Consider the following 121,037-nt stretch of genomic DNA (forward strand, 5'->3'; position numbering starts at 1 on the left):
AATGTTAATGAGTGATACTTTTTTTTTTTTAAAGATTTTATTTGTTTACTTGGCAGAGAGAGATACAGCGAGAGAGGGAACACAAGCAGGGGGAGTGGGAGAGGGAGAAGCAGGCTTCCCACCAAGCAGGAGCCCGATGCGGGGCTCGATCCCAGGACCCTGGGATGATAACCTAAACGGAAGGCAGACGCTTAACGACTGAGCCACCCAGGCGCCCCAGTGAGTGATACTTTTGAAAGAAAAAGTTCTGTTGTCAAAGAAGTTTGAATTAAATAAAGTTAAACAGGTTTATTTCCTTAAAAAAAAAGTATATAAAGGAAAAGTGTACCTCTCCACTCCTATTCAGGAGCAAGCACTGTGAAGCACATCCACCTTCTTCCTTATATACTTATATATACACACCTACTCTTTTTTCTTTTGTCGCTACCACTTAACGTTTTGTTGTAAACATTTTCTGATGTTTCTGCCTTTGCTATTTTATTTTATTTTTTATGTATTTTTAAGAGGAGGGGAGGGGGAAAGGGAGAGGGAGAATCTCAAGCAGGCTCCATGTCTAGCATGGAGCCTTATGGGGGTTCAATCTCACAATCCTGAGATCATGACCTGAGCCAAAAGCAGGGGTGGGATGCTTAACTGACTGAGCCACCCAGGCACCCCCATAATTGCTCTTTTAAAGACTACATAGCATTCCTTTCTGTAGTAGTAATCAGGGCTCTTAATTATATCAGAAACCCAGCTTAAGCTAGCTTAAAAAAATAAAGACTTAATGGCTTGAGTAACTGGTGTGGGCATGGGTAGAAGAGATGTTAGGTGTGACTGGAGCCAGGGCTCAATGTTTTCAGGAATATGACAGTTCGCTCATTTCTTGCCTCTGCTTGTGTATTGGCCTTAGTTGGTCTTAGCTGGGCTTTCTCCATGTGGCTGACAATGCCAGGATTTTATTTGTCTGGTCTTGGATCATAGAGGCAAGAAGAGACCTGCCTAATTCTAAAGGAAAAGTCATAAGAAAGAACTTTTACTGGCTCATCCCTAAACCAATCACCGTGGGCTGTGGAGATGGGTAATCTGATTGGTTGCCTTGGATCATGTGCCTACCATTAGGTTTAATAAAGGAAGTGATTAGGGGATAAAGGAGGGATAAAGGAAGTGATTAGGGGAGAAACCTACCGGGCAGCCATAAATAATACCTTTCACAGATACTAAATCCTTGGCTTTGAGGTTGGCTTTCAGTATTTTGGTTGGGATTGATAACTTTGAGAACATCTTCAAGGATGTTACTTCTATAGGATATTTTCTTTATGAAAAATTATTTGAAATGTAATTCCTGGATCAAAGAGTATCCAACAGACATTCCTATGGTTCTTGCTATATGTTGCCTTATTGTGCTGCAAAAGAATTATACCAAAAAAATAGCTTCTAAAAAATGAGGTCCTATTAAAAATTTAAAGTCCATTTATTAGTTCAGCAAATACTGGTTTAGCTGTGTCAGGCCGTATAGCCATTTTCAGTTACCAAAATTATTCCTTTTCATTCAAAAACTTTATTCAAATTAACTTTACAGACATAATATAAATTGTAATCTGAGGCCTCATCACCCACCAGCTGGTTACCTCATTTTCCTGAGTTTTGCTTTGCTCATTTCTGAATGAGAATATCTGCTAAACTCTCTCCTCAGGGCCACTGAGGTGATCAAAGATGAAGGATGAGGGGACCGGGAAACAAGGTGCTCAAGAAGTGATGAGAAGGTTTTGAGGAGGCAATGAGGTGAATGTGATAGGAAATTTAAAAACTGAAAAAAATAAGTTTGTTAAACTGTAAAGCATATGAACGTAAGATATTATGATTGAGAGAGGTGCTGCAATAGCAGCTCTTTTTTTTCATATAAATATGGCATAAAATTATAACTGTGGAATATAAAACTGGGTTTTGAAATTCTGTCACCACTTTTGCAAAAAAATAAATAAATAAGGAAAACACATTTCTGAAAATCCCTCTTCCTTTAACTAGAAGTTCTTGTTACATTATGACCATTTTATTAAACATGTAGATGAAATGATAAGTTAATAAAAACAAGTGAATGAATTCACATAGGTTGCTAACTTCCCTCCAGATATGAGTTACATTAGTGAGCAAGAATTTATCATGTAAGGCATGAAAAACAAGACATGTGAATTGTATTCAGGCTTTAGCATTGGCTAAGCTTTTTCAGAGTCACAGCTGTAGGATTTTTTCCCTTATGACTGAAAGCAGCTTTAGAGATCATTTAGTTCAACTCCCTCATTTTATAGATTATTTTGATTTCATTGCTTTAGCAGAAACTTTCAGTGTATGATTCTATTTGGTTAATACTTACCCATCTATTTCTTTTTCTTTTCTTTTTTTTTAACCCACCTATTTCTAAAAGACATGTTGTGGCTATTTTTGAAAGGTACTTAAATAGAGAAACCATTAGAATTATTACAGAGCAGTCCAAATTGTTTAGGAAAACATTTTCCTTGTGGAATCACAAGATTTGAAAATAGTTGGCATTTACACTGAAAGGTTCATAAAACACCTTATGAATGAAGGTCTTGATAAGGAAAATCTGTGTCTTAAGATAGCCGACCAAGCCAGTGGGAGAGTCTCAGTCCTTGCCCCGGGGCTCTTCCGGGTTCTTCTCCCTGCCCCAATTCGCCCACGCACCAAAAGTGCCAAGTATGCGGAAGTAGAAGTGTATAAATTGCCCCCTTTGTGCTCAGGGCTCAGACCTTTGGAGACCACTCTCCTCTGAGCCCACTGGCTTTAAATAAACCTCCTATCCTCCAAAATCTCCGAGTACCACTTGGTTCTTCCATTGGGTGATCCAGTCCAGGTTCCGTAACAGTCTCATTAATCTCTAAAATGCATTCACAGTTGTTTGGTTCCTTTTAAGTAGTGGTGGGAATGGGAATCTAGAATCTCAACTCTATTGCTCAATTTCAATATACGGTTTAAAGATTTGCATACCATTGGGAACTACAAGCTGTCCAGAAGCTTCTTTCTGGGGCTTGCCACATAGTGAACACTACCGTGAAACAGTATTGGTTGACTAAAAGCCAAATTCTAGCAGAAAGGAAAATTAACTAAGAGCTTAATTGTAATTTTCTGCTAAATGTCTTAACTCATGCTTTATAATTTTGTCTCTACTTTTAGCATATGCAAATTTTGGCTAATATCTTTCTCATGGTAAGAAATGGAAGGCTTATGGAATTCAACTAACACCCAAATAATGCCCAAACACAGTACCATTTACTGAACCACAGATGGCCTCATATTAAGGTAAGAAGACAATTATAAGTAAATGTTTGAAGAGGAAACAGAAAATTCATGAACTAACCAATTATCCCTCCTACAATATTAGGTACATTCTTTAGAAGTAAATAAAGCAAGTGACAACTATAATTACTGTTCATGGTTTTGATTGGAGTATGGTGTGGAGGATCATTTTCTAATTCAAATTTTATTCTTAAAATTGTTGTGAGGCCTTGGGCAGCTGACAACACCTAATACAGAGCCACATGGCATAGCCACAAAGGGAAAAGGCTTAGAGTTGAACAGACTTGGGTTTGAGCCTTGACATTGACCTTTCATTTGTTGGTTCTGTCACCTATCATATCCCTTCTCTAACTTAAACTTAGCATCATCTGTGTATCAGGTATTGCTTGGGAAGTGCAACTACAAAGCTACAGAAATGAATCAGACATGTTATTTGCCCTCAAGGACTTATATTTAGTAACAAGAGATAGGCAACAAATAAATCTATAAAAGAAGACTATTAAATCTATAAAGTGGGAATGCTGTAAGGATTAAATGTAAGGCATGCATAAAATATTTGATCCTGGCCCTAGCATGCAATAGGCATATAAAAATTTTAGTTTTTCTTCATTCAATTACTTACTCATTCAACACTTTTTTTAGTGCCAAGTAAGTTTATGGCACTGTTCTGGGTATTGAACAAGAGTCAGGGTAGTATCTTATAAAACTTGGAGGGAGAAGAGTGGAAGTCAGTGTTTCAAATACATAGCTCTCTCTGGGACAAGGAAGTATTGGATAAATGTCAATTATCTCCTGAAAGTTAGAGAAGTTCAAAGAGAGACAGTAAGAATTAGATAAAAGCTTTAGTGAATGCCTTGATTAAATTGGCTGTCACCGAAGTGTAGTTTACCATTCAGTAGATTTACATGCATTTCTCCAATAAGACTGACCGCTCAGGTTTTGGAAGAGAGCAGACTATGGGGTGACTCAAAATTAGAAATCAGTCTGACAAGCATGAGAGACCATCAGAGCAGCAAGAAGAGCAAGAGAACGCAACACTGAAATGCCAGATCTTGAGTCCAAGCTGATGAATTTTGCTACAGAGGCAAGAGAGATCAGAAAGAGGTGACTGCCAGGACAGGAAGGGATAGAGGAATAGGGGTAAGGGGGGTGGGAGGAGCATGTTCAGTGCTCAGAGAGAGAGTGGACAGTATCAAAGGACAGAAGTCTGTGGTCAGAGAAAGGGAACTAGTAATCTCAAGGTGTAACTTGTTCCCTGTCTCAAGTGGCGGTCCCAGGTAGACTCATATTAGGGGCCGGTTGTGGCAGACCTAAGATCCACCACTCAGGTCTTCCTTTTCATGAAAGAACCTGGTACTGAGCTTCAAGAGGTGTGGTTAGCTAACACCTTCAAGATCTGCTCTGCATTGGACCTGAGTTCACACTCTTCACTGGGTGGCCGCCAAACAATGACTGAGCAAGGCAGTGGTATGAGGAACTGGCCATTCCCATCCAACAGGCACTTCTTGAACTGGCCACCGTTGCTCTGCTGCTCCCTGTTGGGCTAGCAGAGGAAGCACGGCAGTCTGACCTGCTCAGTTCTGCTTACTCCCCTTTCCTTTTACAGGTGTCACTCCCCCCAGAAAACCTTTTGTACTCCTAACTCCATCTTACCGTCTGTTGCCAAAAGAACGCATCTATAAACTTTGAAGTCTTGTTGCAGATATTCTTATTTTGTTCTTATAATAACCGAGGTGGTAGAGTTATAAGAGCACCCACGCTCTGCTTTACAAATGGAAAAACTGAAACCCAGGACCCTTAAATAACCTGACTGTGTTTACACTGCTAGGGTGTGCCAAAGTTATCCCCAAATTTCCTCCAAATCTTTTCCAAGCCCGGTGCTCTTTACCTGGGAGATATTAAGAATAATGAGTGGCAATAAAAAATGCTAAAGGAAGCCACAACTGAGTCTTGGTCAAATTTTGTAGTATTGGCATGAGGTTGAGATGTAAAACATCATTGTAGAGAAAAACAAACCCACACTTATAGTAGTACATTTTGATTAAAGAAGAGAATTATAAATTATAAAAAAATTTTATTTCTATCCCACTCTCATTTTAAGGGGTTCCTTTGTGTATATTTATGAGGATCTTATTAAGAGTCTTTCAGGTGTTCCTTTGCCATTAGTGGATCAGACCAGAGTCCAGTAATTTCCATATCCAAAGGAAGTAGTGCAATGCCCTTTTGAAATCACACTAGCTATTTCACCATAAACAAAGTAATTTGCAAATAACTGTTCCTTTGTTGAAATCTGATCATTTATTTTTCTTCTTTCTTTTGAATTTTGAAATAATAAAACACAAAACAAATTCGTGATCATTAAAATGAAATTTGAGAGGGATGCCTGGGTGGCTCAGTCAGTTAAGCGTCTGCCTTCGGCTCAGGTCATGATCCCAGGGTCCTGGGATCGAGCCCCGCTTCGGGCTCCCTGCTCGGCGGGAAGCCTGCTTCTCCCTCTCCCTCTGCCTCTCCCCCTGCTTGTGTTTCCTCTCTCGCTGTCTCTCTCTGTGTCAAATAAATAAATAAAATCTTTTAAAAAAATGAAATTTGAGAAAATAGAAAAGTATACAGATGACAATAAAAGTCACCCATAAGGCCACTGCTGTATTTCGGCTTTAGACCTTTTTTGTCTTCTACCAGTGTGTATGCAGTACATTCATTCCCTTACCCTAACCGTAACACCACATGACACCCTGGAAGTGGTGACTATACTTCAACCCAGGAAGTTCATACAATTCCAAGATCCCTTACACTGACAGGTGATGAAGCCACTGAAATCCACCTCTTATTCCCAAATGAATTAACAATATGTAACTTCTTAAATTTCAGATCTCAGTGTTAGACCCCAAACTCAGTTCCTCCATGTTTATTTATTATTTATTTACTTATTTATTTATTTGCTAAATCCTTGGATACTAGCCCTGTGGTCCTTGATTGAAGTAAAGCATCTCTAAGGTGACTTGGATGGCCTTTGCCAATGAAGAAAGTACCACCTTTTGGATAACTTGCCCCACCTTTGAGGGCAGGTTCTGAAGCCAAGTTAATAAACCAGACTGGATTCCTGAAGTGGACCTGGACTGGAATGCACCTCCTGGAAACACTAGGGCAAACCAGCCGTGGGGGGCAAGCAAGGTTTTGAACAAGAACCACGTCTAGGTGGCCCTGTCCAGTGGTGACTCATCGCAGGTAAGAGTCCCATTTGCTTGAAGTTCAGTGTTGGGATAGAGGATCTCTGTCCTAGAAGTGACTTGTGCAGTGGCACGTGACTGGGAGAACGGAGTACTTGCTAAGGTGATACCACTTGCTTTTATGTCACACCAGCACGTGTGTCTGGACAATGTTACAAACGTAGCTAAGCCACAGAAATGGTTTTCCGTATGACATTTTTAAATTTAAGATGATTAAAAAAGGAATATGAAATCAGAAGTACGTAATTAGTGAAATCAGCTGGTAAAATGCAACAGGCATCCACAGAATCAAAAGCTCTTTTCGATGAAAGGAGGCCCAAGTAATCTTCCTAAAACTGCATCATTTCCCAAGTTGCACCTAGCTTGTCCCTGGGTCTTTTAAGGGACAGGAGCCTGGCAGCCAACGTGCACCCTCCGGTCGCCATTGAAGTTACGTGAGTGCCACCTAGTGTCACTCGTTAAAGCTGAAAGGGGCTTAGACCTTCAGTTTACCTGATCTGTGGAAACCGAAACCCTGAACACAGAGGTGATTTCAGCAGGCTACATCTATCTGATTAGTGGCTGAGCCAGACTGGGGAATTGGTTGTCCTGCTTTACAGTTTCAACTGGTGGTAACCTCTGGAGTTTGGGAGTTAGAAGTCCTGGTAGCTGGACTGTGCCAAAGAATAAAACATAAACTTCCTGGGCCTCAGGTGCCCCGTGCGTTAAACTCCTAAAACATTATTTCCTTGTTCTTAAAGTCTTGAGACACATGAGTGGCAGAGAGCAGAATCTGAGAGTTAGCATAGGTCTCCACAGGCATTTAATCAGCTCTGCTCCTCCATGACCAATGACTTTAGTCCAGATGTACAAGTAATCAAATTATTTCCTACAAGCAAGTACTCTGGTCTAAAGTCATCAGCCTTAATCCAGGGAAGATGCCTCTGCTATTGCCTTTTAGGCTTTCCCCTTCAGCCTCCAACTTTTCACATGAAGCAGGTCTGACACCATCTGAGAGACCAGTGCCATTGGAACCATTCAGGCTTTGATTTCCAGAAGTCAGGTGTTTTCCAGTTCTCCAAGTAGAGCTGTTTCAAGATTGATCTAGGCCAGTGGTTCTTATTGCTGCCTGCACATTAGCATCACCCAAGGAAATTTTAGGATACCACTGTGCTTGGGTATGACCAGACCAGCAGAGTCAGAATCCCTGGGGGTTCCCACATTGTTTTGTGCGGTTTTTGTTAAGCTACCCAGGTTATTCCAATGTTCAGAAGATTGAAAATCACAGTGATGGGCTGAGCTTGCACTAAATAAGAGAATAGAAGAGCTAAAAGTAGGAAAGGTGGGAGTTAGATAAGCTCATTCCACCCAGGGTCTCAAAGAGCATTGGGTATATACTAAAGGCTCAATAAATGCCTGCAGAAAAGAACTTGCTCAAAGGAAATGGTATAATAATACTGAAGGCATTCACAGTCTACTCATTTCAGGATTCTCTTACCTCCCTGCATAGGAAACATCTGTGAAGAACCACAGGTAAACTTAAAAGTAGGAGAAGCAGGTAGGCAAGCCAATATAGAGCAGGAAGAAATGTTTCAAAACATGAATATGAGTAAAATACACCTCACCCTCTGTTTTCCTTCACCTGTCCCATTTTCAATTTCTTAATTCTCCCATTCAAATCACATAGAATGTATCTAAAGACACATAGAATTAAAGGGGCCTGCCATATTCCAAAACACTGTCCTATTACTTCTCTGAGCAGTGACATTTGAACTGAGATGTGAAGTAAGAGTATGTTGTGTGTGTATGTTGGGATCTGTGTGTGTGCAGGGGTGAGGGGATTTTTCAAGGCAGAAACAGCATGAGCAAAGGCCATGTGTTGAAGCCTTATTAAAGGAACACAGAGGAAGCCAGTGTGAGGGGGAGGGGAATGTGTTATGAGAGGGGACATGAATGTTCAGGAGATGCCAAAGCAGGCAGGGCCTTGCCCATTAGTTTTTATATACCTATATACCACGTACCACTTTCTCTCATGCATTAAGACCATTGCATGTTTTCCAGCTTGCTTTGATCTACTTTTCTTTTCTTTTTTTTTTTTTTAAGACTTATTTATTTATTTGAGAGAGAGAGAGCAAGAATGAGGGAGAAGGGTAGAGGGAGAGAGAGAAACCCAAGCAGCCTCCACACTGACCACAGAGCCCAGTGCGGGCTTGATCTCACGACCCTGAGATCACCACCTGAGTTGAAACCAAGAGTCTCCTGCTTAACCCACTGCACCATCCAGGCACCCCTGCTTTGATCTACTTTTATGATCTCACCTTCTGTATCAATGACTGATATTCCTTAAGAACTGCTGACCTCCTTAAGAAAATCTGTAAGTGGTTTTTCTAAAATTCCAAACCTTTATTCTTATTAAACATAATACACACTCAGTGGAAAAAATTCTAACAATTTATAGATGTATAAAGTGAAAGTTCCCTCAAGTCCTACCCACCAAAAACTATCATGGTTAATAATTCTAAATATTCATTTAGGGCAACCCTCTCAGGTCCCCTCCCTCCTTGGGAGCTTTGTGCTATCACTTTACTATCGCTCAATAAACTTTGCTTTGGGGTGCCTGGATGGCTAGTGAAAGGTCTGCCTTTGGTGCCTTTGGCTCAAGTCATAATCTCAGGGTCCTGGGATTGAGCCCCGCATTGGGTTCCCTACTCAGCGGGGAGACTGCTTCTCCCTCTCCCTTTGCAGCTCCCCTTGCTTGTGCTTTCTTGCTCTCTCTCTGTCCAGTAAATAAATAAATATTTAAAAATTTAAAAAATAATTCTGCATATTCATTTAGACTTTTCCATGTGCACTTACAAATGGTTAACTACATTTTTTTGGAAAAAGTGAAAGAAATACCAGACACACCATTCTGCAACTTGCTTTCCCCTCCCAACTTTTTTATTTAAAAATAAATAAATGATGGGTGCCTGGGTGGCTCAGTTGGTTAAGCATCTGCCTTCGGCTCAGGTCATGATCCCAGAGTTCCAGGATCGAGCCCCACATGGGGGTCCCTGCTCAGTGGGGGGGGTTCTTCTCCCTCTGCCCCCACCCCACTCTCGTGCTGTCTCTCACTCTCAAATAAATAAAATCTTTTAAAAATAAAAATAAAAATAAAAAATAAATGAAATGTTTAACACAACTCCCAAGGAGTAGAAGTGACTTGCTGTTTGACCCAGCTTTTTAAGGCTATGTAGAACCAGAACATACATCAATGGAATATTGTTAGTGGTTGGGAAGAAATGTTTAAGAGTTTTATTTTTTATTAAAAAATTTTCAGCATTATTGAGGTATAATTCACAAAATTCAGAAGTTATTTAAAGTATACATGGTGATAATTTGATATACATATGCATTGTAAAAGGATTCTTCACATCTAGTTGGCATATCCTACAATTTATTTTTATGATAGACATCTTTCTTTGTCAGTATACATAGCTTTACCTCATTTTATTTTAGGAGTGGTATGTTATTTTGTCAAATAGATGTACCATTCAATGATGGACAATTTGGTTGACTCCAGTTTTTTGCCATTACAAGCCAAAGAATACATCAGTGAGCATCCTTGTATATGCTTTTGTTCAATTATGCAAATATCTTTATAAGATAAATTCTACAAGGAATGTTTCCAAGGGTATGCATATTTTGGATATGAGTATTTCCAGATTCCCATCCAAAATGTTGTACCAATTCACCTCTCATGGTGGCATGAGAGTACCCGTTGCCATTCTCTGTCTCCTGATTTGCTATCTCTCATCTTACAGAAAGAACAAGAATCAGAATTTTACCCAATTCAATCCAATTTTCTGGGCCATGGCCTTGTTTATAACTGCCTAGTATACCCCATTTCCATCCAACCTCTATCTCGAACAGATCTCCTCTTCCTGAGAGCTAGGTTCCTGCTGTGACTATCATCTATCATCTGGACCATCCCCCTCCCTTGTCTTTCATAATTTCTCTCTTCCCACAATCTTTCTCATTTGCATTACTTTTCTTCCAGCTCTGTGGCTAATATCCCCATTTAGGGTCTTACTGCCTCTTGCCCGACCTATCTTCAATCCTGTCCACCTTCAATCCAACCTGAACTCATGTTTGCATTCATCTTTGTGAAGCTCTCTCCCCAGAGTCCTCTCTGAGGTTCTCTCTACTTGAGAACCTTCATGGCTCTCCATTCCCTACCAAATTCTGGCTGAGTTGTCTGTAGCATCATTGGCCTGCTCTTCCAACCACCAACATGCCTGGTGCTTTTTTGCATTTGATCAGGTCACTCCGTCCCTGAAGGTGTTTCCCCTATCTTGGCCTACCTGAACACTATCTATCCAGGTGAACCACAAAGATATCTGGGGAAAGAGCTTTCCAGATGAAGGGAATGTTAGGGTTGCAGATTATGTAGAGCCTCATTGGACACAGTAAAGACTATAACTAGGCAAAATTTAAGCATCATCCTTATGCAGGAGTATAGGCTTTGTCTCGGCTGACAAATTATAAAATACAAGTCAATAATTGTACAAGTCAATAATTTTTAAAATAATAATATATTTATAGCAGGAAGACACTCTTTGCTTCAGGCTAAAAATGATGGCATAAGATTTTGCCTTACTCTGGAAGAATTTCGTTAAGCTGAATCAGAAACATCCAACTGAGCAATCACACCTAATTGTGATATATAATAAGGACCCCAAAGTAATGTCTTCCTTCTTCATCTTTTGTGTGTTTTCATTAACTTATTTTCTTATTTAATACTAACACGACAATCATTTCTACTTCTAAAGTGCTTCTTAAATCATGAAGGTAGAAAACCACTTGCCTATTTAACTTAAATTCAGACTTCATATTCATTCATTGCTAATTCATAGGGTTGTTGGGAGGATTAAAGGAATTAAGAGAAGTGCTTAGAACAATACTTGGCGCACCATAAATGCTCTATACGTGTTTGCAGTAATAATGTTATATGTATATATTCTCTCCATTCATTTATTTATTCATACAGCAAATTACAGCTATGTATCCAGACTATGCCAGGCACTGGAAATGTAAACATATTAAACTGCTCCCAAGGATCTCATCTCTATTGGAAAAAACAAATATATAAACGCATAATTAAAGTGTGATAAATGCAGTGATTGAGGTGTATTTAAGGCGAAGTGGTAGCAAAAGGCAGAAATTAATAATTCTGCTTGAGAGAAAGAGTTACAGAGAAAGTGTTGCTCAAATGTTAAGGCTAGGCATAACCAGCTGAGAGAAGTTAGTAGAAAGTAACAAGAGGAAATAAGCTTTTAACAAAGACATAAAGTCACGGAGCAGCAGGGTATATCTGAGGCCTTGTAGAGTGACTGATGTATATATTATAAGGAAGAAAGTGAAGTACTTATGATTATGAGAGGATTGTATCATTGGTAAAGAATTTGAACATTTTTTATAGAGGATGGTGAGCAACTAAAGAAGTTAGGTAGATTCCCATTTTAGAAAATATGCAGCAAGAGGCACAAATTCAAATAGCTGTGAGGACCAAGCAATTACCAAATGTGTAAGTTGAAAAAAACAAAACAAAAACAAGTGTGTAAATTAGGGTATGGTCTAAAGTGATGGGGGAACTGAAAAGTGTATAAAGACATTCAAGTGATTAAAAATAACAATGGGGCACTTGGCTGGCTCAGTTGGTAGAGCATGTGACCCTTGATCTCAGGGTTGTGAGTTGAGCCCCACGTTGGGTGTGGCAATTACTTAAAAATAAAATCTTAAAAAAATTAAAATTAAAAATAACAACAAAATAAAAGCTGCTAAGTCAATCCAGTCTGAGTGCTGCCAGTTTGAACTCCTGGTGTAGAGGCTGTTGTCCGTTTGGGGAAAAGTGGAAGAAGGTAGAGACTAATTAAGGAATCCCTTAACATAAAACATAACACAGAACAAAAGCAAGAGAAAAGCTGCAGGGGTGAAGGAGGACCCAACCTGAACAATGTTTAGGGAAGAAAAAAAATCCATAGACTTGATGACCTACGGAAAGGAAGAAGGAAAGAAGCTAGAATGATTCCCAGGTTTCTGGCTTAGATGACTGGAAATATGATAAAACCATTCACCTCTACAGAAATGGTAAGGACTGGGAAGCAGGTAGACATGATGAGTTGGTTTTAGAAATGTTGAGTTTGTAGTGTTTGTGGGTCATCCAAGTGTAAGCTCCCAGTAGATGGCTAGATTTACAGATGGAAAGTACAAAAGAAAGGCTAGGGCTAAAAAATACAGATACAGGAGTTATCAGGTTATAGGTAGGAATTAACAAGAGAGATGTAGTTGATATTGTCCAGAATAAAAGTGTGAGAAAAATTATAGAGAAGAAATTTTTAATCTAAATTTTTAAAAATGCTTTTGTATCTCTGGTCATTTTCATATTCATTATATGCTAAGAATTCTTTTTATTTAACTTTGTATTCTTCTTAAGTGAATTTGGCATGTAGAAATAACAGTGTTAAAATGTACAACTTAGGGGGTGTGTGGGTGGCTCAGTCATTAAGCATCTGCCTTCGGCTCAGGTCATGATCCCAGGGTCCTGGGATCGAGCCCCGTGTTGGGCTCCCTGCTCCGTGAGAAGCCTGCTTCTCCCTCTCCTATTCCCCCTCCTTGTGTTCCCTCTCTCGCTGTCTCTCTGTCAAATAAATAAATAAAATCTTAAAAAAAAAAATGTACAACTTAGCATGGGTACTGGAGAAACCAGTCTGGAAATAACGTATTTATAGGAAATGTAACATACCACATCTACAACAAGACAGAAAAAAGAGAAATTAAGGAGTCGATCTCATTTACAATTGCACCCAAAACCATAAGATACCTAGGAATAAATCTAACCAGAGAGGCAAAGAATCTGTACTCAGAAAACTAGAGAATACTCATGAAAGAAATTGAGGAAGACACAAAGAAATGGAAAAATGTTCCATGCTCATGGATTGGAAGAACAAATATTGTGAATATGTCAATGCTACCTAGAGCAATCTACACATTTAATGCAATCCCTATCAAAATACCATCCACTTTTTTCAAAGAAATGGAACAAATAATCCTAAAATTTATATGGAACCAAAAAAGACCCCAGATAGCTAGAGGAATGTTCAAAAAGAAAAGCAAAGCTGGTGGCATCACAATTCCGGACTTCAAGCTCTATTACAAAACTGTCATCATCAAGACAGTATGGTACTGGCACAAAAACAGACACATAGATCAATGGAACAGAATAGAGAGCCCAGAAATGGACCCTCAATTCTATGGTCAACTAGTCTTCGACAAAGCAGGAAAGAATGTCCAATGGAAAGAAGACAGTCTCTTCAACAAATGGTGTTGGGAAAATTGGACAGCCACATGCAGATGAAGGAAACTGGACCATTTCCTTACACCACACACAAAAATAGACTCAAAATGGTTGAAAGACCTAAATGTGAGACAGGAGTCCATCAAAATCCTTGAGGAGAACACAGGCAGCAACCTCTCAGACCTCAGCTGCAACAACTTCTTAGAAACATCGCCAAAGGCAAGGGAAGCAAGGGCAAAAATGAACTATTGGGACTTGATCAAGATAAAAAGCTTTTGCACAGCAAAGGAAACAGTCAACAAAACCAAAAGACAACCGACAGAATGGGAGAAGATATTTGCAAATGACATATCAGATAAAGGGCTAGTATCCAAAATCTATAAAGAACTTATCAAACTCAACACCCAGCAAACAAATAATCCAATCAAGAAATGGGCAGAAGACATGAACAGACATTTTCCACAGAAGACATCCAAATGGCCAACAGACACATGAAAAAGTGTTTAACATCGCTCAGCATCAGGGAAATCCGAATCAAAACCTCAATGAGATACCACTTCACACCAGTCAGAATGGCTAAAATTAACAGGTCAGGAAATGACAGATGTTGGCAGGGATGCGGAGAAAGGGGAACCCTCCTACACTGTTGGTGGGAATGCAAGCTGGTGCAACCACTCTGGAAAACCGTATGGAGGTTCCTCGAAAAGTTGAAAATAGAGCTACCCTATGACCCAGCAATTGCACTACTGGGTATTTACCCCAAAGATACAAATGTAGTGATCCGAAGGGGAACCTGCAACCCAATGTTTATAGCAGCAATGTCTACAATAGCCAAACTATGGAAAGAGCCTAGATGTCCATCAGCAGATGAATGGATAAAGAAGATTCCATATACAATGGAATATATATATGTATATATGATGGTATATATATACAATGCAGCCATCAGAAAACGAAATCTTGCCATTTGCAACAATGTGGATGGAACTAGAGGGTATTACGCTAAGTGAAATAAGTCAATCAGAGAAGGACAATTATATGATTTCATATGAGGAATTTGAGAACAAGACAGAAGATCATAAGGGAAGGGAAGGAAAAATGAAACAAGATGAAACCAGAGAGGGAGACAAACAATAAGGGACTCAATCTCAGGAAACAAACTGAGGGTTGCTGGAGTGGTGGGGGGTGGGAGGGATGGGGTGGCTGGGTGATAGACATTGGGGAGGGTATGTGCCATGGTGAGCACTGTGAATTGTATAAGAGTGATGAATCACAGACCCGTACCCCTGAAACAAATAATACATTATATGTTAATAAAAAATACAATGTAACATACCTGTATTTTTACACATATTGTTAAAAGCATATATCATGTAAGTACATTCAATTCCTTTAGATGGTTCCTTGCTAAGTATTTTATTTGGCAAGACATACACTAAAAGGGAAGGGTTAGTACAAGAGTATGAGGTGAATGGAGACAGATCACACATAAAGAATATCACAGCCATTATCTAAGAATACTGTTTATAGAGTGTATGTGTGAACTCACCAAAAGCAGCAAGTTTTTAAAATTTAGGCTAGTTCCAGCTAACATACTGTTTACTATCCCTATTTCCAACCAGCAGTGACTCAACCCTAACAAGAGCCCTTTGTCTGGAATATTTGAGAACAAACTTGGACTGATGAAAGTGTGAAACAGGCTCCCACATTAAAACATAACCATCCCAGACCCAGGAATGGGTCAATCCCCATCAAAATGTTTACTTTGGGTCCATCTACATAACCTATTAAGAGTCAACTTTGTTTAGCAAAGACAACTACTAGAAGGATAATGAAGAAATACTATAGTTTCCAGGTTTTTTTTTTTTTTAAATCACTGTTTGCTTAACACTTTTAAGTGAATTAAAAGCAGATGTTGAAATTGTTGCCAACTGTTGACTTGTCATCTGTGAATGGGAATTAACTTGGTTTTGTTCATCATTAAATTAAATGTTAGGCTTCAGTAGTTTAAAGAATCTTGGAATGCAGGTCCTAATGGGATTTTAAAATTACAAATAACTGAAGTAAATTTGATAATTGTGAAGATATCTGTCCTTGTAAAATAAAAAGAAAAATTCCTGGGGAAGTTTGGAATTCTGAAACTCAAAAATCAGGTATTTTGAAACAAATCAATATTTTAATATTCAACAAGAACTTTTGGACACCATCTATACTTTCAGCCCTTTTGTGGTGTAATGGAGGTGTAATGGAGGCTACAAAGGAACTTAAAAGTGGTTATCATTCTCAGAGTGAAAGAGTACACGATGCTGTATGACTCAGGGCCCACATGAGGGAGCCTACTAACAGTCCTTCACAAGTTCAGAAGAGGAATAGCTCAAGGAGAGCTGGGATGATATGGGCAGGGATCTCAGGGGCAAGTTGGTTGGACGATGATGGATGTACAGGATTTAATATTACCTCAAGTGACAGTCAGGTGCTAAGACGGCTCTTAGCAATTCTTGCCCTTGGGTATTCAAGCTTTTTTGTAGCTGACCTGTATAAGCAACAGGATATTGAATAGAGCTGACCTGTGTAACCAACAGGATATTGGTTGAACAGAGCTGACCTGTGTAACCAATAGGATATTGCAGACATGATGGGTGTGTGACTTTTGAGGCTAGGTCATAAAAAATATTGTGGCTTTGGTCTTGGTTTCTCTTAAACTCTCACTTTAGGGGAAGTCAAACTCCATGTTAAGAGGACATTCAAGCAGCCCCTGGAAAGACTAATTTGGAGAGGACCCTAAGCCTCCTGCCGATAGTCAACACCAACTTGTCAGGCATGTGAGTGAGCCACCACAGACGTAGATCCTCCAGCCCTAGTGAAGTCTTCAGATTGACTACATAACTGCAAACCTGGCCAATATCTTGACTAACCTCAAGAGACCCTGACCCAGAACATCCATTTACCTGCTTCTAAATTCCTGATCCACAGAAATTGTGAGATGATGAATGTTTTAGGACACAGAGTTTTGGGGTGATTTTTAATATAGCAGTAGATTAATACAATTTATTAGGTCTTCATCTTCACCTGGGAATACATGAAAATCAAGAAGAGATTGCTATCAGATACGGCACAACAGCCATCTGAAGAACAAAGCAAGTCTCTTGAAAAACCAAAACAAAAAAAGAATCGCTGTTTCATGTGCAGGAAGAAAGTGGGACTTACTGGGTTTGAATGCCGGTGTGGAAATGTTTACTGTGGTGTACACCGTTACTCAGATGTACACAATTGCTCTTACAATTACAAAGCTGATGCTGCTCAGAAAATCAGAAAAGAAAATCCAGTAGTTGTTGGTGAAAAGATCCAGAAGATTTGAGCTCCTGCTGGAATACAAAATCCTTTGACCATCTGCAAACTAAAAATTGACTTGAGGTTTTTTTTCCTAGTCACTGGGAATGTAGAGCAATGTATCTTGCATAGACCTTTTAAGCATGCATGTCATCAGAAGAATAGATTTTTGTTTTTGTTTTGAAAATGACTGAACATTTATTTCCATTGCAGTTTCTGTGACTGAAAAGACTTAAGTAAACTTTACAAGTATTATCCTTTTAAGATCATTTTAATTTTAGTTGAGTGCAGAGGGCTTTTATAACAAACATGGAGAAATTTTGGAGGGCCGTGATTTTTCCAGTATTAAACATGCATGCATTGATCTTGCAGTTTATTTTCTCATTGTGTGTGTACATAGCTTTTCTCTGCAGCACGATCTCTGTCGATGGCGCCCCTCAGGGCACAACTAGTTACCAGTCACTGAATGTATCTTCATCCTTACGGCTGCTTCTGGGTTTTCATTAACAAACGTTCTACATATGTTAGCATATAGTTTCTTTGTACCCACTATTTATGTCTGAATCATTTGTCACAAGAGAGTGTGTGCTGATGAGATTCTAAGTTTGTGTGTTTTTAAGTTTTTTTGAGCGAGGGAAGGAAAAGCTGTAAGCATTTCATTGCCGACTGCAGGTTTCTTTCAGATTACGTTCATTGGTCTGTGTGTATACAATATGAAGAATGATCTGAAGTAATTGTGCTGTATTTATGTTTACCCACCAGTCTTTGATTAAATAAAAAGGAAAACCAAAAAAAAAAAAGAAGAGATTGCTTAAATATGGATAAAGGAACAACAGCTGGCATCACTTCTCTCTTGTTAAAAGAAATGCTATAAGATTATAATGAAAAGTGAAATAAATTCTCCTACACTAACATAACAATTGACCACACAGATGAGTTCACAATCCCTACCTGCCTCAATCCCAACCAGCTGTATAGGTGAATGACTTCATCCATTCAAAAATACTTCAAAAAAACAAAACAAAACCCACAAAAACCCCTTAGTTCATTTGACAAATATTTATTGAGAATAAACTATGTGTCAAAATATGAATTAAGTACACATAATAAAATATAAATTACATAATTATATGGCATAGAAGAGCAAATAATAGATGAAAAATATTTTTTATAGTTTCATTTAAAACCAAGAGACTTAAATTTTCCCTTTATAAAAATTGCAACTTGATTTTGTCCAAGGATAATATGACATAATTCTACACCTCCCTATTTGGGTGTGGGGATACAATTAGCTGCACAAATACAGGCAGGTAACATACCCTATGTGGATGACTGGGTGTGCCTTTTTTGGACATGCGTCTTGGGATAGCTACACTGTGCATAGTTCTGGATGGTCACCACTATCAGCATCACCTTAGTACAGCATCAGGTCTATAAAAAAAGAGTCCAACTCCCTCTGCTCCAGAGGGATATAGAGAAGTACAAGAACAGAAAGTGTTCCTAGTATTATTGATGAAATCTTCTTAAAATTAGGAAAAAAGAGAAATATAAGAAAAAGAAACAGATGATTTCTTCTTTAGCTCTTGAAAAGGGCTTTTTTTTTTTTAAGGCAGAGATCCACTACTAGAATTTAACAAATTCTACCTGTAGTTCCATGCTGTTTTTTTAAAACACATAACAATTGAGGTAAATGGCAGGACTATGAGTTTTTTTTTAAAGCACAAAATACTCAGAAGTTACACCCATAAAAATTTGCATCCAGCTAGAAAATGTTCTGTGACCATAACGTGGTTCTTGTCATCTCAGGAAGTGAGGTGTGTTGGGGAAAATGTGGACAAACCAGATTCAGAGCAAGTAGAAGAGCTTATCATAACAAACCCATCAGCAAGGGGGTCAGTACTAACTCAGCGGCTTGGAGTTCAACAACCCAGTGCGGTGTTTGTCCTTTCAGAAGATAAGGCAAGGTGAGGGTAAAGTGTGGATGACCCTGATCCAGAGCAAGAGAAAGAGGAGAAAGGGCTTGTGGGCAGAGGACTCACCTACTGCTGAGATCTGTACTAACTGCAGCTTGGATGTTAACAAGCAAAACATGAGCAAACACCATACACTGTGGAAAGTAAACTAGTAGAACCTGTTCAAGAAAGAGGAACCAAAGGCATACCAAGTATCAAGGAATTCACCCAACAAGCAGATTCCTAGAATTACCACCGGAGGAAGAGGATGTCATCTTGGTGAATATCATGAACTCAGAGTGAACTCAGCAGAACATAGAACAGGTTGATGAGTAAAGAACAAATGATATAACTCCAGAAAATATTATCAATTTCAAGTGAGATCTTGTCCCCAGTGTGTTACATATTAACATCATATTAACCCTATCTAGGACTGGCTACAGAATTTGTGGGGGGCCCTGTACAAAAAGAAAACAAGACCTCCTATTCCTAAATCATTAGGAATTTCAAGATGGCAATAGCAGAGCACTAAACCAAGTGCAGGGCCCTTCTAAGCAGGGGGTCTTGTGCGTTGCCCAGGTTGCATGCTCATGCAGCTGACTCTGGCCCTATTAAAAAGAGTAGAAGTCAGAAGTTTTGACTTTACTTTTACAAAGTGAAGAACTGCTTGAAATGTCGAGTGAAATATATATATATATATTTTTTAAGATTTTATTTATCTATTTGACAGAGAGAGAGAGCACAAGCAGGGGGAACAGTAGAGGGAGAGGGAGAAGGAGGCTCCCCGCCGAGTAGGGAGCCCGATGCAGGGCTCAATCCCAGGACCCTGAGATCATGATGCAAGCGGAAGGCAGAGGCTCAACCATCTGAGCCACCTAGGCACCCCGTCAAGTGAGATATTTTTAATGGAATAATATTTTTACCAGAGTATAAAGCAATCACTGATTTAATTATACTAGACATGAACATTATGATTGAGGATTAGCAACACCTTAACCAGTGAACAACTGCTTGTCAAGTCACTGATATAATAGTTATTTTTATAAGTTGAAACATTTTTTATTTATTTATTTGACAGAGAGAGAGAGAGAGAAAGAGCACAAGCAGGAGGAGTGGCAGAGGGAGATCCTGACTTGGGGCAGGGGGGGCAGACGGCAGGGCGTTGGATCCCAGGGCCCTGGCATCAGGACCTGAGCCAAAGGCAGACACTTAACCGACTGAGCCACCCAGGAGCCCCAACATAATAGTTTTTAAAACCATTTTATTTTTTATTCTTTTAAGATTTTATTTATTTATTTGACAGAGAGAGAGAGACAGCGAGAGAGGGAACACAAGCAAGGGGAGTGGGAGAGGGAGAAGCAGGCTTCCCGCTGAGCAGGGAGCCCAATGTGGGGCTCTATCCCAAGACCCTGGGACCATGACCTGAGCCAAAGGCAGACGCTTAACAACTGAGCCACCCAGGCGCCCCAGTTTTTAAAGCCATTTTAGAAAAGCTTCTGAAAACCCACAAACAATTGAAGGGACACAGTGGAAGTCTTGAAGTTAGGATGGTATACTGACCTAGATTCATGCCTTTTATTCTTTTTGATGGTTGTCATCAAACCCCTCATTCCATGTTAAAAGAAATTTTCCCCATGGAAGGAAAAGATCCTGGGCTTGGAAATGGGTGTAATAACATGTGGTTCTGCATCATCCCCCTTTTGGGAAGAGAGTAAACATGTTTTTGGTTGTTAATGAAATGTCTGGACTATGCTTTCTACTTATTTTAGTCAAATAGTTTTAAAATTATGAAAAATTCTGTGTACTAAAATATAGACTCTATAAAGAATAGTGAACACCTACTGTACTACACTTCTCAGCTCTTAAGAAACAAAATATTAAAAATATAACAAGCCATTTCTTCCCCTTCCCCCAAATGTAATTCTCAGAACTGCAAAACTTTCCGAAGATAAAACCTTGTCCAAACCTCTGCACTAAGAGACTTGACCAAACTCTAGCATGGTTTCTAGCAACTTAATACCATGTCCCTAGGAGGATTCTAGCCCCTCACGGAAATCCAGCTTCTCATTAAAATGCCTGATTGAGAAAGTTCAACTGCCAGGAGAATTCACTCTTTCTTCTAGCCAATCCTGATGATAGGTTCCTGACCTCTCTTTCTTGGAGCATTTATTAGAAAGGGTTTACAACTGTGAATATGTTTCTCTTACAACTTAAAAGTGTCCTTCTCAAGGATCTGAGAGTCATTTCTTTGAAATGTAATCATCAGGAATGATAGGGCCACTGTCCTTCAGCCTCTGTGGGAGGATAGAATCCTAACTTCAAAAATTGCCAGCTAGCAGACAGAGCAGGCCTAATCACACACTGGCTAACCCTTTGTAATTTTTCACTGCTCTGACTCTAATGAGCCCCCACTCTCCCTACTCCCTCATTCTCCCTTTAAAACCTCTAATCACCTCTGCACCAATTGGAACGGAGCTCAGCTCTTTCCCGTACTGTCAGTAGTTTCTGAATAAAATCTGTTTTCACTGCTTTAACTAATGTCTGGCTGTATGAGAAATGCCATTCCAGTTTTTCTATCCTTCCCCTTCATTTTTAAAAGCACATATGCATCTATTCATAAACAGTATATTGTTTTGCCTATTTTTAACACCAAATATAAATGACACCATACCTTACCTAAACTTCTGCAATCTGTTTTGTCCATTCAACATTATATTTTTCCGATTTATTCATATTGCTACATGCATCTCTACTTCATCGGTGTTGGTTTCAAGGCTTGGAAAAGCATTTCCCTAGGTCCATCCTCCGGAGCTTGTGCCCACCCGGAATGGTAAGGGGAGACAAGAGGCTGCTGCTTTGATGGTGGTGGTGTGGACCTAGTTTGGACGTGGAGGCCAAGGTGCCCACACTTGTGGAGTGAACTGGAAAGGAAGTACGGCGGGAAGAGAAAAAACGTGGCAGCTCTATTTGGGACTCCAGAAGTTCTAGATATCTGAATTTAGATTTGACCTTCCAGGTTATTAGGTTGGACCATATTTCCTTTATTTTTAGAGCTTGTTTTCAAACAACTAACTTCTAAGTATTCAGGCAGAAAGTATGTGGCCTCCATTTGTACTTTTGACCGCGCCCCACAAATAGGGGTGGGCGTGACCTTTCTTACACCCAACTCTTTCCGCAAACCGAGTTGTTACAGCAGGAAATGACTAGTGTGGCTATCCTCCTACCTTCACCTTCCCTGTGGAATTCTCCTCCCTCCTACTCTCTCCACTAGTTAGGACTCCCAACCCTGATTTTGTTAAGAAGGACGCCAAGACGTAATGAAGAAGCCAAAGGGACGCTAAAAAGCGACGCTCACAAGGCCTTTCACCAGGTCACGCTCCCTCATCAAGGTCCGCCCACTCTCCCTACTCCCTCATTCCGTCCGGGTCCCCGGGGCATCCTGGGACATGTAGTCTTTGAAAGGGCACAACAGCTTTGACTAAGTCTCCTCCCCCAAGCTGCCTTTCGCCGTGGGGATGTCGTGACGTTGCGTTCCTCCCGTCTCTTGCCTCCTTCCTCTTTCTTTTCCTCTCCAGAAGCTCAGTCCCAGACTTCCGAGAATCTTTTACGACATTGGGTCTCCGAGTCGGTCCCGGCGCCGGGTCCACTTTTCGGCAAAGAGACGTGGACGTCAACAGCAATGGCGGAAGGAGAAGAGGTCCTGTTAGGGCCAACGTCAAGCAGTGACGGCTGGTGAGTGAAAGCCCAGGGCTGATTCTTATTGCCCCTCTATTCTTCCTTCTCACCATCTTGCCCGTCCTGGAGGCACCGGCAGGCGCCAGCGTGGAACGGGAAGACCCGTCCTGGACAAAGTCCACTGCCCTGCCCCGCCCCCTCTGCCGGCTGGGTCTTTTCAGCCAATTCCGTCAAGCCAGAGGGGCTGAGGCCCGACTCCAAGGGAGAGGGGTGTCGCCCAGGTACTGGGCCTCAGTTCGGTCCCCCTGTTTCGTTCACCGGTCCAAAACGTGCTGGAGAGGGTGGCTTCAGGGCTGGGTTTGGCCGGAATATGTGGCCCTGGGAGTTAGAGTAGGTTGGTTCGGAAGGAAGTTGCGCCGATATAGATCTGAGGCTCTAGAATACCATTTGAAGACACTTGAAATTACCACCGCTACCTTTGCCTGAGAGGTTGAGAGATACACCCAGGGAGGATCCCTCCCACAGAGTTCAGATGTTTTTTATTCTAGTTTTTATTGTTTTGCATTTCAACAGTTTCCACTATTCGTCTCACACAAGTCGTCTTTTTTCTTACGACCACTTTCCTCACAGCTGTCTTTACAGCTTTGGATGCTTTCTGGACATTGCTCTTGCTGCTCCCAAGCCTTTGCGTGCTTACCTGACTTATACTCAGGGTTGTGGGGAGGAGGGACCTCCAATAATTTTCGGTGGACTTTAGTCATCCAGTGTCGTTAATCTTTGGGAAAGGCTCCCACTTTTGAAATAGTTGATCTTTAAAATACATTTTTAGGGACGATATCATAAAAAAATATGAAACCCTTAGAGGCTTTTTGAATTTTTCTATTTAAGTATATTGACCACATGTATTAGATAGTTTTAGATTTGCTCTTTCATCACATGACGTGTATACAGCTCATGTAATAAAGCTGTTTGCCCAAAATTATACAGGACATTTTAGACATGGACTTTAATCCTTGAGAAAGAAATGGAAATCATTGAAAGGGATAGATAATATAGTAACTGAGAAACTCAACTCTCAGTTAGCAGACATCCATTATCACCTTAGTGCATGCATGTACTCTCCAAGGTGTAAGAGGAAAACTTAACCGGTGACCTACATGTAGTTTCTTTTCTCAATTTGCTTATATTGGAGCTGTGACAGTTACACTCAGTAACAAGGTAAAATTGATCCAGCTCTTTGGGAATGTGAGTGAAAGTGTTATGGGATTTGGGGGGGGGGGGGCGCAGAAGCCACTTCATTTGCAGTTATTGGAGAAAGCTTCATGGAAGCAAAGGTGTTTGAATTAGGCCTTGAAAAATCAACAGGATTCAGACTAGTGTTGTCCAATAGAAGTATAATGTGGGCCACATATGTAATTTAAAATTCTCTTTTTAAGATTTATTATTATTATTTTTTTAATTTTTAAGTAATCTCTACACCCAACCTGGGGCTCAAACTCACAACCTGAAATCAAAAGTCACATGTTCTCTCAACTGAGCCAGCCAGGTGCCCCTATAATTTAAAATTTTCTAATAGCCACATTAGAAACTAAAACAAAAAACAAAAAGCAGTTGAAATTATTATATCCAAAATATTATTTCAATCATTGTCAAAAGAAACCAATTAGATAATTTTACATCTTTTTTTGGTAACAAGCCTTCAAAATTCAACATGTATTTTACCTTTACCCAACATCTCAATTGGATCTAGCCACATTTCAAATGTTAAATAGCCACACATGGCTAGTGGCTAACATTGGATAGTGCATTCAGATTAACAGATGGGAAAGGCCTCTGAATGGAGTACTAGTATGAGTATGGACATAGGCAAGAAAACTAATGATTATTTGGAGAGTGAGGACTAGAACTTCATGAAATTTGCTGTCTTGGAAGTGTGAATTTTTGTATCATAAACCTTCTCTGTTCAGCTTATTGGAGGCCCTGAGAAATGTTTCTAGAGTTAAAACATCTTTGAGAAGTTCTTAGGAGGATTGTGAATATGAGCCTGATTCACAGAGGCAAGGAACATGGAGCTAGTGACTTTCAATTTTTGTTGTTTATATTTTCATGAATGGAGGAACCCTGAGTCGTTCCGTGATTTCTGCTCTCCTTTCATTCTCATGTAATCTTTCTCCTTTTTCTCTGCTTACTCCACTCCGGGGTGTCCCCTAGGAGTGAGTTTGAGTACAATCAGAGAAGACATTTGGATTTGGAGCCATAGATTTGGTAAAGCCTCTGTTCTTAGACTAGTGAATGGATTGTTATGGAATGGGCAGGGTTTACTCTATCCAAAAAAAGTCACTTTTTTTTTTTTTTTTTTTTTTTTTGTAGAGAGTGTATGTGGTGGTGGTGGTGGTGGTGGAGGGGCAGAGGGAGAGGGAGAGAGAGAATCTTAAGCAGGCTCCATGCTGGGCTTGATCTTTCGACCCTGAGATAATGACCTGAGCTGAAATCAAGCGTCAGATGCTTAACCGACTGAGCTACCCAGGTGCCCCAAGTCACATTTTTATTGTAACTCTTTCTGAAATGTGTTATATATCTCATTGCCTAACTGGAACTTAGCTCAGTGACTTAGGGTCATTCAGTTTACAGATGTAAGTGTGTAAGAATAAAACTAGGTTCCTGTCCTCAAGGAATTTGTGGTCTAGTTAGAGGAGGCACATTTAAGAATATCAATTACTATTACACTTCAGTATTACAGTGAGACCTATCTAGGCAGAAAGGGTGGATTGTTGCTATGTTAAATGGCCGCATACAGCCATCTCTTTTTGAGATTGCTTTTTGTTAGTTTTTTTCTGTTTTCTTTCTTTGTTAGTGATATTTCCCAGTTTGTTTTCTTAATCTGTGAAACTGGGTAGCTGACTATGTTAAAATTGTGTATACATTTGTAAAAATGGCTAAGGATGGGGCCCAAAGATCTTAAAAGTACAAGATGACACTTGCGTATTTTCAGTTATGTTCCAGGCCAATGCTTCTCAAAATTTAAATGTGCATTAGAATTACCTGGGGGGCGCCTGGGTGGCTCAGATAGTTAAACATCTGCCTTCCGCTCAGGTCATGATCCCAGGGTCCTGGGATTGAGTCCCGCATCGGGCTCCCTGCTCCTTGGGAGCCTGCCTCTCCCTCATGAATAAATAAATAAAATCTTTTTTTTAAAAAAGCCTGGGGATCTTGTTAAAATGTAGATTCACTAGATTTGCTTGGGACCTGAGATTTCTGACTGACTAGCTTCTAGGTGATGGCAATTCTGCTGCTTCATGGACCATACTCTTTAGCAAGGTTCTAGATGATGTATAGCTCAAAATCAATTGGCCAGAGGAATTTATCTCTATATGTTACCTGCTATATTTTTTCCCCTAACACATTATGCTGTAATTTATCTGATTATATGATTTGTCATTGCTGTTTACATAGTGAACTCCTCAAGGGCAGTGGCTGATAGCAGGTGGCTAAGTAGATGTTTATTGTCTAAATGACTTTTGTAAAATCATGTGCAATAACATACCAACCTGTCATTTCATATACATTTTCTGACTCCATTGTTTTTGTGAACTGTGTAATCGTCTGCTTGTATGCTCACCTTTTCAGAAAATAGCTCTCTAACTTTCTGAAACTGCGGCCAGGTAAGCTCAGAGGGTGTGGACAAATCCTTTAAAAATGTTTATAGCGAGTTTGAAATTATTATTAAAAAAAATTTTTTTTTCTATTAAGTAAACTACTCCCAATATGGGTCTTGAGTTCATGACCCTGAGATCAAGAGTCTCATGCATGTGCTACTGACTGAGCCAGCCAGGTGCCCGCGAGTTTGAAATTATTTAAATTTAAACAAGCTATTGGTTTGTAAAAGTCAAACAAATGTTAAATTTTTACAGTTCAGAGATTGATGATTACTCTTCTCGGTATTGAAGCAGTCCGCCTTGGATTTGGAACAAAAGTTTCTCATTTTCTGAGGCGTTCTTCCTGACATAAGGCCTAAACATGTAAAGTCATAATTTAAAAAATATATTTTATATACATATTAATTTTACAACTGTTGGTATCCTGAGTTTAGTTTAAAATTTTTGTACAATATTCACTTTAAAATCATGATTATAATTTATTGCTAAACTTTTCATAAAATTGTAAAAGTAGCAGTTCATAAAGAAGCTTTTATTTTTCTTTTTTTTTTTTTTTTTTTTTTTTTTAAGAAGCTTTTATTTTTCATTTGAAATGTGAATAGAATTGTTTGGGAATAATACGGTCTTTTTCAAAGTTCTGTGCACTTTGTAAATAGTGTTCTCAGTGCTTCCCATTTCATAAGCATTGAAATAGGAGAGATTTAAGGAGTAGGTGATTGCAATTTCAGACATGATATAATCAGTATATTTACATATAAGAAATATATTTAATATGAAAGAGAATGGAACTCGTTGTTTAAGAGGAATATTAGCAGCTTGTGGTTCTGGGCAGACTAGGTATTACCTTGAAGAAAAGGAAAAGGAAAATAAACCTTATTGTTTTGAATTAGGGGTTTTTAAGTGACAACTGTTTGATTTTGTAAACTATAAGCAGAATGCAGACAATGATTAGAAATTAAGAAGACTTAAAAAAAGAAATTAAGATTTATTTTGTTTATACTGTTTACATTAATGTTTTTCTTATAATTCAGATTTTACTGTTTTTTTTAAAGATTTTATTTATTTATTTGAAAGAGAGAGAATGAGAGAGAGAGAGAGAGAGCATGAGAGGGGAGAGGGTCAGAGGGAGAAGCAGACTCCCCGCCGAGCAGGGAGCCCGATGTGGGACTCGATCCCGGGACTCCAGGATCATGACCTGAGCCAAACAGTTGCCCAACCAGCTGAGCCACCCATGTGCCCCTGTTTTTAAAGCTAATTCCTAAATAATAATTCAGTTCTAGGATTTTGCTCCTGTGGATGTTAGTAATTGGTTTTTGCGTGCCAAAAAAAGTATTCAGTTAATTTATTTTCCTTTATTTGTACTTAAGGTAAAGAGTACAGGGTGCATTCCCTATCTTAGAGACAAGTCAGGTAATTCTGGAGCACCCTGTTAAGTGTGCTGCAATACACAGCCAACTTATGAGTAGGTGTCTTCTGAACAGAATTGATAAACTCTGTGTGGCAAATCATTTCTTCTGCTTATGCTACAATGTGGATTCTACTTGGTATAAACTAAAAACAGTGGCTTCCCTCATGTCTCAAAAAGCAAAACAGAGTTTAGCAAAGCATTCAGCAGACATTAACTAAATACTGGTTATATTCAAGCTTCTGTGTGGTGTTTTAGAAAAAATTTGAGACAGATTTAAAACCAGAAGCCAGAAGTTGCATTGTTCTGACTTGGTTGAATAGGATTATATAGCTTGAAAGGGGACAGTGCTTGAAGTAACTTATTTAGATATTGAGAATTATGAATGGAAAATAAATCAGTCCCATGTTAGGCTTACAAGAACAAATTGTTTCTTGTGGAAATGCAAGAGCAGTAAGTTAAGAACCAATTTAAAAAAAAGCCTATTTCCTGAAATTTCATGTATATTTGTTTTTAAGAGTCTGTCTAACCTCTGACCTGAGCTGAGAAAATGATCAGCAATTAAATCATTAAATCATTTGTTTCAAGTTTCCTCTCTCTTTCTTGAGAGTTAAAGGAGTTTTTTCTTATCCTTAAGCTAACATAGCATTTCATAGTTGGGTGGGAATACTGTAGTGTGTGCTTTTCTTGCTTTAAAGCAGTCGTTACATAAAACTAGTTGCTATGGTGATATTTAATAATTTTAGCAGGATATAAGAAAAATACTATATGTTTGCATAGGGCTTTATCTCTTATGTAATGCTTATTTATACTATCTCATTTGGCTTTTACAACAATTCTATGAGAAGGGGAAGTTATGAATTATTGTAGTTTTCTGGTTAGAGATGAGAAGACAGGCTTAGGACTGTCAGATGACAAACCCAGTTAGTGGAAAATCTGGGACTTAAACTTCTGTCTCTTTCAGCCCTGTGTTCTTTCTAAAGTTGATTGCATATATTATGTATTTCACGTATACTTGAACTTGACACCCAGAGAGAACCCAATTAAAAATATGTTAGTCCTGGGGCACCTGGGTGACTCAGTCAGTTAGGCGTCTGACTCTTGATATCAGCTCAGGTCTTCATCTCAGGGTTGTGAGTTCAAGCCCTGTGTTGGGCTCTATGCTGAGTGTGGTGCCTACTTAAAAAAGCTAAAAATAAATAAAAATTAAAATGTGCTAGTCTATGCTCAATCTTGTGTTTTTGAAAGTGTGTTTTGAAAGGCACAATATTCTAAGATATGCATTGTTGAACATATGTATCTGTGGCACCTATAAAGCTGTAAGGATATGCATAAGCTGTGTACCACATTGTCTGTCTTATATACACAAAAAGGGACAATTCATGATTGATACGGTGGGATATGATATAGAGCATTATATACTATAGCTTTGAAGCTCTTTAGTTTTCCTAATGTATTCTTATACCCTTGCCAAAAATAAATAGATTAGTTTTTGATCTTGAGATATTATGCTTATATATTCACATTTAGATAATATGTACATATCTGATGTTATATATTTAAATGTATTTGTATAATTATGTTAAATACATTATGTAAGTAATATAATTATATTACATGTACCTATATCATATAAAATAAAATTATTATATACAGTCTTTGAGAACATAGTGATATTTAATTAGAAAATAGAAGTAATTGTACAGTTTAATAACTTTATCAGCTCAGTAATTTTTCTGTTTTATTCAGGATATTGGAGAAACAAGAAACTTTTTTTTTTCTTTTTAAAGATTTTATTTAATTATTTGAGAGAGAGAGGGAGCACACAAGGGGATGGTTAGGAGCAGAGGGAGAGGGAGAAGCAGATGGCCTCCCTCCCCTACTGAGCAGGAAGCCTGACACAGGGCTTGATCCCAGGACACTGGGATCAGTATCTGAGCTGAAGGCAGATGCTCAACCAACTGAGCCACCCAGGTGCCCCAAGAAACTTGGTTTTAAAATAGCTCTCTTGTGGTTACTTTCCCCTTTCAGGAGTTTCTAAACTTTGTTTTGAGTATAAAAGTGACCCATAGAAGAATGTATTTATCTCATATAGCTGTGCAGTTAAATACTAGCAATTCTTGAGCTTTATTTTGTAGATTCTATTTAGGTTTAACCACTGACACAAAGGTAAATGAGATTCTCTTTAATCAAATTATCATTGATGATTGCACTTGATCTTAGCCAAAAGGCCGAGAAGCGATATCATTGATGATTGCAATGCAAGTTAAAAAAAAAATCTATTGTGTATTTCTTTGCCAAACTAATCTCCATTGGTAAAGTACCCTTGGAAAGACGTGCAGTGTTGTCACCTCATTTGTAGTAGTGTTCCTTTATTTTCTAAAATGATGGTTTCAAGGAAAGGAATATTGGTAGTGTTTCTTTTCTCATTACATTTTGGATAAATTTGACACTTATAGAAATAAGTAATGTGCTGTTTTATGTTGACTTGTGTTTTTATCCCATTCATTCTCCTGGGCAAAGGACATACTCTCTTTTCCAAATAAACTACTGCTTTGATGGGGTGGGGGAAACCTGGTGCATTTCTTTGTGCAGTGAAAGTGCTGGAAAGTCGGGGTGCCTGGGTGGCTCAGTTGTTGAGCGCCTGGCTCTTGATTTCAGCTCAGGTCATGATCTCAGGTTTCTGAGATGGAGCCCCACGTCCCTTGAGTTCTGGGCTCAGCAGTGAGTCTGTTTCTCCCCCGCCCCTGCATACACCTGCGCGCTCTCTCTCTCAAAAATAAATAAATAAATATTTAAAAAAAAGGAGCGCTGGAAAGTCACCTCTTATGTATAGAAAAGAACAGTATATTAGGGATTTTTTATTTTGAGGAAGCGTGAAAGAGGAAAGGCTTTGGAGCACTCTCTAAAGTCAACTTCCCATTAGTAAAGAAAATATTCTTCCATTTTGCAAGCAAAGGCTTACAGCAAATGCATTGCAACATTATACATAGAGTAAAAGTTATGAGAAGCTGCTTAAGCTGCTTTTTTTATTCTTTTGCTTAGGCAAAAATTCCTGAGTTTTTTCTTAGCAGAAGGGGCACACCGCATTGGTATCATTGGTGCAATTTGATCTACATGGATTATGGATCAAAAATAAGTCTGAAGATTTAAAGCATCTGTTCCATTTGTAGTTAGTTAATTTTAGTAGTTTACAGAGCAGCATTCTATGATCTCTGTCTCCTTTGCCTTTTGCACAGTGCTGAAATACTGTAGATACCATGTTTGGCTTGTCAAGCATAGAGGACTAGATTTACACCTTCTTGGCACAAGATCCTGCTTAAATATAAATTCTGGAGAGGGTTATATTATTTGGGAAGGGAATCTCCCAAAGCTGCTTTTGTGGATCTGATCCTGATACAAAATTTCACTATTTTTTTTCTAAACCCGGTGAATGGGATTTTTTTTTTCTCTTGGCGTTCAAATATACAACTTATTAAAATGTTGTAATAAGTGTGTCTGCTTCTGACAAAAATCCAGATAACATCAAGATTTCATAATTACCATATTTTGTTCTCATAAACTGTAAGGTATCATGGTCATTTCCTAATATGTCTCATACTGTTTGCTGTTAGAAAGTTTTGATGGAGGCGCCTGGGTGGCTCAGTCATTAAGCGTCTGCCGTCGACTCAGGTCATGATCCCAGGGTCCTGGGATCGAGCCCCGCATCGGGCTTCCTGCTTGGCAGGGAGCCTGCTTCTCCCTCTCTCACTCCCCCTGCTTGTGTTCCCTCTCTCTTGTCTCTCTTTCTCTGTCAAATAAGTTTAAAAAGTCTTAAAAAAAAAAAAAGTTTTGATGGCTTGAAGGGCTTAGTTGGGTAAGTGTCTGATGCTTGATTTTGGCTTAGGTTGTGATCTCAGGTTTGTGAGATGGAACCCCACGTCAGGCTCCATGTTGGGTGTGGAGTCTGCTTGAGATTCTCGCCCTCCCTCTGCCTCCCCCACCCCACTCTCCAGCTTGCTCACTCTCTTGCTCTCAAAATAAATAAATATAATTAAAAAACTTTCTTAAAAAAAAAGTTTTGATGGTTTGAGATTGGTATTTAAAAATAAGTTATGCATGGGTGCCTGGGTGGCTCAGTTGGTAGAGAATGAGACTCTTGATCTTGGGGTCATGAGTTCAAGCCCCGCATAGAGCTTACTTAAAAAATATATAAATAAATAAAATAAAAATGTTATACATTACATATAATGGTCGTTGAACTTCATCCATATCTACTGTAGGAGTAAATGTGTAACAAAGTTGTTTTATTTTCATTTCTACCAAATACCACACAAAATATTCAGGAACTAATTAAGGAGTATTGGTGTGGTAGTAATTTGTAACCAGTTTGCTAACAATAGTAGCAAAATAAGTTCAGACAAAGCTTTTGATGCTGATGTGTAGGGACTTAGGCATTAAGAAATAACCGGAAGTAAGGTGGCACAAAGTAAGTCATGGAACCACAACTTTACATGTGCAACTTGACACTGTTACACAATCTGGGGCTGGTGCTTAGAACTAGTTAGCTGGTCTTTTTTGAGTTTTAAGTAATTGATCAGAGGCTTGTGCATGGATGTAATATATATGTAGGCAAGCTGGCCTGTTGTGGTTTAATCTGTGCTCGTAGTGATTTACATTCCAGACAAATCCAAACAGACTGCACTTCAGAAGGAGCTGTTCCCAACTTTTTTGAGTTGGTTTCAGATAATAGGACTTAAGATAAAACTTGGAACCGCCAGCTAGATCTCCAGTACCTCGCACAGTGGCTAGTAGGTAGTTGTGCTCAATATATATTTATTGAAGGTTTCAATAAAAGAGTACTTTTAGCAGGGAAACAAAATTCAGAGCAAGGGTTAGAGAGAGGTATAGGAAAGTAATGGAAACTTGAGTGTTTTAAGAAGAGAATCTAACTTTGCAGAGTATGTAAAGAGGACAAGGACTGAGATAGATGATTTTTTAAAATATTTTATTTATTTATTTATTTGAGCACCCTGAGATAGATGATTAATGACTTTTTGGAGCAGTTTCAGTAAAAGGATGGAGGGTTTGAGTGAATGAGGAGAGAATAAGTAGAGATGAGTGGTGATTACTGTTTGCAAGGAGTTGAACTGGAAAAGGAGGGGGAGAGAGTACTTTGAAAGGGAGTAGGTCATGTAGGACCTATTTAAATAAGCAAATGTGAAAATATTTGAGGAAACAGTCATCATAGGCTATTTTGTTCTTTATATTTTTGAATGCTGTAAGTTCTGAGTCCATTCTGTCTCTTGGCTCTCTTTAATACTCCTGGCAGACTCAGAATTTTGAGTAATATCCTATACAGTAAAAATAACATGTTTAAGATGTTTACATAGCAGGGGTATTTTATTGGGCTTTTATTGATTTCCTTAATAGTGCAGCTTTTAAATTTTTATTTTTATCAAACAATAATATATCTTAGACCCCAATCACTTTAAGATACAAAATTAATTTTTAAAAATTGGAAAAAAATTGGTAATTGGTTTTTGTCTATAGTTTCTCTGTACTCTTTGAAGTTTAGGTGATTAACGTATATTCTAGGTCCCATGTGGTCTTTTTTTTTTTTTTTTTTTGTAGTGGATTAGATTTTTTTTTTATTTAAATTCAACTAGCCAACAATAGTACATCATTAGTTTCAGGTCTAGTGTTCAGGGATTCATCAGTTGCGTATAACACCCAGGGCTCATCATATCACGTGCCTTCCTTAATGCCCATCACCCAATTACCCCATCCCCCCACCCACCACCACTTCAGCAACCCTCAGTTTGTTTTCTGTAGAGTCACTCATGGTTTTTCTCCCTCTCTGATTTCTTCCCATTCAGTTTTCCCTCCCCCTGTGATCCTCTGCACTGTTTCTTATATTCCACATATGAGTGAAACCATATGTTAATTGTCTTTCTCTGATTGACTTATTTCACTCAGCAAAATACTCTCTGGTTCCATCCATGTTGATGTAAATGCTAAGTATCCATCCTTCCTGATGGCTGAGTAATATTCCATTGTGTATATATATATACATATATATGTGTGTGTGTGTGTGTGTGTGTGTGTGTATATATATATATATATATATATATATATACACCACATCTTCTTTATCTGTTCATCTGTTGATGGACATCTCCGCTTTTTCCACAGTCTGGCTATTGTGGACATTGCTGCTATGAACATTGGGGTGCAGGTGCCCCTTTGGATCACTACATTTGTATCTTTGGGGTAAATACCTAGTAGTGTAATTGCTGGGTCATAGGGTAGCTCTATTTTTAACTTCTTGAGGAACCTCCATACTGTTTTACAGAATGGCTGCACCAGCTTGCATTCCCACCAACCATGTAGGAGGGTTCCTCTTTCTCCGCATCCTCGCCAACATCTGTCGTTTCTTTAGTGGTTAATTTTAGCCATTCTGACTGGTGTGAGGTGGTATCTCATTGTGGTTTTGATTTGTATTTCCTTGATGCCAAGTGATGTAGAGTATTTCTTTATGTGTCTGTGGGCCATTTGTAATGTCTTCTTTGGAGAAATGGCTGTTGGTGTCTTCTGCCTATTTCTTTCTTTTTTTTTTTAAGATTTTATTTATTTGACAGAGAGAGACACAGCGAGAGAGGGAACACAAGCAGGGGAAGTGGGAGAGGGAGAAGCAGGCTTCCTGTGGAGCAGGGAGCCTGATGCGGGGCTCCATCCCAGGACTCTGGGATCATGACCCGAGCCTAAGGCAGGCACTTAACGACTGAGCCACCCAGATGCCCCATCTTCTGCCTATTTCTTGACTGGATTCCTTGTTTTTGGGGTGTTGAGTTTGATAAGTTCTTTATAGATTTTGGATACTAGCCTTTTATCTGAAATACTATTTGCAAATATCTTCTCCCATTCTGTAGGTTGCCTTTTAGTTTTGTTGACTGTTTCCTTTGTTGTGCAAAAGCTTTTTATCTTGATGAAGTCCCAATAGTTCATTTTTGCTTTTGTTTCCCTTGGCTTTGGAGACGTGTCTAGGAAGCAGTGCTGTGGCCGAGGTGGAAGAGATTGCTGCCTGCGTTCTCCTCTAGGATTTTTTTTTTTTTAAAGATTTTATTTATTTATTTGAGAGAGATAGAATGAGAGTTAGAGAGCACAAGAGGGAAGAGGGTCAGAGGGAGAAGCAGACTCCCCGCCGAGCAGGGAGCCCGATGTGGGACTCGATCCCGGGACTCCAGGATCATGACCTGAGCCGAAGGCAGTTGCTTAACCAACTGAGCCACCCAGGCGCCCCTCCTCTAGGATTTTGATGGACTGTCTCACATTTAGGTCTTTCAAAAAGGATTAGAATTTAAGAATTTGGTTTGATTTGGTTTACTCGGTAGACTGAAAGGCTTCATGAATTTAAAAAATTTTTTCCATTCGGAGGATTTCTAAAATTTCTAAAGTTAGAAATTTATCTCAATATGCTGAGGTGACAAGAGTGTTATTCTGAAGTTGAATAGACTATGAGAAATCATACAGACTAATAAGTTGCTAGGAATGATTACTAATTGCTTAATTCTAGGGCTGTTTCATTATTTTGTATGAATGCTTTCTATTTCTTTAAAAAACATATATTGAGTGCTAATTTTGCCTTTAAATATTTATTCTTAACTAAATGAAAAGTGACTTAGTGTTCCCACATATGTGTTTTCTCTTTTCCATGTTTTATTATTGTCTCGTTTGTCTCAGGATTTCTGTTATGTGTACCCATAAATGGTTCATGTGAACAACTTACTGTCTGACAACTACAGTGAAGGCTTCATTGCCTATGGAGTCTATCCAGAAAGAGAGTTGAAAAGGACAGATTCAGGCAAGCTGTAGGCATTAAGATGGAATGGAAAGAGGAGTGGGAGGGATACTCTGGTAGAACAGAAGATAATTCATATGCTGTATGAATACTTCTCACCTCTTGATTCATGGTACTGGTACTATCCAGTACTATCCCCATTTTATAGGTGAAGAATAAGTTTGTATTCTAGGTCATGCAGCTGTTAAGTGTATAGAGTCTGATGTCACATTTTCTGATTTTAAACTTTATAGTATTTTCTCTGTAATATGTTGCCTCAAAGCCTTTATATCCTCAGTTCCTTGGTGGTCTTGCTATTGAGCTGCCATGTCAACAGTGTAGGAGTTTGTTCCTTTTCCACAATGGTAGTTAAATGAACTGGTATTAGCTCGAGGAATTAAAGAGGCAAGGCAAGCTCTTACCCCTTAACCTAAGGTGTGGCTTGAACCCTTCATGTGATACACTCCTTCATTGAAATGGTAAATGAGAGTTTGACACAGTAGATTCATTTGAAAGCCCTAAATTAAACTATTCCTAAACCTTTTCTGATACAGTTACTTCTTTTATAACATTTTTATTGACATATAATTTATGTACCATAAAATTCACCCATTTGAGTATGCATACAGTTCATTGGTTTCACTATATTCAAAGTGTCAGGCAGTCATCACCATGATTTAAGTTTAGACTTTTTATTACCCCCAAAAGAAACCCCCTACCCATTAGCAGTCACTCTCATTCCTTGTCACTCCAGACCCCTGACAACCACTGATTCTATCTCTGTACATTTGTCTGCTTTAGACATTTTATGTGGGTGGAATCATACAATATGTGGCCTCTGTGTCTGGTTTCTTTCACTTAGCATACTGTTTTCAGGGTTTATCAACGTGTTACATGTATCAATACTTTATTCCTTTTTATTGCTGAGTAATACTCCATTGTATGAATACGTTACATTTTATTTATTCATCAGGTGATGGACTTTTGGATTCCTTCTACTTTTTAGCTATTATAAATAATACCATCATAAGCGCTGATGTACAAGTTTTTTGTTTTTTTTATGAGGTAAAATATATATAACATTAAGTTTTACCATTTTAACATGTATGATTCGGTGACATTAAGTACATTCACAGTTATGTCCAACCATCACTCACCACTATCCATTTCCAGAATTTTTCATCATCCCAAACAGATGCTTTATAACTAATAAATGATAACTTCCCATTCACCTTTTACCTGTAGCCCCTGGTAACTTCTATTTTCTATCTCTATCATACAGTATTTACTCATTTGTGGCTGGTTTATTTCACTTATCACTTGTCTTCAGAGTTCATCCATGTTGTACCATCTGTCAGAATTTCCTTCCTTTTTAAGGCTGATATTTCATTGTATGTATATACTGCATTTTGTTTACCCATTCATTGATGGATATTTGAGTTGTTTCCACTTTTTGGCTCTTGTGAATAATGCTGCTATGAATGTGGATGTAGAAATAACTGTTTGAGTCCTTGTTTTTAGTTCTTTTGGATATATACCCAGAAGTGGAATTGCTAGATTATATGGTAATTCTCTATAACTTTTAAGTAACTGCCAAACTTTTCCACAGTGGCTATACCATTTCACATTCCCACCAGCAGTGCACAAGGATTGTAATTTCTCCACATTCTTGTCCTTTTTTTGATACTGGCCATCTTAATGGGTATGAAATTTAGTGTGTCTTTTTGATATTAGCCATTCTTGTGAAACTGGTATCTCATTGTGGTTTTGATTTAAAATTCCCTAATGGCTAATGATGTTGAATGTCTTTTCATGACTTACTGGTCATTTGTATATCTTTTTTGAAGAAAGAAGAGTTGTCAGATGCCTTGGAAAAGGTTAAATTAAGGTAAAGATTTGGATATTAGGCAGGAAGTGGGGAGCATAGGGAGAGTGGCCCTATGGAGTGGTAGGGGTGAAAGAGGGAGGAGAAATGACACCGGGGGAGTAAAAGAGGGAATTGAGGAGAAGATGAGGGAGAAATAGTGACTTACAGTGTTGAGAATTCTTTCAGAAAGCTTGCTGTGAAAGGAACAACCAAGAGTTTGGTAACTAGATGGAAGGGAAATTTTGGAGGAGCTTTGTGGTGGTGGTGATGTTGTTTCTAATGCCAATATTGAGCTTATTGGAAAAAGAGAAAGTGGGAGATAGGAGAGAGGGGATAATTGGTGGCACATGGCCTCAGAGGAGTTCAGGGGAAGAGAGGAGACCCAGGTGAAGTTACCAGTGTTAAGGCTAGGGCAAGGATACGTAGATGTCTGTGCATAGAGGAAAGACAGAAATGATGTCTGGAGGTGATGGTTTGTTGCTTCTGTTTGTTTTTGGAGAGGGGCTGAGATCAAAGGGAAGAGAAGCCTGCTGGCCTATGTTTTTTCTTTCAAGTCAGATGAGGTAAAGTGACTGTGTAGGTGTTCTGAAGAAAGTGGTGAATAGGAAATTTTCAGCCAGCATTGATGGCAAGCAGGTAGAGAAGATGGTGAATTTATGATAGCATCATAAAATTGTCTTAATTTATTTTCCCATAAAGTCTTTATTGAGCAGAGTATAGGAACAAAAGAAGGCAGAATTGGTTAAATTAACCAACCCAATGCTGAGAATTTGTAGCTTTCTGAATGAGGCAGGAGGACAAAAGAGTGACATTTAGGGTGTTAAGAATGTGCTTAAGGTCTTAGCCCATGGAGTTAAGACAGAGGACAAGAAGTGAAGCATCCTTCTTGTTACTTTCTTCTTGCAAATATTTGTTCATTTTAGACTACAATAATACCCCCTCCAAAAAAAAAAACAAAAACACACATTAAAACTGTCCTGTAAGGGCACCTGGGTGGCTCAGTCATTAAGCGTCTGCCTTCGGCTCAGGTCATGACCCCGGGGTCCTGGAATAGGGCCCCGCCATCGGGCTCCCTGCACAGCGGGAAGCCTGCTCCTCCCTCTCCCACTCCCCCTGCTTATGTTCCCTTTCTCACTGTGTCTCTCTCTGTCAAATAAATAAAATCTTAAAAAAAAAAAAAAACTGTCCTGTAAGCACTCTACTTGAGTAAACCATTTTTAATAGCTTCCCAGCGTGTGTGGGAAAGAGTGGGTGGGGAGTGGGAATAGTGTACTATTTCTCTAACACATATATGCTGTATGTTAGTTTTAAAATTGCCCGTTTTTTAAAACTTACTATATTTCATTAGTATGATAAACATTTTCTGTATCATTAATTGTCTTTCAGCATTTTAAATTGTTGCCTGGTATTCCATCTACTAATTTAAATCAGTTACTCATTTTAAGACAGCTACATTGTAGTTTTCATAGTCATAATAAGCACTACTTTGAACATGCTTTTAGCTGAATCATTTTACTCATTCTCAGTTGTTGCTGACTGAAAGGATATAAATGTTAAAAAGGAATCCATAAATACTTAAATTGTTCAAGCAGTCCATACAAATATAAGACGTAAATATACTCAAGCTTTACTGACTGATGCTATGTGCGAAGTAAATGTCCTTCTCATCTCATTTCTCTGAAGTAGCCACCTTTCACAATTTTGGGTTTTGTTCTAATGGATACTGACATACCTCTGACCCACATCCAGTCCCTGGCAACTACCATTTTCTTTCTGTCTCTGTGAATTTGACTATTCTAGGTACCTCAAGTAAGTATAGTTGTACAGTATTTGTCTTTTTGTGATTGGCTTATTTCACGTAGCATAATGTCCTCAAGATCCATTCATGTTGTAAATGTGTCAGTGCCTTTCCTTTCTAGGGCTGAATGATATTCCATTTTGTGTGTATATACCCCATTTCATTTATCCATTTATCCACTGAAGTATATTTGGGTTGCTTCCACCTTTAGCTATTGTGAATAATGCTGTTATTAACATGGGTGTACAAATATCTGTTCAATGTTCAAGTTCCTGCTTTTACTTCTTTTGGATATAGAATCAGAAGTAGAATTGCTGGATCATATGGTAATCCTGTATTTTAATTTTTTGAAGAATAGCCATACCGTTTTCCATTGTGGCTACACCATTTTACATTCTCACCAACAGTGCACCGGGTTCCAATTTCTCCACATCCTCGCCAACACTTATTTTCTGTTTTGTTTTTTCTTTTAATAATAGCCATCCTAATAATAGGTGTGGTTTTAAAAGACTTGATTTTTAAATTCTTCCAGATCTTCTTAAGAAGAATAGTTAATAGGGTGCCTGGGTGGCTCAGTTGGTTAAGCGACTGCCTTCGGCTCAGGTCATGATCCTGGAGTCCCTGGATCGAGTCCCACATCGGGCTCCCTGCTTGGCGGGGAGTCTGCTTCTCCCTCTGACCCTCTTCCCTCTCATGCTCTCTATCTCTCATTCTCTCTCTCTCAAATAAATAAATAAAATCTTTAAAAAAAAAAAAAGAATAGTTAATAAATAATATATATGCATCATATACTTAACCAGTTGAACTATTGATATTTATGTTTAAAATTGAGACAGTCATACAGCCAAAAAGTTAAAAACAACTCTAATGTCCATTAACTGATGAATAGATAAATAAAATGTAGTATAGGGGTGCCTGGGTGGCTCAGTCAGTTAAATGTCCAACTCTTTTTTTTTTTTTTAAGATTTTATTTATTTATTTGAGAGACAGAGAGAATGAGAGAGAAAGCACATGAGATGGGGGGAGGGTCAGAGGGAGAAGCAGACTCCCTGCTGAGCCGGGAGCCCTATGCAGGACTCGATCCCGGGACTCCAGGATCATGACCTGAGCCGAAGGCAGTCGCTTAACCAACTGAGCCACCCAGGCGCCCTAAATGTCCAACTCTTGATTTTGGCTCAGGTCTTGATATCAGGGTCCTGAGATCAAGGCCCAAGCTAGGTGTGGAGCCTGTTTGGGATTCTCTCTCCCTCTCCTTCTGTCCTCCCCCTATGTGCGTGCTCAGGCTTGCGCGCGCTTGCGCTTTGTCTCTCTCTCTCTCTCAAAAAAATAATAAAATAAAATGTAATATATACATGCAGTGCAATATTGTTTAGCAGTAAAAATCATGTACTGATACATGCTACAACATAGATAGACTTTGAAAACATTATGCTGAGTGAAAGAAACCAGACACAAAGACCACATAAATAAGATTCCATATATAAGATGTCCAGAATTGGGGCACTGGCTCTCTCAATTGGGAGAGCATAGCATGCGACTCTTGATTTTGGGTTGTGAATTTGAGCCCCATGTTGGGTGTTGAGATTACTTAAAAATGAATAAACTTTAAAAAATAAAATAGAATGTCTAGAATAGGTAAATGTGTAGAGACAGAAAGTAAGTCAGTGGTTGTCAGAGGCTGGGAGCCGGGTGAGGAGGAGTGGAGAATGGTTGATGATAATGGATATGGAGTTTGAGTGCAGAAAGATATATGTTAAAAAAAGAAGAAAGAGATGAACTAAATCTTGTTTTCATCTTGTGTTTGGAGTATATACAATTAAAGTTTCCATCAATTTTTTAAATTATAGGGAAAAGAAGTTTTTAGAACATGGTTGGGGAAAAACAATTTAGAAAATAGGGTAGGGGCACCTGGGTGGCTCAGTTAGTTAAGGGTCTGACTTCAGCTCAGGCCAAGATCTCAGGATCCTGGGATCAAGCCCTGCATCAGGCTCCCCATTAAACAGGAGCTTACTTCTCCCTCTTCCTCTGCCCCTCCCCCTGCTTGTGCTCTCTCTGTCTCTCTCACTAATAAATAAATGAAATCTTTAAAAAAGTGTAATATATAGTCCTCCCAACCCCGTGGCAGATTTTCTATGACTTTTTAATTTTTAGGAACACAACATACACAGTCTAGTTGCTTTTAAAAACTATAATTTCAAATGGATTCATTTTATGGCTTATTCATAAAATAATTATGTACAGAATTTCAAATTGAATTTATTAATCCTAGAAGCATTTAGAAATCCATATTTAATTTGGTAGTGCTTGAAAATTCATGCCCCCCCCCCCACCATGCCCTCTTAACTTGCATTGTGCAAATGCTTCCGTATGCCAGAAGTTACCATTTGGTTGAAGAAGAATCTTACTTAGTTGCTAGCTTGAATAAGCATTAAATTAATTTCAAATGAATGTAGTTACGTTGTTTGCCTTGCTATAATTCTAAAACAACGTGGGTTACAATGCTTAGATTAGGTGATTTTGCCACAGAGCATCAGGTGAGGGGATATTCTATTATGTTTTATTTAGGTTTTGAAAATATGTTATTGTTGGATCATCAGCAGTAATTTGTAGTATTATACTAATAAATATGGTTTCAGTGCCACGGAACTGGGAAGAGACGCATTTCTGTTACTATGCAACCCCAAAGCTTTGAATTTATTTTGCCATGAACCTTCTGAGCAAAGTAGACAATTATTTTTCAGACTTAACTAGGATAAATGGACAAGGCCTGTACTTTTCTATTTTAGGACCTGCCTGAGTGTGCAGTACATTTCTACCAACCTTTAGCTTGTGAGGTCAGTAAGAAGCTACCATCATCAAAGAAGATTTAAAAAATCACAAAACACCCAATCATACTCCATCAGACATGCATCTTGCTTTTGAATGTAGGTATTGCTTATTCAGAAGTAGAAGGAGTTGGTTTAGGGAAGGAAAATTCTATTTGAGAGCTAAGTGCCATAGAGTTCCTGTGTCTTGATAGAAACTTGAGCCTTACATGAATTATTTAACTTCACTATTTTCAACTCTTTTCCTACTTTTACAAGTGCATTTGTAATGTTGAAGGTCTGATAACTTAACTTTTGAATACCTTGTTCAGAAGTTAATGTTACTTTTAATTAGTTTGTGAGAAATTCCTTTTAGTACTTAAGTTGGAGCATTTTCTGGTTTCTTGCTCATGGTTGTACTGCTGGAGACCACGTTTGTGGTTCCCTGGGGGCAGCATCAAAGAATCCAACAGCAGCTGTATCAACAGGGATGTGCTTGTACATTATTATGATTTAAAAAGTATGTTGAGGGTTGGGCATTTTGCCCCAAAATACTGACTTTTTTGTCTGGAATAGTAAGGGATTTGGCAAGGTTACTTCAAAAAGAAACCCAGGATATTTGCACTGAAAAATGGAAAAATTCTAGTTCATCATTTACTTGGTAGAAGAATTCCATCTTATGCAATGGTGTTTTCAGTTCATTTCCATACTTAATCATTAAAAATATGGCATTCATCAAAGATCACATTAAGTTTTGTTTCATGGTCACAAACAGTCTTTCAAATTCTAACAGGTGCTCTCGTACATTTTGGCCAGAAGATAAAGATAAACCCCATTCTTTATCAATGTACAGGCCTGAACCATTTCTCAACAGCAGACTTGAAATCTCTTTCCCTCTCTTTCTCCTCCAACACTTTGGTGACCATATAGCAAAAGAACAAGATGTTTCTTGTGTGGTTACTAGTTATCTTCTTGTTCTTATGAATTTGTAGTAGCTTTGTTAAGAAATCTCTCAAATTTGATCACTACATTTGTGTTGAATATGATCCCAAGTGATTACATTTTCATTTAATTCCTTCCTCTTAAAAGGGCAACACTTTAGTAAATTTATACATTTAGGGGCGCCTGGGTGGCTCGGCCGGTTAAGCATCTGCCTTCGGCTCAGGTCATGATCCCGGGGTCCTGGGATGGAGCCCCATGTTAGGCTCCCTCCTCAGCAGGGAGCCTGCTTCTCCCTCTCCCGCTGCCTGTCGCTCCCCCTTGCTTGTGTTCCCTCTCTCTTCCAAATAAATAAAATCTTAAAAAAAATTTATACATTTAAACTAATATTTTTGGAATCCTATCTTTAAGGGAGATTCACGTTGTCTTATTGAGAGAATGTGGAATGGGAGTAAATTATTTTTCTCAAAACCACCTATATACACAAAAATGTGACAAAATCTTGGTTTCCTGATTGTAGTGGGAGACTGCCTTTTGGGCTGCTTTAAAGAATTTTTAGAAATTGTGTGGCTGAGTTGTGGATTTTTATTTGTATAGATTTTTTTTATGTATTGTATATTAAAATTATAAAGAGTGAAACTTCAGCTTTTGAGAATTCTGAGGGAACTAGTTATTTTGAGTGGTTATTTTGTGGCTAAAAATCAATTCATAATATTTGTGAGAGTTTTTTTAAAATATATTCTTTTTACTATATACAAACAAAATTTATTTCGTGTTTAATTTTCTCTTTAAACATAGTAGACTGAGCATAACTGCTTGATGATTGTATTGTTTTGCTTTATAATACAGTGATGCCATTAGAGCTTTTTTGTTCCTCTAACATTAATTGGACACTGTAAGCCAGGCAGTGCTCTGGGCATGATATCTGTATAAGTTATATACTAAGTATTCCCATACTGCAGTGCTTTGAATTCTTGGCTGAATTTTATGATTTCTCCTCCTTGCCACCATTTAACGTAATATTAAGAACATAAATTCTGGAACCCAACTGTTAAGGTTTGAATCTTGGCTCTAGTACTTACTTGATAAGTGATCATAAGCTGTATAACTCCTCTTTGCCTCAACTTGTACGTATGTAAACTGGGGCCAGTGATGATTGTGGTTACTTCATAAGGTTGTGAGAATTAAAAAAACACAGGCACAGTGTTTGGAACAGTGCCTGGTACAAAGATAGTGCTATATAAAGTGTTAGTCATTACTATTACCATGAATAGTTGCTATTATTGTGACTTTTCAGTGCTGTCAGCTTGCTTGCCCTGTCTTCTCTTTTTAAATTTCTTTAATCTTAGAAAACATAACTAAGCTTATTAGAACTAAATGCAAAATAAGAGTCAATTGCATGAAACCTGAGATTCCCTTTCAAGCAAATAAAATGCCGTGTATGCCTTGGCATTACATTTTGGCTGCTGAGAACCTTCTTTTTGTAGACACAACCTTTGACAGGCCATGCTTATATAAATCAGTCTTGAATAAGAAAAAATAAGTAAAATTGATCTATTAAAGACCTGTTTTTTAGGGAAAAAGATCTTGAAGAAGCTCTGGAAGCCGGAGGTTGTGATCTTGAAACTTTGAGAAATATAATTCAAGGGAGACCACTGCCCGCTGATCTGAGGGCCAAAGTTTGGAAGGTAACTGGAAACTAAAACTTAATCACTTAAGAATAACATTTGAGGATTTTTATGTTCAGTTGTTTAAGTTGCAGAAGACTTTATCATCTTATGAGCATGCTGCATCTAGAGAATTTATTGAACAGAGCAACTTACTGAAATGTGTGTTTCTGTCATGTTTGGTTATTTAATAATTTAGGTTTTAAAAGACTTTTTCTTTCGTAGTTATTAGAAATGATGTTTATGAAGATTGTTTAATGAAATGGGAAAATGCAGCCAATGAGTAAAATAAGATTTATAATCGCAGCTGGAATTACCTGAGCTATGTTAAAGACAAGGTGGGGAGGGGACGTAGGTCTCTCTGGGTATTGGAATTATAGGATGTTTTACTTTGCTTTATTTTCCTCTTCAGCTGTTCTCCAGTGCATGTGTATTATCTTTTTTTTTAAATTTTAAATTAAGATTTGTTATGACTGCAAAAGGAATACTCATCTTTGTTAAAACATATAAGCATAGGATAAGATAAGAATCATCTGCTGTCTATCACCTAGGTAAAACACATAATTATGTCTTGGTATTTATCTTTTTATTTTTTCTTCTCTGCACATATATATGTTACAAATGGAATTATAACTGTATATAGAATTCTGAATGTTTTATTATAGAAATTTAAAACACAAAAGTAGAGACTTGTATAATGAACCTCCATGACCTATCACTTAGCTTTAACTGTTAACATTTGGAAAATCTTGTTTGATTAGCATCTCAATCTTGGGGCGCCTGGGTGGCTCAGTCATTAAAGCGTCTGCCTTCGGCTCAGGTCATGATTCCAGGTCCTGGGATCGAGCCCCTCAGCGGGAAGCCTGCTTCCGAACCCTCTCCCACCCCCACTGCTTGTATTCCCTCTCTCGCTGTGTTTCTCTCTGTCAAATAAGTAAATAAAATCTTTCAAAAAAAAAAAAAGATTAGCATCTCAATCTTTTCCTCCCCACTCTACCCACTGGATTATTTTAAAGTAAATCCTTGATAGCACACTAAAATACTTTACTATGAAAGTCTAAAAGATAAAGACTTTTAAAATAACCATAATACCATTAAACTGAAAAAAATAGTGAATCATTAATGTGTCCTCACATGTGTGAAGGGATAGGGGCTCCTTCTGGGGTCTCTTTTATAAGGATACTAATTCCATTATGAGGGCTCCACCCTCATGACCTAATCACCTCCCAAAGGCGTCATCTCTAAATAACATCATATTGGGGCTTAGGTTTCAACAATGAGTTTTGTGGGGGGACACAAACATTCAGTCTATAACATTGGTGATGTTTGCTTGAAATAAATTTATATATGCTATTCAGTAGATTGATATGAAGTAGTAAAATTTAATATAGGAAGATTTAAAATAATTGTGTTCATTGTGATCTGACTTAAGAGATCAACATTTGGTGGAGCATAAGTACATTACTTTGTAATCTTAGAAGTATGCATTATTATTTCTAAATTCAGGACTTTCCATTATTACAGCGTTTTTTCCAAGAATGAGAAATGACATGAAGCTAGTTGCTTTTATCTTTCTTCCAGATTGCTCTAAATGTTGCAGGAAAAGGTGATAGTTTGGCATCATGGGATGGTATTCTAGACTTGCCAGAACAGAGTGCTATTCACAAAGATTGTCTTGAGTTTATTGGTAAGTTTAATCATTGTTTTCAAACAGTGAAAAATTCGAAAATAATATTTTGAGGTAAAGGAATTACCCTATTAGAATCATTTTGTTATATTTTGGGATATGTTGTGTTTGTGAAGGGCTGATAAATAGTTTTAGAACTTCTCTTTTGAAATTCTTATGAAGTAGTGTCTAATATTTTTAAGAAGGAGAGTCCAATTTTAGGGTCTTTTTTTAATTATATGTTCAGTTCTTCAGGTCACCTGTACAGTTTTAAAATTGTTTTTTGTGTAAAGATCTGTATGATTGTATATAGTCTCCACATTAAAGGGGTCTGTGTTCCAAAAGTTTATCTATACAACATAGGTAATGATCTGTTATAAAAAAAACTATTGTAAGTCATGGGTGAAAGATTTCCAGTCACTCCACAAGGTCTTTTTCAAGATTAAATGAATTTAGTTTGTATTTTTAAATTCATCTACAGTCTTTGGTGTCTTTCTATTTCCCTTTCATCACATTTTAGTTAAGTTTTGATTAGATAAGCTTTTGTGTACTAACCACAACAGAAACATTATTGCTGGTGTGTGCAAAGGAAAGGGAATTTGGTAGTAGAGAATGAATCACCTTCCTTGACAAAGCTATAGTGGCAGCTGCCCATCATGGGGTAGATGATAATCTGTTGTTTAGAAAAAAACCTTTTTGCTTTCCAGGAATATGGGTTAAACCTATCTTTCCTACCTTTCTACTTCAGATTATCCATTCTTTGTTTAATGTATATATACATATATTAAATATACTTAACCTATATATATACATATATATATATATAGGTCAAGTATTCTTGAGTTAGTAAATATCAAATAGCTAGTAAATATTGGATAAGTATAAGGAAACATGTGCTTTCATGTAGTTTTATTTTGTCCTTTTCATGCTCCAAATATACTAAGGTAGTATCGTATGTTTGTAAACAAGTGTTATGTGCAATAATGGAGTTTCTAACAGGCGGCTGGCAACTTAATTTTGACACTTCTTTTCTAGAACAGCTTTCAGTGCCAGAAGAGAAGGCAACAGAATTACTTTTGGATATTGAATCTGTAATTACCTTTTACTGTAAATCACGTAACATTAAATACAGCACATCCCTTAGCTGGATACATCTACTGAAACCATTGGTGCATCTTCAGCTGCCACGCAGTGATTTGTACAACTGCTTTTATGCTATCATGAATAAGTACATTCCCAGGTAAAATACGATTTAGTTATTATAGTAAATGAGTAAAGGTCTAGTTTGCTTTGAACTAAAGTTGTTAGATTTACTTTGGTGGTAAACTAAGAGATTCAAATAATTTTTAGGGTTGTTTGAGTCTTAATGGTTATTTGACTTTATTTTTGTGGTTATAGACATTTTTTAAAGGATTCTTCAGTTAAGAATTTATGCTTATAGAGTTTATGCCAATTTTTTCATAGTATCCCTATTTTAATTTCTTTCCTTATAAAATAAAAATAACATTATAATGTCTACATGGAATGTAAAATTTTTAGAGTGCTTCCTTAAGTGAGGTGCTGGCATTACAGCTTGGAGGGTAATCTTGGATATGCAGGCATTGAACAGGTAATTAGAAGTGTGCTGAGTGTTAGGAAGATGAAATATAGAATGCTATGGGAATTATTTTATTTCGGTGGGAGGGGTAAAGGGAGAGGGAGAGAATCTTAAGCAGGTTCCATGCCCAGCATGAAGTCTGACATGGGCTTAATCTCAACAACCCTGAGATCATGACATGAGCCTAAATCAAGAGTTGGACACTTAACTGACTGAGCCATCCAGGTGCCCCTAGAATGCTATGGGAATATTTAATGAGGGTGACCTAACTTGCCCTGGAGGTCAGAGATGGCTTTCTTGGGCAAGTGACACTTAGGCTGAGAATAGATAGGTAGATGTTTAGATAGTTGTAGTGGTGTGGGGGGGGGGTGCAGGGAGGCTGGGGAAGGGAGTACAGGGGCTGCACTCATGAGGCCAGAGAGAATTCTTGTACTTCCCAGTGCTGTGGATCAGGTAGTCAGGATTTCAGAACCAAAAGGAACTTTTGACATAACCTAGACCAGTGGTTTGGCCACACAGTGAACTGTGGATGTACACTGGAATCATTGAGGGAGCTCTGAAAAATCCTGCGGCCTCTTTGTGTACCTGATTATCAGATCTCTGAGCAGGGCACCCAGGCATCATTGTTTTTTCAGAGCTTCTTAACTGACTGCAATATGTAGCCAAAGTAGAGATCTACTATTCTGGAGCTTGGTAGTTAAATGACTACCATTTTTTACCGCTTTCTGTGATAACACATTATACTAAATGCAGGTGCTTTGTGTGTTTTCTCATTTAAACAATGGCCACTAAAGGGTAGTTATCTCTGATTTACAACTACAAAAACTGAGGCAAAGAGAGATTAAAGACCTACTCAGGATTACACTTCTGGTATATGTTTGAGTCAAGATTTGAACCTAAGTGTGGGTGGTCACCTATGCTTTAACTAATACAGTTCTTCACCCCGGTTGCTTGTTAGAATCAACTGAAGAACTTTTTCTTTAATAGTTTAAGATATTATTTACATATAAAATGCATCCGTTTAGTTTGTACAGTTCATTGGTTTTTAGTATAGTCACAGAGTTGTGCCACCATAACCACAGTCATTTTTAGAACATTTTCATCACTCCAGAAAGGAACCCTGTTCCCATTAGTAGTCAACTCTCCATTTTCCCCCAACACTCTTAGCCCCAGGCAGCCACTAATCTTTCTGTCTCTGTGGATTTGTTTGCATTGCGTGCATGTACCACATTTTATTTACTCATTCCACAGTTAATGGACATTTGAATTATTTTCACTTTTTGGCTCTTATGAATATGCAGCCCCACAAAATGCTGCTAAAAGAACTCCACTGTCATATATCTTCTTATTACAGGTTCAATATAACTTGTGTAGAATCCCATCAAACACAGTGCCTTGCAGTAATAGTACACAGCTATTAAATAAATAGATGCTGTTTCAATGGCTGACTCCCTGAGAGGTCCTGCTAGGGACACAAACTAGGCAGCTGTTTCTACATTTTTATGTCCCTACATATCTTACTCTCTGGTTCTGTGTTTTGCCTTAGCAGTCAGTTGCCTTGCATTTATAGAATGGGGAGAGTATTCAGACAGAGGAGGAGGTAATCTTGCCAGTTTGAATCCTGTTCTGTCTCTGGGCATCTGAATTGACAACCTAGGGCTTTCTCTACAAAACGTCCCTATCATTTACAGTATCAAAAAATGGTAGATAGAGGTTCATTCCAAATCCTGTCATTCATCTCAGAACTTGGTTTTGTAGAAATTATTTTTCAGTATTCCTACCTAAATAGCATTTGCCAGCATTCTTTATCAGAGTGCTTTTATGTCAAAATTGTGACATTCATTTCATTAGCTTTTTCACATGAAGGGTTTTACTTTATTTCAGTTGCTTTACAATTTGTTTTTTTAGAGACTGTACCCATACCAAAATACCACTTGTCGAAATACCAAATTATATATAGTGAAGTGTAGTATGGCATGGTAGTTTAATGCAGTTTCTGTGTAGAGGTCTTAACTGACTTCTGTGACCTTGGGTGAGCTACTTGCCCACAGCTAAGCCTCAGTTTTCTCCTCTGTAAAATAAGGGAAAAAATAGTAACTATTTCATAGGGTTGCTTGTAAAGATAAAATTAGATAACTTTGTAGAGTGCCTGTTACAGTGTCGGGCACATGATATTTTCTCAATGAATACCTTTATTGAGGTGGCCTGTACTTTGAGCTGTTTATGTTTTTATTGATTCATTAGACACAAGGGAAGAAGAAAAGAAATAGTACACTTGTTCCATAAAGTGTTTTGTACCTCTTGGAATTCATTCTGAGCACTAGTACCCAGGCCACTTCAACAGCTTCTAAGGCTCTGGTACAGTATTTTGTTCACCTGTGGCCATTTCACACTTTTACCTTTGTTAAAGGACATCCCTACTTGAATATGTTAACTGTGGAGCTAACTGGAAGCCTTCCCAAGAGTTTCCTCTTATTTGGTAGGGAGGAAGGGCTGGACTTCTTTGGAACTCTATAGATATCCTTTTGGGATCCAGAATTTATCAAAATAACCTAAATGGTCCTGCTGTTTTCAGTGGTCCCTGCAGTCCTTTTGTTTGAGTGCTACCTGGGTTTACCTGGAGAGAATCTCCCTAGAGTTGGCTGTAGACCTACTGTTTCTACAAACTTTCTGTCAAGTCATGTATATTAGGTGTTCCGAACCTGATTGTATCAGATAGGCTTTGTTATGAATGCTGTGGCATTCAGGTGTTTTGGGGGTGGGGGGAAGAAGTGGGTATTGCAGGAGGACTGGTTACTAATATGAGCATTTCTGACCCATTAATGCAAAAGCCTTGCTTTTCTTTCTTTTAGGGATTGTTCTCTGAAGGGAAGACCATTTCATCTTTTCCGATTACTCATCCAGTATCACGAGCCTGAGCTCTGTTCTTTTCTTGATACGAAGAAAATTACTCCAGACTCCTATGCACTCAACTGGGTAATAAAGTGAAAGTAGGAACACTTAATGAAAAATAGCTTTCTATTAAACTATAGTTAGGTTTTTTCTTTTCCCAAGGAAGAAAAAGAAAAATACTGAATTATAGACCATTATTACTTAAACCAAAGGAGTAAAATTTTTGGCACTTCAAAAATTGGTTTTTTAGCTCCTGCCTGTGTTCGGATTATTTAAAATGAAGTTTAGCCTTTGGTTGTTTTACATATATCTCACATATATTACCTATGTATGTGCTATATATAATAATATTTGAGATAGCTGTATATAATATGTGCAAATATATGCATGTAATATATGTAAATATGTGATATGGATCAGTTCACTTTAGAACTTTGTGTGATTAAATTGTTGATGGTGTGTATAAAAATTGGTATCTAATCATAAGGTTGGTATCATAATCTTAAGGTTGTCAAAGGATCAGTATAAAAGAATATAAAGGACATCTCAGCTCTGTTATTCTATAATTATATTTTCAGTGGGAAATTTTATTATTCTAGGTCAGTGGTTTTCAGACCTTTTGGTGTCAGGACCTCTTATACTCAATATCTATTGAGGATCCATTATGTTGGTTAGAAATTAAGACTAAAAATATTCATTTAGAAGTAGTGGTAAATCTATTACATGTTAACATAAATGGCCTATTTTTCTAATGCAAAATAACTGTATTTTCTAAAAGAAAATTAGAATAGTGGCGTTTTATATTTTTGTGAATCTCAGTATTTGGCTAGATCACAGATAGGTAGATTCTCATATCTGCTTCTTTATTCAATCTGCTTCTTTATTCAGTGTGATGATACTACAGTTCATGTAGCATTCAGAAAAGTATTGTTCATTTGTGAGAAAATGAGTATGAAAAAGGCAATTAAAGTTTATATATCATTATGAAAATAGTTTTGACTTTATGGACTCCCCTGTAAATACTCTGGGGGACTTCTAGGGCTCCTTAGACTACACTTTGAGAACCTCTCTTCTAGATTAACTTGACGATTTTTCTAAACAGTGATTGGGTGCTGGAAGAATGTATATTCAGAAATTAAACATATTCCTTGATCGTGCCTTAACCTAACTTTTCTTCAGAAAGGATTCCTTTCTGCCACTTATTAACTATGTGGTTTAAGACACTTAGCCTCTGAGCCTCAATTTCTTTACCTGTAAAATGGGAATAATAATAGTACCTATCTTGGAGGGTGATGGGGTAAGTAAACAATCAAGAAATGGTACTTAGAGAATTCTAACTGGTTTCAACTCTGGCATATTAAATCTCAAACTGCAGCAGCTTACTCTTTAGTTCTAAGCCACAGTCTTGTTGCTTTGAGTTAAAATAATAAAATACCTATAAAATTATGGTTTCTCTGAGATACATGTGTTGCCATTCAATGTACTTATTTGTGTTGAAGTGAAAACTATTTCTCTTAAGCATTCTGATATCTAACAGAGGTCTCTCCTGTCACTTCTGCCATTTCTATTGCCAGGTCTCTGAATTAGTCCTCAGTGCTGGTAGCAGATTTTAACTAAGTACTAATACAACTGTTCTGCCTTCAGTCAATGCCCCAGATAGTTTGTTATTGCTACTAGTATCATGTGTATGGAATGGAGTCTTTTTTTTTTTTTTTTTAATCATGAGATGAAACAGTTAAAACCAGTTCCTAAACCTTGAGGACCTGTAACTGTGAGCAATGCAGTGATAGCTGTAGTTTGGCTACGTGAGTTTAATGATGATCATATATTGTGATTCTGTTTGTACATATTTGGTATTTGTAATAGTAATTTTTAAAATAACAGCATTATATATTTTAAAAACTTTGTGGTCAAGTGTAATGGCAGTTAGCTGGCTGTGGAATATCAGGTCATTTTTCTAGTGCAAACATCACCACTCACCATCTCTGTGAGCTTGGGAAGGTTATTTAATACCAGTCTATTTCCTCACCTATAAACTGGGAGAAAAATGTCAAATTTGAAGCCTTTTATGAGAATATTTAAAATAAGTGATAGCTAATAAAGGATATGTGACAGTAATTTAGTACTGAAATACGCACTAATGGGTATGTTCCCATTAGCCATTAAAAATGTTTTAAATTTAAACCTCTAGATGGAATTGTTTCTGTATCTAATGAAAATTGAATACTTTAAAAATATCACTGAGCTTATTTAATTTAAAACACAGGTTATAGAGAAACTTAAACAACTCTTTTATTTGAAATAGAAAACCACAGAGCTGAAATATTGAGGGATATAAATTTGTCTCCTGTTTCAGATGATGAACAAGGAAGCTTTGGCAGCAGTTCACCATTATATTGTCATTAAAACTTTTCTCTATGTTCTTAAGTTACCATGTTTGAGCCTTGCAGTTACCTTATAAGTACCATAATAATTATGCTAGTTACCCTTATAGTGGTAGTTATGTTAGTTATTATGCTATGGCAGATAGGTCCTAGTTACTTTAGTTACTCTAGGTTAATTATCTCTCTCTTCCCAACAATTGTAGAAGGGTAGCAGTATTCCTTCTTTTTTTTTTTTTTTATAAGAAGTAGAAATGGAAGCTTTAGAGGTTACATGATGTGCCTTAAGTCACACAGATAATAAGTGGCTTCATTGTGCCTTGAATCCACATATTCTGCCTTTGCATTACATACAGTAAAATTAAGCTACACATTAAGTGTCAGGTGCAGATAATTTGATGTAATGTTACTTACACATATGATTTCATACTTTTCAAAGAACAGGTCATGTCCAGTGGTTTATGTCTCATTTCATTTCCTGATTACAGCTTGGAAGCCTTTTTGCATGTTACTGTTCCATTGAAGTCACTCAGGCAATATGGGATGGATATCTACAACAAGCAGATCCATTTTTTATTTATTTCTTAATGTTAATAATCCTTGTTAATGCAAAGTAAGTATCAAGTTGCTTAGATTTTTCTCCTTTCTATTCTCAGGATGCTTTGTTAATATTTAACTCAAATCCATTTGTTTCTCTTTTGCAGAGAAGTTATTTTAGCACAGGAGTCGGACAGCAAAGGAGAAGTTATCCGTAAGTATCACTTAACATAGAGAAAATATTTCAAGTCACTTTATTTTCTAAAACTCAGGTTCTTCATCTATAAATTTAAGAGATTAGTCTACAGAACTCTGAGGTTTCATTCAACTCATGCACACTGTACAGGTACAAATCTTTTTTTTGCAAATCTTAAAGACTATTTTCCTTCCATTTTGCATCCTTGTTCATTTCTTACATGTTTTTTCACTCTTTCAATTCCTTTTCATATACTGTTACTTTGGTTTCATTGTTCATATCAAATGCCCTCCTCTGCCCTCTTTCCTTCCTTCTTCCTTTTTCCTTAATTTACCTTTGTGTACTCAGATTTCATAATTATTTCCATTGTGGAAATGTGGTTCTTTTGGGTCTCCCCATTCTAGCGCTCACAGAGATTAAGTTACTTCCTCTGTATATTGCCTGCCACCTTGTACTGTTTGTATTGTGGTGTTTTATCTTGCTACATTACAATGATTTATTTTTACATTTCTCACACGAGACAGAGTTCCTTAGGTCAGGAACTCCAGGGGCCCTGGCACTTAACATGTGTTTGTTAAATAAATGGCAGTACTGCCATCAAGGCTAATGAGTTTGATTTGATTGCCTGAACCTATCTTACACTAACAGCAGAATTGCACTACCAGTTTCAGCTCTTTTGGGGAACTCTGCTTCTCCTCAAGCAGTTTTAAAGACATCACTGTTAAGATTCCATTCCTGTAGTTTTTATTATGTTGAAGATATTCTAGCTTTGATATGTAAATAATGTTCATGGTTGTATTCATCAATTTTTTAAATGTTCTCATATCTGTAATCCTTTTTCAGAGTTCTTGGAAAATACTCCATCCAGTTTGAATCTAGAAGATATAGAAGATCTTTTCTCTCTGGCTCAGTATTATTGCAGTAAAACACCAGCTTCTTTCAGGAAGGTAGAAGACAAGAAATTACCAGCTTCAGTATTTCACATTTTGTACATTGTTTTATGGTTTATGTTGTGTCTACTTAAGTTAAAATACTCTAGGTTGTCACTCTTTTCTTTCTTTTTATGTGTTGCAGTTTTATGTGATTTTTCACTGTAAATACTCTCCCTACTAGAGGAACAGAAAAATTTAAAAAGATAGTATACAGATATGCTAGGAATTACTTCATTTCTACTCTATTAGTTACTTCTGATCATGAGAAAATTGAGATACTTCTTAAGTTAGTGTTTCTTGACTTTAAAAATTTCAAAAATCTGATGGAGGATGTATAATTATGCCTCCTTTATCTGGAGTTCTGCTTTGTGCAATTTTAGTAATGCAGAGCTGTCTCATGAACAAAAAAGGGTCCCTTAGCTGCATAGAGACTTAGAACCTTTCTCAAGTGCTTTCAAGTGAAAGGACACCAGATTAGAAACATGAGTGGTGTGAGTTCCTAGAAAGTAAAACTCCAAGAAGCAAAAGCTAATAGTAGAGGAGGCACAGAAATACCATTTATAAAGTAAATGGGTTTTTCTGTGACCTCAAGTGCCCGTGAGAGCATTATAGTCTTTTATTTATTTATTTTTTTAGGCATTCTGCCATAATGATTGCTAGTTGGTGGTCACGTCACTGAAACATCAAGATGAGGTTAAATTATGTTTAGTGTAATACGTTTCAGAAGTCAGACAAGAGAAACCTTTTAAAAACATTTCCCCTGAAACTAATTAATTAAAAAAGAGATTCGTTTCTAGGGACTAATTTCAGCTATTTTAATAATTGCCTTATGTAGACCACCTCAGTTCCTGACAATGTCAAACAAGTCAGATGATGGGGTTGTGGTTTAGGATTGCTGGATGAAAACGAAGTCTTTCAGTCTTTTAAGAGGAACAGCTTTTATTCGTCAGACATAGTAAATAATCTGCACTAGCAGTTGCTAATTAAATCAGGCTGTAGATCAGTGTATTACATAATTTTTTCCTTTTGTTTTTATTATGTTAAAATATGAAAATAACCATTTTTAAAATTTAATATTTAACTACAGGTGATACAGAAAATAGCTGTGTAGAATGTTTTATTTTTTCGTAGTCTTTTATTTTGTGTGAACTGTGACAAGGACTTTGTATATAGCCTTTTTGTCGCCTTTGGCCTGCAGTATTTGAGATGACATAATATTAAGTTTTAAAAGTCACATGACTCAAGAGTGTTACATAATTATTTTTACCTTTCATCATGGTTTATTAAGAATGTTTTTTGGAAGAAAGATTAATTTTGTTTTTCTTCGTGATGTTTTAAAAATTTCTCTTCAAACAGGATAATCACCATCTATTTGGTAGTACTTTGTTGGGAATTAAGGATGATGATGCAGATCTGAGTCAGGCTCTTTGTCTGGCCATCTCGGTGTCAGAGATCCTTCAAGCAAATCAGCTTCAAGGGGTAAATAAAGAAAACCCACAGTTTGTCAGAGGAATGCCCCTTTTAAATGCAGGGAACCAACATTTCCTCCCTGTTTGTGGATTCCCACAAAATTAATTTACTACAACAATGTAGCTGTTGCTTTTTTGAATGATTAATGTGTTGCCAGCTTGTGTGTTATTTTAGTTGTCGATAATTATTCTTGACAATTATTTTTATAAATTGCCAAATCTTATTTCATTTTTTAACAAAGCAACTGAGTATTGTATAAAGTACTTAAAATGGTGAATTTAGCGTTTAATAGTTAAATTCTGGGTAATTATACAGCTAATTGAATTAGATGGTCTGATGCCAGAGAGCATATAACAAAGGAGAATTGAGGATATACCATAATTTTCTGTCTACTGCTATCTTCATAAAAATCTAGTGAGCCAGTGTTTTCAGTATATGTTCTTTATTACTAGTAGTGGAACTGTTAACATGGGATGTGTATTTGGAAGGTGGGGTGTATTTCCAAGATGGAGGGAAGAAGTATGGGCATGGAAAGACAGGTGTTTTATAATATTTTTAAAACAAACATTTCACATATTTTTCTTATTAGAACTAGTTTTTTTTTTTTTTAAGATTTTATTTATTTGAGAGAGAGAGAGAAAGTGAGCATGAGCTGGTGAGGGACAGAGGGAGAAGCAGACTCCCTGCTGAGCAATGAGCCCGACGTGGGGCCTGATCCCAGGACCTGGAGATCATGACCTGAACTGAAGGCAGACGCTTAACTGACTGAGCCAGCCAGGCGCCCCTTATTAGAATTAGTATTAAAAAAGCAAATGAGGGCGCCTGGGTGGCTCAGATGGTTAGGCGTCTGCCTTCGGCTCAGGTCATGATCCCAGAGTCCTGGGATCGAGTCCCGCATCGGGCTCCCTGCTCCTTGGGAGCCTGTTTCTCCCTCTGCCTTTCTCTCTCTCTCTGTCTCTCATGAATAAATAAATAAAATCTTAAAAAAATCAAAAACAAATGAAAAGCTGTAGCCCAGTTTAAAGATCCTCATGTGAATTTCTTCAGCTCAGACTGGCATTGCAGAACTTCCTCTCATCCCAAGATGTTTAGTTCTTATATGAATTGCTGGCAACTTGTGGACTTATTTGCAGAAATAGTAATTTTATCTAGATTTGTGTTTATAACTATGTAGTTTTAAAATATATTTTTAACATGATACACATTAAAATTTTAAATTCCAACATAGTTTTATAGCTCAAACTGACATTCTCCTGCTACATATTTTAAGACTTTCTAGTCAACAGTATATATAAAGTGTTTTAACTGTTGAAAATGAATATAGTTATTTAAGATCTTGAGGTTATTTTCTTGCATCTCTTCTAATTGGGTCCTCCTAATTCTGTGAGATCTGTTTTTTGTTGTTTTTTTTTGTTTTTGTTTTTAATCTGTTCCCTCTCGTTTGGCTAATTGTAACATTATATTGTGTGAAATGTGACCCTCATGGCAAATTCCAGTATCTCAGATGTTGTTTTCCTCTTAGGAAGGAGTTCGGTTCTTTGTGGTGGATTGCCGTCCTGCAGAACAGTATAATGCTGGGCATTTATCAACTGCTTTCCACTTAGATTCAGATCTGGTTAGTATAAATGCTAGTTTAAATTTTTTATAAAGTAAGAGAATAAATAGTTTTTTTTTCTTTAGTTCATAAATAAATATACATGTACCAGATTGGTACATTTTCTTTCTGCTTAAGGAGGGGGTCTCTGCCCTTATAACAAAAGTATTGTTTTCAGGTTTCCGTTTCACCAGGACACCCTTTAAGTATGATAAAGGATAGATGCAAACAGTTAATTGTGGCTTACTATTGCTTACCATTGTTATGTCAGTAAATTCTAAACTTCTTACTGTGAGTTGTCTGATGTAGCACTTAGCATAGTGCCTTGCATCTAGTAAGTACTCTATAAATATAAGCTCTTACTATAATTGGGTAATTGTTCTAAAAGTTTTTACTATAAGCCTTTTTTAAATCATGAGTACTTATGCATGTAATAAACTAATATTTAATAAGAGTAGTATCCGGCATATCGGTGCTCACTTGTTAAAATTGCTATCTAAGGGCCACTTTAATTGAAAGAGTAGATGAAGTAAATAATTAAATATTGTCAAAAATACTTAGAGTGGGATAGACATCATTTAAACCATTCTGGGTTATAAGAGTCTCATGGATGGTGAAGACAGAAAGAGGTGTAACCCTTTTTGCTGACTGTGCGATCTGCCCTTCTTCCCATCTCATCTGAAAAAGGTGACGCTGAGGCCTGAGAAGGTGATAGTGAGGGGTTTAGGTGGTGTTGAGAGGAAACTTATGTAAAGTAGAGGAAAACTCAGACAGTTTGGGTGTTTTAAGTAAGGAAGGTGATCAAGCTTGTTTGCGTCCTGAAAGTGAACCCTGAGCCTTTCTCATCCTTGACTTGTCTCGGGGGAGGGGGTTAGATGGTCCTTCTTTTATGCTTATTTAAAAATTTGCTCAAGTGATTCATGAATATTTGATTTTTTTCTTCAAAAACTCAAAAGAATATCTCCAGAGTTATTACCAGCTGGTTTAATCTTCCGACCTTTTAATGTGTATTTATGTATTTCTTGTTTACTTTTTTCACTAAATTTTTCACTTAACAGTTCACTTGCTTTTTCAGCAAACTGTTTCTTAGAGATCTTTCCATTTAAGTACATTCTTTTTTTTAGTATCCCCACATTTTATCTATGTGTTTATTTTTACTCTTCGTCCAACATGGGGCTCAAATTCCCAACCCCACGATTAAGAGTTGCATGCTCTGACTGAGGCAGCCAGGCAATGACTGTATAGTGAACCATGGTACAGATGTACCATAATTTATTGCCCAGTTGATGTACATCTGGGTTATTTTCAGTTTTCTTGTAGTAAACAATGCTGCAGTTAGATCCTTATACAAGTTTTGTGAACTTGTGCAAATATTTCTGTAAAAGAGGCTTCTGAAAGTAGAACCGTTGGTTTGAGGGATGTGAGTATGTAAAACATTACTAGAAATGCCTTATCCTTTAAAGAGACAGAACCAGCTTACACTTTACAGCTGTAGATGAGAGTGTTTCATACTGTTGCATTATAGCACATTACCAATTTTTTATTTTACAAGAATGATGGGTGAAGAACAGTGGTAATTTTAAGTGATGTTGAGCATCTTTTTGTAAGTGTACTGTTTATTTGTATTTTGATTTACGAATTGCTTTTCTTTGTCCATTTTTCTGTTGGATTTTCACTATGCTTTTTATGTAGCCCTATTATAAGACTTACAACAGATTTTTGTAGTTATTGACATATGTTTTCTTGAGGGAAAGAAATTAACATTTTTCATCCTTTTATCTCTAGTACCTGGAGTAGTGCTGATAAAAATGGCTTCTCCTATTTCTGTCTTCTAAGAAATACATTGTTTGCCATATAAGTGGAAGCTAAAAAATATGCTTTGTTTTAATGTATGGTTTTTACTTATGGACCCTTCTACTCAGTGTTAAACTTTTCTTGTCATGATACCTAATGACACCATAGCTTGTTTAAGAAACAACAAAAATATTTTTTTCTTAGAATATTTTCTGTGCATATTTAACCTTTCTGTGAATCTTCAACTTTTGTTCTAGTGTATTATAGGTACATTTATATACATTTCTTTTTTCTTATCCCAGCAATTTTATTTAGAAGAGCCTTTATTCCTTTGTTTTTATGGTAGCTATTTAAATTTTTTTTTTCCTGGAAGAATATTTCAAATTTGGAAATGTATGTCCAGTACCATTTTGCCACATTTTTAGTTTTTAAAAAATTGTCTAGATGCTCCAGAATCCATCTGAGTTTGCACAATCAGTAAAATCTTTGCTGGAAGCACAGAAGCAGTCCATCGAGTCTGGCTCCATCGCTGGTGGGGAGCACCTCTGTTTTATGGGCAGCGGTAGAGAGGAAGAAGACATGTATATGAACATGGTCCTCGCACACTTTTTACAGGTATGCTGACAAATTTTTTCAGTTTTGCTTGGTTATTGCTATCACCTTTAAGAAGTTATAGGTAATTTTGTACTGTTATCTACATTGTCAAATGTATACGTAGTTTTTCTTTCCAGCTTATAGGTTTTGTGTCTTCCCAAGAAAGGCCTTCCCGAGAGTTTTCTTACATGCTTACATGCTTATGTGATTTATTTTTTATGTTTAGATCTTGAACCATCTGGAATTTAATTTTGTATAATAAGTGAGGTAGGAATCAAAAAAAATTTTTTTTCCAGATAGCTACCCAGTTGTGCTATCAATTTGAAATTCCACCTTTCTAATACACTGAATTCCTCAGTGCATCAGGATCTACTTCTGGATTATTCTGTTGTATTGCTCTTTATGTCTATATTTTTTACAGGAACTACATATTTCATTTTAATCTCTTTACTTTGAAATAGAATATACGTGTATATTTATTCAATACACTTAGCCACGTTTCCTTTTTGTGTTCGGATGTTGTCTTCAGCACAGCTAATTTGTATTAGTGATTTTATACAACTTGTTCCTCTATCTTCTCTACAAAGCTTCACTCAGTGATGGCTCTTTCTTACAAAAATAGTTGTTTGTTAGGTATTCTTTGATAGTTTATACATTAAAGTCTTCATTTTTTATGACCCTGAACTGTGGAATCAGGAAGACCATGGGCATGGTGTTGCACTAGCCACTCAATTTGGATCCTTTTCTGTTCATGTTGTATTTTACTGGGAATTTGTTTTGAGAAAATAAGTCTAAGGGAAAGAATCCTTGAAAGACAAAATCTGAGAAGGAACCAAGGTATTTGGGGGAAGGGGATGGTAAGATAATTTTATACCTTATTAAAGGAGAGATCTTTAGAAATTTACAGAAAAACAAAAATAGCAACTCAGACTCATTTTACTTATAAATTTAATTGCCCTATTTTTAAAAATTCTCTGGTATAAACTGTATATTGTAAGGCCTGTCACATGGCAAGAATTTGAAATACTGTGAACTTCTTTTTTATAACTCAAGTTCTTGATGTGGTTTTAGAAATTTTTTCCCTAACTTTTATCATGGAAAATTTCAAACAAATTCAAAAGTAGGTGGAATTGAACCCTATAAACTCTTTATGATGACATAATCACATTATCATTATTACATTTTATTATAAAAAATCTAACTATTGTTCAGGTTTCCCTGGTTTTCCCAGGACCCAAAACAAGATGTTGCACTTGGTTGACATCTTTTAAGTCTCTCTCTTTTTTTTTTAAGATTTTATTTATTTATTTGACAGAGAGAGACACAGCGAGAGCGAGAACACAAGCAGGGGGAGTGGGAGAGGGACCAGCAGGCTTCCCGCGGAGCAGGGAGTCTGCTTCTCCCTCTGACCTTCTTCCCTCTCATGCTTTCTCTCTACCATTCTCTCTCTCTCTCCATAAATAAATAAAAATCTTTAAAAAAAAAAATAAAGTCTCTTTTAATTTATAATTTCTCTTTCCTAATTTTTTTCCTTGCTGATTAGTTAGAAAAACTGGTTACTTTGTCTTATAAAGAGTTTCCCACATTCTAGATTTTGCTGATTGCATTCACATTGTGTTGTTTATCAGGTTCTGTCCCTGGTATTTCCTCTACGTTGGTAATTAGATCTAGCGACTTGGTGGGGGATAGGAAGTCCTGGGTGGTGTGAGCTTTCATCAGGAGGTACATACCCAGATCGCTCTCTTTTTTTTTTTTTTTTTATTTGACAGAGAGACAGCGAGAGAGGGAACACAAGCAGGGGGAGTGGGAGAGGGAGAAGCAGGCTTCCCACTGAGCAGGGAGCCTGATGCAGGCTTGATCCCAGAACCCTGGGATCACGACCCGAGCCAAAGGTGGACACTTAACGACTGAGCCCCTCTCTCTTTTTTAACATTTTATTTATTTGAGAGAGAGAGCACAAGCAGGGAGAGGAGCAGAGGGAGAGCAAGAAGCAGACTCCCCACTGAGCAGGGAGCCTGATGTGGGGCTCTGTCCCAGGACCCTGGGATCATGACCTGGGCTGAAGGCAGACGCTTAACTGACTGAGCCACCCAGGTGCCCCGATATCTCTCTTCTTTATGTCTCATTCTTTCTTTGCCATTGTTTATTAGATCCATTAATTTTTGTAGTTTGTAAAATGGTAACATTCTGTTATTTCTTACTCAAATTAGCTCTAATATTTGTTTTTATATTTCTTTTTTATGAAGGACACAACATATTTTGAAAGCTTTTAAGAACTCTAAATTAATTATATCTAAAAATGTAATTTTACTGGTTTTGGTTTGACTCCTTATTATATTGTTGGAACTATAATACAAATAAAATCATAATATTGTTAGTAGCTGTGAAGTTGTCCCCTTCTTTCCACCCAAACACAGACCTTACAATATAAAAGGTAAATTTGTGTATATCTTTTTGTCAGCTTCCAAAATGTCAAAGAAAAGAAAAAGTCCAGAAATCTAATGTATAGCTTTATATTACATTTGTTAATGTTTATAGAACTATGAGAGGTTTTAATTAAATTGCATTTTGGAATAACTTAAGTTCTGTTTTTTTTTACAGAAAAACAAAGAATATGTGAGCATTGCCAGTGGAGGATTTATGGGTAAGATTTTAATTTATTAATCGCTTTGCCTCCACTTTTCAGAGGAAATTATATCACCAGACCTCATTTGGAGTGACCAAATTAGTTAATGGATAAACTCTCTCTTCAGTCATTCTATATTTTCAGACAAGGCAAGGCAAGCAGGACGTATAGATAACAGACAAACACAATAGACAATTGAAATGAGCAAATATTTAATGGAAGATTATTTCAGTAGATATGTTTAATGAGCTTGTATTTGTGAAAAAGCAGCATCTAGTCTACATGATTTGTCTTTATGGAGAAGGTAGAAGAGATAGGACTGGGAAACAGGGGTAGAAGGAATACTTTTCATATTCTTTCCTTTTTGTTATGTTTTTATTTAATTTTTAAGCTACTTGAAAGTATTAGCTGCTAAAAAATTATGGAATGGAATGGAATAAAACAAACTGATGTTTTCAAATCTTCAGACTAATATCTGGTAATCCAGGATAGTAAAATAATTGCCAAAATCTCTGCAGGCAGAGATTTGAGAATTTATGAAGGATTAGGGTCAGGGTAAAAAGATTAAAAAGAGCTTGTCTTTTTTACAAATGATGTTATTTAAGAGTACAAACTTGCGACTAGTAGAAAAATAAGTCCTGGAGAACTGTAAGTATGGTGAACATATACAACAATATTGTATTATGATAAACTTGCAGAGAGACTAAATCTTAATTATTGCCACCATAAAAAAGAAATGGTAATTATGTGATGCGATAGAGGTGTTAACTATTGCCGAAATGGAAATCATATTACAGTATATAAAGCAAACATGTTGTATACCTTAAATTTGTACACTGTTATAGGTCAAGTATATTTCAATTAAATAAAGAGCATTTTATAGTAAAATTAATATTTGTTGAGTAGTAGAATCATAAGTTTGAATCATGAGAGTCTCATAAGGATTAAGTTCTGACCTAATATCTTGTGTTATAACTTAGAATTTTTGATAGATTAGGATCTATTTCCTTTTGGTCTTTGATATTAGCAAGGATTATGATAATCTCCTACATATCATGGCCTGATAACTAACAACCTTTGGGGCTCATACCCAGAGTGATCTGCATAAGGGGTTATTTTAATAAGTAGTGTTAAGCAAGTATTGGCCTTATGCCCAGTGTGATTTATTAGGAATTTTGACAGCATGATAGAGAATTGGTTATTAAGCTTATTAGGAATTTTGACAGCATGCTACAGAATTGGTTATTAAGCTTATTATCAAAAGTATCTGAAAAGCAGTCTTTTATGGTATAGTCTAGGTTTTAGAAGCTTTTTTCTAATTATGGATTATTTCTTTTTCAAAAATCTCTCCAGAGCAGTTAATACCTTCTTTACTACGGGAAAGATTAATTAGATGTATTTGGTAAAACAAAAGCCACCATAGGTTTTCTTTTAATCCTTTATGTCATAAAAATGTTGCTGAGATTATCTCTTAATACTTTAACGATTCCCTTCCAAAGAGGAAAACATCAAGTCTACATTAGTTATTGTCATCCTTAAGGTCAGTTATGAAAAATTGTAGTTGTACAGAGGGCTTTAGAAGAAGAAGAAGGCTTTCTGTAGCTTAGAGTCCTTCATTCCTTTACAGAGGTACAGAAAAAAATACCTGTAATTATATCTTTGGATCCTCTTTCATTCAGCTATGACATGTTTATTACATTCTCTGGTAACGAATCTTTCCAGAGGGGGTTGATATGTGAGCTATTGTTTTTTTTCTTCTTGTTTATCTTAAGCACTGCAGCAGCACCTGGCGGACATAAATGTGGATGGACCAGAAAATGGATATGGCCATTGGATTGCTAGTACCTCAGGCTCAAGGAGCAGTGTCAATTCTTCTGTTGATGTAAGTGTATGTGTAGAATATGTCGCCAGATTTGGATAAATGCCCAAAAGGTGACTGTTAAACCCTCACCATAACAGAAATGGAGTCAAAATATTTCAAACACATGGAGTGATGAGTCATATTATTGCAAGGTTAATGTAATGATGGAACAGGCCTGCGTATCTAAACTAGCCAGGAGTTCTGGAGATCCACCTGCTGAATTCAGATTTCTCCCTGTCCAGCTGCAGTTTGGTGTCATCTAGTGACAATTTTCTGCTTCAGCTTAAATATCAATGGAGATAATACTGAGTCCTATGACTAGCTGGGACTCCCAAGTGATCTGGTTCTAGGAATCTCCCAATTAGTGTGAGCCAAAAGAATACTGAGCCTTATGGTCACATCTCCTGCAGAGCATATCTGTACCCCCCCACCACAAATTTACATGGTTATAACTTCAGTCCACCCATATATATATTTGAGAGAGGTAGCAGAGGGAGAGGGAGAAACAAGCTCCCCACTGAGCAGGGAGCCCAATAACGATGTCACAGGGCTCATCCCACGACCCTGGGATCATGACCTGAGCTGAAGGCACACACTTAACGGACTGTGTCACCCAGGAGCCCCACCACTAGAATCTTACATTATACTATATGTTAACTGTAATTAAAACAAAAACTTTAAAAATAAATAAAATGCCTATTTAAAAGCATTTCTTTTTTTAAAATTTGTTTAATTTTCCATCTAATAATACCTAAATCCTAGGGCACTTTCTAATTATTTCCTTCTCAAGTTCTAAAGAGTAATTAATGGGCAAAAGATGGGCACACTTTTAAACTTCTGACACCTCTTGCTACCTTGCCCTTTGGGGAGTATGGAGCAATTCCGTGAAACAGTTTAAGAATTACACTCACACCTATTACATTAGGTACATAAAAATAATTTTTCTTGAGAAATTAAAGGCCTAGGTGAAAATATTTAAACAGCAAAAATTTATAAGGAATAAATGTTTAAAAAATTTAGCCACATGAATGATATTCTGATTATACTTTTGATTATTTTTGTGGAGTAATTGAAGTTAAGAAAAGGTCAATAACTATTTCTTACTGAATAAAGAAGGTAGTTTCAGACTTTATGCATTTTTTTAAATTTTATTTTATTACATTATGTTAGTCACTATTCATTACATCATTAGTTTTTGATGTCAGACTTTATGCATTTATATATGCAACATATAGCCTCATTTTTCATTTCTAATTCCCATCCCTAAAATGGTTTTACCTAGTGTATCGGTCTGTTAGGCCTGTCATAACAAAATACAACCAAGTAGTTGGCTTAAACAAAGAAGTTAATTTTGTTTTTTTATAATGTATTATTTGTTTCAGAGGTACGGGTCTGTGATTCAACAGTCCTACACAATTCACAGCACTCACCATATCACATACCTTCCCCAGTGTCTATCACCCAGCCACTCCATCCCTCCCACCCCCCACCACTCCAGCAACCCTCAGTTTGTTTCCTGAGATTAAGAATTCCTCCTATCAGTGAGATCATATGATACATGTCTTTCTCTGATTGACTTATTTTGCAGCATAATACCCTCCAGTTCCATCCACGTTGTTGCAAATGGCAAGATTTCATTCCTTTTGATGGCTGTGTAATATTCCATTGTATATATATATATACCACATCTTCTTTATCCATTCATCTGTCGATGGACATCTTGGCTCTTCCCATAGTTTGGCTATTGTGGACATTGCTGCTATAAACATCGGGGTGCACATACCCCTTCGGACCCCTACATTTGTATCTTTGGGGTAAATACCCAGTAGTGCAATTGCTGGGTCATAGGGTAGCTTTATTTTCAACTTTTTGAGGAACCTCCATACTGTTTTCCAGAGTGGCTGAGAAAGGGGAACCCTCCTACACTGTTGGTGGGAATGCAAGCTGGTGCAGCTGGAAAACAGAAGTTAATTTTCTTATAGTTCTGCAGGTCTGGGATCAAAGGGTTTGCAGGTTTGATTACTCCTCAGGCATCTCTTTGGGTTGCACATAACTGCCTTCTTGTCTCTCTGGACGCACGTGGCCTTTTTTCTGTGTATGTGCATCCCTGATGTCTCCCCCTCTTCCTATAAGGACACTAGTCATATTCAATTAAGGCCCATCTGTATGACTTCATTTAACTTTAATTTACTCTTTAAAGGCCCTGTCTCTGCATACAGTCATTTCCTGAGATGTACTAGAAGAATGAACTTTTAACATATGGCCACAATTCAGTCCATAACATCTAGACAGCCTTTAGCAGTAGTGTCTCTGCTAATCATTAGGAGAACAGTTAATTTATCAGTAAGTTCTTTTTTTTTTTTTTCAGGGTGAATCTTCTAATGGCTCAAATGATAGAGGAATGAAATCACTAGTAAATAAAATGACTGTTGCTTTGAAGACGAAATCTGTTAATGTCAGGGAAAAAGTTATTAGTTTTATTGAGAATACATCAACTCCTGTGGACCGGTGAGTTGCTTATATGGTAGGAGTTTATGATTAGTAACTAAAGAAACATGTCTTACAGTAAAAGCTAGTTGAATTGAATGTGTTCTAGAAGAATCATAAAGTACATTTTTTAATTAGATAATTTCAGTTTTCATTATATTGCAGAGATGTCCTTTATTGCTATAACATTTGACTGTAATGATTTCTTTCTTCTGCTCATAATAAAACTCAAATAATGGTACTGCCCCTTTATGTGATTCATTAAAAAAATATTAAGATGCTATTCTATATATTACATTTCATATAGTAGCTGTTGCCCACATGTCAGATGGATGGGAACTATCTACCGAATGCAGTAATCTCAAAGCAGGAACCTCCTCTTCTCTAGGAATTTGTAACCTAGAAAATTTGGTCATGCTAAATAAAGCAAAAACCCATTTTCTTTTTTTTAAATTATTTTTTAAAGTACTCTCTACACCCAACATGGGGCTCAAACTCAACAGCCCCAATGTCAAGAGTCAGATGCTCCACCAGCTGAGCCAGCCAGGCACCCCAGAAACCCATTATCTCAAGTTTGAGAGTTTAGATCTTCATAGAATTATGTTCATAGAATATAAGTGACCCCTGTTTTCTCATGAATTACAAAAGAAGGGTTTAGCTAACAAATGATAAGTTTATGAATGTGGGTTTTAATGTTTCTTACTGGAACTGTAGAGTCCACAATGTTTTTTCCTCCACATAGTAGTCTGATTGATCTTTCTTGTTCTTTCAGTTCAAGACTAACCTAATAATTCCAACACAGAATTTGTTGTTAAGCAAGCCTGATCTTGAAAGTGCATTATTTCATTTCACTCTCATGTCTTCCTTGCAGTATCCTAGGAAAGTTGAAACATTTGACTTTAAGAATTGAATGTCAGAAATTTATTGTTACTTTTTAATTAAACATATGCATACAAAAGTACATTTTTTTCCTTGTTTAGTAAAAAGCAAAGAAGAGAGTAGGTTATTTTCACAAATCCAAAAAAACTGTGCCTGTCTAAAATGGCCCACTGATAAATAATATTAAAGTGTTTTATCAAGCCTGAGGGTCTTTTTTGCTCACTAAAATTGTTCTCCAAAGCCTGTAACTTTTTTACTTTAAAGTCAGTGCATTCTGAACTAGAGTACTATTGCTAAATTTTGTAGCATGAACATTTAAAATTGTATTTTAAAATGAACTAGTGATAACTCTAACTTGAAAAGACTATTGTCTTTGTTAAAAAAAAAATCCGTTGAAACTAGCTTTTCTTCATTTTTCTTTGTACTTGGGATCAAAACATTATAATATACGCTCGCTCAAGGTTAGAAAAAGTGATTATACTATATTTTTGTTTTAAAGCCGTTGTGTTTTTAATAATCATTTTGTTCTGTCCTCTGCCTCAATTTGCTATAGAATGTCTTTCAATCTTCCTTGGCCAGACAGAGCATGTACAGAGCGGTAAGCCAATGAGTAGAGCAGCTTTCTGGGACCATCGTTTTCCTTTTTTGCATGTCTCATGCTCTCTATAAGCCTCACACTGTCTTAGCTAAAATTTCATGCAGCTGTTTCAAATGCTGAACTTTTCTTATTCTGCTTTTAGGAGTGTGTGATACTGATTGAGCTGTATTTGTTTTTTGCTTGATCATTTTAATTTTTTTCCTTGCATGCTGCTTTATATATGTCATACCTCAGATAAAAATCAAGTACATTCAAATCCAAGAACTTCATAAAACCTGCAGTTTTTATTCTGAAAGAGAGGAAGGTGAAACAAAGAAAATACTTAGTCTCAGAGTTGGCAGGGTGGTAGCTTTGGAGATAATTTGCTTCTATCTTCTGCTCTAACACTAGAGAATATCACTGAGAGAAGGCATAGGTCATGGTTCAAAATTGCTAATATAAGTATGTTATATAATTTTATAATCTTTTTTAAAAGATTTTTCTTAATTAGATGTATTTAGGTTGGTGAGAAAACATATAAATCAGTTCCAAAGAACCATAGTTCTTTGGTTTTTCCATGAAAGAAATTAGGTCATGGGGGACATGTTAATGCATAATCCATCTCTTCTCTGTCCCAATAAGATGGGGTACTTGTTGTTAGATTCTGCAAGTCTAAGTTGAAAAATCTACTGGATCTTCAATTAGGATGCACAGAAGAACTTTACTAACTTAATACTTTTATATGGCTTTACAGTTTTTATACCCACAGAATTTTTCTGCAGTTTGAATTACAGTATCAATTACAGCAATATCTATGGACATTTTAAAAGAAATTCTAGTTGTCTTTTAAGATTTATTATTTATTTATTTTAGAGCGTGCGAGTGAGGGGAAGGGGGAGAGGGAGAGAGAATTCTCAAGCAGACTGTCAGCTGAGCACAGAGCCTGCCCAGGGCTCGATCCCAGGACCCTGAGACTATGACCTGAGCCTAAATCAAGAGTCGGCGGCCCAACTGACTGAGCCACCCTGGCACCCCTCAAGTTGTATTTTAAATATGTTAAGCTTTGGAATAATGGAGTTGACTTTTTTTTTGGTCATTTCAATATTTTCAGTGACTAGAAGTAGCATTTTTAAAAGCAGTAGTTTACTCCTAACTTACTGGTAAGAGTTTTTATTTACTGTGACTATTCCTGCACAATGCCAATTTTAGAGCTTCTATTACAGTTTTATCTGAGACTATTTTAAAGGCAGTTGCTTCTTTTAAAATTATAATCTATTTGTGAATCATCTTTCTACCTTCTCTTTTTATAGGACCATCGAAATAGTCTAATTTAAACTCCCAATTTTCTCCCCAGTTCTTAAGGTTTTAAAAATTTAATCTTTTAATCTTGATCTTCTTTGGTCTACAGGCAAATATTTAGAAAACAGAATTTAGTGAAAAGTTAGAACCGGGTTTCCTTCTGAGCACAGTAAATAAAACCTGTTCAAACTATGTTACAGATGTTTTTGTTATTCAGCTAAAAACATATAAGTATACTGCTTTTTTAAGAATCCAGCCATTGAATTTCATTAATTTTTAGCCAGTCTATTAAGAACTATTTCAATAATCTTTATAAACAAGATTATTAAATTTTTTTTTTTCATTTTAAGTTGGCTCCATGCCCAAGGTGGGGCTTAAACTCACAACCCTGAGATCCAGTCAGATCTACTGATTGAGCCAGCCAGATCCACCCCCCCCGCCCTTTTTTTTGTTTTTTGCTTTGTTTATACTTGCCTTCTGGTTCAAGCATCTACTGTAAACATCTTTGTTTCTATGTTATGTCTGTTTAATTATGCTTTACTATCAGGAGAGAACCAATAATCTCATACAGTTTTATAATCTAGATGGCACTAAAGTATTTTTAGACAAAGCTATATTATCTTTATCTTTTATAAGAAAACTCAATCTGAGTTTTAGTTGTTTGAATTATTTATTTCATTTGCTCTAATGAGCGTAGTTTGATAATTAAATGGATAATTTTATATTAGATATGTTTTAACATAAAATCAAATGATTTTGTGATTTAATTTAAACTGTCTACTATGTTTGATTAATTTATAATTCCCAAAGAGTGTTACACATTCAGCTCTCAATTGATTTTTCTAGTGAGGTTTCTGTTGAGGAATGTTGTTTTGGGAGAAGTAAAGATTCAAGCCTATTTCAACAAAATTGGGTCATGATAAGATTTTTATTGAAGATATGTATTAAGAAATTATTTAAAATACGGACTTGATCTCTGTATTCTGGAAAAATTGAATTCTAAGATTAAGACATGTAACTTGAATTTTTTTCCATATTGGACTATCTCTTGATATATGACCCAAGAAAAGGCCAGTTTTTCTTCATTGTAGATAATCTTGATGGAACATTTATCTTACAAATAATAAATGCTTTTTCCCTAGAAACATGTATTTTGTTGAAATATTTTAATTTTTCTTCTTGGTTGGTTTGAGTTTACCTAAAAAGTACTAAGGTATACATTTTTATGTTAAAAAGAGAGAGGTCATACTTCCTGCAGAACTAATCAAGTTTTGAGTTTACATGTTGTTTATGCTTCTGCCACTTGAAAAAGAAAGGCGGATTAAATTTTCATGGTTTATTTACATTTATGTAAAAGAAGTAGCATGTTTCTATTAAAACAGAAGTAACAGTAATAAAAAAATGGGAGGATTATAATGTGGTGAGCATTGGGTAATGTATAAAATTGTTGAGTCACAATGTTGTACAACTGAAACTGAAAAAAAAAATGGGAGGAAAAACCTTAAGGTATTTGCTCCCATATGAGAAAGCCTTAACACTTCTAGAATTTGAATATTTGGTTCTATAACCTGTTTTATCTAACAGTTGTGCATAGCACTTGCTATATGCCAGGCATTATTCTAAGAGCTTTACAAAATATTAACTGATATAATTCTCACAGTAACCTTGAAGGGTAGATATTGTTACTATTGTTTTAGAGATATGAAAACAGAATCACAGAGAGGTTAAATGACTTCCCTAAGGCTACACAGATCTAAGCACTGGCTTTAATATAAATATTAAAAGTTTTTTTTTAGTTTTTACAGATTGAAAGCATTCAGCCTATCAAGACATAATGCCACTTTTGCTAACATAATTTCCTTATCTTGTTATAGTTTCCCTAACATAACTGTCCTAAACTGGGTGTTATATGGGGGCTAGGGACAAAGAATATGTACATTTTGTTTAAATATTCATATGATACTTGGTGAAAATCTTTGGTAACTTCTTAAGTGAAGTCTAAAATTCTTTGAATATAGGCATGTGAGCAGCAGTGACAGAGTGGGCAAGCCTTACCGTGGTGTAAAGCCTGTTTTCAGCATTGGGGATGAAGAAGAATATGACACAGGTATAGTAATAACACTTGCCTGTAGATGCTTTCCTTATCTAATCAGCGTGATTAGAGAGAGCATTCTGGGATTAGCCAACGACTTTAAAAAAAAAAAAACAGATTCTGTAGATTGGAGAGTCTGTAGTTTTTCTACTAAGAGTTTGGTTTTAGACATCCTAAGTTATGCCTGTTAGAATTCAAGCAGAAATGCTGAGTAGGCAGAGAGAAGGTCTAATAAACTGGTGATGATCTGGGAATTATCAGTGTTGAAATAGTGTTTAGGTCCGTGGGATTTGATTTAAGTCCCCTTGATCCATCCACCTAGAAGATTGAGAGCTGTGAGACTATAGTCAGGGACTTCAATTGAGACATCTGGAAGGAGCCGTTTTGAATTGGAGGCAATATCCTAAAGGGCCACAAGATGGGGATATTGTGCCATGGAAATTTGTCATTCTCCGTGGTTGTCTTTATATTTTTAAAAAATAATTCAGTACTTTGGTTCATATTGTGGCTGCCAAGATTACTTTGGTTAAGAAATCATGATTAATACTAATACGTGTATTGGGTTAGAAAAAATAAAAGAGTAAATAAGTATACAAAACGAGAGGAAAAAAACTCCCAAATTTCACCTTGCTTTTTCTATTTAGTAATACATGTTGCATATTTTCCATCTCAGCCCATATTCCACCATCATTCTCTTTCTATCATATAAGCATACCATAATTTATTTAATCATTTTTCTCACAATTCGCATTGATAGTTTTCCAGTTTTTTTGTCTCAAGTGATAATATTTTTATACATATATCTATGAACTTTTGTAACTATATATAGAGGGTATATTCTTAGTATAGGGAACCACATTTGACAGTTTAATAAATATTACAAAATCACCTTCCCAAAAACAATGTAACGTTGAGGTAAATGAAATTTTCTGTGTGCTATTTCTAATTGTTTCTTTTTGTCCTTGCCCCTCTCTTTTTGTTGCTATCTTCCTGTTATTTATCAGTCTCTAGCTCTCGCTGAATATTTCAACTTCTTTCATTAACAGTTTTCATTTCAACTATTTTCATTCCTCTGAGAGGCATATGGATGAATAAATTATGGTATATTTTCATGTGTCATGTATTTACGCATGTATTTATATTATGGAAAATTGCACAGTAATGAAAATGAGAAAACTAGAGCTGTGTGTATCAACATGGATAAATTTTACAGTGTTGGGAGTGAAGAAGCAGTTGTGGAAGAATACAGTCCAACAGTCTACTATTTATATAAATGTTACTTAAAATGCCAAAACACTACTGTATGTTGCTTAGGGATATTCATGTATGATTAAAGGAAAGGATGAACCGTAACAGATAGTCACTGTTTCTTAGTGGACAAGGGAGAGGAATGTGATTGGGGGGAGAGATACAAGGGTTCCACTTTTTATTTAGGCTGAAAGTATATAGATATATGAGATTTCCTTTTTTATTATGTCTTTATACTTTGAAGTATTTCTTAAAAAGGGAGGAATATTTGTAATTATTAACCCTAGTGACTGTAATTCCTCTTTCTTAAATTAGAAAAACAAAATAATTAGAATGTCTTAAAGTTCTCTCATAAAAAAAAACACTGAAGAGATTTTTACTTATTTATCCCAGGGTGGATTTTTTGGGTTGTTTTTCTCAAAATCAGAAACCAGCAAAAGAAAAAGAACTCTGCCATCTTTGCCCTCAAGATAGGTGCTTCTTATTGGATAATTCAGCCACCTCTGTAGAGTCTAGACATAGATTAGAGTCATGTTACATAAAGCAAAAGTTTTGAAATTCCTCAGATAGTTTAGTCTTTTAAAAATCCATTTACATTATTTATTTTTTATTGAAGTATTTTTTATTGAAGTTGACACACAGTGTTACAAGTGTATTAGTATTTTCACCTCACTTTCTTACCATGTGGCCTCAAGTTTCATAATATTTCTGTATTACGCCAGGGGCATAAGGAAATATGGTAGCAGGATTAGAATTGTTTTGTTTTTCAAACTGTATGTTTAAAATATTGAAATCTTTTTTTCAGGCTGTTAAGAAATGTCTCATTTTTAAAGTTGGTAATTCCCACTTTTAATACTTTCAATTTTTCATAGATGAAATTGATAGTTCTTCAATGTCAGATGATGACAGAAAAGAGGTTGTAAACATCCAGACTTGGATAAACAAGCCAGACGTCAAGCATCATTTTCCTTGTAAAGAAGTTAAAGAAAGTGGACACATGTTTCCTAGGTACTTTTTTAAAATGCCTTCTTCTGAAGTAAAATTAAATTAGGGACGTTAATACAAAAACTGAACTGCAGAAGAAATTTTCTTTATTCAAGTATAGTAAGATATAATTTCACTTTGTCAATTTGTATCATATGTCTTGATTTTTATTTTCTTTTTTTAAAGATTTAATTTACACACACACATATACAGTTCTCTTTTGTCAAGCCATTCAGAAGAATCTTACAGATATGACACTTTACCCCTACATACTTCAGCGTAAATCACCCAAGAGTATGAGCATTCTCTTACACAACTTCAATAGCATTATCACTTTTTAAAAACCTTAAAATGAACATCATTCAACAACATATAGTTCACACTCAGGTTTTTCAGAGTGCCCCAAAGTATCTTTTCTAGTCTCTTTTTTTTTTTCCTGATCCAGGATCCAGTCATGGTTCACACATTGCATGTGCCTGTTAATCTCTTTAGTCTTACCCAGTGTCCAGCAGTACCACTGCCCTTACCATCACCTCCCCTTTCCTCCATGATGAATGAATCCTCTGAGGCTAGGCCTTTTATTCCGCAGAATGTCCCACATTCTGGCCTTGTCTGATATTAGTCTTATTGTATTACATAAAAGTGTATAAGTATGTCCCTATATTAAGTGAGCTGAGACACAAGGAGGGAGTGTGTTAATAGTTCTGTGCCCATTCTATGTTCAAGATCCAGTTACCAAATATAAAATATGTAAGGCAGCCCAACTATTGCTTAGTGGTCTTCAATGTAAAGTATACACTATAGTATAGTGAATGAGAATAGTTTATGAATATAGACTATAACTGTGGAAAAGTTTGAAAAGTACTATATTCCATATACCATGTAGAGTAGATTCTAAAAATATTATTTTAATTTCTAACTGTATCGTACGTTTTATTATATAAAATATAAAACTTGCTCTTAAACAGTTACAAGATTTTCTGTTAATAAAATATTAATCTTGCATACAATTAAAGGGAAATTAAAAACTATTGGGTAGCTTTTTTGTTTTTAGGTGATCCTTTGTCTATATTCTTTAATTCAAAAAGTGATTTCATCTGGAGTTGAATATTTTTTATTGTTGAAGTAACAGCTGTTTTGCACATTTCTTTAAAATTCTTTTTGTTTTTTAATGTTTTTTTTTCCCCCTCTCAAGTCATCTGTTGGTTACTGCAACACATATGTACTGTTTAAGGGAGATTCTTGCACGGAAAGGATTGGCTTATATACAGTCTCGACAAGCACTAAATTCTGTAGTTAAAATTACATCTAAAAAAAAACATCCTGAGCTAATTACCTTCAAGTATGGAAACAGTAGTGCTTCAGGAATAGAAATCTTGGCAATTGAAAGGTAAGATTTTCTTAGGATGATATTATCTGAATTATAGAATTAGTTCATTATTAAACATAGTTTGTTTCTCTATTTGGGGGAATAGATGGTGGAATAGGATAGTTGAGCCACTTTTATTAGCATTCTTTGCTGATCTTTTTCTTCTGTATCGTTAGTCATATGTGGTTAATCAGCATGTGGTTCCAGTGAGTGCCATAGCTAATTTCATAAACTTTTTGACAGAAGGCTCTTTAATCTGTACCATTGCTGCACTAAATGCTGGTTTGCAATCAGTAGGATGCTTGTTTCAGAATATAAGCCAGTGTTTCTATTTTCCTTCATCAAAAAAATTATTGCTTTGAAAAAGTGGTCAGTGAGGTAAGCAGTATGCTGAGTGGTATATTTAGTTTACAATCTTACAAGCTCCTCCTTACTGTCTTATTGTGGACCAGTGACAAACAGTTCATGGACTGGCACCAAGGGCCATAGGACCACACTGATCTCAAAACTAAACCATCTTTATAATCCTATAAAAATGTGAAGCCCAGAGGAGTTGAATGACTTCCAGATCTTCACACCTAGCTTGTAATTGGACCAAATATAGCCCTCCTGACTCCTAATCTGTGGTCATTCCATCTGGCTGTGCACTATATGAAAAATCACCTTGCTTTTACATTTAGATTTTCTTTCTTTCAAAATGTGCTTTCGAGTGTGTATTGAGATAAGTTATGGGGAGTAAATACAAGGGTGTGTGCTTGCTTTGTAGGTTACGGGAAGCTTCCCACTGGAAGTGACATCTAAGCTGAGTCCTGGAGTGAAAGCAATTTATATTAATATATATGTATATTCCCCCCCCCAGGTATTTGATTCCAAATGCAGGAGATGCTACCAAAGCCATAAAACAACAGATCATGAAAGTTTTGGATGCTTTGGAAAGTTAATATAAAAGAGAATTATTTCAAAAGAAATTAAGGCAACCAAGAGAAAGAAACATGGACATATTTTCCTGATGGAATACTAACTGAGGACCTTTCATTTGCTCATGGGGGTGCTTGAATTGCAGGTCTAAGAATGTGTATTATTATAATCAATTTCTGGACAGTTAAAATTTTTCTTAAATTTTCTTTTGCATTTTTGGTTTTGTAAAATAATTTATAAAGGTCAGTTATTAAATGACTTTGAAGTAACTGACCCTGTGCCCTTATGAACTAAGGGTGCAGAATGCAGTTCTGTTTTGAAGAGCTGTGTTTTAAAAGGGAACATGCATCACTTTCAGATTTAAAAACACCCGTACACATACATACTTGCAATGTCTTCACTGAAAATTAGAGATAGAATTAGTTGCAGAGACCCCTTTAATTGCTACATTTAGTTTTATCCACTGAGCAGTATCAGAAACTGAAAGTATTACATAGATTAATAGCTTGCTGTTTCTGTTCTTAAAAAACGTGGAATCTTTTTAATGAAGTGGATGAAATTTCCAGCCAACTCAGAAATGCAGTCCAGCTAGTTGAAGCATCAGTTTCTAAATCATTTTTTGTGCCATTAGCTAATGATTTGAAAACTGGGTGCTTCACATACTAAACTTCATCCTAATGGTTTCTAAGGAGCACTTAAAAGCTTATAATAAGTAGGTAGGCATACTAAGATTAAAAAAAACATTTTGGAGACAGAATTGTACCTGTAAAAATGTCATTGGTTTTTATTACAAGTGGAATATTTGATTTAGGATATTTCAGAACAGGTGTTACACACACATTGATTTATCCTTACTGAGATTATGGTCTGTGACCACACTAGTATCCACTTAATAAAAGCCACATACTAAGAGAACTGTATAAAGAACAGTTGTTTTATCATCTGTTTCTGAAATTTCTTTCTCTTCTTTGGTTTTTGTCTTCTCTTGCTAAAAGTTCCAGTGTTTTGAAACTATTTTTATTTTTTAATATGATAAAACTAATAAGTGATCTTCATTTTGCAGCTTTCTCAATTTAATTTATTGAGGTCTATATTAGACACATTTGGTGGGAAGAAATCCGGGAACATGTTTGGGGCTGTGGAATGACTCCTTATAAAATCTTTTTGGGAACTAGCAAATCCTAACAATCTGCCATGTCCTAAAATGTAATGGATTATCTCTAAGGGGTTGATAGAAGAAACATTTAGATGTACCCTATTTATAACCAGTTATTTTAATTTACTTAATGGAAATCAAGTGAATTACAGGTAACATAGTTCAAGATATTTTATTCTAGTATCTAAATAAAAACCGTTTACTTGAGTGGTTGAAGACACTTGCATGAAATTGCACCTGGTGCAGTACTTGATATTTATAACTCTACCCACAGCAGTTGTATTGCATTTTTCTTTTTTTCTTTCTTTGGCGCCCCCTTTAGAAATGCCCTGAAGTCTCCATTTTTTGCCCATTTCAGTCATGGGACTTTTTTCATAATATTAATGTAAAGATGTTTGTGTTACTGTTTATAAATTACAGTTGTAAATAAACCAGTACAATTTGCTCATAACTTTGTTCATAATGACTCTCTCTCTCTCACTCTCTTTCTCCCCTGCCCCTTCCTATTTGTAAATCTCTGTTGGTAACACAATATTAGAAAATTGACGGCAACCTTTTCAGTGGAATCTAATGTTCAGGTTTTAGGATTAAAAGTATTAGATTCCTATTTCTGCTCATCTATATGGGGAGGGGGGAAGAGGTAGTTTAAAACTAATGACATTAAATTCCTCGTGTAATAAATTTCTGCCTTGACCTACTTAACTTCCCTGAACTTTAGTTTTTGTTGTTACTAGTCGTAAATATTAAATGAAAATACATGTCACTGATTGTATTAGGTACTTATGTAGCTCATCCTTCCTTAATGGGCCCACTAAGTACAGAACTAGAATTCATTCTGGGATATCCACCTCTTATGGACTCTCAAGGATTGCAGAGTTTGCGACATTATGAGGGTGTTAATATCTTCTGTATTTCCAAGATTAGAAAACAAAGGCTGAAAGAAATTGAGTGAGTGAAAAGGGAAGGTATCCCCTCTTCCCTCCCTACTCCCTGAGAATTATTTTTGCTTTTTAAGGTAGAAAATCAATTCTCTTTACATAGATTTGATCCTAATCGCCAACCAATAATGAAACACATTTTCTAGTAGGGATGATAAATTTGTACTGATACATACTCAACCATTTTTGCTGCCAGTATGTTTCACACAGGGTCTTTAACTCCTTAGCATGATATACTAAACTAGCCAGCCATAGTTTGGCAATTCTATTTAAAAATTGACAGTTTGTCTTGGGGAAAACCCAACTCCATAGGTTGTGTGATGAAAGTAATGTTTCAGTTTTACCCTTAACATTTTGAATTAAAAAATTTATTGAACTATAATCCACATACCATAAAGTTCACCTTTTTGAAGGTCAAGGAAGTGGTTTTTAGTATATTCACAAACTTGGGCAACCATCACAACTATTTTATTTCAGAACATTTCAGTGCTCAAAAAAGATCCATACCTGGGGCGCCTGGGTGGCTCAGTTGGTTAAGTGGTTAAGTGTTTGCCTTAGGCTCAGGTCATGATCCCAGGGTCCTAGGATCCAGCCCGTGTTGGTTCCCTGCTCCGTGGGGTCGGGCTTGGGGGGGGAGTCTGCTTCTGTCTCTCCCTCTGTCCCTCTCCCTTGCCCTACCCCCTTGTGCTCTTTCATGCGCTCTTTCTCTCTCAGATAAATAAAATCTTTAAAAAAAAATCCATTAGCAGTCACTCCCCTTTTCACTTTCTTCCTCCAGCCTTTGGCAGCTGCTAATTTCCTTTCTGTCTCTATGGATTTGCCTATTCTGGACAGTTCATGATAAAAGGAATCATACAATAAGTGTCTTTTGTGTCTGGCTTCTTTCACTTAGCATATTATTTTCAAGCTTCCTCTGTGTTGTATTATGTATCAGAATTTCATTCCTTTTTATGCCTGAAGAATATTCCATTGTATGGATATATCACGTTTTATTTATCCATTCATCATTTTTTTTTCAAAAATTCATCGATTTTTTTTTTTTTTATTTGAGAGAGAGAGAGAGAAAGTGAGTATGAGCCAGGGGAGAGGCAGAGGGAAGGGAGAAGCAGACTCCCTGATGAGCAGGGAGCCCGAAGGGCTTGATCACAGGACTCCAGGATCATGACCTGAGCCGAAGGCAGACACTTAATGACTGAGCCACCCAGGTGCCCCTATCCATTTGTCACTTGATGGACATTCGTGCAAAGCTCTAAACCCAGTATGATGATTCCCAAGTTGGATCTTTTGTTTTTTTTTGTAGTATATATTCTCCTACGATCTCATCTGCTCTTAGAGTTCTTGTTCTTATATGGTGGAGATGATTCTAATTCTGATTTTCAGCCCTTTGTCTCTGACTGCTATTAATCATTTGTATATCTACCTCACCCCCAAGAATTGAACTTTATGTCCCCCCAGACTAACTTCCCTAATACTATGAAGAGTGATTGGAGGATAAGATGCTGAGGGAAAGGAGACCAGTTAAATTGCCTAAAGCAGTCTCCCCCAAATGAGGAAAGCCTAGCCATGAGGGGTGGTCATGGGGACAGAAAAGGAGGCAGCAATCAAGGGGTATTTTAGGAGAGTCGGCCCTGTCCTTCACCAGAGGTGGATGATAAAGATACAGAAGTGATTTTGATTTTTGAGGGGAAGGCATGGGGAACTAAGAGAATTGGAAAACAGCACAAATGGTGGTCCCTCTATGTAAGAGCAAAGCTGGGAGAAGCTCTTTTGGATGGTTGAGTTTAAACTGATGTCAAGGCGGGGCGCCTGGGTGGCTCAGTCGTTGTGTCTGCCTTCGGCTCAGGCCCTGATTCCAGGTTCCTGGGATCGAGCCCCACATCGGGCTCCCTGCTCAGCGGGAAGCCTGCTTCTCCCTCTCCCACTCCCCCTGCTTGTGTTCCCTCTCTCGCTGTGTCTCTCAAATAAATAAAATCTTTAAAAATAAATAAATAAAACTGATGTCAAGGCATGTAAATAGAGATGACTTACAGGCAGCTGGAACTGCTGGGAAAGCTCCTCTGGAGTAAAAATAGAAATCTGACCAGGACCAGCCTGGAAATGGTCACTGAAGCTGTGAGATGTGACTGGCAATATCAGATTTTGGAGCTCCATTTAGTGTAGTGCTTTTAGTCTTTGGCTACTTTTCAAATGTCACATGAAAGGGAACATGGAAACATGAAGGCAGAGCTGCTGCGGTTCACAGGGAGTGAAGAGGTGACAGACGAACTCAGTCCTCCGACCTCTCCTTTTGCCTCTGAACCCTTCTGTGCTACAGATGATGAAAAGGCCCTGAGAATGAGGCGATTTGCCTTAGCATCGTATCAGTGGCAGAACCAGAACTGGAACCCAGTGACTAGCTTTTCCCTTATGGCTTAGGTTAGAACTTTAGAAAGTTCTAAAGGAAAGCTCAAAAACAGTTTTCGTATTTCTTACTGTTCCCTTCTCTAGAAGCCCAGTCAGTAGCTTCCCTGCATGCAATGTAGGGGACGTAGCGCCCGCAGACTCTCGGTCTTGACGTCCCTCTCCCGGTTCTCCTACCTCTCGGGTGGCTCCTTACCAGGTTTCACAGGCTCTTCTTATGCCTGTGCTTTTCACAGTCCACTCACAAGTTGTCGTCCACACTCAGAACTTTGTCCTAGTTTAAATTGCTGATGACTCCTAAATCAGTCTCCAGCCTGAACATCTGGGTTTGAGGCTTATGACCAACTGCTTAGTGGACATCTCCACTTGGATGTTCTAATATGTCTAGCCATGTTTGGTACCACTATTAGACACAACTTTATGCCAATGAACTTGCAAATCTAAATGAAATGGGTGACTTTTTTTGGCCGATTATAAGTGGCCAATATTGACTCAGGAACTTTAATAGGCTAATAAACATAGCAGAAATTAAAAGGTTATTATCTTCCTGCTATAAAGCCAGGTCCAGCTAGTCTCTTAAACCTTCCAAAAAACCATCATTGCAATGTATTTTCCCCTACCTTTTTATTATGAACATTTTATAATTTGAAGTTTTATAGTTTAATACTTTTAGAAAGTCTTAAAATAGTACCATGAACTTGCCACATTTGCTCTATAAGCACATATTTTCTTTTTGCCTACCATTTGCAAGTCAGACATTCTGACACTTTATGCCTAAATACTTCAGCATGCATCTTCTCAGGCTAAAGACATTGGCATAATCACAAAATTCATTAAAGCATCAAATATCCAGTTCATACTTGAATGTCTCTATTCCAAAAATGTTTTTAGAGTATCCTTTTAAAAACTAGGATCCACTTCAATAAACTACTCCAGAGCACTGAAAAGGATAGCAAGAAAAAAAAAGGATAGCAAGCTTTTATTCATTTTATGATTTTTGATCCCCAAACCTGGAAAAAAAACCACACACATGAAACACAAAAATCAAAAAGCAATCCGGGGCGAGTGGATGGCTCAGTTAAGCGTCCGCCTTTGGCTCAGGTCATGATCTCAGGAATCTTGCTCAGCAAGGAGTCTGCTTCTGCCTACCTCTCTGCCCCACCCCCAACCCTCACTCTCTCAAATACATAAAATCTTAAAAAATCAAAAAGCAACCCTAATAAATATAAATGCAAAAGTCCTAAGAATATCAGGGTATTTCAGTAACAGTGAGTAAGGGACAGGCGGGGCGAGGTAGGGAGAGAGAGGTAGGGGGCTACGGGATCAGGCTCACAGAAATCCCAAAAATGCTGAGGTGTAAGGAAACCAGAGATAAGGGAACAAACCAGACCACCCTGCCCTAGGCGTGTGGGGGGAGTGTCTTTTTTATAATAGTCACCTGTGACCAACAAAGAATAACCAGACCCTAACAAAGAAGCCATTAAAAATGTTAATCGCTAGTCCTTACTCAAGCCAAGACATCACAAGAATGGTAAGGCCACAAGCTGCCTGGTCAGTTCTAAATAAAATACTGTCAGTGGAGGCCCTCGTTGGCAACCCTGTCGGGACCCCTCTCACTCCTAAAAGCTTTTTTCCCGTGTCCTTGCTTAATAAACTTCTATCGCTTTACTCACTCTCCTTTGTCCGCGAGATTCATGCATTCTCCGACTGCGTGAGACAAAGAGAAACCTAGCTTTCCCGCTTCAAGTGGACTGAACTTTTGAGGATCCTGTGTTTGAACTGTTTCTCTTTTCCCCTCCCCCATGACGCAGGAGCCTTGCGGTCAGAGCCCACTAATGTCTTGGGTGATTAAACCAACCTAGGTAATTCCATCCCCGTCCCAGCGACTTGTTCCAGTAGCCCAAGGCAATCAGCAAATACGGTATTATTCCCGGCCAGAGGTGATCTAACCAGCAAGGGGTTCAGTCCTTTTGTCGAGAATCGGAGAGGCCGATTGTTAAACACTACCCCAATTTAGGTCGCCCACCTTGGTCCCTTTGCCTTTTGAGGCATTCCTTTTTATGGATTGTGTTGTTATTCGTCGTTTCTCCTTGGTTCATCCTAGTGCAAACAGCGAGTACTAACAGGTGTTTGGAAGAGAGCAGGAAAGACTACACGCTCTGGGCGGAGCCGGGAGGCGGGGCGTGGGCGGAACCTAGGCCCCGCCCCCTCCTGCGCGCGGCTCTGCCCCGCCCCGGGCCGTGTCGCCGCGCTCAGTCCAGAGACCTCTGCTGGGGCTGCACCGCTGATGGTGCTACCTGGGAGAGCAATGGCCAGTAAGTAGCGCGGCGGCCCGAACTCAGGCATAGGACAGGGAGGCCTAGGTTGCGGAGCCGGCGGCGGGTCTCCCCGGCTCAGCCCCTCGCCTCCGCTTCGTGTCCCCGCCGCGCCCCAGGCCTTCCCCGGCCCGGCGTTCGCGGACTGGGGCCTCGGGCGTCTTGGCTGCGAAGGTGGGCAGGGCGGGCCTGCGCACTCCGGGGGGATTCCAGGCTTCCGGGAGGGCAGACGCGGCCGCGGGAGCGCGGGGCCTCCCGGCCAGAAAGGCCCGCGCCTTGCTCCTTGCTGGGCGCCTGCGTCCCACCCGGTGCTTCTTGGTGCATTCGGCCCCTCCCCCCCGCGCAAGTTCACCTGCGCCGGAAGAGGAGGGTAGACGGATGATCACTTAAAATCCAAGTTCCGCACCCCCTTTTCCCTGCCCCAACTCTAAGACTGTACTTTCAGTAAAGCCTTTCAGTGATTTTGATACTTCTGCTAGTGTGGGAACCTCTGCCTTGTGGGATTCTTGGAGGCTCTTAGGTTTTGCATTCGAAAGCGCTACTATCCAGTGGGGTCGCTTTCACTCTCTTCACAGATTGATTTTTGGACTTGGGTTTTGCAGAGGCATTAACCCTAATTATTTGTGGTTGGAACCCGGTCACGTGAAAATGAAGCATCTGTTTTCTTTCAGTTGGACTCTGTGGTCAGAGGACTGGTTAACTTGCCCCATGTTGCACCCCCCCACCCCCCACCCCCAGTGGGGAATGCTCTCTTCTGGACAAGACAGACTTTCTGCATCTGGACATTGAGCTTTCAGGTTAGGTATTACATGTTCCTTACACATCCCTGTCCTGGATTGGCCCCAGGGGCACGTTTCTAGCTATCTCTGACCCCAGGCTTCTGCCAGATTCTTTTACAGGAGGCTTTGAAAGAGTGCTCTGGACTCATAGTCTGGAGACCTGGATTGTTACAGTTTTGCCTCAGCCCATGTCAACAAGTCATTTAATCTCTCAGAACCTCAGGTTCCTCACCTGTAAAATGGGCATAAACTGCCCCTGCTGCGTCATGGGAGGCTCCCATGAGATGGTAAGGTTTGTGGAAGTGCTGTTTTTCATCTTAACCTGACAGAGCTCAGTGCAAGTTGGTGGCAGTGCAAGTCAGTGGCAGAAGCAATGTTCAGGATCGGGGTATGGAAGTCCTTGTACACCCCTCCCTCTGCGTGTGGCCGGTATCTTTGAAGACGCAGGACATGACAGAGGCTGGTGGACTTGAGAGCTGTGGTTCCTGGTGGGGTTGAGGGAGGTGTCTGATTTCTGTGAGGAACGCTTTCAACTTACATGACCTCCCTCCCCCCCAACCCAAAAACGAACAAATGAAGTTCCCATCCTGCTTTACAGTTCTAGATTTTGGCTCGGATTTGCCACTGACTTGTTCACTGATCCTGTGCATCTTCCCCCCTGCAATCCCCTTGTTTCCTCATCTACCAAATAGTGTTAAGGACACCTCACAGATGCTCATGTGCTTAAAGGGCCTGGCACATTCCTTATGCTTTTTCCCAAGTTGGTCCCTTCACTTAGATATTTTTTATCCTTTTTTTTTCCTTTGGTCAGTCTTCCGTTTTTAGATTATGGTAAGTATTAGAGCAGCCAGGGACCTTAAAAGTGATTGTTATTTTCATTTTACAGCCGAGGCGATGAAGTGACTAGTATTGTTTTCGGCATCAAGAAACCCCTCACTGGTGGCTTTTCCCTGCCTCAGCCCCTCAGAGGACGGGGTGATTTGCAGAATGTCAGGCAGTTACAGCCTGGATCAGGACAGCTACCTTTCTGGGTAGGATGAGGGAGAGGGGAAATGGTCAGCAGAGCCGTGGTGAATTGCATCTTTTAATCCCTCAGAAGCAGAGACAAAGCCCAGCTTCTGACAGAGTTACAGTGGTGACTTTCAGTGGGTCTGTAGGATGGTCTGGTGACACCTAAAGGTATCTGTTTGTTCCCAAGTAATCCCAGCTTTGGTTTTTCCTGTTTCCGTTTACTTCATTTTCACTCCGATTCTGAAACTACTCAAGAAGCAGCTTCAGGGTTAAGTTGAGCTCTTCTCACTATATTTAGGACAAACCAAGGGTTGGAACATCTGAGTTTTCCTACTTTTAGGGTTACCACTTAGCCAGACAGGCCTTCACAGGTAAGGGTCTGTCAGTGTTGCTTCTTCTGGGGACATTTGCACCACTGTAGGCGACACCCAGGGGGAGAACTCTCTAATGGTTTTCAGGTTCTAGAGCTTTTCAGATTTCTAGAGCAGAGGTGGGGCAGGGAAGCCCGGGAAGGCCATTACTGATAATTCCTGAAGTTTTGCAGAGCTTCATGGGTCATCACGTGCTTTGGATCCGTTAATGTCCCCTTCCATCACACCATGAGCGAAAACTGCATCGGTTAGGGTCCAGATAGGACACAGAAACCACACCAGTCACTTGGACAGGGAAAATTTTGTATGAAGAATGATTAACCAGTAGGTGATTACTCTAAGAGCTACCAGAGAACTCTAAAGAATATAGGAGAAGCACATGTGGGGTGTAGCTATTACCCCAAGGAGGGAATAAGCCTGGAAGAGCCCTGACCTCCTTGGCTGACAACATTTCTTGTTGGCCACATGGTCGGTGGGACTCAGTCTCTGATGAAAACGTGGAGCCCCTTACCCAGGTAGCAGGAAGAAGACTGCTAGTTTTTCCTTCTACAGTCTCTCTCTCAACCACTCGTGGTGTTTTTTATTTGCTACTTACTGTTGTGCTCTTTGGGGCACAGGAATATTCATGGAGTGAGTGCAAAATCTCACAGGTGCCCAGGGGCCCTGCCCCGGGATAAGCACCGGTGCAGCTCATCGGCTGCCAAACTGCCCCCCCACCCCTGCGAGCAGCTGGGCCTGGGACACCAGGTCCCAGCTGGTGGTGGGGGGAGCAGAGACAGGCGTCTCCCCTTCCCATGGGCCCGCTGCCCCACTTCCCGGCGAGTGGCTGATTTCCGAGGGATTTCACCTGCACTGAGATGTGCTTAATACCCAGATCAGGGGTAGGTTGAGTCCCAAGATCAAACAGTAAGGGATAATTGCATGTTCAAACTCAGTCTCCTTTCAAGCCGTGTTCTCATTAGTATGTAAGATGCTGGCCCTGCCTACCCCACTGAGGCTCTCGTGCCGGTGGGAGCGTGACCCGGGGTGGCGTTCTCTTCCAGGGTTTCTCAGCCTCGGCATCAGTCACATCTCGGGTTGGATAATTCGTTATTGTGAAGGACTGTCCTATGGCCTCTGGCCTCTGGTATGCTGAGCAACGTCCCTGACTTCTGCCTGTTAGATGCTAGTAGCACCCCAATAGTTGTGACCATTAAAATGTCTCTGTTGTCACGTGTCCCTGGGGGTCAGAATTGCCCTCCGGTTGAGAATTGCTCTGATTCAGCAGTCAGATCTTCTGACAGTTTTCTCTTCATCCTCAGCTTTCCGCTTGGCCCTCATCCAGCTTCAGGTTTCTTCCATCAAATCAGACAACCTCACTCGAGCCTGTGGCCTCATCCGGGAGGCAGCAACACAAGGAGCCAAAATCGTTTCTCTGCCAGTAAGTGGGGAGGCAGAGAGGGTCACCTCTTAGAACTCTTGACCGAGTAGAATACTGCCTGCATCTAGGGGTCCAGCATATTTTGGGGAATGAGAGATTTCTCAGGATCAGCATGATAGTGCTGGAAGGGAGCTTAGAAACCGCTCATTTTACAAATGAGGAAACATCTTCTGTGGCTTTTGAAGCTTCTGTATTTTTTTCAAGCACAGGCTTATTGCTTTTCATAGTTAATGATGTAATTTTGAGCCCGTGGATTCATTCTAACACCCACAGTCCTGTGATTAAGCCGAGGTGTAGCAGGGCCTGGGTGCCCAAGGGTGGGAGCTCATAGTTCGCCTGCAGACAGTGAGGAAGGGGCTGATCTGCCAGGTTGACAAGGGTCTGAGAGAGCACACATGCTGTGTGTCGCCTCGCCCCACCTGAGCCAGCCCAGGTGTTCTGCCTAGGGCCACAGGCTCTCTAGCTCTGGGATACTGTTGATTTTCTTACCGGCTGTGTTTTAGCCCTTCGAGAGCAGAGCTTACGAGAGGCAGCTGTGCCTTCTTGAAGCGGAACTTTAAAATGGGTTGGATATTTTCGTGGTTTTTTTCCCTTTTTCTCTGCCAACATTATTCTAGGAATGCTTCAATTCTCCATATGGCACGAAATATTTTCCTGAATATGCTGAGAAAATTCCTGGTGAATCCACACAGAAGCTTTCTGAAGTAGCAAAGGAGTGCGGTATATATCTCATTGGAGGTAACGTCCTACCCTCAAGGTGTAGTGGCCTAAATATTAAAAACATCTGAATAATTTCTGTTACATTTAAACCATGGAATACAAACCATGTAAATTAGGCATTGAAAAGAATGTGTTGAGGGCACCTGGGTGGCACCTTCTGATTAGGTCACGATCTCGGGGTCCAGGGATCGAGCCCCTGCATCGGGCTCTCTGCTCAGTGGGAGCCTGATTCTCCCTCTCCCTCTGTGCTCACTCACTCACCGTCTCTCAAATGAATAAATAAAAAAATCTTTAAACAACAAAAAAAGAATGAGGTGGATGTTATGTAATAATGTGGAAAAATGTTCAAGACACACTGTTACATGGAAGAACCAAGTACAATATGACATGAACAGGTATTCCCATTCAGATTAATCCCTCACACAAAAGGTTATGTATTTTTTTATGTCTTCATATATGTAGCACATGGTAAATATTGTATAAGGACACACCAAACTGATTTTCCCTGGAGAAGCAATGGGAATACAGAGGCAGGTGGAAATGTGGAAAGAAGAACTGCATTGGATTGTCTTTCATTATACTAATACAACATTAAGAAATTTGTTTTTTCACAAAGAGGCCATATACATCAAGGTAGCTTTATAAACGTGGTTTTGAAATAAGTGATTTTTGAAATGCATTTAAAATTTTTTTAAATTATTTTTTTAAAAAAATTTATTTGAGAGCGAGCGAGAGTGAGAGTACAAGGGCAGAGGGAGAAGCAGACTCCCCGCCGAGCAGGGAGCCCGATGCGGGGCTCGATCCCAGGACTCCGGGATCATGGCCTGAGCCGAAGGCAGTCGCTTAACTGACTGAGCCACCCAGGTGCCCCTTGAAATGCATTTTAAAATGCTCTATTTGCTTAAAGAAAAAATACAGTAAAACTGTTTAATATAGCAAAATTATTCTGTTATATTGAGAATTAGAAATGAATGAGAGGTGAAGAAAAGACCAAGCAAGAAAAGAGAGAAATGCAGGAACTACATTCAGTGATGTCAGGACTGGTTTACATTCCTATCTTGAGGCCTTTTTGGATACAGTTATGTTGCAGGTCCTGGTGAATTTAAGTTGAGCAACAGTGAATCCTCCTTGTTGCTCTAGTGTTATAGATTAAGTGTAGCTCAAGATCAAAGCCGAATTCAGAAACGGTTTGGTTATTTTTGAGACCTCTCTTTGGCATCTGACTTAATTATATTTCATCTATACTCTGAAGTTTATCTCTGAGAGATCATCCTCAAGAAGACAAAAAAAACCCATTAATAACCCTTAGAAGATAGTATACCTTATTCCTGGACCCAAGTGACAGTTTATCAAGTGTTTGTCCAGTGATCATAAAAGAATGCTTTATTCAGAATATTTGCTTTGCCTGTGTGTTTCTCCTCTCAATGAAAGGTTCCATTCCTGAAGAGGATGCTGGGAAATTATATAATACCTGTGCCGTGTTTGGTCCTGATGGCACTTTACTGGTAAAGTACAGAAAGGTAAGCAAGGAATGTCGCAAGTCTCATTACCTCTTGAGAATTTGCTGTAATGTTCTCTAGTCTCCTCATCATATTGTACACACATGGGGCATTAGATGAATTGGTACAGTCAACTTGTCAAATCTTGGCTGTTGACATTTTGATATAAATTTTAGACTTAGCCTGTCAATTTCAGGAAAGGAAAAAATCTATGGGAATTTTGATTAGAATTGCATTGAATATAGAGAGATCACTTTGGGGAGAGTTGACATCTTTGCTGTAGTAAATGCATACACATTGAGAATTGTTAAATATTCCTGGTAAATCGATCCTTTTGGCATTGTGAAATCCATTTTTTTTCCCTCATAATACTCTTTGTCTTGAAGTTTATTTTATCTCTGATATTGCTATGGCCACTCTAGGCTTCTAATACTTAGTGTTGTATAATACATCTTTTTCTAATTCCTTATTTTCAACCTGTATGTGTCTTTATATTTAAAATGATTCTCCTATAGATAGCCTGCAGTTGGGTCTTGTTATTGTCTTTATTCTGACAACCTCTGCCTTTTAACTGGAGTGCTTACTCCACTTACATTTAATGTAATTATTGGTATGATTGGATTTAGGCATTAGACATTTTACTGTTTTTTTTTCCTTTGTTCCTCTTTCTTGCATTCTTTTGGCTTAGTTGAGTATTTTTGAGAATTCCATTTTGATTTTTCTATTGGCTTTTAGCTGTATACGTCTTTGCTTTTTTTTAAGTGTTGCTCTAGGGATTACAACATGCACCCTATCTTTTTGCAGTCTCCTTAGAATTAAAATTATACTGCTTCATATGAAATTTAAGAACTTCCCAATTGTATCATTTCCTTCTCCTCCATTTTCTGTTATAGTTGACGTACATGTTTCATCTACATATATTATAAATCCTACAAAACACTAAGTTTTTAAGTAATTATGTGTATTTTAAAGAAATAAAGATAAAAATATTTTGTTTACTGAAATGTTTACCTTTTTGGTATTTTTCTTTCTAAAGAGCATAGTTCTCTCTGGTATCTTTGCCTTCCAACAGAAAGACCTTTAGAATTTTTCTAGTGAGGATGTGCCAGATAGGAATTCTCTTAGTTTTTGTTTATGAATATATCTTTATTTTGTCTTCATTCTTGAAAGATACTTTTGCTGGAATAGAATTCTGGGTTGACCGTTTTGTCTCCTAGAAATTTGAGCGATGTTTTTCAGGTATCTTCTAGCCTCTTTTAAAATTTTTTCTGATAAAAAGTCAGTGGTGATTTGTATTGTTCTTCTGTATGTAATTTATATTTTTTTCTGTCTGCCTTCAAAATTTTTTTCATAATCCTTAGTTCTCAGTGTTTTGACTCTGATGTGCCTGCCTAGATACGGTTTTCTTTATATTTGTCCTGCTTTGTGCTTCTTTAATCTGTAAATTTAACTCTTTCCTTATATTGGGGGCATTATTTTGTTAAATATTTTTCTGTTCCGATCTCTTTTTATTGGACTTCAATTTTGATACTGTTCCACCAAACCAGGTCACCAAGACTCTGGTTTTTTGTTTTTCCCACCTTTTTTCTCTCTCTTCTTCAGTCTTCTTCAGTGTGGACACTTCACATTGATCTGTTTTTAAGTTCACAGAATCTTTTTTCTGTAAGCCCCAGTCTCCTGTATGCCAATCCAGTGAAATCTTTTAATATTTCACATAAACTTTTATTTTTCTACTGGTATTTCTTATATGTCCATTCATTGAGAGTGTATTTTTCTTTAGACCTTTGAGCTTAGTTTCAGTAGCTCGTTTGTGGTAATTATCACATCTGGTCTAGCTGGGGTCTCCTTCATTGATTGCCTTCTCTTTAAAGTTGGGTAACATTGAGATGTTTATACAGCGTTCAAGAACCTGTCTTTCTACTAAAGTTGGGTAACATTTTCTTGTTTCTTTGTCTAGTAATTTTGAATTACATATTGGATATATTTTTGAGATTCTAGCTTCTATTACTCTGAAAAATGTTGTATTTTTTTTTGTTTTAGTAGGTAGTTAACTTGGTTGTACTCAAACACCATACTCTTTTTCCTTTGGGAGTGGGCAGCAACTTCAGCTGGGCTGCCTGGAGTCCGCCCTACATCTTTAATTCAGTACTTAGCAAGAGATTTGGACAGATATTTAGATGTAGAATTTAGGGCTCTTCCTCTTGGGCTTCCTCCTTTTCAGGATTTCTCCCTCACTTTTCCAGCTGCTGTGAAACTCTGTCCTCTGGTTCCTTGGGCCAATATGGTTGTGATTTTCATTACCACTCCTAGCAACAACTGGGATCTTACTTGCAACTAAAAGGTGTAAACAGGAAGCTCACCTTGTCTTATTCCTGATCTCAGTATGAAAAAGCTTTTAATATTTCACCATTAAGTATGATGTTCCTTCCTTTTTTTTCTTTTTTCAGATTATCAAATTAAGGGAGTTCCCTTCCTAGAAGAGTTTTTTTCTTTTGTTTTTAAAATAAGAATGTATGGAGGAGTTTACCACATGCTCACCATGCACCTCTTAAGATGATCATATGACTTTTCTCCTTTATTTTGTTAGTGTGGTAAATTACGTTGATTGATTTCCTTGAATAAATCCAATTTGCTTCTGTTTGCTTTCCTTGAATAAATCCAATTTCGAAGTGATGTGTTACTCTTTTTATATATTGCTGCATTTAGTTTGGAAAATTTTACCTATTTTCAGTTGCTCTCCCGCTCTCCACCTCTCCTGCCAGTTTGTCAGTTTATGAGTCTGTGAAGACTTCATTTAGCATTTATACTGAATAAAAGAATAACATGTTAATTGCTTCCCAAAAGAAACCTAGACAGTGAACTTGCACACCACCTAGGAAAGAAGTGTCATAAAGCCTACAGCATGATTTTCCCGTTTTGCATATTAGAACTCATTTTGATAAGATGTCAGCTTGTGGGGTGGGTTGTGGGCAGGTGGGGGTTGCTGTTTGTGTAGTTGATCTCAGAGCATCCCCGTTTCTGGCCATGGAAAGATGTTGGCTGTGATTGCCATGACCCCGCTGGAGAAGAGGTAACCAAATTCATTGCTTGTGGTGCAGCTCCATCTGTTTGACATTGATGTTCCTGGGAAAATTACATTTCAAGAATCTAAAACGCTGAGTCCTGGTGATAGTTTCTCCACATTTGATACTCGTAAGTACCAGACACGTTCACCTGTTTGAGTAGTATCAGTAGAAGAGGATCAGGTGTTCCCTTTTTTTTTTTTTTTTTTAACTCGTATGTCCCTCCCCTACTTCTTTACATACCCTGACTGCAACACCAGAAGTGAGACAGGCGAATGGTCAGAGATCTAGAAAGGGCGGGCTGAACAGAGAACAAAGGGTTTGACCTGATTTTGCTCTACCGTTTGGTCACAGCATGCTATTAGCATGATTGCTTCCAGAGTTTACCTCTTAGGTTGTGATTGAACACCTCCCACACAGATAATAAGCATTCAGTTAGTTGAATTTCTCATTTCTAATCTGAGATAAATGATGTCTTTATGAGGGAAAATCCAAGCAGGAATAAGCTTATACATTTTCTCCAGCCAGGGCCCCGGGTTAATGTATTGCCATCAGTGTTTTGAGATCTTACAATGGAGGCTTTACTCTGCCTCACCGTGTTGCAAGAGGTTAACTTTTCATTTGTGCATTTTCTGTTTGGAAAACAGCTTACTGCAGAGTGGGCCTGGGCATCTGCTATGACCTGCGCTTTGCGGAGCTCGCCCAGATCTACGCCCAGAGAGGTGAGACAGCACCATGACTCTGGTGTAGGTGCTTAGAGATTTGATTCTGGCTTGGTCTTTGTGTGTCGAGGGAGCCCTTAGGCAGAAAAACTGGAGAAGGGGTCTTAATCTCTCCACCCCCATCTGATTCCTCAGACTTTTGCTGTATATGGACAATATGGTTTTTCAGAGATTGTATTTCAACACACCATGCAGCTAAGGCAGGGAAGGCAGGAACCGTGCTCCTAAATCTGCTCTATTCTTTGAGCCCTTCTTGCTACCATGTTTGGAAAGAGTCACATGGAGCCCACTAGAAATAAGGATGTGGTCTAGGATGTCTGTCATGGATTTCACACTCAATAGTCCTAGATATTGGTTACAGTAGAAATATAGTCTGTGACCTTTTGGTCCAGAGAAGAAATATCCTACTGGCTTGGAAGAACACTGAGCCAAGTCAGAAGATCCGGGTTCTGCTTCCAGCTCTCCTCCTTAATTGACGTGATACTTCGAGTAAATTATTTAATTTTTAGAGCTCTGTGGATCTCAGGTTTTTCATAGGCATGGTGTGTGGAGATTAAGGAGGGAGAACTTAGCTCTCCGTATGGTACTCAACAAATGTGAGCATCCCTGCTAGACTGTCCAAACTACTCTGATCCGGACTTGACTTTTCCCTTAAAGTGGAGTGGGTGCAAACATTTTGATGGCCTGCTCAGCAAAAAAGGTGGACGTGCGTGGGCTCTGGGTTGGCAGACCCTGTTGAGCTCTCTCAGTAAGCATTACAGCACCTACTCTGCCCCCCATTTCACCTAAAAGCATTAACGAATGTGGTCCTTGGCCGTGTGGAGCTGACCGTATGGTGCTGAGAGAAATTTGAATGATTTTTTTTTTTTTTTTTTTTTTTTTAAGTGCAGTCACATACCCTGGTTTTGGTCATCAATACCACTGCATTTGTATGTGTGTGTAGCGTGTGTGTGTCTCTAAAGGAATTCAGAGCCGTAACTTAGTACTCCTGACAGTGTCCGGCTTGGCTGACATCTTTTCATGCTTGGGGAAGTTCGAGTTTGGTCCCCACTGGGTAGAGAACAGAATGGGGAGCTAGTGTGGTGGGGTGTTAACCTGGGCCCACTCTTCTCTGGCCTTTCTCTCCCAAGGCTGTCAGCTGTTGGTATATCCTGGAGCTTTTAATATGACCACTGGACCAGCCCACTGGGAGTTGCTTCAACGAGGCCGGTAAGAAAGCACCTCAGGCATACCTTCAGGTGTCTCAGTGTTGCTTTGTGAAAAGATTTCCAGTTTGGTGGAAGTACCAGCGTTCCTGACTCAGAATGCTGCCCCTGACCCAGCCTGCTTTGCCATCCAGATGCAGTCGGAAGAGATGAATCAGCCCGTTGACTGTGCTCTGCAGATTGGGGTGCTTATCCCCCCCATCCTTTACACCATTCTGCTCTTCCTGGAATACTCTGCCAAGACACTTGTCATAAGGTCTTGGTTTTCTAATCTATAGTCCGAGGCATTGCACAGTGTCTTTGGCACGTCACAGTAGCTGTGTCCTGAGTCCCCTAGGGTTGGAGAGTGAGCAGTGAAGGGCGGCTAGCAGAGGTGGGTGTAACATGGGAGGGAGGAAGAGTGTGACTGTGTGTGTCTGTGTAAAGTGTGCTGAAAACCATGAAATGGTGGTCAGAAATGCCAGTTTTCTTCATTACGGTTCTGTTACTTGAGGTATAATAAAAGAGCAGGACACCAATTTTAAGTCTGTAGGTCAGTGAATTTTCTACCCGCGTATTCACCTGGGACCGAGGTCAACACAGAACACCTGCAGACCTCTAGAATGCTCCCTTTTGTTCCTCCATCAACCCTGCCCTTTTTTGCCCAGATGTAGCCGCTATTCTCACCTCTAAAAATGATGGTGATTTTTATCAGAGGAGGCAGCAGAGGTGTTTGGCTGGTTGCTTGGTTGAAGATGGGGTAGGGGCATCTGATACCATGTATATTAATGAATGCAGTCTTGAAGAAAGCAGAAAAGCTTGAGAAACATTGGAATGGCCTGGCATGGATCCGCTGATTGAGCCCAGAGAGCTCCCGGGTGAGGTGGCTTGAGGTACCCAGGCTGCCACCTGAAATTCTTATCTAATTTGAGCTGATGGGACTTCGGCCACTGGGGGCATGGAAGTCCCATGCGGCCCTGCAAGGCGTACGGCCCCAGCGAGGCTGGTCCATTCTCTCTGGCCACCTTGACTTGCTCTTTTGTAGGTTAACAGGTTGGCTCCGGCCAGGGTGTCAGCTGTGGCGGGACTGACATTTTGGACTAGGTCGTTCTTTGTTTTGGGGCTGCCCTGCGCACGGTGGGATGTTCGCAGCACCCTGGTCTCCATCTACTAGGTGCCAGTAGTAACCTGCTATCACCAAAGTCAAAAAGTCAAAGTCATTGTCTTTGGACATTGGCAAATGTCCCCACTGGGCAAAATCACCCCCAGCTGAGAACTGGTTTACGCATTAAGATACTTTTTGAAGAGAGGGTTTCATGGCTTTGGGTATTTCCTTCCACGTCAGAGCCAGCCTACCCAGTCCTAGTTTTTAAAAGAAGGATCCGTACATTTGGAATAGAAAAATGTTGCCCATCTATAATGTATGAATTCTCTCTTTTTTGTTGACAACAGGGCTGTTGACAATCAGGTGTATGTGGCCACAGCATCTCCTGCCCGGGATGATCAAGCCTCATATGTTGCCTGGGGACACAGCACTGTTGTGAGTCCTTGGTGAGTTGGCTAAGCAGGGACAGGCTCCCCGGGAGCTTGAGAGAGACGGCACTTGGGTGGGTGGGTTTTCTGATTCCCCACCAGCCCTGCCGCTCCCTCGAATCCCCATATCCTCACATGCCTGCCAGGTCTGCGCCTCGTCTGCGAGAGGCCCTTCCACTTGAAAACCATGTGAGGAAGAAGTGGCCCTGCTGTCCTGACTGAGTATTTGGCCTTAGCCCTCTTCTGAGTTTCTGCGTGTCTCTTTTGTCAGTTGGACTTGGATCACCTGGGGGAAACAAGGCAACACTGATGATTTTAGTAAAAAGGGCTCCCAGACATCTTGGCTTTGGGTTAAAATTTAAGCTGGGTGACTGGTTCTAGAACAGGAATTAGTTACAGGGTGAGGATTTTGCTCCCTGCCTAATGAATAGAGGATGGGGGAGGATGAGTTCAATTAAGGGGAACTCTGCCCTTGACCTCTGTGACAGGGACAAGCCTCGTCCTAGTGAAGCGGCACCAAAGCCCCCCCAGCGCGCAATCACTCGTTACCGTATGCAGCTCGTGGGCTGTAGCCGCGGGGGGTTTCGTAGCACTTCTGCACACGTGGTCTCCGTGTGAACTCAGAGACTTTTCCCAAATTGGGCTCCGTTTATAGATGGCAGAATTAAGTTCATGGGACAAAGTGGCTAGGGCCGGTGTTTAGATTCAGGACTTTTGACTTCAGAACTTGGGGTTATTCCATACCACTTCTCACATATTTGTATGATTACACACACACTGATGTGTATTTCTATAATTGCAGGGTAAATAGACCAGTAACAAGGCTGAGAAGGGTTATTGATCACTGTGGGTCCCTGAAGTTCTTTATTTTTATAGGACCCAAAGATTAAAGTATGTGATAGGGGAAGGCCTTGGAAGATATGACCAGGGAGCCTCGTGCACATTAGGATTTGGGAGGCATTGGCAGGCTGGAAGGATGAACTGGCTTGAAGATTTTCTCCAACTTGGTTCAAGTTCCTCTGTCCAGATGTTGGTGATAGACTTCCTGGCCTCTTGGGCGGCTCTGCTCCCTGCTGGTTCTCCTGATGAACCCTGTTACTGGGCGAGCTGCTTCTGAGACGAAGTAGTTGTACATGATTTATCTTTGTTCCTTTTCAAAATTCTGTCTGTAGGATTTGGGGGGCCTTCTGGCTTATATTGACATCAGGATGGGTGCCTGGGGTTACCCCAGAGAGAGATCTTTGAATGCCGGGGCAAATGGGGAGGAAATGGAAAAGAATAAAAATAATTCGGTTAAATGGCATTAATGATGATGTTTGTAGCTCATTGGTGCCAGAAATTTGTGGCCATCTGGGAAATGGAACCATTTACTTTGTCAGATTCTTTGTTGGGTCAGATTATTTTGTGTTTTGGAGAAATTTCATTTCGATAGATGTCTTTGAAGTCCTGCTTTGGGCCAAGAAACTCAGGACTGGAAGGTTTTCCAGATCAGCCTTTTCCCAGATTTAGGCAGGAGGAGTGTTGCTATTTCTAAGCTTGGAGTTCCTCTCCCGTTGGGGTGTGGTTTCCCCACCACTTCTTTCCTTCAAAAAACTAAAACCCGATAACAAGATACTAGGGGCCACAAGCATGAGACCAGAGACCCAGGCAGCGCTGGGCTCTGTTCAGGCCCAGCCTCCCTGTCCCCAGCCTTGGAAGGTGCAAAGAACCAGCCCACCCTCCCGAAACGGTCTTACTGCCACAGTCACGAAGTGACAGGACGGAGCTTCCCAATCTTTACAGGGAGCTCTGTTCCTGGAGGTTTATAATCGTGGAATAACCACCATTTCCTAGCAGTTGGCAGTTTACGAAACCTACTGCATAATCTGCTCAGTCCTCACAGAGCTCTTATTTCCACTTTATAGGTTAGGGAACGAGATTGCAGATGACTCGCCACAAGGCCACACAGCTACTTAAATTGTGGAGCAGGAATGTATGCCCCTCCCTTCCTGTCTTCAGTCTCCTGATTCCTTCCCCTGGGGCCCTGAGGTGGGAGGAGGGCAGGGATGTTAGTACCCACTCCCTCCCTCTGGAATCTCTTTCAGGGGGGATGTCCTTGCTGAAGCCGGCACCGAGGAGACGGTCATGTGTTCAGACATAGGTAAGGTTTGCCACATAGGTAAGGTTTGCCGTTGGCACAGCTTAGGTCTGTGGTGTCCCCATCGGTCTGGGGTGATCCCGTAGCTCTGAAGCTGCTGTCCCCTGGAAGGGCTCCCTTGGGCCCCCTTCTCCTTTATCCTTAGTTCTCTGGCCAAGCCCCGGGGGGCTGTTGCTCAGCTTAAGTTTTCTTGGTTTGGTTTGAAATGACCCCAGGGATGGTGCCAGGCCACCTGGGACTCCGGACAAGGCTGATATTACTGAGTTACTTGCTGAGATTCTGGTGGGTTTTATACTGTTTGCAGAAGAAATCCTCATTGGTTAGTGAGGAGTTAATGTCTTAGTAATGGTACACTTTCCTGTTTTTGCAGACCTGAAGAAGTTGGCTGAAATACGCCAGCAAATCCCCATTTTTAGCCAGAAGCGGTCAGACCTCTATGCAGTGGAGGCGAAAAAGCCCTAAGGTTTATGTTTCTAACATGTTACAAACAGGAGGGTATGTTCCTGCAACGTAATCCATTCCCTGCTGAATTCTTTAAAGAGATTTTTTTTTTTTTTTTTTTTTTAAATTTCAGCTTTTTCCCCTTCCTGGGAACTTTCTAATGAGATGATGGAGCATCAGCACATGGTATTTTTCACACCATATTAAATAGTTAAAAAGGACTCAGGCTGGCATTGAGAGCAGAAGGAAGAGGGGATGACTATATACCTTCCATGCTAAGTTGCCTCATAGTAGTTGGTAAAAGTATCAGACCTTGGTATCTAGGTTGATTCACCTGCTACAAATACATTTGTGTCACACACACCTCTCATCTCATTGCTGGAGTTGGAATCCATTATGTAGAAAACTTGGTCTGGTGCTACGCTTTTTTGGAGCAGGATGTTAAAGTTACATTTTTAGTCTGTGAGCAACTATGGGAAGCAAGGTGATGGACCCTTGGTGTTTGCTAGAGGAGATGGCAGCCCCAGTCCTTCCTAGCAGCCTGGAGGTTCTTCAGATTCAAGAAGGAGCTAATGAATCAAGCCCAGACCCTCCTGGTCTTAGGGGAAAGGCTGTGTCAACAGTGAGTCCTTTGGGAGAATGACTGGTGGCATTTGGTCAAGGCAACCAAAGATGAGTCTCTGCAAAAGATTTTCTTGATGGGATGAGTGTCTGAAAATCTTTTACTTTTTGTTTTTCTCCCTAGTAACACTTTCTAGCTTGATAAAGGCAAATTTTTAGCCTAGTGGTTTTCAGAATCCTTTTGCACCATTAAAAATTAAGAATTCCAATGAACTTTATTTTTATGTATATGTTGGGCTGGTAAAACGTTTAACAACCAGCTGTCCCCAAAACCCTGATTTTGCAGTAGCATTTGCCAGTTTCCATGGTGTAAATACTTTCACTGTGGCCAAGGTTCAGACTGTCAATATGACACCTCTAAACAGAGTTGGAAATAAATGCACTTAGCACTTGTGAGCTGGTGCAGTCCTGCTCTAGCACACCACTGTTTACATATATATTTACCATCCTGGAAAATAAAACAAAATTTTAAAACAATGCATGAGCACACATTTTATTAGCTATAAGAGTGATGACATCATCATGTCATTTAACCTTTGGAAACCATCATTGTATACTCAGAGGAATACAAGAGTGAAAAAGGTAAATGACATTTTAAAATTAAGTATACAATTTGGTAAAATTGGACACATGTATACATCCATGAAACCACTCTAATCAAGATAATGAACAACCCTCACCTCCCGCCTCCCTGCAATTTTCTTGTGTTCTTGTATAATCCCCTCTAGCTACTCTTCTCATCCCCAGGCAGTCACTGATCAGCTTTGTCACTGTAGATAAGTTTGAATTTTCTGTAATTACCTAAAAGTGGAATCGTACTTAATGTGTATACTTTTTTGTCTTCTTTCCACTCATCATGATTATTTGGGGAGACATACCTGTGTGTGTCACTCATTTATTTTTTATTGCTGAGTGGTAGTCCATTATATGGATATACCATAATTTGATAGACATTTGAGTTTCCAGTTTTTGGCTATTAGAAATAAAGCTGCTAAAAACATTTTGTACAAGTTGTTCGCTTTTCTTGAGTAAGTATCTAGGAGTGGAATGGCGGGGTCCTAGGTGTATTTCACTGCCAAACTGTTCTCCAAAGTGACTGTACCATTTTACTTCATCACTATCAGTCTGTCAGTGTCCCAGCTGCTCCACGTCCTCACCGATATTTGGTATGATGACTGTTTAAGTTTAGCCATTTTAATGTGTGTGTAAGCTTATTTCACTGTGGTTTTTTTACTTTGTATTTCCCTAATGACTAATAATGCTGAGCATCTTTTCATGTGCTTTGCTATCTGAGTATCCCTTTTGGTGAAATGTCTGTTCATATCTTTTCCCCATATTTTTGTTGGGTTGTTTATCCTCCTGTTGATTAGTAAGAGTTCTTTCTATACTCAAGATAAAAATCCTCTGTCAGATATTATGTTTTGCAAATATATTCTCCAAGTCTGAGAAAAAAAAATGTCTTTTCATTTTTTTAAAAAGTATTGTTTAAAGCAGTTTTTAATTACCATGAAGGCCAGTTAATTGCTTTTTCTTCTTTTAAAAGTTTGTCTTTTTTATGTTGTATTTAAGAAATTGCCATACCTGATGTCACTAACTTTATCCTGTGTTTTCTTTTGGAAGCTTTATAGTTTTAGCTCTTATATTGAGGTCTCAGATCCATTTTGAATGGTCAATTTTCTATATATGGTGTGAGGTAAGAGTCAAGATGCTTTTCGGGGCACCTGGGTGGCGCAGTTGATTGAGCGTCTGACTCTAGGGTTCGGCTCAGGTCATGATCTCAGGGTCCTGGGTTAGAGCCCTGTGTCAGGCTCCACACTCAGCATGGAGTCTACTTGAGATTCTCTCCCTCTGCACCTCCCGCTGGTGCTGTCTCTCTCTCTCTTTCTAAAATAAATAAAATCTTAAAATGAGTCAAGATTCTTTTCTTTTCCGTTTCTTTTTTTTTTTTTTTAGCCTAAGGCTGTCTGTTTGTTCCAGCACATTTGTTGAAAAGCTTACCCTATTCCCATTGAATTGCCTTGGCACCTTTATGAAAAAAAAAGGAATTGGCTGTATATATCTCAATCTACCTTTGTGTTCTGTTTCATCAGTGTATTCATCTATTTTTACACAGTAACTTACTGTGTTGATTATTGTAGCTTTATAATATTAAAGTCTGGTGGTATTAGTCCTCCAGCTTTTTTCAAAGTTGTTTTGGCTATTCTAAGTCCTTTGTATTTCCATATAAATTCTAGAATCAGGTTGTAAATTTCTACAGAAAAAAAGCCTGCTGGGATCTTGATTAGGATTGCATTGAATCTATAGAGCAGTTTGGTGGAAAATTGACATCTTAATATCAAACCCGTGAACGTGAGATATGTCCTCAGTTATTTAGGCCTTTAATTTCTCTTAGCAATGTTTGTTTGCTTCTGTAAAGGTAATACATATCTTTTGTCAGATTTATCTGTAGAGGCTACAGATTTTTTTGATGCTGTAGTATTGTTTTGTAAACTTTAATTTCCAATTTTTCACTGCTAGTAAAAATAAAATTTATTCCTGTATTTTATCTTATATCTTGCAACCTCACTAAACTCACTTAGTCTAGCAGCTTTTTTGGGGTAGAGTCCATATGATTTTTTACATAGATGATCATGTCTGCAAATAAAGACATTTTGTAAATAAATAGGCTTTTTCCTTTCCAGTCTGGTTCCTGTTTGTTTGTTTATTCATTCATTCATTCATTCATTCATTCATTCATTTTTGGCCTGTGGCATTGGCTAGAAGTTCCAGAACAGTGTTGAATAGAAGTAGTGAGTGGACGTAAGTTGTGTTGGTCCTGATCTTAGAGAAAAAAATTTAGCCTTTCATAGATGCCCTCTAATACATTGTGGAAATTCCTTTTTATTCCTAGTTTGGTGAGAGTTTTTATCAGGATAGGATGCTGGGTTTTTTTAGATTCCTTTTCAGTCTTTATTGAGACAAACATATCTTTTTTTTCTTCTTTAGGCTGTTTATATTGTGAATTACATTGACTGATTTTGGAGTTATAAAACCAACCTTTCATTCTTGGGATAAACTTCACTTGACCATAATGAATTATTGTTGGATTTGATTTGCTAACATTTGAATTTCTGCATCTGTGTTCATAAGGGAGTTTGGTCTGTAGTTTTCTTGTAATACCTCTTTCTGGTTTAGGTACCAGGATCTGCTGCCTCCTAAAATGACTTGGGAAGTGAGGCGCCTGGGTGGCGCAGTCAGTTGGGCATCTGACTCTTGGTTTTGGCTCAGGTTGTGATCTCAGGGTCAGGAGATCGGGCCGCACATGGCCCTCTGTGTGTGCCAGGGAGAAGCTTGGGACTCTCTTTTTCTTCTCCCTCTGTCCCTTCCCCTCATAGTCTCTCTCAAATAAATAAATCTTTAGAACATTTTTGAAAAATGACTTGGAAATTATTTCCTTCTCTTCCGTGGTCTGAGAGAGTCGTGTGGTAATTTGCATCTTGTCTCTTAATTTTGATTATTCTTGTTGGAGGTTTATCAATTTTATTGAACTTTTCATAGAACCATAATTTGATTCTATTTTTTTTTTTAATCTCTTTTTTAGATTTGATTTCATTGATTTCTGCTCATTTATTTTCTTCTTACTCTGGGTTTCATTTGCTCTTATTTTTTCTAGTTTCTTAAAGTGTGTACTGAGTATCTTTGGAGACTTTTCCTTCTTTCCAGTATAGGCGTTTCGTGGTATAAATGGCACAGGATTGCTTTAATTGCATCCCCAACCTTTGTTATGTTGTTTTCATTGTCATTCAATTTAAAATCCTAACTTCTCTTTGTCATCTTCTGTGATCCAAGAGTTATGTTATTTAGTTTCTAAATATTTGGAGATTTTCCAAATCTTTCTGTTACTGATTTCTAATTTGATTCCACGGTGGCCAAATATCATACTTGTATAATTTGAATCGTATTAAATTTATTGAGACTGTTTATGGGCCAGAGTATGCTCTATCTTAGTAAATGTTCCATGTGCAGGTGGGAAGAATGTGTATTTTGCTGTTTAGGTATTCTATAAATGTCAGGTCACATTGGATGATAATGTTTTCAATGTTTTATATCTGTACTGATTTTCTAATTTTTCGATCAGTTAACAGGGGTGTTGATATCTCTGATTATAATTGTGGATTTGTTTATCATTATACTTCTGTCAGTTTTTGAAGCTCTCTTATTAGGTGCATCAATATTTAGGGCTGTTATATCATCTTGCTGAATAGACCCTTTTTCCATTATGAAGCAGGTATCTCTTTTTTTGCCCTAAAGTGACTTTGTCTGATAATAATAATGCCAGTCTTTCTTTTGATTAGTATTAACATGATTTATCTTTTTCCATTTTTCCTTTTAATTTTAACCTCTTTGTGTCTTCAGCTTTGTTGGTTTATTTATTTTAGAGAAAAAGAGCGAATGGGGTGGGGGAGGGGCAGAGGGAGAGGGAGAAAGAGAATCTCAAGCAGGCTCCACACACAGCACAGAGCCCAATGTGGGGTTTGATCCCATGACCCTGAGATCATGACCTGAGCTGAAATAAAAGAGTCGGATGCTTAACCAACTGAGCCACCCAGGTGCCCCATGTATCTTCATGTTTAAAGTGGGTTTCTGTTAAGCAGCATATAGCTAGGTCATGCATTTTTATCTAGTTTGACAATTTCTTAATTGGGGTGTTTAGGCCATTTATGGTCATTGTGATTACTGATATGGCTGGACTTAAATCTACCATCTTTTTATTTTGTATTGATCCCATTTGTTCTATGTTTCCTTTTTCTTCCTATTCTTTCTCTTGGATTAAATACTGTTTTGTGGTATACTTTATCTCCTTTGTTGGATTAAAAATCATAATTTTTTATTGTGTTATTTTACTTGTTGCTTTATGGTTTATAGTATATATTCTTAACGTCACAGTCAACCTTCAAGTATTATGCCAGTTGACATGTAAGAATCTTAAAGTAGTATACTTCATTTTACTCCTTTCTTTGTATTGTCATACAGTGTACTTCAGCATATGTATGAACCCCACAATATATTGCTATTTTTGTTTTAAACACCCAGTAATCTTTTAAAGATACTTAAAAAACAAGTAAAAAAAAAAAAAGCAAGTAAACATCTTTTGTAGCCAACATATTTACCATCTCTGGTACTCTTCATTAGAGTAGATCCTTTGTTTTTCTGTTTGAAGCACTTCCTTTAACATTTTAGGTAGCGTAGGTCTGCTGGTGATTTATTCTTTCAGCTTTTGTATATCTGAAAAGTTTTTATTATGCTTTCATTTTCTAAAATATATTTTTACTGATTATAGAATTCACCTCTTCTTTCCTTTGAATACTTTAAATATGCTGCCACACTGTATTCTGGCTTGTATTCTAGAGGCAAAGTGTACTGTCATTATTGTCCTTTGTCCCTCTCTGTAATGTCTGTTTCTCCTCTGTGCTTTTAAGATTTTTCTCTTCATCATTTATTTTATAGAACTTGATTATGATGTGCTTTAATGCAGTTTTTTTTTTCATGTGTCTTGTGCTTAGGAGTTCTTTGTGATTTCTGCATCCTTGGTTTTATAATTTTCATCAAATTTAGAACAGTATCAGCTAGGATTTCTTGAAGTGTTATGAACCCTTCCCTAATTACATGTACATCAGGTTGCTTGAAATCGTCCCAACAATGATACTATTTTTGTCCTCCCTCCTACATACCGCCCTGGTATATTTTCTGTGTATTTCCTTTTTGCTAGTTTCTGTGTTCCGGTGTATTTTTTTATCATTGTCTGATACATCGGTGGCTATCTTTTCTTTGTCACTGTCAGGTGGTTCCTGTCCATGCTTTAGGTAGTTTCCTTATATCCATATGCTTCAGTACTCAGCTGAAGATGTGAGCTCAGCCCTTTGCAGATCTCTCGAGCTTCCTCTGTATGCAACTCTCTCCTCTCCCATACCTCTGCCCGGTGAACTCTTATCATCTTGGCTTCCCAGGGTTTCTAACAGCCTCCTCAATTCAGGGAGACTGTTAACCTCCAGCTGTGTTCTCACTCCCTTGCTGCAAACTGGAAACTCAAGCCAGAGCCATTAGAGGATTCGCCTCTTTTGTTTACCGTCTCTTGGATCACTGTCCTGAGGACTGATATCTGAAAAATAGTTTCGTGTGTGTGTGTGTGTGTGTGTGTGTGTGTGTGTGTGTGTGTGTTTAGTTATTTCAGATGGGAGGGTAAATCTGATCCCTATAACTCCATCTTGGCCACAACTAGAAGTTCCCAAATAACTTCTTAGTATTTTGGGTGGCTCAGTTGGTTAGGCGACTGCCTTTGGCTCAGGTCATGATCCTGGAGTCCCGCATCGGGCTCCCTGCTCAGCGGGGAGTCTGCTTCTTCCTCTGACCCTCCCCTCTCTCATGCTTATTCTATCTCATTCTCTCTCTCAAATAAATAAATAAAATCTTAAAAAAAAATACTTTAAACCCCACAGATCCTTTTAAATGATGGAAGAACTTTCAGGTAACCATGGACTATATTTTGAGAATCATTGCTCTGTATCCTAATAGGCCCACAGACAAATATTTAAACTTCATAATTTTAGTGTGAAACTATTTTTTGATAGATAATCTTGCAGTAAACCCTATATCTGAATGATCTGACTGATGTGGGTGTGGCGAGCCTAGGAGCCCTCTGACTTGGATTCCCTCTTAGTCCCCAGACAACACTTTATGGTATTTCCTTCAAAGAACAGCTCAGAATAGTTTGAAAACTAGTGGATAAGCCATCCTAGCTATAGAAGGAAAGATACTTTACCTTTATGTAGCATTCCTATAACAGATAAAGCACATAGATGCTAGAACTTGTTTTTGTATTTCATTAAATGCATGTTGTCCTTTTGGTGTTGAATTGGGTGAGCTTGCCTTCTGGTGCATTCGAAGACTATAAAATGAGTGAATGAAGTAGGCATCTACATTAGTATGTAACATTTTATTCTCATACAGTATGTGGTAACATGCCCCCTGATTCCACTTTTAAGAAAGTGATACCTGATCAAAATGAACCCTGGATTTGGTCCACTTGAAACAGTAGAATACTGCGTTCAAGGCCATGAAAATGTTTTGGTCAAAGGTCATTCCTCTGTAATCCCTCACTTTTTGTTGAGTTAGGCAGTGATACTTTTTTGCATAATACTTTCAAGTTTGCTATTACATGTTGCAGTCTTTCTCCTGCAGTTCAAATAAGGCAGCACATTTAACTAATTGAAGTGACTCCCATACAGTGATGATGTCCTTTGTTGAAATAAGTCAGGATATGCAGGTAGTTATGAAAGTATCACTCAACATTGGCCTAGCTATTTAAAGTTGAGAGCTAACAGATAATGGGTTTTGCATTGGTTGCAAATGAGTAAATTACTAACATTACAGGGTTTAAAGTGACTGTTAGATTGTGACATCAAGTGGGTGTTTAGGGAAGGACTTCTTGCTGCCACCAAAAGTTAGGTCTGTGCAAAGTCTACTAAATGAAAAAGGGTTTAGACAAGAGTTTAGGTTCCAGATCAATGTTCTGCTCTACTAGCAGTAGTTTTAAGTCTTTTATTACCTCCTAAGCGCTGTGGGGTGTGTTTTGATGGTGAACGGGTCTGATGAAGCCAGGAAAAGCTGTGTGTTCTGTGATGTATGCACTGGCCAAACATATTGCCAGTGCAGCAGGTTTCATATGGGCTTTTCTCCGTTATGCCTTAGAACCACTTTTGTGTTGTAGTTACGTATTTCTTGGTAAATTATTATCTTCATTTGGCTCTATTTCTTCTTGAGCGAAGATTGAAGAATAAATAAAAGCTAGTTACTGGAAGAGAGAATGCACTTTAGGATAAAGAGGTTTGTTAAAATCAAGAATTAAAAAGTTAAGCTCTGGGGGCGCCTGGCTGGCTTGGTCAGTGAAATGTGTGACTCTTGATCTTGGACTTCAAGCCCCACCTTGGCTGTAGAGATTACTTAAAACAACAACAAACAACTTAAGCTCCAGATCTACCATCAAATAACCAAACTCAAACAGGTGAGGACATTACTTGTTCAGTAATTTCTTCATAGCTGGTTCATAATTCACTAAAGTGAACAAGAATCTGGAAGAATGGAGCATGGTGGGCAAGGTGTAGTAATATTCTAAGTGTTGTGATTCCTAGCTCTTCCTGAAATATTTAAAACCCTACAAATGTGTTCCTTTGTGCTCGTGTTATTTCTATTGTGTCTGTAGAGTGATTCTCAAAGTTTCTCCCTTAAAACCATACCATCCTGTAAAATGTTCCTATTTTTTTTACCACATTTCTTTATTTTATTAATTTGTCTATCTCAATATTACATTAGTTCAAGTGTACAACATAGTGATTCACTAAGTCTATATGTTATGCTGTGCTCACCACAAGTGTGGCAATCATCTGTTGCCATACGATGCTGATATAATATCAATGACTATATGCCCTACACTGTACATTTCATCCTCATGACTTATTCATTCCATAAGTGGAAGTCTCTATCTCCTATGCTTTCACCCATTTTGCTCTCCCAAACCCCCACAACCATCAGTTCTCTGTATTTATGGGTTTCTTTCTGCTTTTTCTTTATCTGTTCATTTGTTTTTTAGGCTCAACATATAAGTAAAATCAAGGCAAATACCTTTCTCTGATTTATTTAGCATGATACCCTCTAGGTCCATCCATTGTTGTCACAAATGGTAAGCTCTCATCCATTTTATGGCTGACTAATATTCCATCGTATACATAGCTCACATCTTCTTTATGCATTACTCTATGGATGAACACTTGGGTTGTTTCCATTTTTTTGGTTATTGTAAATGCTGCAATAAACATAGAAGTGCATGTAACTTTGAATTCATGTTTCCATGGTTTTTTTTTTTTGCGGGGTGGGGGTAAGTACCCAATAATGGAATTACTGGATTATAAGGGCTTTCTATTTTTAATTTTTTTGAGGAAACTCCATACCATTTTTCACAGTGGCTGCACTAATTTGCATTCCCACCAATAGCACACAAGTGTCCCTTTTTCTCCACATCTTCACCACACTTGTTATTTCTTGTCTTCTTGATTCTACCAATCTGACAGGTATAAGATGATATCTCATTGTGGTTTCAGTCTACATTTTCCTGATGATTAGTGATTTTGAACAAGTTTTCATGTTGGCCATCTGTATGTCTTTGGAAAAATGTCTCTTCAGGTCCTTTGCCCATTTTTTAATTGGGTTATTTGTTTTGTGGGGGTTGAGTTGTATAAGTTCTTTATATATTTTGGATATTACCCCTTATCAGATACATCATTTGTGAATATCTTCTCCCATTCGGTAGGTTGCCTTTTTGTTTTGTTGGTGGTATCCTTCACTGTGCAAAAGCTTTTTATTTTGATGTAGTCTCAGTAGTTTAATTTTGCTTTTGTTTCCCTTGACTGAGGAGACAGATCTAGGAAAATGTTGCTATGGCTGATGTCAAAAATTACTGCCAGTGTTTTCTTCTAGGACTTCGTGGTTTCAGGTCTCACATTTAGGTCTTTAATCCATTTTGAGTTTTATTTTTGTGTATGGTGTAAGAAAGTGGTCCAGTTTCATTCTTTTGCATGTAGCTGTCCAGTTTTCCCAGCACCATTTATTTAAGAGACTATCTTTTCCTCAGTGTATGTTCTTGCTTTTTTTGTCATAGATTAATTGACCGTATAAGCATGGTTTTATTTCTGGGACGTTTATTCTGTTCCATTGATTAATGGTGCCAGTACCAAATTGTTTTGATTACTGCAGCTTTGTAATACATCTTGAGATATGGGACTGTGATACCTTCAGCTTTGTTCAAGGTTGCTTTGGCTATTCAAGGTCTTTTGTGGTTCCATACAAATTGTAGTATTCTAGTTCTGTGAAAAATGCTGTTGGTGTTTTAGTAGGGATTGCACTGAATCTGTAGATTGCTTTGGGTAGTATGGACATTTTAACAAGATTGGTTCTTCCAATCATGAGCATGGAATGTCTTTGCATTTGTGTCATTTTCAGTTTCTTTCATCAGTTTTTACAGTTTTCAGAGTACCCGTCTTTCACCTCCTTGGTTAAATTTATTCCTAGGTATTTTATTCTTTTTGATGCAATTGTAAATGGTATTGTTTTCATAATTTCTCTTTCTGCTACTTCATTATTAGTGTATAGACATGCAGCTGATTTCTGTATCACTTTTGTATTCATTATTTCTAATGGTTTTTTTTTTTTTTGGTGGAGTCTTTAGGGTTTCCAGTGCATAGTATGTCATCTGCAAATAGTGACATTTTAACTTCTTTACCAATTTGGATGTCTTTTATTCCTTTTTCTTGTCTGATTGCTGTGGCTAGGACTTCTAGTACTATGTTGAATAAAAGCAGTGAGAATATGGGATATCTTTGTCTTGTTCCTGATCTTAGAGGAAAAGGTTTTTTCACCATTGAATAAGATGTCAGGTGTAGGGTTTTGTTTTTTCCCCACAAATGGCCTTTATTATGTTGAGATATGTTCCCTGAAAACCCACTTTGCTGAGAGTTTGTATCATGAATGGTGTTTAATTTTGTCAGATGCTTTTTCTGTATCTGATATGATCATATTCTTATCCTTCATTTTGTTCATGTGGCGTATCATGTTGATTGATTTTCAAATAGGGAACCATCCTCGCATCCCTGGAGCAAATCCCACTTGATTGCAATGAATGATCCTTTTAATGTATTGTTGAATACAGTTTGCTAATATTTTGTTGAGGACTTTTGCATCTATGTTCATCCGAGATATTGGCCTGTAATTTTCTTTCTTAGTAGTGTCTTTGTCTAGTTTTGTTACCAAGGCAATGCTGGCCTTGTAGAATGTTTGGAAGCTTTCCTTCTTCTAATATTTTTTTGGAATAGTTTGAGAGAATAGGTTTTTGTTTTTGTTTTTTTTAAAGATTTTATTTATTTGTCAGAGAGCGAGAGAGCACACAAGCAGGGAGAGCGGCAGGCAGAGGGAGAAGCAGGCCCTCTGCTGTGCAAGGATCCTGATGCGGGACTTGATCCCAGAACTCTGGGATCATGACCTGAGCTGAATGAAGGCAGACACTTAACTGACTGAGCCACCCAGGTGTCCCAAGAGAATAGGTATTATCTCTTCTTTAAATATTTGGTAGAATTCACCTGTGAATCCTTCTGGTATTACCAATTCAGTTTCATTACTAGTAATTGGTCTGTTCAGATTTTCTGTTTCTTTCTGATTCTTTTTGAATCAGGTCTGTGTCTTTTTGAAGACTATATGTTTCTAGGAATTTACCCATTTCTTCTAGGTTGTCCAGTTTGTGGGCATATAATATTTTGTAGCATTGTAGTCCTTTATATTTTTGTGGTGTTGACTGTTACTTCTCTTTCATTTCCAATTTTATTTTTGTCTTCTCTTTTTTTGAGTCTGGTTGGTTGAAGGTTTAGTAGTTTTATTTTTTCAAAGAACTGACTTGATTTCTTGGATTTTTTTTTTCAGTCTATTTCATTTGTTTCTGCTCTGATCTGTATTATTTCCTTCCTCTACTAATCTTGGGTTTTGATTTTCTAGTTCTTTTAAGTATAAGTTTAGATTGTTAATTTGAGATTTTTCTTATTCCTTGAGGTAAGCCTGTATTGCTATAAATTTCTTAGAACTGCCTTTGCTACATCCCAAAGATTTTGTACTGTATGTTCATTTTCATTTGTCTACATGTAGTTTTTTGATTTCCTCTTTCTTTGTAACCCATTGGCTGTTTAGTGGCATGTTGTTTGGCTTCCATGTTTGTATTTTTTTCAGTTTTTTTCTTGTGATTGTTTTCTGGTTTCATACTGTTGTGTTTGGAAACGATGTATGATATGCCTTTTTCTTAAATTTATTGAGATTTGTTTTGTGGCCTAACATGATGTGTCCTGGAGAATGTTCCAGGTGCACTTGAAAGAATGTGTAATCTGTTGTTTTGGGGAGGGGTGTTCTGTGTGTATCTGTTAAGTCCATCTGGTTTAATGTGTCACTGAAAGACACAGTTTCCTTATTGATTTTCTGCTTGGATGATCTATCCATTGATGCAGGTAGGGTGTTAAAGCCCCCTATTGTTATTGTATTACTATCATTTTCTTCCTTTATATCTTTTAATATTTGCTTTATGTATTTAGGTACCCCAGTGTTGGGTGCATACATTATTTACAATTGTTATGTCCTCTTGTTGGATTGATCACTTTTTCATTATGTAGTGGGCTTCTTGGTCTCTTGTTATAGTCTTTGTTTTATTTTTATTTTTTAAAGATTTTATTTATGAGAGAGTATGCATGCACGAGCAGGGGGAGGGGCAGGGGGACAGAGGGAGAGGGAGGAGCAGGCTTCCTGCTAGCAGGGAGCCCGCCAAGGGGCTCAGTCACAGGACCTAGTATCATGATTTGAGCCAAAGACAGATGCTTAGCCAGCTGAGCCACCCAGACGCCCCTCTTGTTATAGTCTTTGTTTTAGTCTATTTTGTCTAACTATTGCTACTCTGGCTTTCTTTTTTTCACTTCTATTTGCATGGTATATCTTTTTCTATCCTTTCATTATCAGTCTGTATGTGTCTTTAGGTCTGAAGTGTCTTTTGTAGACAGCATATAGATGGGTTTTATTTTCTCCATCCATTCTCCCACCCTGTGTCTTTTGATTGGAGCATTTAGACCATTTACATTTAAAGTATTCATTGATAGGTATGTACTTGTTGCCATTTTGTTGTTTCTGGTTGTTTTTGTAGTTCTTTCTTTTCTTGCTCTCTTGTGATTGATGACTTTCTGTACTGTTAGGCTTGGCTTTCTTTATTTTTGTGCATATTACAGGTTTTGAGTTAGTGGTTACCATGAAGTTCATATATAGGATCCTAAGTATATAACAAACTAACATTAAGTTGGTCATTTAAGTTTGAACACATTCTTTTTTACTCCCTCCTCCACATTTTATGTGTATGTTGTCATATCTTACATCTTTTTATTCATAATTTTCTTTTCTATCTGTGCCCCCCCCCCAACTTAAGTCCCTTTAACATTTCTTGTAAGGCCAGTTTGGTAGTGCTGAACTCCTTTTACTTTTGCTTAGGAAACTCTTTATCTCTCCTTCAATACTGAATGATAACCTAGCCTAGTGGAGTATTCTTGGTTGTAGGTTTTTCCCTTTAGCTCTTTGAATATATCATACTACTCCCTTCTGGTCTAAGTTTCTGCTGAAAAATCAGTTGATAGCCTTATGGGGTTTCCCTTATATCTAAGTTTTGCTTCTCTTTTACTGCTTCTAAAATTTTTTTTATCTTTAACCTTTGCCATTTTATTTTTTAAAGATTTTATTTATTTATTTAACAGAGAGAGCACAAACGGGGAGTGGCAAACAGAGGAAGAGGGAGAAAGAAGCAGGCTCCCGGCTGAGCAGGGAGCCCAATCAGGGCTCAATCCCAGGACCCTGGGATCGTTACCTAAGCTGAAGGCAGATACTTAACCGACTGAGCCACCCAGGTGCCCCTAACCTTTGCCATTTTAATTATGTCTTGGTGTGGACCTCCTTGGATTCACGTTTAGAACTTTTTTCACCCCATTTCTTAAAGGAGTTATTTCTGCTCACTAGTCCATTCTTGTCTTTCAGTTACTTTTCAGAGCCTGGTAGCCAGAATCTGCCCTCACCATTCCAATGACACTTCTTTGGCAAAGATTACTGATAATCTACTTGTAGACCTGTCCATTTGACCTCTCTGAAACCTAACACCATCATTGTGACCTTGGTCTTACTGTGGTCAGTGGTTTGACAACTTTTCATTGCCACCTTTGTTTGTCCCTTAGATGTTGTTTCCCAAAGTTTTATTTTTAGCCCTTTTTATTTTCTCCTGAAGTAACCTCCATCTATATGCAGTGTTAAATATATGCTGATAGTGCTCAAACATGCAGCTACACTATTGGGATCTTCTCACCAGTTAAAATAAAAACAGCTTCATCTTGCAGGAATCAACTTGGATGGCTTATTTTCAGCTCATACTCATAATGTGTTTTCACTTAGGTTTTATTTTTAAATTCTGGTGGTTTTTCCCATTTTCTAGAAAGCTCTTTCCCTAAATCAGTTTATCCCTCAAGTCCTAGCAGAATTCATTACTGTCGTGTGTGTTTCCATACCACATTGTATAGAGCTTTATGACACCAATTTTGTCATCTTAGTTTTGGAGCTCCTCAAAGCCTTTATGTTCATCTTTCTGTGGCTAGTCCTCACCGTGATGGGTGCTCAGTAAAAACATGCTGAATTGGAGTGACTTTATTCCTACAGATTGCACTAATATATGTACAAGTTTTCTGGCTAAATGACTTCCACATTTTCTTCAATCTTTTCTTTACCCTAAGGGATTCTAACTGGGTAAGATCTGGGACATGGTGTAGCTTCACATAATTTAGAGCTGGATGGGACAATTATTTACTTAAAATCACACAGGCAGTGGAAAGCATTGTTAGTTAGAACTTAGGTCACTTCATGCTGAGGCCGGTAATACTTTTCCCTGAACCATGCTATTGTCCAAGACACAGTGTAATTGGTGAAAGATTAAACTTGAGATGAATAAAAGGTAAAAACATGTACGGATGGGTAGTCATTTCTTGATGAGTCTCTTAAGTTTATGCCTGTGCTAGGAACAGAGGCATTGATAGCTTTTCTTCCAGACTGTCCTTTCAGAAAAGTTTGTAGAGTGAACGATTTGGGAAGATAGAGACTGTCTCTTTCTGGAGAATAGGACAGGCTTGTTCACAAACCAGTATAATAAAAAATGTTTTCCTCTGATGCCAAAGTCAGGCATGTTTGCTTGCAGTCAGCCCGTTAAGATCTGGTTTCTTAAGCTCAGTTTTTCATCTGTGACACAATCCCACTGCCCGTGCAGCATCCATCTAGATACTTCAGGTCATCTCCATAGTATTTGGGGTACAAGGGAAGCAAAGCAAACATGAAGCTCATGTTAAGTAATTAGGGCCATTGTCTCTAACCTAGGATCTCAAGTCTTTTGCCATCATTTGTGAAACTATAAGAATGGCAAATAGTTTGCAAGAATGGTAAAATCTTAGATCCTTCACAGTTCTTGACATAAAGCAGACATTCTGAGATAAAATTGGGTACAACTGTTTAATAAAGCAGTTCATTGATAATTTAGATGATGGGACATCTCTGCAGAGAATCTCACCTGTTCTCTCTGGTCCCCTTTACTTTAAACTTTCTATCCTCCAAAATGATGTCCAGGAGTCTGTTTTAGTCGTGGTCTTCTTCCCCCACATTTGCTCTGTGAGCCTTCTCTGTTGAGCCCTCCCATGGCCTCTAAGACAACGCTTGCACAGAGTCCTGTTTTCTTCCAGTGCCAACAAAAGAACTGGAGAAATTAAGCTGTCTGAGCTCTGAAAGGCAGTTGTCATGTTGGTCCTTAGCCTGTTCCCACTTTTAACTCCCTCCCCTCCTTTGGTTAGAGCCAGGCAACACAGCCATTTCTGTCCCAGTGATCAGCAGGTCCTTGAATAAACTCTAGCATGAAGACCATCTAGAATGGTCTAAGAATACTAGCTTTCAACCCCCAATAGAATTTGTGCAGTGTCACCTTAATATAAACCAGAGTGTAGTTATTTTCATATTGCCTAATTTTAACACTTTTAAAAATGTTTGGAAATAGTATAATACCCTCTAGTTCCATCCACGTCGTTGCAAATGGCAAGATTTCATGGGGTTTTTTTGATGGCTGCATAATATTCCACTGTCTATATATACCACATCTTTACCCATTCATCTGTTGATGGACATCTTGGCTTTTTCCATAGTTTGGCTATTGTGGACATTGCTGCTATAAATATCAGGGGGGTGCCTGTACCCCTTCAGATCACTACATTTGTATCTTTGGGGTAAATACCCAGTAATGCAGTTGCTGGGTCATAGGGTAGCTCTATTTTCAACTTTTTGAGGAATCTCCATACTGTTTTCCAGAGTGGCTGCACCAGCTTGCGTTCCCACCAACCGTGTAGGAGGGTTCCCCTTTCTCCACATCCCTGCCAACATCTCTCGTTTCCTGACTTGTTAATTTTAGCCATTCTGACTGGTCTGAGGTGGTATCTCATTGAGGTTTTGATTTGGATTTCCCTGATGTTGAGCACTTTTTCATGTGTCTGTTGGCCATTTGGATGTCTTCTTTGGAAAATGTCTGTTCATGTCTTCTGCCCATTTCTTGATTGGATCATTTGTTCTTTGGGTGTTGAGTTTGATAAGTTCTTTATAGATTTTGGATACTAGCCCTTTATCTGATACGTCATTTGCAAATATCTTCTAACATTCTGTCGGTTGTCTTTTGGTTTTGTTGACTGTTTCTTTTGCTGTACAAAAGCTTTTTATCTTAACGAAGTACCAATAGTTCATTTTTGCTCTTGCTTCCCTTGCCTTTGGTGATGTTTCTAGGAAGAAGTTGCTGCGGCTGAGGTTGAAGAGGTTGCTGCCTGTGTTCTCTAGGATTTTTTGATGGACTATTCCTGTCTCACATTTAGGTCTTTCATCCATTTTGAGTCTATTTTTGTGTGTGGTATAAGGAAATGGTCCAGTTTCATTCTTCTGCATGTGGCTGTCCAATTTTCCCAACACCATTTGTTGAAGAGACTTTTTTCCATTGGACATTCTTTCCTGCTTTGTCAAAGATTAGTTGACCATAGAGTTGAGGGTCCATTTCTGGGCTCTCTATTCTGTTCCACTGATCTGTGTCTCTTTTTGTGCCAGTACCATACTGTCTTGATGATGACAGCTTTGTAATAGAGCTGGAAGTCCCGAATTGTGATGCCACCAGCTTTGCTTCTCTCTTTGAACATTCCTCTGGCTATTCGGGGTCTTTTCTGGTTCCATACAAATTTTAGGGTTATTTGTTCCATTTCTTTGAAAAAAGTTGATGGTATTTCCATAGGGATTGCATTAAATATGTACATTGCTCTGGGTAGCATTGACATCTTCACAATATTTGTAAGTGAAATAATCAGAGAAAGACATGATCTCACTGATATGAGGAATTCTTAATCTCAGGAAACAAACTGAGGGTTGCAGGAGTGGTGGGGGGTGGGAGGGATGGGGTGGCTGGGTGATAGACAATGGGGAGGGTATGTGCCATGGTGAGCGCTGTGAATTGTGTAAGACTGATGAATCACAGACCTGTACCTCTGAAACAATACATTATTTGTTAAAAAAAAAAAAAAGGAAGGAAAAAATGGCGGGGGAAATTGGAAGGGGAGACAAACCATTAGAGACTATGGACTCTGAGAAACAAACTGGGGATTCTAGAGGGGAGGGGGGTGAGGGGATGGGTTAGCCTGGTGATAGGTATTAAAGAGGGCACATATTGAATGGAGCACTGGGTGTTATACACAATGAATCATGGAACACTACATCAAAAACTAATGATGTATGGTGATTAACATAATAAAATAAAAAATCTTTGGAAATAGTGTCTTCCTTTTGATGTTATTGGCAGAAGCATCTCAACTTTTTCTTTAACACTAACATAGTGTTATATTAATGTTTCAGATGGCAATGTGGTGATTCGGCAGTTTTATACATTTGTCAGTACTCATTGAGCTAAATGTAGTCTTAATCCCTTTTATTTCACTCATCCCATTACCCAGCTCCTCTCTGGAAATCATGTTTGTTTTCTCTAAGAATGTTTTTTTTTTTTATTAATCTCTTATCTTTTGAGAAATCATGCTATTTGTGTTTCTTATTTCACTTAGCATTATATCCTCTAGGTCTATCCATATTGTTGCAAATATCAAGATTTCATTTTTTTTTATGGCTGAATGATATTCCATTGTGTGGAATTACATACATACACGTCCATACACATATATATACTGCATCTTTTTTTTTTTTAATTCCAATATAGTTAACATACAGTGTTACTTTCAGGTGTAAAAATATAGTGATTCAACAATTCTCTACTCAGTGCTCATCATGATAAGTATACTCTTAATCCCCTTCACCTATTTCTCCCATCTTTTCCCCCCTCCGCCTCCCAAATCCCACCTTCCCCTTGGTAACTATTTCTCTTTAGTTAAGAGTCTGCTTTTTGGTTTGTCTCTGTTTTCTTTGTTGTTCCTCTAGATCTATCCATGTTGTTGCAAATGGCATGCTTTCATTCTTTTATGGCTCAGTAATATTCCACTGTATATATATACATTTTCTTTATTCATTTATCAATGAATAAATTATGCTTCCATAATTTGGATATTGTAAATAATGCTTCAGTAAGCATAGAGTGCATGTATCTTTTCAAATTAATGTTTTTGTATTCTTTGGTAAATACCCAGTAGTGGAGTTACTGTATCATGGTAATTCTAATTTTTTGAGAAAAACTCCATACTGTTTTCCACAGTGGCTACACCAGTTTGCATTCCCAACAGGGCAGGACGACTCCTTCTTCTCCACATCCTTGGCAACACTTTTGATTTCCTCTTTTTGATTTTAGCCATTCTGACAGGTGTGAGGTGGTAGCTCATTGTGGTTTTGATTTGCATTTCCCTGATGATTAGTGATGTTGAGATCTTTCCATGAGTTTGTTGGCTATCTGTATGTCGTCTTTGGAAAAATGTCTATTCGGGTCTTTTGCCCATTTTTAAGTGGATTATTTGTTTTTGAGGGGGTTGAGTTGTATAAGTCTATTTTTGGACATTAACCATTGGATATATCATTTGTGAATTTCTTCTCCTACTTAGGTTGCCTTTTTGTTTTGTAGATGGTTTTCTTCACTGTGCAAAAGCTTTTTATTTTGATGTAGTCCCAATAGTTTAATTTTGCTTTCCCTTGACTGAAGAGACAGATCTAGAAAAATGTGATTGCCAATGTCCAAGAAATTACTGCCTGTTTTCTTCTGTGAGTTTTACGGTTTCAGGTCTCACATTCAGGTCTCATCTTTAATCCATTTTGAGTTTCTTTTCGTGTATGGTGTAAGAAAGTAGTCCAGTTTCATTCTTTTGCATGTAGCTGTCCATTTTCCTCAGCACCATTTATTGAAGAGACTATTTTTTCCATGTTGTATACTCGCCTCCTTCATCGTAGATTAATTGGCCATATAAGGGTGGATTTACTTCTGGGTTGTCTATTCTGTTCCATTGATCTATGTGACTGTTTTTGTGCCAGTACCATCCTGTTTTGATTACTACAGCTGTGTAGTATAATTTGAAATCTGGGATTGTGATACATCTCCAGTTTTGTTCTTACGATTGCTCTGGCTATTCAGTCTTTTTGGGTTCCATACAAATTTTACAATTATTTGTTCTACTTCTGTGAAAAATGTTGGTACTTTGATAGGCATTGCATTTAATGTGTAGACTGCCCTGGGTAGTATGCACATTTTAACAAGATTGGTTCTTCCATTCCATGAACATGGAGTACTTATTTCTGCCATTTTGTTTCATCATTTTATAGTTTTCAGAGTACATGTCTTTCACCTACTTGGTTAAGGTTAATCCTAGCTATTTTATTCTCTTTGATGCAATTGTAAATGGGACTGTTTTCTTAATTTCTTTCTGCTACTTCATTATTAGTGTATAGAAGTGCAACATTTCTGTATGTTGATCTTGTGTCCCACAATTTTATTGAATTCACTTATCAGTTCTAGTCATTTTTCAGTGGAGTCTTTAGGGTTTTCTGTATATAGTATGGTGCCATCCACAAAAAGGTGACGTTTTACTTCTTTCCAATTTAGATGTCTTTTCTTTTTGCTGTGGCTAGGGCTCCAGTACTGTGCTGGACACTCAGAAGTATTGAGTGGATATCCTTGTCTTGTTCTTGATCTTTGAGGAAAAGCTCTGAGTTCTTCATCATTGAATGTTAGCTGTAGGTTTTCTCATAAATTGCTTTTACTATGTTGAGGTATGTTCCCTCTAAACCTACTTTGTTGAGAGTTTTTGTCATGAATGGATGTTGTACTTTGTCATGTTTTCTGGTGGCTGCCAGCATTCTTTGGCTTGTGGCTGTTATCACTCCAATCTCTCCCTGTGATCCCATCCTCTTCTCTTCTATGATTTCTCTTACAGGCATACTTGGGATTACATTTGGGGCTCACTCAGATAATCCAGCATAATCTTCCCATGTCAAGATCATTAATTGAATCAAATGTTCAAAGTTCATTTTTGCTATGTAAATTAACATTCACAGGTTCCAGGGATCAAGATGTGGGCATCTATCTTTCATGGGACCAATATCATTCTATCACAGTATGTTAAGGCTTGAAAATAGATCATTATTAAAGTTCTATCACTTTATTCACAAATCAGTTTTACAGAGGACTGAGGTTAGGATTAATTGCTCCCCCTTCTATGTTATTTCCTTATAAATATAGCAAAGAACCCAGTGTACCCAGGACGGTCTTATTACTTTTATACTCAAAAGTTTCTTGTTTTGTTAAACTATACGGTCCTCATGTTTGTAAACAGCCTTAAGATGATGACAGTTAGCTGAGATGTACTGGGACACTTTAAACTACAATTTGAGTTTCCAGAGGCCTGAAATTCTGTCTGAACTGTTTTAAAAGCAAAGCTGCTGCTTGTTGTTTTGGGATGTATTCCCTATTTATACCTCAATTAATAAAGGGTAGATAACTTCAGGCATCCCTTCTGAAACACTACAGAGTGGTTGCAAACTGTGATCAAAACTCATTGGTGAAACCAGTTTGAAGATCATGTTAGTCTCAAGGCTCAGGTCTGGTTGGCAAACTTCTAGGCTGCCATGCAAGCATGGGTAAGGCAAGTACAGGTAGAAATAAAGGAAGCTGGTTCTGCTAGCTCTTCTTAGAGCTTTGTTTCACCAGTAGGAAGGACAAATGTTCTCAGGGAACTCCACCATTCACACCAAAAACTTACTCTGCTTCATATACTAAACATGACCTATTTTCAGTTAGTTTGAGCCCACAAGAGAATGATTATGGTTTTACTCTGTACTATGACAAATGAATAAACTACCTATCTTATTTAAAGAACAGATAGAAAAGCTTGAATGTGATATTTATTTGGTGAATTTACATGTGAGGTCATTTACAAAAGAAAAGATACAGACAGATGCAGCTTTCAGTGCAGTTTCAAATATTTTTCAGAACAAGCAATAGTCCATGAGGATTTGGAATGATAGTATTGAATGGCACATGCTTCAGTTTCCTTCGTGTTTTTCTACCCAACCCCAAAGGGTAGAAGGGAGAACAGTAGAAGAAAATACCAGTGTTAATACAGCCATGCAAATAAAAACTTTAAGTCAGAGGTTATTCAGAGATGTAGAACATTTCTGTATTCAGGGGTTATGATAGTTGGTACATAATTTAAGAACTAAAATGGAGAGTTCTCAAACTTTTCCGTTATCCAAGCCATCTTAAATTGTCCCCGCTAGAGGCCTCCTCAATATTTTCCAAACTCTGACTTTGGAAGGGGTCATTTCTTATAGTTTCTAAGAAGATCGATAGCACTTGCAAACAAAAACCTTTTTGACTTCACTAGGATAAAGCACCCTCTTACAGAGGGGTACAATGTTCCTTTACTCCCCCCAAATGCAAACTCTTAGATCTCATTTCCAGAAGTGTAACCGAAGGCTTGCTTGCTCTTTTATTATACTCAGGACTTAAATAAACCCTTCCCAGCCCCAAATATCTCAAAACAAGAGATACCTTAAGAACACAACCCCTCTCCCACCAGAAAAATCCAGCATATAAACAAAAGGATGGTCTATAAAAGTGACAATTGGAAAAACAAACAAACCCCAAGTGATTTCTAAGTAAAAAGGTAAAGTAAGGAAAAAAAATCTGTTAGTATTCCTAAGTAAAGACCTGGACATGGGCAGTCAGGCCCTAGAGAACAAGGTTAGTTCAAAACTAAAAAGCATTCCACATTTCCTCAGCACCTTTGAAAATACTCGTTTAATATTCTTTAAGCACATGTAGCCATAGTTAAAGCACTAAACTTAACCACTTCAGGA

General features: G+C 38.1%; 3 protein-coding genes across 4 annotated transcripts in view; all 3 read left to right on the plus strand.

Moving 5' to 3' along the window:
- LOC112825264 (cell cycle control protein 50C-like) overlaps positions 1–3,287 on the plus strand; it is a 55,242-nt gene extending 51,955 nt beyond the window's left edge. Inside the window, exons 9-10 of the transcript XR_012378113.1 lie at positions 1,676–1,764; positions 3,172–3,287. The gene's annotated coding sequence lies outside the window, so the exon portion shown is untranslated. The remainder of the gene's footprint in view (positions 1–1,675; positions 1,765–3,171) is intronic.
- Positions 3,288–22,595: 19,308 nt separating this feature from the next.
- TBC1D23 (TBC1 domain family member 23) lies at positions 22,596–78,360 on the plus strand. Of its 2 annotated transcripts, XM_025873370.2 has the most exons (19): positions 22,596–22,850; positions 44,658–44,769; positions 46,330–46,435; positions 47,450–47,654; positions 50,864–50,987; positions 53,773–53,897; positions 53,989–54,035; positions 54,861–54,964; positions 56,306–56,428; positions 57,942–58,034; positions 60,252–60,422; positions 63,003–63,045; positions 64,800–64,909; positions 67,257–67,396; positions 68,808–68,852; positions 72,149–72,237; positions 74,343–74,478; positions 75,650–75,844; positions 76,683–78,360. In XM_025873370.2, exons 1-19 carry the CDS (start codon positions 22,798–22,800, stop codon positions 76,762–76,764), a joined length of 2,103 nt encoding a protein of 700 aa, XP_025729155.1. In that variant the 5' UTR covers positions 22,596–22,797; the 3' UTR covers positions 76,765–78,360. The 2 variants fall into 2 exon arrangements, with proteins under 2 accessions (XP_025729155.1, XP_025729159.1); XM_025873374.2 differs by lacking the exon at positions 68,808–68,852 and having other exon boundaries at positions 22,597–22,850.
- A 5,097-nt stretch (positions 78,361–83,457) lies between these two features.
- Positions 83,458–100,050, plus strand: NIT2 (nitrilase family member 2). Its single transcript, XM_025873379.2, has 10 exons — positions 83,458–83,550; positions 87,013–87,131; positions 87,749–87,869; positions 89,283–89,371; positions 92,449–92,542; positions 93,060–93,134; positions 94,265–94,343; positions 95,771–95,869; positions 97,936–97,991; positions 98,359–100,050. The coding sequence occupies exons 1-10, from the start codon at positions 83,523–83,525 to the stop codon at positions 98,448–98,450; spliced, it is 852 nt and encodes a 283-aa protein (XP_025729164.1). The 5' UTR covers positions 83,458–83,522; the 3' UTR covers positions 98,451–100,050.
- The last annotated feature ends 20,987 nt before the right edge of the window (positions 100,051–121,037 follow it).

This window comes from Callorhinus ursinus, unplaced genomic scaffold (assembly GCF_003265705.2).
Source record: "Callorhinus ursinus isolate GAN/ISIS: 27379988/994484 unplaced genomic scaffold, GSC_fseal_2.0 scaffold1, whole genome shotgun sequence".
Taxonomy (NCBI): domain Eukaryota; kingdom Metazoa; phylum Chordata; class Mammalia; order Carnivora; family Otariidae; genus Callorhinus; species Callorhinus ursinus.

Excerpts from the sequence above, each read along its gene's own strand:
- TBC1D23 (XM_025873370.2), top strand. The coding sequence starts at position 22,798 with ATGGCGGAAGGAGAAGAGGTCCTGTTAGGGCCAACGTCAAGCAGTGAC. Across the intron at positions 53,898-53,988 it reads ATAATCCTTGTTAATGCAAA|AGAAGTTATTTTAGCACAGG; the intron begins GTAAGTATCAAG and ends TCTCTTTTGCAG. Across the intron at positions 74,479-75,649 it reads AGTGGACACATGTTTCCTAG|TCATCTGTTGGTTACTGCAA; the intron begins GTACTTTTTTAA and ends CCCCCTCTCAAG.
- NIT2 (XM_025873379.2), top strand. The coding sequence starts at position 83,523 with ATGGTGCTACCTGGGAGAGCAATGGCCA. Across the intron at positions 93,135-94,264 it reads CCAGATCTACGCCCAGAGAG|GCTGTCAGCTGTTGGTATAT; the intron begins GTGAGACAGCAC and ends TTCTCTCCCAAG. Across the intron at positions 95,870-97,935 it reads AGCACTGTTGTGAGTCCTTG|GGGGGATGTCCTTGCTGAAG; the intron begins GTGAGTTGGCTA and ends AATCTCTTTCAG.